At 44.8% G+C, this 114,324-nt stretch overlaps 2 protein-coding genes across 2 annotated transcripts; one reads left to right on the top strand and one right to left on the bottom strand.

Annotated features, from left to right (window-relative positions):
- The first annotated feature begins 2,393 nt into the window (after positions 1-2,393).
- On the top strand, positions 2,394-75,055 carry suco (SUN domain containing ossification factor). The gene is made up of 23 exons (XM_084163005.1): positions 2,394-2,624; positions 44,386-44,509; positions 47,174-47,272; positions 47,351-47,703; positions 54,671-54,845; positions 55,404-55,512; positions 57,800-57,924; positions 58,049-58,116; positions 58,599-58,706; positions 58,791-58,896; positions 61,531-61,551; positions 65,053-65,108; positions 66,297-66,388; positions 66,489-66,554; positions 68,832-68,912; positions 70,383-70,473; positions 70,547-71,797; positions 71,899-71,986; positions 72,157-72,261; positions 72,435-72,577; positions 72,793-72,884; positions 73,725-73,780; positions 74,554-75,055. Exons 1-23 carry the CDS (start codon positions 2,572-2,574, stop codon positions 75,016-75,018), a joined length of 3,927 nt encoding a protein of 1,308 aa, XP_084019131.1. The 5' UTR covers positions 2,394-2,571; the 3' UTR covers positions 75,019-75,055.
- A 14,593-nt stretch (positions 75,056-89,648) lies between these two features.
- On the bottom strand, positions 89,649-113,431 carry LOC311130493 (dynamin-2-like). The gene is made up of 22 exons (XM_084163245.1): positions 113,165-113,431; positions 112,647-112,889; positions 107,512-107,585; positions 106,977-107,126; positions 106,779-106,858; positions 106,555-106,678; positions 106,295-106,393; positions 105,617-105,777; positions 105,383-105,525; positions 105,159-105,294; positions 104,998-105,065; positions 104,728-104,866; positions 104,484-104,570; positions 104,304-104,374; positions 104,091-104,142; positions 102,374-102,487; positions 95,577-95,686; positions 93,233-93,344; positions 91,762-91,926; positions 91,222-91,460; positions 91,017-91,142; positions 89,649-90,007 (listed from the first exon to the last, which is right to left on the bottom strand). The coding sequence occupies exons 2-22, from the start codon at positions 112,859-112,861 to the stop codon at positions 89,968-89,970; spliced, it is 2,505 nt and encodes an 834-aa protein (XP_084019371.1). The 5' UTR covers positions 112,862-112,889; positions 113,165-113,431; the 3' UTR covers positions 89,649-89,967.
- Between the last annotated feature and the right edge of the window lie 893 nt (positions 113,432-114,324).

Here is a 114,324-nt window from a genome sequence, read left to right as displayed (position 1 = left end):
TGAGATTATTATAGACAAAAGAGTGAGATTATTTTAATTTGTCAAACGGCAGCCAAGATTCGATCATGTGTATACGGTATGACTTTACTCTCATAAAAACTGTGGATGGAAACGTGGTAACTAGCTAGGTTTCCATCCAATTGGCGACAGATTTTCATGCGAATATTCAAACATCTTAATAAAGAAATATGCGCATTTTCCCACCAGTGGTGTCACCTCTTTCCACCAAAACAACTTGTGGATAATGGTGCGTTCAAGACAACTGGGAACTTTTTTATACACTATGACCTTACTCTCATAAAAACTTTGGATGGAAACGTGGTTACTAGCTAAGTTTCCATCCAATTGGCGACAAATTTTAATGCGAATATTAAAAAAATCTGCATAAAAACAATATGCGTATTTCCCTCCAGAGATGTTTCCATCAAATTGACTTGTTGCAGATAAAGGCTGTGTGATGACATTGTGCACATAGAATACTATTTGCGTTAAATTCACATGTACCGAATAAAACATACAAGTTAAAACTCAACTCTATTGATTGTTTTCTCACAAAAAATGTTGCGTTATATAGCGAGTGTGCCAACTATATTATTGGCACGTGTGCTCTAGCCAATAGTGCTATCTGTGCGCTGTTGGCTAGAGCACATGTATAGAGTACCACAGTATACGTCACAATACCCATAAAACCTAGCGGTCAAACAGGGAAATGGTTCACTTAAAATAAGGGCTGTGTTTCGTGTACGCTAACCCTGGTGTGACGTTTTGATAACCATGTAAATCTCACTTTTATCAATATATTCCTGTATTCCCCCCCAAATATTTTTTTTATAAATAAATGAAATGCTAATTAGCTGCTAATGTGGCTATCATAAAGAACTACAAATGCCATGATGATCTGGACGAGACTGCCGAATCGAGGCAAAGGTAAGAATATATGGGTTAACTATCTAATGTTAGTTAAATGTAGTGTAATTCATAAATTGGCAATTCTGTGAACTGTCTTGTGCAAGTTTAAATTGACACAATATCTGTTAGCAAAGGTGTCAACTAGAGATGACATGCAGGGATTTGTAGTTTTGCATTATGTGTACTTTGATGCTAATTAGCATTTTCAAATCGGAGAGTAAATAGAGCTGAATATATTGATAAAACACCTTGTCCGAGAGAGATTTACATGGTTATCAAAACGTCACGCAAGGGTAAGCCTACACAAAACACAGCCCTTATTTTAACTGTTTCTAAAATCCCCTATGGGAAAAATGAATGATGGAAAAACGATTGAAACCATTTTCCTGTTTGACCGCTAGGTTTTATGGATATTATGACATCTCCACTGTGGGACTCATGATGAGATTATTATTACGGACAATTTAAGAGCAGATTATTTTTTGTCAAATGGCAGCCAATCATCAATTAACATGTCACCAGAATAAGATCTTCGATATTTATTGGAAAGGACCATCAAGCTCATCACCTTGCACTTTCACCACCCTATAAAGTTAATCATAATTGATTTCATCTGTAGCCTAATGCATGCATTCCCAACGAGTCGTAGTGGGAGGACCACACATGTCATCGCGTGACTCCAAGTTTACTTCGATATGATGGTTATTATATCAATATTTGCGCAGAAAAGGCCCCGTGTAGCTCAGTTGGTAGAGCATGGCGCTTGCAACGCCAGGGTTGTGGGTTCGATTCCCACGGGGGGCCAGTATGAAAATGTATGCACTCTAACTGTAAGTAGCTCTGGATAAGAGCGTCTGCTAAAATGACTAAAATGTAAAAGCGTTTCCACTGACATGTCTCGTATAATTCATTTTACCAACACACAAATATCCCACCTTGTCAAGCGTATTTTGTTTTGACGACATTTGAAAAGTTTACCGAAAGATGTAGGCCTGTCATTACATTTTTTGTATCCTACATGTACTTTATGCCGCGTTCACATGCTACTCGGAACTAGGAAACTCGGAAATGTCCGACATGGTAACTGGTTGTAGTTATACATGTGCTGTATTCAACGAATCAGCAAATCGGCTATTTCCGAGTTTCCTAGTTCCGCCTACCATATGCACGTGGCATTACTCGCATAAAAAAAAAAGTTTGAATGTAAACCTGGTTAGTGTCATCCAAAAGTTGCACAATCAGGTGTGACTACTTCAGATTTGGATATTTTGCTTATCGTAATGGTGACGCGTCCCATGTCAGAGCTTCCAACTCAGCTCGAGCAGAGGAAATGGCCCTTAGTAAGTCACTACTTCCTGGTCGCTACCTGATCCTATTGGTGTACCACAGTACTGCCCTAATGCTATTGGCCGAGAGGAGAACCTCAGGAAAGCTTAGCAAAGGCGAACAGCGTAACAGCAACAGAAGACAGCAAGCCAGGAAGAGGCGGCAAGGGGACGACTAAATGAAAATTCACCTAGCTACATCGACTGTCGTTTTAGGAAAGTGCCACCCTCCCCTTAAATATTTCCAGTATTTTATAAGCAACAAACGTTACAGTTAAAAAATAGGTCGCTAGTAAAATCCTAAAATAGCGAGGATGTTGGTCCCCGCGGGAAGATAATGAAGCGGTTGCGCGTTTTGTTCGTGTGCCTCATTGTAGCTCTCCTTTGCTGGTAAGCCCCTCTTAATGCTTTTCATTGTGTGCTAGCAAAGCTAGCTTGATATTGACTGTCACGTTACGCCGAACAAATGTCATAACTCGAAAGCAGCATTGGAAAGCTGTTAGTTATACTGATATTATGACCATGTCCTTTCGTGGTGTGGGATGCTTTTTTTTCTCGCTGTAGTCATTTTTCAAGGTAAAAAATATGTTGGCTAGGTCGCATCGTCAAGGGGGTGTGACTGGCTAGCTAACGTTAACATAAACTGGTGACATTGGATAACGCCGTGTTGTTGAAAAACATTGTTGCTTAAAAATAACACTGACAGATGTTGCTAACTATTTATAGATTATTCCATCCTCCCATATGTTAAGCGAAGCTAGCCAGTAGGGTACCCCATCAGCTAACTAGCTAGTCTGTTTCCTCAACTCAGTCGTACATGGCTTGTCAGGCACCCCAATAATAAACATGTTTCTTTTAGTTGGTTTGACAAACAGTTACTGAGCATTATGCTTTCCTCCTAACTAGTTATAGCAGCTAGATATATTAGAAGGTGGACATCTACTAGTATTTACTATTTTACATAAGGGCTCTTGATGCAGTAATTAGACTAAAATCTATAAATCAGCTATCTAGCTGTAAAACTTTCTAGCCATTTGCTTGTCTTGTGTTCTTACCGATGCACAGAGGTAACACTGACAGGTGGTGGATTATCACTAGTCGTGGTCCTGCATTGGTTAACCACTTATGAGAGCCACTGACGCAGCTAACAATACCCAGGACTGGTTACAAGGTGATTACATGGCCAGTGTTATGCCAGCTTTCTCCAAATGGGTAGCTACGGATTGGACGGCAGATAATGTGATATAACCAAAGATTTTTGGTGTCCATTACTGGGCATTACATAAAACCCCCATACCAACAGCCGCCATATATTTTTCAACTAACCTGTTCTTGGCGATTACTTTCTTCATTCTCGATTCGGTGAGAAAGTATCTCAAATGTCAGTTTACAGTTGCAGGTGGTTCTACGAAAACCAGTGAAAAGAAAGCTATTAAATCCATGTTTTGCCACACATCTAGCATTTCCCAGCATCTTTGCAGGAAACAGTCATTTCTATGCGCCGCCGCCATGTGTAGAAATAGATGAGAGTGCGACCAAAACAAAGATCTACACACATGCAAGTGGCATATCTCACTTGATACAAAACATTAATTTAATATTTTTCTGAATTTTCTATTGTTTTTGTAAAACCACATGCAACTGGAAACGGACATGTCTAAGATACTTCTTTCACCAACTCAAGAACAAAGAAAGTGTCGCCAAGAACAGGTTCGTTTATAAATATATGTCAGTTGTTTGTATGGGGCTTTCCTGTAACTGCCAGTAATGGACAGCACAACTTTGTACACCAGATAATGTGATTTAACCAATCTGTAGCTACAAGATAGGCTGAGTGACTAGCATTAGACAACTAGCTAGGGTTGTCACGATACCAGTATTGCGAAACGACAATACCCGACTTTCCATGGCAAAAAGGAAAACGCAAAGCAAACTATACTATTTGGTCCTTTAAAAAACCTACTGTATGTAAAATATTGTGTGCTATAGCTTGGAAAAGAAACGTGATTCTGGGTGACAACATAAAGCTGCTTGTTTCCAACATTAGGACTGTTTTCCTCAAGAAATTAAGTCTACTTCATGTTTTGTTTCCTTTCCACAATACTGCTGAGTGATAACCCTAAGCTACACAGCTTGAAAAGAGACTACAGCAATTTAGTAGTAGCCAACAACTAGAGTAGCCTACTATTACTAGTAGTTCATATTACTATACTAGTAGTAAGTGTTGTCACTTTGGCTAGTAGAAAGACCAAGTCAGTCCCCATTGTCCTCTATCTTGCTTTGCCTTGGTCAATGATAAAGGTTTTGTTTGGTGTTTGTTCACTGAGAATCTATACTGTCTGTACTCTTTTAGCAGTCCAGCAGTTAATGTTTTACACACTATTGAAAGGACCATTATGGTTTTCTATAATATAAATATGTGACTGCAGTATGCCACCTATCAGTAAAGTGTTGATTTGAGTATTGGTGCTGTGAGATTGATTGCATGTAGTTAAATAAATGTCTTTACTGTTCTCAAACATGCTTTTGAACTGTAAACGGACACACTAGATGTATTTATGACTCAGGAGTTAAAAGGCTTTCATTGTTCTGCGCTTGCGTCAAAGTGAGTGAGGTTGTAACTTGTGGCTCCATTCCCCCCTAAGGTGAGGTTAGACTATAATAAACAGACGTGAAAGGGTATGGCTGTGGGTTTTACCTTGGGAGAATCTCAATTGCATGCTCCTCGCGTCCTCTCCTTCTCAAAACCCATTGGATGAGAAAGCCAGAGGTCCATCCTCCAATGAGTTTTGAGAAGGAGGAGAGAGGACCTGAGAAGTAGGCTATGCAATTGAGTCTCTCCTTGTCTGTTTTCTTGTGGAGTTGAACTTCTACTATTTTATTTTGGAAATCACAGCCCACACTAGTGCTAGAGAGCTGTACTGTCTCAGTACACTGTACTGTCTCAAATAAGATTTACTTTGTCTTTCCATCTCTACCCGTCTCCATACCAACTCAAGCACCTATTTGTAAGAAGAAAATTGAATAATTTGAATGAAATCATGTACCATTCCTTTGTCCCATGTATTAGTGCTGTCTTGAGCCTTTCAAGCTTCAGCTGATTAGCTTTAGGCCGTTGAGTTTTAAGTGCTGATGTTTTATTCATCATGACATGGCTGACATAGTTTGTTCATTAATAAATAAAACACAGAAATCAACTGATGTTGAGTCTTCAGCCAAGCCTGATGACTTCTGAGAAGTCTTGCTAATGGCAAACTGAGATTATATAGCTATACAGTACCAGTCAAAAGTTTGGACACACCTACTCATTCCAGGGTTTTTCTTTATTTTTACTATTTTTTACATTGTAGAATAATAGTGAAGACATCAACTATGAAATAACACATATCGAATCATGTAGTAACCAAAAAAGTGTTAAAGAAATCAAAATATATCTTATTTTAGGTTATTCAAAGTAGCCACCCTTTGCCTTGATGACAGCTTTGCACACTATTGGAATTCTCTCAACCAGATTCATGAGGTAGTCACCTGGAATGCATTTCAATTAACAGGTGTGCCTTCTTAAAAGTTCATTTGTGGAATTTCTTAATATGTTTGAGCCAATCCGTTGTGTTGTGACAAGTATACAGAAGAAAGCCCTATTTGGTAAAAGACCAAGTCCATATTATGGCAAGAACAGCTCAAATAATCAAAGAAAAACGACAGTCCATCATTACTTTAAGGCATGAAGGTCAGTCAATCCGGAAAATGTGAATAACTTTTTGGTTCCAACCGCTGTGTCTTTGTGAGATCTAGTGTAGGTGAAAGGATGATCTCCGCATGTGTAGTTCCCACCGTGAAGCATTGAGGAGGAGGTGTGGGGGTGCTTTGCTGGTGACACTGTCTGATTTTTATTTAGAATTCAAGGCACACTTAACCAGCATGGCTACCACTGCATTCTGCAGCGATACGCCATCCCATCTGGTTTGGGCTTAGTGGGACTATCATTTGTTTTTCAACAGGACAGTGACCCAACACACCTCCAGGCTGTGTAAGGGCTATTTTACCAAGAAGGAGAGTGATGGAGTGCTGCATCATTTACATTTACATTTTTAGTCATTTAGCAGACGCTCTTATCCAGAGCGACTTACAGGAGCAATTAGGGTTAAGTGCCTTGCTCAAGGGCACATCGACATATTTTTCACCTAGTCGGCTCGGGGATTAGAACCAGTGACCTTTCGGTTACTGGCACAACGCTCTTAACCACTAAGCTACCTACCGCCCCATCAGATGACCTGGCCTCCACAATCCCCCGACCTCAACCCAATTGAGATGGTTTAGGATGAGTTGGACCGCAGAGTGAAGGAAAAGCAGCCAACAAGTGCACAGCATATGTGGGAACTCCTTCAAGACTGTTGGAAAAGCATTCCAGGTGAAGCTGGTTGAGACAATGCAAAGAGTGTGCAAAGCTGTCATCAAGGCAAAGGGTGGCTACTTTGAAGAATCTCAAATATAAGATATATATCTTGATTTGTTTAACACTTTTTTGGTTACTAAATTATTCCATATGTGTTATTTAATAGTTTTGATGTCTTCACTATTATTCTACAATGTAGAAAATAGTCAAACTAAACAAAAACCCTTGAGTGAGTTGGTGTGTCCAAACTTTTGACTGGTACTTTAAATGTCATTTATTAAGTTCTGTACCACTAGTTAGGTTCCTAGATTGAATTTAGTAATGAACTAATTGGTTAGTTACGCTAGTTTCTTATTCTGTGATCCTGATTCCCACCTAACTCGTGTTTTGAGCCTGTGGTCTATTTTGGTACACAGCCCTGGTCTCTCAAATTACAGTGCATTTAAGACCACTGAGTATCCTAATCATGTTATGGAAAAATAACTATTTAAAATAATTTTTGATGGATTTTAATCATCTTCCCAGGTGAGTTTGACGCAAATATACCTGTTCACTCCCATCTCCCTCCCATACAGTAGGTAATATCCGTAGGCATACACAACCTGACTCACTTACTGACATTAATCAGAATTCCTTCATGTGCGTTAGTGAATAAGGTGTGTTCTGGTAAAGCCTGGGGAGTTTAGAGTTTGTGTGCATACGTGTGAAATACTGTCCTGCACACAACAAAGCTGACGCTGAGAAAAAGGCTATGAGAGAGATGGAGGATATGTTATTATATTTAGCTCCACTCTTTCTGTTCTACCCTGTCCTACCCTATCCTCTCTGTACTGAATGTCTATGGAGAGGAGGAGCAGGCATGTCGTTGCCAATGTCAGTCAGCCAGCCTAGAGGGAAGCGAAGGATTTAAGTGTTTCCAGAGCTGCAAGGCAAGCCCTCTGCACTGGCCTCCCTGCTTGAACACAGAGAGACACTAAGGGAGAGAGCACTTTCACTTTCTAAGTCAAAATGCAAGCTGAGATCTACCGCTCCTAATATTTTATAGCATGACTTTAAAAACGTAAGCCTATGCAACATTAACCTATTGAAAACAGTACTGTAGCAATGAGGTTTGTGCAGTAGGCTATCGGCCCAATACATTATCACTGCATATTGCAGGGCTCGACATTAACGTTTTTCCGCTTGCCCTGGACAAGTAAAAAAATATATATTGTCGGACAAGAACAATATAGATATAAGTCACCCGAATGGACAAAAAATTATAATAATAATGCAAAAATCACTATCAAACAATAGGGCTACTCCGATCAGAATTGGATCAGTGTCCTCCAGATGCAGTGTGTTGCACACTTTCCTCCCAATCTCTGCAGAGCGCATCGAAGTATAATATTGTAGGACTGCATTGACAGACACGAGATCTTTCAATCATGCAGTCAAGAGATGCGTTTTTTTAGATCAAAGTGAGCCTAACCGCGTGTGCACATTTTGTTGATATTCATTGCTAGTTAGTGAGTTATTTGCTCAGTTATTATTTTTGGTCACCAATGAAAATCCTGGAAAAGTAATGTTGTGTGCATCACCTGCATTAGCCATTGGGCCATGCCAGAGGAGTGAGGGAGCGAGACATTTGCGCAGCAGGTAAAATAATGATGTACAACAGACTAAACTACAGTTGAAGTCGGAAGTTTACATACCCTTAGGTTGGAGTCATTAAAACTCGTTTTTCAACCACTCCACAAATTTCTTATTAACAAACTATAGTTTTGGCAAGTCGGTTAGGACATCTACTTTGTGCATGACACAAGTAATTTTTCCAACAATTGTTTACAGACAGATTATTTCACTTATAATTCACTATCACAATTCCAGTGGGTCAGAAGTTTACATACACTAAGTTGACCGTGCCTTTAAACAGCTTGGAAAATTCCAGAAAATGATGTCATGGCTTTAGAAGCTTCTGATAGGCTAATTCACATAATTTGAGTCAATTGGAGGTGTACCTGTGGATGTATTTCAAGGCCTACCTTCAAACTCAGTGCCTCTTTGCTTGACATCATTGGAAAATCTAAATAAATCAGCCAAAAATTGTAGACCTCCATAAGTCTGGTTCATCCTTGGGAGCAATTTCCAAACGCCTGAAGGTACCACGTTCATCTGTACAAACAATAGTACGCAAGTATAAACACCATGGGACAACGCAGCATTCTGTCTCCTAGAGATGAATGTACTTTGGTGTGAAAAGTGCAAATCAATCCCAGAACAACAGCAAAGGACCTTGTGAAGATGCTGGAGGAAACCGGTACAAAAGTATCTATATCCACAGTAAAACAAGTCCTATATCGGCATAACCTGAAAGGCCACTCAGCAAGGAAGAAGCAACTGCTCCAAAACTGCCATAAAAAAGCCAGACTACGGTTTGCAACTGCACATGGGGACAAAGATCGTACTTTTTGGAGAAATGTCCTCTGGTTTGATGAAACAAAAATAGAACTGTTTGGCCATAATGACCATCGTTATGTTTTGGAGGAAAAAGGGGGTTGCTTGCAAGCAGAAGAACACCATCCCAACCGTGAAGCACGGTGGTGGCAGCGCTTTGCTGCAGGAGGGACTGGTGCACTTCACAAAATAGATGGCATCATGAGGAAGGAAAATTGTAGATATATTGAAGCAACATCTCAAGACATCAGTCAGAAAGTTAAAGCTTGGTCGCAAATGGGTCTTCCAAATGGACAATGACCCCAAGCATACTTCCAAAGTTTTGGCAAAATGGCTTAAGGACAACAAAGTCAAGGTATTGGAGTGGCCATCACAAAGCCCTGACCTCAATCCTATAGAACATTTGTGGGCAGAACTGAAAAAGCGTGTGCGAGCAAGGAGGCCTACAAACCTGACTCAATTACACCAGCTCTGTCAGGAGGAATGGGCCAAAATTCACCCAACTTATTTTGGGAAGCTTGTGGAAGGCTACCTGAAACGTTTGACCCAAGTTAAACAATTTTAAAGGCAATGCTACCAGATACTAATTGAGTGTACGTGAACTTCTGACCCACTGGGAATGTGATGAAAGAAATAAAAGCTGAAATAAATAATTCTCTCTACTATTATTCTGACATTTCACATTCTTAAAATAAAGTGGTGATCCTAACTGACCTAAAACAGGGAATTTGTACTAGGATTAAATGTCAGGAAATGTGAAAAACTGAGTTTAAATGTATTTGGCTATGGTGTATGTAAACTACCGACTTCAACTGTAGATAACCAGCCAAACTACACAATATACACGCTAGTTAACTATTTAGCTGTTAACATGTATTCATGTTATTGTCATGTCCGATGTCCTAAAATAACTTTCCACCGGCGCTCTTGTATAATCCCAAATAGCTGACATGCAGTTGATATGGGTGCACAGTTGATGAAACCAATGCTGCATACTCCGGTTGTAAAACCGTCTCAAGCGCTTAAAATTGCCTCAGATTCTTCTCTATTCAATACTGGCCATATAATTCTCACAAAGTAAAATAAATATTCCTAGAATAGCCAAATTGACAAGTAACTCCTATGCTGTCAAGATCTCCCCTGAACACTGAATATTTTAACCTTACAAATAGATAAACATCTTTAGTTAGCTACCTCGCCCACCTTAGCCATTTGAGCTCTGGTTCGTTGGGGGAATTATTTTATAAAGACATTAAGTATTTGGTTGTAATTGTAATGTTGCAGGGTGGCCAACCATCCTGCAGGAGCTTCCAGGAGAGATACTGGGTGTGCAGGCTTTTTCTCCAGCCCTGCTCGAACACACCACATTGTAAAAAATCACCTGCTCAACAGGACCTTGTTATGCTGACTGTTGTTTGAGCAGGGTTGGACACCCAGTAGCTCTCCAGATGGTGGGTTGACGGACCACGTGTTTTATACAGTAGCCTATCAGTGCAGTATTTTACTTTGGGGGTGGGGGGTTAACTGACTTGCTCAAGACCACAACAGCAGGAGATACTGTATAATACATTGGATTGTTAAGTGGTTCCCTGCATCATACAACACAATTTTCAGTCACCTTTTTGGCCCATGGTGTAACATAACTTGAGCTTTTTACAAGTAAAAAATCAGTCATACTCATCCAAAAGTGGCAAAGCAAAGTATAGTCAAGCCCTGTATTGGCTTTGCTTGATTGCCCTACCAATGCGTTGTTTTTCAGACCATTAAAAAAATATACACTACCAGTCAAAAGTTTGGACACGCCTAATCGTTCCAGGGTTTTTCTTTATTTTTACTATTTTCTACATTGTAGAATAATAGTAAAGACATAAAAACTATGAAATAACACATATGGAATCATGTAGTAACCAAAAAAGTGTTAAACAAATCAAAATTATATTTTATATTTGAGATTCTTCAAAGTAGCCACCCTTTGACTTGATGACAGCTTTGCACACTTGGCATTCTCTCAACCAGCTTCATGAGGTAGTCACCTGGAATGCGTTTCAATTAACAGGTGTGCCTTCTTAAAAGTTAATTTGTGGAATTTCTTTCCTTCTTAATGCGTTTGAGCCAATCAGTTGTGTTGTGACAAGGTATGTGGGGTATACAGAACATAGCCCTATTTGGTAAAAGACCAAGTCCATATTATGGCAAGAACAGCTCAAATAATCAAAGAGAAATGACCGTCCATCATTACTTTAAGACATGAAGGTCAGTCAATACGGAACATTTCAAGAACTTTGAAAGTTTCTTCAAGTGCAGTCGCAAAATCCATCAAGCGCTATGATGAAACTGGCTCTCATGAGGACCGCCACAGGAATGGAAGACCCAGAGTTACCTCTGCTGCAGAGGATAAGTTCATTAGAGTTACCAGCCTCAGAAATTGCAGCCCAAATAAATGCTTCACAGAGTTCAAGTCTTCATTGTCGAGTTGCTGCAAAGAAACCACTACTAAAGGACACCAATAAGAAGAGACCTGCTTGGGTCAAGAAACACGAGCAATGGACATTAGACCGGTGGAAATTTGTCCTTTTGGTCTGGAGTCCAAATTTGAGATTTCTGGTTCCAACCGCCTTGTCTTTGTGAGACTCAGTGTGGGTGAACGGATGATCTCCGCATGTGTAGTTCCCACCGTAAAGCATGGAGGAAGAGGTATTATGGTGTGGGTGTGCTTTGCTGGTGACACTGTCTGTCTGTGATTTTATTTAGAATTCAAGGCACACTTAACCAGCATGGCTACTACAGCATTCTGCAGCGATATGCCATCCCATCTGGTTTGGGCTTAGTGGGACTATCATTTGTTTTTCAACAGGACAATGACCCAACACACCTCCAGGCTGTGTAAGGGCTATTTTACCAAGAAGGAGAGTGATGGAGTGCTACATCAGATGACCTGGCCTCCACAATCCCCCGACCTCAACCCAATTGAGATGGTTTGGGATGAGTTGGACCACAGAGTTAATGAAAAGCAACCAACAAATGGTCAGCATATGTGGGAACTCCTTCAAGACTGTTGGAAAATCATTCCAGGTGAAGCTGGTTGAGAGAATGCCAAGAGTGTGCAAAGCTTGTCATCAAGGCAAAAGGTGGCTATTTGAAGAATCTGAAATATAAAATGTTTTCATTTGTTGAACATGATTCCATATGTGTTATTTCATAGTTTTGATGTCTTCACTATTATTCTACAATGTAGAAAATAGTAAAAATAAAAACCCTGTGTCCAAACTTTTGACCGGTACTGTATATATTTCAACATTTGAGGTAGGCTACAGTGAGGGGAAAAAAGTATTTGATCCCCTGCTGATTTTGTACGTTTGCCAACTGACAAAGAAATGATCAGTCTATAATTTTAATGGTAGGTTTATTTGAACAATGAGAGACAGAATAACAACAACAAAAATCCAGAAAAACGCATGTCAAAAATATTATAAATTGTTTTGCATTTTAATGAGGGAAATAAGTATTTGACACCTCTGCAAAACATGACTTTGTACTTGGTGGCAAAACCCTTGTTGGCAATCACAGAGGTCAGACGTTTCTTGTAGTTGGCCACCAGGTTTGCACACATCTCAGGAGGGATTTTGTCCCACTCCTCTTTGCAGATCTTCTTCAAGTCATCAAGGTTTCGAGGCTGATGTTTGGCAACTCGAACCTTCAGCTCCCTCCACAGATTTTCTATGGGATTAAGGTCTGGAGACTGGCTAGGCCACTCCAGGACCTTAATGTGCTTCTTCTTGAGGCACTCCTTTGTTGCCTTGGCTGTGTGTTTTGGGTCATTGTCATGCTGAAATACCCATCCACGACCCATTTTCAATGCCCTGGCTGAGGGAAGGAGGTTCTCACCCAAGATTTGACGGTACATGGCCCCGTCCATCGTCCCTTTGATGCGGTGAAGTTGTCCTGTCCCCTTATCAGAAAAACACCCCCAAAGCATAATGTTTCCACCTCCATGTTTGACGGTGGGGATGGTGTTCTTGGGGTCATAGGCAGCATTCCTCCTCCTCCAAACATGGCAAGTTGAGTTGATGCCAAAGAGCTCGATTTTGGTCTCATCTGACCACAACACTTTCACCCAGTTCTCCTCTGAATCATTCAGATGTTCATTGGAAAACTTCAGACGGCCCTATATATGTGCTTTCTTGAGCAGGGGGACCTTGCGGGCGCTGCAGGATTTCAGTCCTTCACGGCGTAGTGTGTTACCAATTGTTTTCTTGGTGATTATGGTCCCAGCTGCCTTGAGATCATTGACAAGATCCTCCCGTGTAGTTCTGGGCTGATTCCTCACCGTTCTCATGATCATTGCAACTCCACGAGTTGAGATCTTGCATGGAGCCCCAGGCCGAGGGAGATTGACAGTTATTTTGTGTTTCTTCCATTTGCGAATAATCGCACCAACTGTTGTCACCTTCTCACCAAGTTGCTGGTCGATGGTCTTGTAGCGCATTCCAGCCTTGTGTAGGTCTACAATATTGTCCCTGACATCCTTGGAGAGCTCTTTGGTCTTGGCCATGGTGGAGAGTTTGGAATCTGATTGATCGATTGCTTCTGTGGACAGGTGTCTTTTATACAGGTAACGAGCTGAGATTAGGAGCACACTCTTAAAGGGAGTGCTCCTAATCTCAGCTTGTTACCTGTATAAAAGACACCTGGGAGCCAGAAATCTTTCTGATTGAGAGGGGGTCAAATACTTATTTCCCTCATTAAAATGCAAATCAATTTATAACATTTTTGACATGCATTTTTCTGGATTTTTGTTGTTGTTATTCTGTCTCTCACTGTTCAAATAAACCTACCATTAAAATTATAGACTGATCATTTCTTTGTCAGTGGGCAAACGTACAAAATCAGCAGGGGATCAAATACTTTTTTCCCTCACTGTATATGATCACACTGGTAATAGATCAGTTGTTGTATTACTTGTGAGGCACAGCTGAGTGAGCATACATTTAAATAATTAGCATTTTATTTTACTGGGCTGATGGTGCCTGCATCTGATGGTCAGTCTCAGCGGAGGGAGAGAGCAGCAGACTGAGGGTCCGCCTCTCAACATCCCTCCACTCTCCTTTTCCTCCGCTGACACTGACCATCTTCCAGCTGATGGCGAAACTCGAGTTTCTGCCTCCTGCACAAATTAATGTTGTTACTCCTATGAACAGAGAAAGTGAAATAGTTCTTGATATAAAAAAATACCCAAGCCGCTAATAATAACAACGCAAGCCTATCGATACACTTTCCTACTCATTCATTACAGCTGCAGTGCTGGTTGTAGCGAGAGTGGTGTTGAATACAAAGTGTTGACAGTGCTGAGTACGAATTTAAACATGAACTCGCTTATAAAAACAGCAGCTCTTTGCTGTATTTGTCTTTCTCTAGTCATGGTTCTAAAAGTTTTGAAATCTCACAGTATTAACTTTGCTGTAGCTTTCTTTTACGCCTGCTAGGTTACTTCAGACTTGGTAATCTGAGCCATCCAATTGGCCAGCAGTAGGCCTATAGTGGGGCCGCCGGGAAGGCAGTTTGTACCTACAGACACATTAAATGTTTCAAAATGTGAACACTTCGCCTACCAGACACGCAGGGTAGCTGAACCAGGTGCACCTACCGTTTTTTTTACTGAAAAGTTTGGTGATCGATTAGGAGATCGACTAGTCGATCAAGATCGACCGGTTGGTGACCACTGGGAAGACTGGCCGCTGCTCTGGTCGTACAGCCTGTTTTCTGCACACCAGCCCTCTGCTAGAGAATAGGACTATAAGAAGGGAGATCAGTCTTTGCAGTGTATTGTGATCCCCGTATGCACACTACACACAAATGTTTGAATTTCTCTTACTAAGACATACACTGGTAATACTAGGAGGAGAAAACTCTTCCAAGGCAGATTGGGTTCCCAGTTTGGTGGTTGCCTGCTTTCATTATCCCACAGCATACATAATTACACACATGCTTGCTGGCTTGATTACTAATGCAAACCCTTTAGCGTGCAGCTATTGGCTTCTCACCCCTCTGTGCCAATTATCACACCTCTGGCATGGAAAGGACAGGCAGTTTTTATTATAGCAGGGAGTTTGTAGGAGTTGTGCTTACCTCCAGTGTTGGAGATGGGGGGCCTGGTAAGGGTGAAGTGTGTTTGTATATGTGAAGGCCCGCAGGGATTCTCATCACATTTCAACCAACAAGCAGTAAGGCCCCATCAAGTTGCCCTGGAAATGCTTCCTGGAGCTGTGAGTCAGCTCATTCACCCTCCATCTTATTTACTTTTGCATTGTTACACACACACTGTGCTGTTTTACATTTCTACAAAGGCTATGAATGGTTTTCAAGACCTGAAATGGCTGTGTGGACTCTGTCCGCTATAGGGTAGGAAGAGACCCTCCTGGGCACTCAGTAACTAGCTGTCTCAGTGTTCAGAGGGGCGTAGCAGCGTATGTATATGTTCCACTGGGTTCACAGTCAACAGCAGAGCTGTATACATTAGCCCAGACCATTAACGTCAGCAGCACCGAGCTAAAGCACACACGGCTGCTCATGGAAACATCGGCTTTCAGTCTGCTAGGCTATATGCACACATTTAATTTCAAGTTCCTTGGTGTCCACATCACCAACAAACTATAATGGTCCAAACACACCAAGACAGTGGTGAAGAGGGCACGACATCACCTTTCCCCTCTCAGGAGACTGAAAAGATTTGGCATGGGTCCCCAGATCCTCAAAAAGTTATATACAGTGGGGAGAACAAGTATTTGATACACTGCCGATTTTGCAGGTTTTCCTACTTACAAAGCATGTAGAGGTCTGTAATTGTTATCATAGGTACACTTCAACTGTGAAAGACGGAATCTAAAACAAAAATCCAGAAAATCACATTGTATGATTTTTAAGTAATTGCATTTTATTGCATGACATAAGTATTTGATCACCTACCAACCAGTAAGAATTCCGGCTCTCACAGACCTGTTAGTTTTTCTTGAAGAAGCCCTCCTGTTCTCCACTCATTACCTGTATTAACGGCACCTGTTTTGAACTCGTTACCTGTATAAAAGACACCTGTCCACACACTCAATCAAACAGACTCCAACCTCCACAATGGCCAAGACCAGAGCGCTGTGTAAGGACATCAGGGTTAAAATTGTAGACCTGCACAAGGCTGGGATGGGCTACAGGACAATAGGCAAGTAGCTTGGTGAGAAGGCAACAACTGTTGGCGCAATTATTAGAAAATGGAAGAAGTTCAAGATGATGGTCAATCACCCTCGGTCTGGGGCTCTATGCAAGATCTCACCTCGTGGGGCATCAATGATCATGAGGAAGGTGAGGGATCAGCCCAGAACTACACGGCAGGACCTGGTCAATGACCTGAAGAGAGCTGGGACCACAGTCTCAAAGAAAACCATTAGTAACACACTATGCCGTCATGGATTAAAATCCTGCAGCGCACGCAAGGTCCCCCTGCTCAAGCCAGTGCATGTCCAGGCCCATCTGAAGTTTGCCAATGACCATCTGGATGATCCAGAGGAGGAATGGGAGAAGGTAATGTGGTCTGATGAGACAAAAATATAGCTTGTTGGTCTAAACTCCACTCGCCGTGTTTGGAGGAAGAAGAATGATGAGTACAACCCCAAGAACACCATCCCAACCGTGAAGCATGGAGGTGGAAAAATCATTATTTGGGTATGCTTTTCTGCAAAGGGGACAGGACGACTGCACCGTATTGAGGGGAGGATGGATGGGGCCATGTATCGCGAGATCTTGGCCAACAACCTCCTTCCCTCAGTAAGAGCATTGAAGATGGGTCGTGGCTGGGTCTTCCAGCATGACAACGACCTGAAACACACAGCCAGGGCAACTAAAGAGTGGCTCCGTAAGAAGCATCTCAAGGTCCTGGAGTGGCCTAGCCAGTCTCCAGACCTGAACCCAATAGAAAATCTTTGGAGGGAGCTGAAAGTCCGTATTGCCCAGCGACAGCCCCGAAACCTGAAGGATCTGGAGAAGGTCTGCATGGAGGAGTGGGCCAAAATCCCTGCTGCAGTGTGTGCAAACCTGGTCAAGACCTACAGGAAATGTATGATCTCTGTAATTGCAAACAAAGGTTTCTGTACCAAATATTAAGTTCTGCTTTTCTGATGTATCAAATACTTATGTCATGCAATAAAATGCAAATGAATTACTTAAAAATCATACAATGTGATTTTCTGGATTTTTGTTTTAGATTCCGCCTCTCACAGTTGAAGTGTACCTATGATAAAAATTACAGACCTCTACATGCTTTGTAAGTAGGAAAACCTGCAAAATCGGCAGTGTATCAAATACTTGTTCTCCCCACTGTAGCTGCACCGTCGAGAGCATCCTGACCGGTTGCATCACCGCCTGGTATGGCAACTGCTCGGCATCCGACCGTAAGGCGTTATAGAGGGTAGTGCGTACAGCCCAGTACATCACTGGGGCCAAGCTTCCTGCCATCCAGGACCTATATACTTGGCAGTGTCAGAGGAAGGCCCAAAACTTTGTCAAAGACTCCAGTCACCCAAGTCATAGACTGTTCTCTCTGCTACCGCACGGCAAGTCTAGATCCAAAAAGCTCCTTAACAGCTTCTACCCCCAAGCCATAAGACTGTTGAACAATTATTCAAATGGCCACCCGCACTATTTACATTGACCTACCCCCTTTGTTTCTACACTGCTGCTTCTCGCTGTTTTATTATATATGCATAGTCACTTTACCCCTACCTACATGTACAAATTACCTTGAATAACCTGTACCCCACACGGTACCAGTACCCCCTGTATATAGCCTCGTTATTGTTACTTTTTATTACGTTTTTTACTTTAGGTTATTTAGTAAATATTTTCTTAACCAACAATGCAGTTCAAGAAATAGAGTTAAGTGCTTGTAAGTAAGCAGTTCACGGTAAGGTCTACCCCTGTTGTATGTGTCAAATACAATTTGATTTGAATATCGTAGCACCCTCTTGAATTCCCAAATTTTCTCTACATTGTATGGCAGTGAGTGAACACCCTGCAGTCTATTCTTGGCTTATTTCTTTTTTTCATTTTCTATTCTGTTCTTTCACATTAGATTCCTATACATTGTGATATATCTAATTTGGGCAGACACAGTGAACCGTGTGTGTTGAGAGAATCTCGTTCTCATCACAATCTTTCAGATTATAATGTAGACTATCATCACTCATTAGATAATTACCTGTTCAACTTTTGTGGTTACAGGGGGGAACCCGGGGTCTTAATACTAAGGAACTTCCAGCTCAATTGATTGGAACATGTGGTAGGCTTATGCAAGTTGCAACCCCAGTTGTGGATGTGATTTCCGCAATGGCCACACACAACTGAACTTCCCACATTTGCTGGATAAAACCTAAAATAACCCTTCAGGCAAAGTTGAGATGTTGACAGTATTTACACTGACTCTGAGTTTGAGCGTTAGTAATAGTATGACAACACCAGTATATCCCAGGCCGGCTCATCCAACCAGTTTAATTTCTTATCTATAGGCTGAGCTGTGCTGTATGGCTGTTTCCATCCTTGTGGCCTCCTCCTATATCAGGTTTACCCTATGTATGCCCTTCGGTGTCGGAACACCTGCCTTATCTATATGGTGAAGGAGGGGTTTTCAGTCAATACTTCAATCAATAGTTACTAAGCCAACTGATCATATCCACAGGTTTAGCAAATATATAGTTTAGATAGGCCTAACCTTTAGAAGGCGAATGACTTTGCCCCCAGGTATATCTGTGTCACAAGTTATTATATTATTATTATTAAAAATATTAACAAGTTATAGGCCTAAGGCTATAGCCTATATCAGTGACATATTGCTGAGGGGATTCCATGCCTTACCCCACATGGTTTCTAGTGAGCAGCAGAGCAGACCCAGGCTAAAAACAACTATTTACTCTTCAAGGGCCTATAGGGCCTCTCCTTTCCTCATACGCATGACATGCACAAACACATGCAACACAACAGTAAGTATAGGCAAGCAGTGTGTGAGTAGAGGGCCTCAGTAAAAGGTGTGTATGTGCAGGGCTCTACAGTGCGACCATTTTACTCGCATATGCACCTCAATATTTTGCTGTGCAACCTGAAATGTACATTTAGGAGCACCAGTGCGTCTAGAAAAATGTAAGGATTAAAATGTTTTTCATTGTCCTCCTAAATGTATTTGTGTGCCTACATTTTTCAACTTAGGTGCACAAATAAATAAAGCGCCTGTTTGGCAGGTAGCCCTGTTCCATAAGCTGCTCCTCATATGTTGACCCCCTAGAAGGGGTCTGGACCAACAGTTGTCATCAGCTGGTAGAGTTTCAGATCAGTACACAGGCAACTGTTGGGGAGACTGGGAGCCAGAATGGCCTTCGTTGACCACGCAGCTCTTATAGCCATGGGGATGGAAAGGGAAGGGAATGCAAGGCCACGGACCCCCAGGCCCTAGCTAGCTGTGGGTTAGAAGGATCCTTGCTATAGAAATCCATTAGCTCACCACCAGCTCCCTCTCACTAGCTCCCTAGTTAATATTGTCCTGTCTAGTCCCAATGAGTATGTTGATTTATGATCCATGTGTCGGTACACCTGAGCCTCTCTGTCTCTGTCTTGTGGCCCTAAGCTAACAGAGACTCTTCTTCTGTGACTCCCTGGCCATGTGACTACTGGTGTCAGAGATGGAGAGAGAGCAAAATAAGAGAGCAAGAGAGATAATGCTGTTATTTCCCCCCGATGATGACATTAATAACTAATAAACTGCAGATGTCTGAATGAGGCTCTGTCATCATGGCAGTCTCTCAATTGTCTGACATACTGCTGCAGAAAGACTGACTCATTTCACCTCTACCTTACCTGTCACCCTAGACCCACTTCAATTTGCTTACCTCCCCAATAGATCCACAGACGATGCAATCGCCATCACACTGCACACTGCCCTATCCCATCTGGACAAGAGGAATACCTATGTAAGAATGCTGTTCATTGACTATAGCTCAACATTCAACACAATAGTACCCTCCAAGCTCATCATTAAGCTTGAGGCCTTGGGTCTGAACCCCGCCCTGTGCAACTGGGTCCTGGACTTCCTGAAGGTTGCCCCCAGGTGGTGAAGGTAGGAAACAACACCTCCACTTCGCTGATCCTCAACACTGGGGCCCCACAAGGGTATATGCTCAGCCCACTCCTGTACTCCCTGTTCACCCATGGCTGCGTGGCCAAGCACGCCTCCAACTCAATCATCAAGTTTGCAGACGACGCAACAGTAGTAGGCTTTATTACCAACAGTGACGAGACAGCCTACAGGGAGGAGGTGAGGGCTCTGGGAGTTGGGTGCCAGGAAAATAACCTCTCACTCAACGTCAACAAAACAAACGAGATGATCGTGTACTTAAGGAAACAGCAGAGGGTGCACCCCCTATCCACATCGACGGGACCGCAGTGGAGAAGGTAGAAAGCTTAATGTTCCTTGGTGTACACATCACTGACAAACTGAAATGGTCCACCACACAGACAGTGTGGGGAAGAAGGCACAACAGCGCCTCTTCAACCTCAGGAGGCTGAAGAAATTTGGCTTGGCACCTAAAACCCTCACAAACCTTTACAGATTTCCAATTGAGAGCATCCTGTCTTGCTGTATTACCGCCTGGTACGGCAACTGCACTGCACGCAGCCGCAGGGCTCTCCAGAGGGTGGTGCGGTCTGCCCAACGCATTACCGGGGGCAAACTACCCGCCCTCCAGGACACCTACAGCACCCGATGTAACAGGAAGGCCAAAAATATCATCAAGGACATCAACCACCCGAGCCACTGCCTGTTCACCCAGCTATCATCCAGAAGGCGAAGTCAGTACAAGTGCGTCAAAGCTGGGACCGAGAGAATGAAAAACAGCTTCTATTTCAAGGCCATCAGACTGCTAAATAGCCATCACTAGCACATTAGAGGCTACTGCCTATAGACTAGAAATCACTGGCCACTTTAAGAAACGGAACACTAGTCACTTTAATAATGTTTACATATCTTTCATTACTTATCTCATATGTATATACTATATTCTATAATATTCTACTGTATCTTAGTCAATGCCGCTCTGTCATTGCTTGTCCATATATGTATATATTCTTAATTCCATTCCTTACTTAGATTGTGTGTATTGGGTATATGTTGTGAAATTGTTAGATATTACTGCACTGTCGGAGCTAGAAGGACAAGCATTTCGCTACACCGCAATAACATCTGCTAAACACGTGTATGTGACCAATAACATTTGATTTGACTCAGATTAGTGGAGAGAACACAGTCACACACACATCCGTGTACAGGTAATGTCCTAAAGCATGGCTCAGAATTTGTGTCATCAAATGCACATGCGGTGAGCCAGCTTTGCCCAACCCTCTCCTCATCTTGTAGCAGTTTTAACAGTGCTGTGTAGAGAAAAGCAGAAAATCCTGTATGATATCCTAAGCCCTTTGTTATTGTCATTAGGTAATGCCAGTGTGTGAAGTCATATTTAACGGTTTGTAAAATCCTATTTCCTTGTTTGGAGTATAGAGAATTGAGACTCAGAAGGGAGAGTTTGGTCTGGTTTAAAGTGAAGTTGTTTAAAGGTTGCTGCTACTGAGATGGCATTAGTCCTGCAGACAGCATGCTTATTTCTCTTCCTTTTCTTCTGTTCTCTGTGGCCTCATCCCTCTCTCTCTCTCCTCTACTCCACTCTCCTCTTTCTGAGGGAAGTTACAGCAGAAGGCTTGGTCTGTTTCCATGTAGTTAGTTATGAACACCAACATTAATCACAACTCATTGTTGTATTTGTTCTCAGGCCCCTTTTACGCATCCCTGCTTGTTTGTTTACGTAATGTGGGGTTTGGCCAAATCAATTTTTGCTACAGTTAATCGAAACGGAGGAACAACTACACTCAGTGGCCAGTTTATTAGGTCTAGTGCCTCCAGAACAGCCTGAATTCTTCGGTGCATGGAAACATTGCTCAGTTGATATCAAGGGACCCAACGTGTGCCAGGAAAACATTCTCCACACCATTACACCTCCGCAACCAGCCTGTACCGTTGACACCAGTTAGGATGAGGCCATGGACTCATGCTGCTTACGCCAAATCCTGACTCTGCCATCAGCATGACGCAACAGGAACCGGGATTCGTCAGACCAGGCAATGTTTTTCCACTCCTCAATTGTCCAGTGTTGGTGATCACGTGCCCACTGTAGTCACTTCTTCTTGTTTTTAGCTGATAGGAGTGGAACCCAGTGTGGTCGTCTGCTGCAATAGCCCATCTGTGACAAGGACCGACGAGTTGTGCGTTCCGGGATGCTGTTCTGCACACCATTGCGCCGTTATTTGCCTGTTTGTGGCCAGCCTGTTAGCTTGCACGATTCTTGCAATTGTCCCTCGACCTCTCATCAACGAGCTGAAATGGATGTTTTTTGTTTATCACACCATTCTCTGTAAACCCTAGACACTGTCATGCGTGGAAAGCCCAGGAGGCCAGCCATTTCTGAGATACCTGAACCGGCGCGCCTGGCACCGACTATCATACCACGCTCAAAGTCGCTTAGGTCATTCGTTTTGCCCATTCTAACATTCAATTGAACTAAATGCCTCGATGCCTGCTTTTATATAGCAAGCCATGTTCGTGAACGGGCTGGTGTACCTAATAAACTACCCACTGAGTGTATATCCTTATTGCTAAGGATGATATTAATCATGAATGTGAGTGCTGGTTCCAACAAGCCTCTGGGAAAAGGTTGATAACTCATATGCAAACGAGTCGTGATAAAAAAAAACCTGCTCAGATGAAAGAGTTTGAGTCTGTATGTGACTCAGAATTCAACTCTGATGATCATGTTTTTCTTCATTCTAGCCGTCGCTTGTTATTATTAGTGATGGGATATTATTTTTGCGCTAGTTGGCTGTACCTGCACCAAAACTCCAGTATTCTTCCTTCATAGCATGTTCTCCATCTTCTTTTTATTAAATAGGGAGCCAATTTGTTTTCAGCACTTTTTCTTTCCATGACTGCTCAAACACGTTTTTGCATGGCTCTCTCTTGTCCTTCTGCATATGGCGAGCAATATGTTTGGAACATTGAATCGCAATAAAATTACAGTATCGAATCGCAATACGTATAGAATCATGAAAATCGCACTACATAGCGTATCGGCACCGAAGTATCATGATAATATCGTATCATGAGATCCTTAATTATCGGAAAGTGTTTCTGTGTGATTGACTGTCTGTGTCCGTCTGTTATAGTACCAGCAGGGCTAGAGGCAGCCCTCTTGAGCCGTATGGTTTAACCAAGGGAGACAGAGATGGACTGGGACTGTGTGTCTCTGTCTGTATTGTTCTTGACCAGTGGCCGTGGAGGCTGTAGGCAGGGCACACAGATCCCCATCTCTCTCTCTGTGGGACAGCCAAACAGGGTGAGACGGGGCCAGGGTGCCCATTCTGTCCAAAACCCCCTGCTATATAATGCCTCAAAATGACAGAGAACTTTAGTCTACCCGTCATTCAGTCCGCCTGAGTCCATTCTTTCTGAGTAGGTGGGGGCGACGAGGACTGGTCCATGAGCTGAGTTTCTTAGACTATGTTTTCCTTTCTCTCGCTCTCCCCCTCTCGTTGTTTTTGTACATTATAAGCAATCAGCAACACTCTATGCCAAGGGTGTATACGTCTGGAACTGGGGGTCCACAGACAGAACTGGTGACAGTACAGCAACTTCACTTGTTTTTGTGAACCATGTGGTTGTCTGAAGTCTGCTTTCAGAAAGTATAGTTTTCAAAATACTAAATTAACGCTGTTTTCGTGTGTGGCATTCAACATTCAAATTCAGGACTGTAAGCAAGCAGGATCTTGCTTTCTTGAGTTTACGGTCCATCATACACACTGTAATGCTATCATTTTGCCTCTGGCAGTTAGTAGTTCTGGAGATTGAAACTGTTTATTCTGTGGTTTGATACCGGTAAATCTAGGTGTGGATTGTTCATTTTATTAGGTGGGTAGGACTGTAAGTGCTGTACTGGCTTTTATAGGGCACTGTTTATTTTTTCTCTACTGTACTTGGTGGCTGTGTGAGGTTTATAGGGAAAGTTAAGGGTTGGGTTAAGTTTGTAATATCTATGGTAAAGAAAATTATGGTGAGGCGAGGGATGAAGGTGTGTGGGTGAATGAATATCACATGGTCATTTTGAGGGACTGATTTGCCCCTGTCGTCCCTCCTTTCTCCCAGCAAACCCCTTTTCTTCTGCTCTCTGTAGAAACTCTGAGCTGTTTCATTTTGCCCCCTCCCCCACTCCTCTCAGCACTGACTGTTTACCACAGCTAGCTCTAAACCAGCCACTCTCCTCCATGTCTCTCCCTGTATCTGTACATCTTTCCGTCCGTGAGAGTGTCTCTCTGTGTGCGCATGTGCGTCTGTCTGATATCTGAGGCGTTTGTATGTGACATCTGTGTGTGTGTGTGTGTGTGTGTGTGTGTGTGTGTGTGTGTGTGTGTGTGTGTGTGTGACACATCTGTGTGTGTGTAGGAGGGAGCTCTTTCCACCAGCGGTGCAGTATCCATGTTCTTTCTGTACATTGTGTACTTTCAGCTAATTAGGTCATGCTTCGAGGAAATGCATACACAAAGAACCGTCCAGTCATCTCATCCTGTTTCCCTATAGCTTCTAAAGATGAATATTTTGTAATAGAGTTGATATACAAAGACCTCTTGTCTCCCCACCCTGCTTTTCTATTGCAACTAAAGCACTGTCTTGAACTACACAGCTGTACATATCTATAGGTTAACGTTTATATAGAGACTATACAGAAAGAAAGCCTCAACCTGTCCAACTAGCTTTCAGCTTGTAAAAGGAAACAACCTGTCTATCTCTCTACCTAGATATCTATCTGTAGCCTATGTAGAGTTTAAACAGACAACCGCAAGCCTCTTGTTATGACTTGCTGTATGTATGTGAAGCTGTACATAAACATATTGCATACATATGTAGGGCTATGATGGTCTTGGAATTTGAGGTTATGGTAATTGGCCAGGCCAATGTACACAGTCACCGACATAACCAATTTATTTATTTACTGGCAAGCAATGAAAACGTGCATTGCATAAAAGAAAGTACACGCATCCATTTCTTTAAAATAAAAACTGAAGTGCCATAGCCTATAGCGTTCTACACCCCTGCTCGAGCATCAAACGACAGTTGGAAAGAGGTTGTAGAACGTTTAATTGACAGACTAAAGTTAGCAAAACAATTGCTTATAATCATTAGTAAACACTAAAGTTAAAACATTTTTAAAAATCCCAAAATGAATATAAGCCTATTTAAATGGTTTTGACAGTTATTTTATTTTCATGATGGTCTTCATCCATAATTGTCAATTACATGGTTATTAAATTACAATCACAGCCCTAAACATATGTATATTGATGTAGGGGCCTATTGTATGTACAGGATTATAGAGTAGGAAAATCAATAGTTATATATCGCAAAATTATTTTTGGACAATATTGTTATCGATATTCGACTCAAATTATCTTATTTATTTATTGTTACTGTAGGTAGCATTAGCTAGCGCATGGCGGCTGTACCTCCGCCAAAATAGTGAGCCAACATGTTTTCAGCACTTTTATTTCCCTAACTGATCAAAACTCATTTTCTCATGCTCTCTCTTGTATCTCTGCAGCAGACATATAGTGAGCAATATGTTTGGAACATCATCGCAACTAAATTGCAGTATCGAATCTCAATACATATAGAATCGCAATACATCGGCACCCAAGCATCGTGATATCATATTGTGAGGTTCCTGGCAATTCCCAGCCCTATTATAGAGTGCGTCTGCGCTCTACAGTAGAAGGTGAAGTTTTCTATAGTAAAAGATGTAGGCTGTGCGTAGTACAGGTAGGGCTTGGAATTACCAGGGACCTCATGATTCAGTACGATATTATCACAATACTTTGGTGCCGATACAGGGTTTCCGTTAGCTGTTAATAACCGGTTTTGGCCTATAAAAAATGTAAAAGATGATAAATGAAATTGCCGCCGGCCAATTGTCCAGGAGAAGAAAAAATCCCATTGCGAAATAATGCTTTATAGCCTATATTCATTGATTTGAAATACCAATCTATAGAAATACTTTTGACTGGTCATGCTTATTGGTCTATAGGTTCATTTGCATAATTTTGTGGAATTAAATTGGAGCGTGCGTTGGCTACAGTATATTTGTTATGTATCTTATTTATCACACCCGTACAGCATACAGATACAGAGCCTTTGAGCAGAAAATCTGTCAGACAGCAGGAGAGCTGCTGCTGCAATGGAAGGCAGGCTTCATCAGCACGTCACCCACCACTTTGCAATGAGCTGGAGGCAGTAGGCTATGCATTTTTAAAACAAATACTTAATTGTTTGAAACCTGAAAGTTTTAATACATATTATGAGGCATTTCTTACCTTGCTTCAAAGTAGCCTATTAGATTTTATTTTTTATTTTTATTTCACCTTTATTTAACTAGGCAAATCAGTTAAGAACAAATTCTTATTTACAATGACGGCCTACACCGGCCAAACCCGGACGACGCTGGGCCAATTGTGCGCTGCCCTATGGAACTCCCAATCACGGCCGGTTGTGATAAAGCCTGGAATCGAACCAGGGGATCTGTAGTGATGCTTCAAGCACTGAGATGCAGTGCCTTAGACCGCTGCGCCACTCGGGAGCAGATATTTTAATCTCTGTCACATTAAACCGCTCGCCTGTGCGGTGCCCTTTTGACAACAATTGTTCCTGCTAATTGTAGTATGGAATGAACATTTGAGTGTAGCCTACTGCCTTGTACGCATTGCTGCACTTATGTGAAGAAATAATAGTTGATCAACATGTTAAGCTAAACATTCAGATCTGTTGCATCAGACTCATTGCTTTTTAACATTTTCTTTATGTAGCCTAGGCCTACTGGTTGTATGAATTTGGGCTCTATCTTCCCACAACTGTCCCTGAGTCTGTTTGGAATAGGCTATTTCTCGACAAGCTGACCAACGGAATAAGTAAACTTTTCAGTACTCTGTATAAGGGGTCTGAGTGTTTTATGAATTATTGTTCCCCTGCGGTGCCCGTTGATGCATACACACATTGACGGAGAACAGCTTTTCCTATCAGCTCTCATTAGATCACATGACCGCGTCAGTCCGCCTCCCTCCCAGCGACGGTCCTGATGCTGCGTTCCCAAAGCCTTTGATCCCTGTCTCGGACCGCTGGGCTGCTTCCCATTGTCATCGCTCACCTATTGTCTGTGTGTGTGTGGGGGTGGGGAGAGATACTTTTTGTATATGTAGTGTATTTGGACACCCCTTCAAATTAGTGGATTCTGCAATTTCAGCCACACCCGTTGCTGAAAGGTGTATAAAATCGAGCACACACAGAATGCCGACTGCGGGCCTAATCGCCCAACGTGCCCGACCTCACTAATGCTCTTGTGGCTGAATGGAAGCAAGTCCGCGCAGCAATGTTCCAATATCTAGTGGAAGGCCTTCTCAGAAGAGTGGAGGCTGTTTATAGCAGCAAAGGGGGGACCAACTCCATATTAATGCCAACGATTTTGGAATGAGCTGTTCGACGAGCAGGTGTCCACATACCTTTGGTCATGTAGTGTATGTACAGTGGGGGAAAAAAGTATTTAGTCAGCCACCAATTGTGCAAGTTCTCCCACTTAAAAAGATGAGAGAGGCCTGTAATTTTCATCATAGGTACACGTCAACTATGACAGACAAATTGAGAGAAAAAAATCCAGAAAATCACATTGTAGGATTTTTCATGAATTTATTTGCAAATTATGGTGGAAAATAAGTATTTGGTCACCTACAAACAAGCAAGATTTCTGGCTCTCACAGACCTGTAACTTCTTCTTTAAGAGGCTCCTCTGTCCTCCACTCGTTACCTGTATTAATGGCACCTGTTTGAACTTGTTATCAGTATAAAAGACACCTGTCCACAACCTCAAACAGTCACACTCCAAACTCCACTATGGCCAAGACCAAAGAGCTGTCAAAGGACACCAGAAACAAAATTGTAGACCTGCACCAGGCTGGGAAGACTGAATCTGCAATAGGTAAGCAACTTGGTTTGAAGAAATCAACTGTGGGAGCAATTATTAGTTAATGGAAGACATACAAGACCACTGATAATCTCCCTCGATCTGGGGCTCCACGCAAGATCTCACCCCGTGGGGTCAAAATGATCACAAGAACGGTGAGCAAAAATCCCAGAACCACACGGGGGGACCTAGTGAATGACCTGCAGAGAGCTGGGACCAAAGTAACAAAGTCTACCATCAGTAACACACTACGCCGCCAGGGACTCAAATCCTGCAGTGCCAGACGTGTCCCCCTGCTTAAGCCAGTACATGTCCAGGCCCGTCTGAAGTTTGCTAGAGTGCATTTGGATGATCCAGAAGAGGATTGGGAGAATGCCATATGGTCAGATGAAAACAAAATATAACTTTTTGGTAAAAACTCAACTCGTCGTGTTTGGAGGACAAAGAATGCTTAGTTGCATCCAAAGAACACCATACCTACTGTGAAGCATGGGGGTGGAAACATCATGCTTTGGGGCTGTTTTTCTGCAAAGGGACCAGGACGACTGATCCGTGTAAAGGAAAGAATGAATGGGGCCATGTATCGTGAGATTTTGAGTGAAAACCTCCTTCCATCAGCAAGGGCATTGAAGATGAAATGTGGCTGGGTCTTTCAGCATGACAATGATCCCAAACACACCGCCCGGCAATGAAGGAGTGGCTTCGTAAGAAGCATTTCAAGGTCCTGGAGTGGCCTAGCCAGTCTCCAGATCTCAACCCCATAGAAAATATTTGGAGGGAGTTGAAAGTCTGTGTTGCCCAGCGACAGCCCCAAAACATCACTGCTCTAGAGGAGATCTGCATGGAGGAATGGGCCAACATACCAGCAACAGTGTGTGAAAACCCTGTGAAGACTTACAGAAAACGTTTGACCTGTGTCATTGCCAACAAAGGGTATATAACAAAGTATTGAGAAACTTTTGTTATTGACCAAATACTTATTTTCCACCATAATTTGCAAATAAATTCATAAAAAATCCTACAATGTGATTTTCAGGATTTTCTTTCCTCATTTTGTCTGTCATAGTTGACGTGTACCTATGATGAAAATTACAGGCCTCTCTCATCTTTTTAAGTGGGAGAACTTGCACAATTGGTTGCTGACTAAATACTTTTTTCCCCCACTGTATGTGTCATGGGTGGGCTATTGTCTGACTCATATTCACTGACTTTAACTGTAGGGGGGAATACGTATTTAAAAATATTTGAGGTGTGTACAGCTTACTCATGGTGTAGCTTGCCTGGCTTGCAGAGTTTGCCCTTCTGAGTCTATTCCATTGGTTCCAATGTGCCTAGCAAGTTGTCTGACTGAGAACACATTGTTCTTTATGGCAAAAACCTTGTCAAGAGAAGAATGGGGGATAGAGGAAGAAGGGTTGATCCAATCAATTCATTACAGAATAGGTGACCATGACAGTGAGGACTTGAGCCAGGACAAAGGGCTTAACAACAAGTGAACCCTTCTACCCGACTAGCCTGTCTGTCAGCTGAATACTTTCCCAATCCCTTCAAATAGGTCCCAGCGTTTTGTCCTGGTCTGGCCATGTGGTCAGGAAGACTCCTGTCCCTAATTAATTGATGGGGAGAGTTCCTTCCTAGAAAGAGGAATTGGTGTGCTCAGCTCAAATGTTTGTAGTAACAAAATGTTTTTGGGCGCCGGGTTCAAAAGCCATATACTTGAACGCTTATGAAGGCTTCCCCCAAAACGCATCCGTTTGTTCTGACCAGGTGCAAAAAAAATACATTAAACTTAAAGAATATTTCAGTGAGTGTGGGTTTTTCCTTTTTATAAGAGTTCCCTCCTGCCACTAGGGTGTTATCAATATAGTATCAGAGCTGATAAGAGCTGTTGATGTTAAGACTGTGGCAGTCACCGGTTTGTTTCCTCTCATGTTGAAACTGTAGCAATACCTATCCCAGCAGGGCATGACAGAGTGAGGGTGCCCGTGCCCCAGGAGCTGGTAATGGCATAGTCTGACAGAGATATGGATGTCCCTTATGCATTCAAGGCAGTCCCTGAGTCCTGTTTTTTCTCTCTCCCTCCCTTGGGTTGTGCTGTTGGCATGGTGTGCTGTAGGGATGGCAGTACCTCTGAGGTTTATACTCTTGAGGTATACAGAAGTCTGTAGGAGTAGAGAGTAAAGGTTGTTGTTGACTGGACAATCACAGATCTAGGAAAGGCTTATTCTCCCCAAACCACAAAATAATTGTTTTGGGGAGAGACTGATCTGTGATCTCCTGCCTTGTCACTCAACAGAAGTCTGCAATGTACGTTTTTATTGTTGTTAACCCCTCTCACTCTCTCTCTGTCTCTCGCTCTCTATCTGTGTCTGTCTGTCTGTGACATCAGGATTCACGACCCGGAACTGCTCCCTAACATGCTAGACACACCCGTGCGTGAGCATGCAGGCACACGCACCAGAGCAGCTCTTGTTGTTAAATTGTAGTCATTGATGGATGGATTTGTACCACAGTAGCAGAGTTGAATTAAGCAATAAGGCCCGAGTGGGTGTGGTATATGGCCAATATACCACGACTAAGTACTGATCATAGGCACCATTTGATTAGCTCCTTTGTCATCTTATTTTGGTGTCCATTAAGGAACTCCAATACTGGAGTGGAAAAATATGGTTTGTTTATAGAAATGCCACCGACATTGTAGTATTGTTCCCTACTGTCTCTACTCTGATGCACCTCTCAGCACCACTCCCTCCCTGCCTGCCTCTCACAACCCACTGAACCCAGAGTCAGCCATATCTAATCTGAGCTCCAGCGGACAGCATCACAAGACTCCTCTCCAGCTTCAGGGCTACACACACGCACACACACAAATATTAACAGAACGGTTCCAAATGGCATCAGACTTCGGGCTATTAACTATGCTATTCAATATGTATGACTTCCAACTATAGTAACTGTATTTCTCTAATATGATATTCAGAGAAATGTTAGCTAACAATGGCAGAACTAGATGTCAGGAGTGCTCTAGAGGCCTAAAGGTTCTGCTGTTCTGCTTTTTCTATTAGCTAGGCTAAACCCCATCACAGCCACTAAAAGCCATTCAAACTTCTACAGCAGCATCATAAATTAACCCACTACATAACCCAACCCATTACAGCCCAAAGAGTGTTCTACCATCCGCCCCAGTGACCTCAGTCACTCTCCATATACTCCGTCCACACACCCTGAAATAACTCCTTCACTGCCAGCTAATGGATGCTCTATTATCCCTCCTCTCCCTCTTATATTAGCTATCTCTCCCTCCTCCATCTACCTGCTAGCTGGTGGCTCCCTTCTCTCTCGCTCTCTCTTTCTATGCAGACCCTATCAAATGACAATAGGAGTGGCTGTATCAGTAATGAGCTTAGCTGTGAGTAAATAACCCTGCTGTGCAGCCCTGCCCTATCTCATGCTATAGGTAGCAATTGTTTTGCTAACTTAGTCTGTCTATTGAACTGTCTACATCTCATCCTCTTTCCAACTGTCGTTTGATGCTCAAGCAGCTAATCCGCTAGATGTGTGTGGGTGTAGAAGCAGTAGCCAATAGGCAATGGCACTTAAAATCAGTAAAAACATTGTTTGATGTGTGGACTTTATTTTATACAAGGCATGTTTTCATTGCTTGCTTGTATATAAATCTGTCTTTAAAAAAAAGGTTGGATGTGACCGTTAATTATTCAACAGCAATCGACATGGTTGTTCGGGCTTTGAGGCCTATAATGCGGTAATGTTGTGTCAAATGGCCAATGTGCCATTCCTCTCCAACCTGGCATGGTATAATTTGATACGGAATCTTTTCTTACTTTATAGAGTAATCAACGTTGATAAATAGGATATGGACATGTTGCGTGTATTTGTTTCTATTTGAATGATTGTCAATTCCATCTTCATACTATCGCATAGCTGTCTCTCTGCTCTTCATACTTTCCTTGTCAGTTCATTACCGTATATGTTCGTAAAGCCTAAGGTAGGCCTAGGTTTTTTAAAATGTTTTAAGGAAAGGAGAAATTTGCTGTTGTGTCTGACATACGCTGGTAGCCTGTCAGGATTCCATCTCTTTAATAAAAATCTAACGCTCCTGTCATGATTTAATATTGTGGCGCAGTGGTCTAAGGCACTGCATCGCAGGTACTAGCTGTGCCACTAGAGATTCTGGTTCGAATCCAGGCTCTGTCGTAGCCGGCCACGACCGGGAGACCCATGGGGCGGCGCACAATTGGCCAAGCGTCGTCCAGGGTAGGGGAGGGAATGGCCGGCAGGGATGTAGCTCAGTTGGTAGAGCATGGCGTTTGCAACGCCAGGGTTGTGGGTTCGATTCCCACAGGGGGCCAGTATGAAAAAATGTAATAATAATGTGTGCACTCACTAACTGTAAGTCGCTCTGGATAAGAGCGTCTGCTAAATGACTAAAATGTAAATGTAAAAGGCCTATTTTCAGTAGCTTAGGCTGAATTATTTCACTCATCGCGGCATCCTCTGTTTGAAGAACATATGCCAATGCCACTGCCATCAAATGACCGCAGCAGTAGGGTTTGTGTGAATGGACTTTGTGTGAATGGTTTTGTGCATCGAAATAGGTTCCATATTTAAAAAATGTTATATGCAGAAAAGCCAACGGACAAGGTAGGCGTTTATTTTCTCCTTTATTTAACTAGGCAAGTCAGTTAAGAACAAATTCTTATTTACAATGACGGCCTACCCCGGCCAAACCCGGACGATGCTGGGCCAATTGTGCGCCGCCCTATGGGACTCCCAATCACGGCCGGTTGTGATACAGCCTGGAATCGAACCAGGGGGTCTGTAGTGACGCCTCAAGCACTGAAATGCAGTGCCTTAGACCACTGCGCCACTCGGGAGCCCAAAGGCATATCTTTATTTTAAAATAATAATTTTGACGTGCGTTAATGTCATTACGAAAATGCGACGGATCCTCTCAAACCTGGCATTTCTTAATTTGTAGATTCATATTTATAAAGTCATAACAATAAATAAAAAATAATACAATTCCATGATAATGTGTAATGGCTTGTTTAAAATAAGTTTTATTAAGAAGTATATCAATGTAAACAAGTGTACAAACAGAATTGTGACCTCCCCTTTTTACATAGGGCCTTATAGGCCTAAGACAACAGTAACATACGTTTAAACAAAATGGACATATCAAAAACTACAAAAAATAAATGAAGAAAGAAGGAAACCAGTAACAAAGTGGGATGCAATACACTGTCCTTGGGTTTGGACACCTGTGCTTACGTGAGTGTTGTCATGCAGTGAGGTGTGTGTACACAGAGGGAGGGAGGAAGGTCAGTGTGGTGGTCCTATACCTTTTATCAGGCACACTGGCAGGGTTATCTGGGAAGGTTGGAGCTGGGAATACAGGTCTTCAGTTAGTATTCATAAAGGAAACTGTGTTAATAACGTCTGGCGCAACTGTGAGCACACACACCGCTGTGTGCCATCACACCAGGTGGTGCTGACACCAGCAGAAACAGTGAGTCACAGACAACCCTCCCTGATCTATCAGAACCACATCAGGACTTTCTCTGAACAAATGACTAGATCAGACTGGACTAGGTCAGAGAAAGGTTGTGGTGTTGGGTGGGAATGTCAGGGTAAGGGCAGGTCAAATAAATCTTAATGCCGGAAGATTCATCTTCCCTCCACATTCTATTTGATCTCTATTGTTAATAGTGGACTGGACACAGGCTTTGGTGTGTCTGTGTTTTGAGTGCAGTCTGTTGGTACAGTAGGCTATGCCCTGTAGTCCCATCTCTCTCTCTCTCTCTCTCTCTCTCTCTCTCTCTCTCTCCCTCTCTGGCCCTTTGTATTGCCCTAAACCCAACAGGAAATATCAGGGGATTTGGCTGGCCATAACCATGGCCATAACTGGTGTTTGTGTGTTAGAGAGACCGAGAGAGGGTGCATTGAGGCGAGCAGGGAAAAACACCCCTGGCATTTTGTTCTGGATCAGATGATCTGTCTGCTCAACCACAATGCCAAACCCTTTCTAAACAATGTCTGTAATTTGTCCAAATGTGACACTAGGACTACGAGCCAGGAGTTTCAGGGTCCAATCACAATCACCTTATATTGCATCTCAATACTCTAAAGTAGCTTGAAGCTTCCTCTTCCGTCTCCTTTCCTTAATCTGCACTGAACTGTAAGAACTGGACAGATTCCAAGTGGGATCTGGTCATTCGGCATATTACCTGTCCTGTAGTTCCAGATCAGTTCAGGGTTTGCTCTGCAGTAGTTCCAGACCCCCACTGTGTGCGTGTTCTCCAACATAAGCTCTCTGTCTGTATGAGCAGTGGCAGGGTTTATGTCTACCTGTTGGCTAGGCCCCCTGTGAAGAGTAGAAAACAGACAGAGAGATGGAGAGAAAAAAGAGAGCAAGGGCGGACAGGCTAAATGCCTTTTATGCTCGCTTCGAGGCAAACAACACTGAAGCATGCATGAGAGCACCAGCTGTTCCGGACAACTGTGTGATCACGCTTTCCGTAGCCGATGTGAGCAAGATCTTTAAACAGGTCAACATTCACAAGGCCGTGGGGCCAGACGGATTACCAGGACGTGTACTCCGGGCATGCGCGGACCAACTGGCAAGTGTCTTCACTGACATTTTCAACCTCTCCCTGACCAAGTCTGTAATACCTACATGTTTCAAGCAGAACACCATAGTCCATGTGCCCAAGAAAGCAAAGGTAACCTGCCTAAATGACTACCGCCCCGTAGCACTCACATCGTTAGCCATGAAGTGCTTTGAAAGGCTGGTCATGGCTCACATCAACACCATCATCCTGGAAACCCTAGACCCACTCCAGTTCGCATACCGCCCCAACAGATCCACAGATGACGCAATCTCAATCGCACTCCACACTTCCCTTTCCCACCTGGACAAAAGGAACACCTATGTGAGAATGCTGTTCAATGACTACAGCTCAGTGTTCAACACCATAGTGACTACACGCCCCCATTCACATTGACGGGGCTGTAGTGGAGGGGGTCGAGAGTTTCAAGTTCCTTGGTGTCCACCTCACCAACAAACTATCATGGTCCAAACGCACCAAGAAAGTCGTGAAGGAGACTGAAAAGATTTGGCATGGGTCTCCAGATCTTCAAAAAGTTATACAGCTGCACCATCGAGAGCATCCTGACCGGTTGCATCATCTCTGGTATGGCGACTGCTCGGCATCCGACCGTAAAGCGCTACAGAGGGTAGTGTGTACAGCCCAGTACATCACTGGGGCCAAGCTTCCTGCCATCCAGGACCTATATACTAGACGGTGTCAGAGGAAGGCCAAAAAAATTGTCATAGACTCCAGTCACCCAAGTCATAGACTGTTCTCTCTGCTACCGGAGCGACAAGTCGAGGTCCAAAAGGCTCCTTAACAGCTTCTACCCCCAAGCCATAAGACTGCTAAATAATTAATCAAATGGCCACCCGGACTATTTGCATTGACCCCGCCCCTTGTTTTTACACTGCTGCTACTCGCTGTTTATTATCTATGCATAGTCACTTTACCCCTACCTACATGTACAATTTATCTCTACTAACCTGTACCCCTGCACATAGACTCAGTACCTGTAACCCCTGTATATAACCTCATTATTGTTATTTTATTTAATTTATTTAGCAAATATTTTCTTAACTCTCTATTTTCTTAACTGCATTGTTGGTTAGGGGCTTGTAAGTAAGCATTTCACGGTAAGGTCTACACCTGTTGATTTGAAGTACAGTTGAAGTCGGAAGTTTAAATACACTTAAGTTGGAGTCATTAAAACCTGTTTTTCAACCACTCCACAAATTTCCTGTTAACAAACTATAGTTTTGGCAAGTCAGTTAGGACATCTACTTTGTGCATGACACAAGATTTACAGATTATTTCACTTATAATTCACTGTATCACAATTCCAGTGGGTCAGAAGTTTACATACACTAAGTTGACTGTGCCTTTTAAACAGCTTGGAAAATTCCAGAATATGATGTAATGGCTTTTGAAGCTTCTGATAGGCTAATTTACATCATTTGAGTCAATTGGAGGTGTACCTGTGGATGTATTTCAAGGCCTACCTTCAAACTCAGTGCCTCTTTGCTTGACATCATCGGAAAATCAAAAGAAGTCAGCCAAGACCTCCGAAAATTAATTGTAGACCTCCACAAGTCTGGTTCATCCTTGGGAGCAATTTCCAAACGCCTGAAGGTACCACGTTCATCTGTACAAACAATAGTACGCAAGTATAAACACCATGGGACCACGCAGCATTCTGTCTCCTAGAGATGAATGTACTTTGGTGCGAAAAGTGCAAATCAATCCCAGAACAACAGCAACGGACCTTGTGAAGATGCTGGAGGAAACGGGTACAAAAGTATCTATATCCACAGTAAAACGAGTCCTATATCGACATAACCTGAAAGGCCGCTCAGCAAGGAAGAAGCCACTGCTTCAAAACCGCCATAAAAAAGCCAGACTACGGTTTGCAACTGCACATGGGGACAAAGATCGTACTTTTTGGAGAAATGTCCTCTGGTCTGAAGAAACAAAAATAGAACTGTTTGGCCATAATGACCATCGTTATGTTTGGAGGAAAAAGGGGGACGCTTGCAAGCCGAAGAACACCATCCCAACTGTGAAGCACGGGGGTGGCAGCATCATGTTGTGGGGGTGCTTTGCTGCAGGAGGGACTGGTGCACTACCCAAAATAGATGGCATCACGAGGAAGGAACATTTTGTGGATATATTGAAGTAACATCTCAAGACATCAGTCAGGAAGTTGAAGCTTGGTCGCAAATGTGTCTTCCAAATGGACAATGACCCCAAGCATACTTCCAAAGTTGTGGCAAAATGGCTTAAGGACAACAAAGTCAAGGTATTGGAGTGGCCATCAAAAATCCCTGACCTCAATCCTATAGAACATTTGTGGGCAGAACTGAAAAAGCGTATGCGAGCAAGGAGGCCTACAAACCTGACTCAGTTACACCAGCTCTGTCAGGAGGAATGGGCCAAAATTCACCCAACTTATTGTGGGAAGCTTGTGGAAGGCTACCCAAAACGTTTGACCCAAGTTAAACAATTTAAAGGCAATGCTACCAAATACTAATTGAGTGTATGTAAACTTCTGACCCACTGGGAATGTGATGAAATAAATAATTCTCTCTACTATTATTCTGACATTTCACATTCTTAAAATAAAGTGGTGATCCTAACTGACCTAAGACAGGGAATTTGTACTAGGATTAAATGTCAGGAATTGTGAAAAACTGAGTTTAAATGTATTTGGCTAAGATGTATGTAAACGTACGACTTCATCTGTAGGTGTCAATGTGCTGAGTCAGTTTAATGCCTGAGGCTCTTCCCTCTTTACCGACATTGACTGACTACAGGAACAAAAATTGCTATTTTCCTCTCCCTCCCCCTCTCTAGTCTCTCTTCTAATCTCATTCCTCTCCCCTCTCTGGTCTCTTTCCCAGCTCCGGGGTGTAGTTTCCGCTAGATAGGATCTCGGATCATCTCCCCAATCCTAAACTTAACCATTAGTGGGGGAAATGCTAAACTAACCCTAGATCAGTGTCTATAGGGGTAACTTCAACCTACACCTCTCACTCCCCCCCTTCCCTCTCTCTTGTCTACAGGGTGCTCCTCTCCACTCGTTACATAACGACCAGAACTAGCTCACATTCCTCTCCAAAAGCTGCTCCGTCTAGCAGAGGTTACGTTCCTGCCCCTCCTTTTCTTCCCCTCGTTTTGATTCTCTCTTTTCTTCCTTTAAGAGAAGGAATGTGTCAACACTCAACTCTTTATCCATTCATCTTAGTTAAAGCGGGGAGTTTGGGGGTCAGGGAAGGGAGTTTCTAACTTGTTCCTAACTTCCTACTTTGTATTCATAAAAGGGTTTCTCGCTCCTGTAGCGTACTAGAGATGGTTACAGTTGACTTCTACAGTGTGTCTTTCCACCCTTGTGTGGAGGACTTTTTTAAGTAATGAGGAGGTGCAGACAGGTGTCTTCTTTACCAGACTAGAAGCGGTTTGGCTAATCTCAGTTCCTCACACCTGGCCTCTTCACTAGTCACTAGTCAGTCAGCCTCCCTGTCAAACTGGACTGTGTTGAACACTGTATGATTCACACATTGTGTAGAGCCTTGTCCACACTAGTGCTGTATGCTGCAGTGGGATGATCAGACTTCAGTAGCTAGTACAACACCCACTCGCACACGCATGCACACACAAGGGTGACCACTTGTAGCGGATTGTGTGGGACAGTCCTGCATTTTAGAAATTTACCGGACCCATATGCTTTGGGTGTGTAACCTGATTATAGCGTCCGTCCACGGTGCTCAGAATGACAGAAATCACATTTTAGATTTAGGTCATTCATATTAACAGAACATGGAACGATGTACTGTCCTCCTTACTGAATTCTGAAGCGCACTTTGAAGGTCTTAGAATAACTGTCTACATTTACTTTTCCTCAGGCAACAAGATGAGTAACGAACAGCAAAATCACTAGCCTATGTCAATCTACTATCCCCCATAGTAGAAAAGTTTACTTATTCCGTTGGTCAGCTTGTCGAGAAATAGCCTATTCCAAACAGACTCGGGGACAGTTGTGGGAAGATAGAGCCCAAATTCATACAACCAGTAGGCCTAGGCTACATAAAGAAAATGTTAAAAAGCAATGAGTCTGATGCAACAGATCTGAATGTTTAGCTTAACATGTTGATCAACTATTATTTCTTCACATAAGTGCAGCAATGCGTACAAGGCAGTAGGCTACACTCAAATGTTCATTCCATACCACAATTAGCGGGGAAAATTGTTGTCAAAAGGGCACCGCACATGCGAGCGGTTTCATGTGACAGAGAGAAAAATATATGTTAGACAGTTAGAAAGAGGGGAGATCTAATTTGCAACAACTAGCATGTGTTGCTAATATGTCTAGGACAATGAAAGAAAGTTTTATATAAATTAATTGCCTTCATGAATATGGTCTGATTTTGGCTAGGCTACTTTGAAGCAAGGTAAGACATGCCTCGTAGTATAACGTTCAGGTTTCAAACAATTAAGTATACAGTATGTTTTCAAAATGCATACTGGCTCCAGCTCATTGCAAAGTGGTGTGTGAAGCGCTGATAAAGCCTGCCTTCCGATGCATTTGCTGTTTGAGATGCTGCAGCAGCAGCTCTCCTGCTGTCTGACAGAATTTCTGCTCAAGTGCTCTGTATTTGTTTGCTGTACGTGTGATAAATACGATTTATAACAAATATACGGTGCACTCGCCAATTTAATTCCACTAAATTATGCAAATTAACCTATAAATACATGACCAGTCAAATGTATTTCCGTCAATGAATAGGCTAAAAAGCATTATTTCGCAATGCGAAATAATTGGTCAGCTATTTTATTTATCGGCTTTTAATTATTTTTGGGGGGGCTCAAGCCGACTATTACTGGCTAACGGAAACCCTGACACACACACACACACACACACACACACACACACACACACACACACACACACACACACACACACACACACACATTTTCTCCGCCAAAGAGTTTTGTAGATTGTCATGGAAACAAATTTCTGTTAGAATGTTTACTCAGTGTGAACTACTACTACTCTAACCAGAGTTTCATTTCTCAGTACTTTTTATATGCTATAGCTTGCCCTAGTATGTCATTCCAACAGATAGGCTAGGTCTAGCTAGAGTACAGTATAGAGTACAGTATAACTGTACACTGTACAGCACGAATGGTTTACAACTTTAGTTTGGGGTTTATTGTCCCACTTCTTTTACGGCGCCACATAAATTATATTTATGTATAAATGGTTTAAGAAGAATCATGTGAACCTAAATTGTGTTGATTTTCTTTTGTGTAGTGACTGAAATGTCAGCCGGCCACTTGGCTTGTTATTATATGTGTGATGATTGCAGCTCTCTAAGAGAAGTCCCATCAAGCGGAGAGGCGAGTGAGCGTGTGAAGTGTTATAGAAATGCAAGGCTTCTGGGATCAGAGGCCGTTTAATGGGGATTAGGTTTTAATTTAGTTGTAACTGTCAATCCAGATTTACTAACTCCAGTTGTAAACGGTTCTGGGGTCATTCATCTGTGACATCACTCCCTCAGTGGTCCCTGTCCAGGACTTCCTCAGACACGTTGTGACATAAACACTCCTGCCGCCACCACTATCTTTACCGTGGCAGTCTGTTTAGGTCACAACGAGGTCTAGACTAGCCTATAGGCCTATGCAGATGGGGGTAGAAGTCTAGTCTATATGGCTAAAAGCTATGTAAGGGTAAATGTCAGAGCCTTCAGTTCAAAGGGTTTTTAAGTCTAAGGTGAACTTCTACCCACTACTAGCCCCTCATGGTGATGTTACCTCATGGTATTTCACTCTGCTGGTTGTTGGGTTTGAAGAAAGTAGCAAAGGGAGATGACTCGCCCAATTCCAAATCAACCCCCGATTGGCTAGGTGGAATTTGTGCCATATTACCTTTTAAATCCTCTTAGATCTACACGAGCATGTAGGAATAGGGGTTGATGTGGGATTGGACAATATACTCTAACCCACATGTGTCAAACTCTTTCCACGGAGGGTCGAGTGTCTGCAGGTTTTCGCTCCACCCTTGTACTTGATTGATGAATTAAGGTCGCTAATTACACAGGAAAAAAATATCAGCGCAACATGTAAAGTGTTGGTCCCATGTTTCATGTGCTGATCCCAGAAATGTTCAATATGCACAAAAAACATATTTCTCTCAAATTTTGCACACAAATTTGTTTACAGACCTGTTAGTGAGCATTTCTCCTTTGCCAAGATAATACATCCACCTGACAGGTGTGACGTATCAAGAAGCTGATTAAACAGCATGATCATTACACCTTGTGCTGGGGAAAATAAAAGGCCACTCTAAAATGTGCAGTTGTGTCACACAACACAATGCCACAGATGTCTCAAGTTTTGAGGGATCATGCAATTGGCATGCTGACTGCAGGAATGTCCACCAGAGCTGTTGCCAGAGAATTTAATGTTTATTTCTCTACAATAAGCCACCTCCAACGTCGTTTTAGAGAATTTGGCAGTACGTCCAACCGGCCTCACAACCACAAACCACGTGTAACCACGCCAGCCCAGGACCTCCACATCCGGCTTCTTCAATTGCGGGATCATATGAGACCAGACACCCGGACAGCTGATGAAACTTTGGGTTTGCACAACCGATGAATTTCTGCACAAACTGTCAGAAACCATCTCAGGGAAGCTCATCTGCATGCTCGTCGTCCTCATCAGGGTCTTGACCTGACTGCTGTTCTGCGTTGTAACCGACTGCAGTAGGCAAATGCTCACCTTCGATGGTCACTGGCACGCTGGAGAAGTGTGCTCTTCACAGATGAATCCCAGTTTCAACTGAACCAGGCAGATGGCAGACGTGTGTGGGCGAGCGGTTTGCTGATGTCAACATTGTGAACAGAGTGCCCTATGGTGGCGGTGGGGTTATGGTATGGGCAGGCATAAACTACGGACAACAAACACCATTGCATTTTGTCGATGGCAATTTCAATGCACAGAGATACCATGACGAGATCTTGAGGCCCATTTTCGCACCATTCATCCATCGCTATCACCTCATGTTTCAGCACGATAATGCACAGCCCCATGTCGCAAGGATCTGTACACAATTCCTGGAAGCTAAAAATGTCCCAGTTCTTCCATGGCCTGCATACTCACCAGACATGTCACCTATTGAGCATGTTTGGGATGCTCTGGATCGTCGTGTAGGACAGCGTGTTCCAGTTCCCGTCAATATCCAGCGACTTCGCACAGCCATTGAAGAGTGGGACAACATTCCACAGGCCACAATCACATTTTTTTTTTTAAAGGTATCTGTGACCAACAGATGCATATCTGTATTCCCAGTCATGTGAAATCCATAGATTAGGACTTGATGAATTTATTTCAATTGACTATTTTCCTTAAATGATCTGTAACTCATTAAAATCTTTGAAATTGTTGCATGTTGTGTTTATTTTTGTTCAGTGTAGTAAGGAACTCCTGTCACCTGGTTGTCTAGGTATTAATTGAAAGGAAAAAACAAAAACCCGCAGACACTCGGCCCTCTGTGGAATGAGTTTGACACCCCTGCTCTAACCCATAGGCCTGTCAGCATACAGTATATCCCCACCCCACCCCCCTGGACGCACATCAACCATTCTCCCTCACGTATGTGACATTTGAGGCAGTACATAGTTCAAAGCTATGGCTCTAAGTTTAGCTGTGGCTATATCCACCCTACGGCTCATATTATGGTCTGTTTTTGTATGCTGCCTCTTACATTACCTACCCACACGGCCATATATCATCTCTCTGCCTATGGGGCGTCGGGTTAGAGCTAGGGCTGGATGTATGTATGTATGTACAAGGTGGTGATGCTATGTGAATAGGCCCTCATTGCAACAGCATCAGCACTGGATGCTTGGATGATTAGATGCATGGATCATGTGCTCTGTAGAGGATGAGGAGAAAGATGTGTATAGTATGGACGCGTGCATCAGTCAAGGTAAATAGAGTGAAATTACAGACCTATGTTATGCTCTATACTGATTAGCCTAAAGGATCAGTCCTTAACTTCACCATGGTAAACAACACACATTCACCTTTCTCAGAACCCTCTCAGGTCCTGCCATCAAACTAATAGCTTAAACAGGCCAGATAGTGTGTGTGTGTGTGTGTGGCCTGACATTGATGTCTGAGTGGTCAAGGTGAAGCTCTCCGGTTTCAGAGCAAGGGGTGTGTGTGAGGTGACAATTGCAGCGTACAGCTGTTGTTTAGATTCATAGTGGGCTTCAAACAGAGGCCGGCCTGGGGGAAATTAATTCATGTAACAAACATGTAATTAAAGTGTGTGTGTGAAGCTGAACATTGTGGACATGTTCAAGCAGGCCCCACGCCCATTAAGCCCTAAACACACACACACACCCCAGGGACCCTCCCTCCTCTCCCGCCACATCACCCCGGCCTTTACCCCTCTGATAAGAAACACAAAAAGACCCTGCTCTACTTCTCTCCTTTTCTCTCCTGTTTATCTCTATATGTTGTGTTCTTATGCAATATTAGACCTTTCCAGACTTTCTCTCTAGTACTAAGACCAAATAAGGAATCCAGTGGCAGAGATGGCATCTGCAGGCTGCAGGGCAGTTCTACAGTAGTTTGGCTTGGTTCGGTTCAGTGTCCAGTACTCCCTTTGTCCAGGGGGGTGGGGGTTGGGGGCTGGAGAGACAAAATATAGTTGTTTTAAAATGAATTTCCTGCAATTCTACACATTTTGCCATGGTTTATGCCTTGTTCTTATGCTATCTGAGTGACTGAAACATTATAACAAAATCAATGGTGGCCCCATGCCATGACATTTTCTACATGTTTTATTCTCCCTGAGTGTCTAGTTTTTATTTTGGTGGTTGTTAGTTCTCAAAGATGATCTTATTTAAAAATGTATAGCCATATACATTTTTCTACACACTTTATATCTGGTTTTGGTCGTTTAATTTTACACTGAAAACGTTTTACAATTATGACAATTATTTGTAAAAATTAAATAATAATAATAATTGGGGAGTGGCAGCCCGCCGCTGCTAAATGAATATAGGGGAAACACTGGACTCCCCATCACTCCTCACCTGTAAGCCCACTGAGGGATTATTCTACTGCAGGTTAATAACAGCATGCATTGATACCAGGCCAAACTACTGGAATAAGATCAGCGACTTTTGGGGCATATTAGACAGGGAGAACATTGCGCTGTAATAGAACACACACTGAAGATAACAGTGACAGAGCAGCTTAGAAAGGGACAACAATGAGCCAGACCCGCTAAGCTCTCTCTCTGTATGTGTGTGTGTGTGAGAGAGACTACTGTGAGTGTGAGAGAGACTACTGTGAGTGTGAGAGAGACTACTGTGAGTGAGCGAGAGACTACAGTGAAGAGGGAAGGCTGCTTTGTACAGTTCAAACTCCAGAGGGAGTCTAGATCAAAGCACTTGTAACGAGAGGTTTGTTTTTATTTGTTTTTACACACACGTCACTGTTGGTACCCCAGTTGTCATGTGTATTGTTCAATGTGTGTTACTGACCCTGTCTCTGTCTCCCAGGTACCCCAGAAGTCATGTTTGTTGTTCAGAGCACAGCTCGTCAGGTCCAGGTGTGTCTAGTGGAGACAGCAGCCCCCCAGAGCATCTTCATGACCATGAGCAGTACCACAGGACGGACCACAAGGTGAGGAGTTGGCTAAAGCACAGACAGACTGGACCACCAGGCTAATAATCCACTACTACACCTAGAAACAGTTACTGTGTCTATGGGGTTTCAGACAGAAAGGATAATGATCAGACCAGAGTTTACCAATTGGTCGTTTGAACTGTGCATTCATTTTCCTCTGACCTAGCAGTTCAACAAAGCCATGAGTGTGAATATGTGTTAAGAGAGGGGGAGAGGGTTGTGTAGGCCTATATGTGGTGAAAGACGGGGATGAGGAGAGGCCATACTGAGTGTAGTAGTTGGCCTGGGGAGTGCAGGAGACCGACTGTGAGGAGAGGTGTGTGTGTGTGTGTGTGTGTGTGTGTGTGTGTGTGTGTGTGTGTGTGTGTGTGTGTGTGTGTGGTCATATGTGTTCCTGACCTCTGACTAGAGATGGAGGGATTTGACTGAAGAGTTATGTAAGACTTACCATTGGTTGTTATTGTTTTGATTGCCCGGCCATGGTGTGTTTTCCTGAGATTGTCATAACAATAATGTACAGTGCCTTCAGAAAGTATTCACACCCCTTGACTTTTTTCATATTTTGTTACGTTACAGCCTTATTCTAAAATTGATTAAATAGTTTTTTTCCCCTCATCAATCTATACACAATACTCCATAATGACAAAGCAAAAACAGGTTTTTAGAAATATTTGCAAATGTATTAAAAAAAGAAGATTTACGTAAGTATTCAGACCCTTTACTCAGTACTTTGTTGAAGCACCTTTGGCAGTGATTACAGCATCGAGTCTTCTTTGGTATGACGCTACAAGCTTGGCACACTTGTATTTGGGGAGTTTCTCCCATTCTTCTCTGCAGATCCTCTCAAACTCTGTCAGGTTGGATGCGGAGTGTTGCTGCACAGCTATTTTCAGGTCTCTCGAGAGATGTTAGATCGGGTTCAAGTCCGGGCTCTGGCTGGGCCACTCAAGGACATTCAGAGACTTGTCCTGAAGCCACTCCTGCGTTGTCTTGGCTGTGTGCTGAGGGTTGTTGTCCTGTTGGAAGGTGAACCTTCAACCCAGTCGGAGGTCCTGAACGCTCTGGAGCAGGTTTTCATCAAGGATAACGCTGTACTTTGCTCCGTTTATCTTTGCCTCGATCCTGACTAGTCTCCCAGTTCCTGCCGCTGAAAAACATCCCCACAGATTGATGCTGCCACCACAATGCTTCACCATAGGGATGGTGCCAGCTTTCCTCCAGACGTGACGCTTGGCATTCAGGCCAAAGAGTTCAATCTTGGTTTCATCAGACTGGAGAATCTTGTTTCTTATGGTCTGAGACTCTTAAGTTGCCTTTTGGCAAACTTCAAGTGGGCTGTCATGTGCCTTTTTACTGAGGAGTGGCTTCCGTTTGGCCACTCGACCATAAAGGCCTGATTAGTGGAGGGATGCAGAGATGGTTGTCCTTCTGGAAGTTTCTCCCATCTCCACAGAGGAACTCTAGAGCTCTGTCAGTGTGACCATTGGGTTCTTGGTCACCTTCCTGACCAAGGCCCTTCTCCCCCGATTGCTCAGTTTGGCCAGTTGGCCAGCTCTAGGAAGAGTCTTGGTGGTTCCAAACTTCTTCCATTTTAAGAATGATAGAGGCCACTGTGTTTTTGGGGACCTTCAATGCTGCAGACATTTTTTGGTACCCTTCCCCAGATCTGTGCCTCGACACAATCCTGTCTCGGAGCTCTACGGACAATTCCTTCACCTCATGGCTTGGTTTTTGCTCTGACATGCACCGTCAACTGTGGGACCTTATATAGACAGTTGTGTGCCTTTGCAAATCTTGTCCAATCAATTGAATTGACCACAGGTGGACTCCAAGTTGTAGAAACATCTCAAGGATGATCAATGGAAACAGAATGCACTTTCGAGTCTCATAGCAAAGGGTCTGAATACTTATGTAAATAAGGTATTTCTGTTTAGTTTTTTTGATAAATTAGCAGACATAAAATATAAAATAAACTGTTTTCACTTTGTCAGTATGGGGTATTGTGTGTAGATTGCTGAGATTGTATTATTATTTAATCCATTTTAGAATAAGGCTGTAACTTAACAAAATGTGGAAAAAGTCAAGGTCTGAATACTTTCCGAAGGCAATGTATGTAGGCCAGGGCCTGGGCCAGGTCAGACCAGGGGCAGGCCACAGTTCATTCATCTTTCCCCCAGACCCCACTAGGCCTCACTCAGTCTTTGTTTTCACAGTATTAGCCAAATAAAGACTAATCCCTCTTAAACTGTCTCAGCCCATATCCTCACACAACTCAAACCTGGGGACCTGAGGGAGAGGAGTGAGGAGGGCTGCTATGTTAACACATATTTATTCCTCCGTGGGCATGTAAGTACTAGCCTGCTGCATGCTGGCATACTGTCAATGTGCACATGGCAAACAGGCCTGTCTGTGACGTCGGAGCCGTGCTGTCAGTCCCTTATAGAACAGCCTTTAGTTCTGGCCCTCAGTCTAACAAAGAACTTCTCAACCTGAGAAGATAACTCATTCTCCTGTTTGGGGTGTTCCTCTTTATCATTCTCTGTCATGTCCTCCGGTGAAAGTCTACTTCAGTTTACCATAGTTTCTGTTGAATTCAAACTTCCTATTCAAATTGTGTCTGTGTGTGTTCCTGTTCTAACGGTGTGTGTGACTGTGCCCCAGATGGAGAAGTCGAGGACACACACACAATCCTCCTACGACGTGGGACTGGAGACAGAGAGGGCTGCACTAGAGGAGCCCAACACACACAACACTGAACAGGTAACACACACAAAGAGACACACACACACAGACAGACACACACGGAATGAGAATTGAACTGTTGTGTGTGTTTTCCAGACTGTGAATCAGGAGGAGCCTGTAGTGGAAGAGGTCTGGTCAGCCCCAGAACCACACACTGATCCTGAAGCCCCCGCTGCTGCTGCTGAGCCACGCACACAAATCACACAGCCTCACACACACACCCACACACACCCAGATCCCGATACACAACCCCCTCCCCTCCAGGACCAGGCAACTCCACCCTCCTCCTCCACCCCACCGCCCAGCGATGACCTAGCCCAGGACCAAGCCTCCACAGACCCCCCGGCCGAGACCCCCAGTGATGCCCTGGCAGAACCCATCCCAGCCCCTGCCAAAGAAGACCCCCAACACACAGCTACCTCTACCTCTCACATCCCTTCCCCAGCCAGGTAAGATGCTTCATTCTATAGCTAGAGGACTCCTGATATCTCCAGGAGTGATGAGTATAATTTTTGTCTTAATTTGTTTTTGTCTAGTACTTTATTTTTGCTAGCTAGGGCCATCTACTTTAAGTGCTGCCTGTCTTCTTAATAGCCTAGTTGGTGTGTGAACTTCTGACTGCTCATAACTTGAAGATGATTGTTGACACATCAACCAGGATTAAGGGGCAGGAAGGCTCCACATCACTCTCTCACTTGAGTATCTTACCTAGTTATTTTTCAGATGATCTCATTTTGCTCTTTTGTAGCTTTGGCAACTGTGTGTGTGTGTATTCTATCTCAGTTCGCTCCTGTCCCTGTAGGCTTTACGGACGCTCCCCACACCTTGGCTGCAACCCTTCTAATTTAGTGTACCCTGCGCACACAATGTAGAATTCCTGGTCTCAGGCAGCGTTTGGAACTTCCGAGTTCATCTCAGCCTATGCTGCCCTGACAAAGACATGGATTATCCCAGAGAACACTGCTACTCCAGCTGCGCTCTCTTCATCTGACTAAGTTTTCTCTCATAGTCCAAGAGCATCTGGTCGTCGCGGTGGTGGCACAGGGCTACTAATTTCTCCTAAATGGAGACTTTCTATTTTCTCCCTCACCCACCTGTCCAACTCCTCATTTGAATTCCCTGCTATCACTGTCACTTGTCCACTCACGCTTAACATTGTAATCTATTGCCAACCAGGTGCCGTAAGGGAGTTCCTCAATGAGCTTGACACCTTGATAAACACATTTCCTGACGTTGGCTCACCGCTCTTCGTAATGGGCAACTTCAACTTCCCAACGTCTGCCTTCGATTAATTTCTTTCCAACTCTTTCTCTCCCCTCCTTGCCTCTTTTGACCTCACCCTTTCCCAGTCCTCTCCTACTCACAAGGCAGGCAATACGCTTGACCTCATCTTTATTAGAGGCTGTTCGCCTACCATATCTCACTGCAACCCCCCTACAGGTCTCTGATCACTACTTTGTTTCCTTTTCTGTCCCCCTTTCCTCCAACCCTAACCACTCAGCCCCTACACAGATGGTAATACGCCGTCACAATCTTTACTCTCTCTCCCACTCCTCTTCTATCCTATCATCTCTCCCTTCTGCTAAATCCTTCTCCCTCCTGTCTCCTGATTCTGCCTCTTCGACCCTACTCTCCTCCCTTTCCGCATCTTATGACTCGTACTGTCCCCTTTCCCCCCGGCCGGCTTGGCCCTCCCCTCCTGCTCCGTGGCTGAGTGACTCATTGCAAGCTTACAGAACAGGGCTGCTGCCAGCTGAGCGAAAACTGAGGAAAACTAAACTTTCGGAGGACCTATTGTCCTTTCACTCCCTCCTCTCTACCTTCTCTTCCTCTGTGTCTGCTGCTAAAGCCACTTTCGATCACTCTAAATTTCAAGCTTCTGCCTCTAACCCTAGGAAAGGAAACTCTCTTCCACCTTCTCCGGCCTCCTTAATGCTCCACCTCCTCCCTCTGCGGACGACTTTGTCAACCACTTTGAAAAGAAGGTTGATGACATCCGCTGCTCATTCACTCAGCCTAATGAGTCCACTGGTCCCACTCACACAAAACTACCTTACGCCTTGATCGCTTTCTCCCCTCTCTCTCTCCAGAGGAAATCATGAGGCTAGTGAGGTCTGGTCGCCCGACAACTTGCCTGCTCGACCCCATCCCCTCTCTTCTCCAGACCATCTCTGGAGACCTTCTCACTTCCCTCATCAACTCATCCCTGACCACTGGCTGCATTCCTCTGACTTCAAAATTCCCAAGTCGCTCCCCTCATCAAGAAACGAACACTCAACCCCTTTGACGTCAAAAACTACAGACCGGTATCACTTCTTTCTTTTCTTTCCAAAACACTTGAGCGTGCCTTCTCTGACCAACTCTCTCACTATCTCTCTCAATATGATCTTCTTGACCCTAACCAGTCAGGCATCAAGACGGGTCACTCAACCGAGACTTCTCTTCTCTGTGTCACGGAGGCTCTCCGCACTGCCAAAGCTGACTGTCTCTCCTCTGTTCTCCTCTTAAATCTATCCGCTGCCTTCGACACATCAGATCCTCCTTTCTACCCTGGGCGTCACAGGCTCTGCACACGCTTTGATTGCGTCATACCTGGCAGGCCGCTCGTACCAGGTGACGTGGAGAGGATCTGTGTCTGCACCACGTACTCTCACTACTGGTGTCCCCCAGGGCTCGGTTCTAGGCCCTCTCCTCTTCTCTCTATACACCAAGTAGGGTTGCACGATATTAGAAATAACTGACATTGCGATATTTAGTTTTTCTGCGATATATATTGCGATATGAAAAAATACAGGATGTACAGTGGGGAGAACAAGTATTTGATACACTGCCGATTTTGCAGGTTTTCCTACTTACAAAGCATGTAGAGGTCTATAATTTTTATCATAGGTACACTTCAACTGTGAGAGACGGAATCTAAAACAAAAATCCAGAAAATCACATTGTATGATTTTTAAGTAATTAATTTGCATTTTATTGCATGACATAAGTATTTGATACATCAGAAAAGCAGAACTTAATATTTGGTACAGAAACCTTTGTTTGCAATTACAGAGATCATACGTTTCCTGTAGGTCTTGACCAGGTTTGCACACACTGCAGCAGGGATTTTGGCCCACTCCTCCATACAGACCTTCTCCAGATCCTTCAGGTTTCGGGGCTGTCGCTGGGCAATACGGACTTTCAGCTCCCTCCAACGATTTTCTATTGGGTTCAGGTCTGGAGACTGGCTAGGCCACTCCAGGACCTTGAGATGCTTCTTACGGAGCCACTCCTTAGTTGCCCTGGCTGTGTGTTTCGGGTTGTTGTCATGCTGGAAGACCCAGCCACGACCCATCTTCAATGCTCTTACTGAGGGAAGGAGGTTGTTGGCCAAGATCTCGCGATACATGGCCCCATCCATCCTCCCCTCAATACGGTGCAGTCGTCCTGTCCCCTTTGCAGAAAACCATCCCCAAAGAATGATGTTTCCACCTCCATGCTTCACGGTTGGGATGGTGTTCTTGGGGTTGTACTCATCCTTCTTTTTCCTCCAAACACGGCGGGAGTTTAGACCAAAAAGCTCAATTTTTGTCTCATCAGACCACATGACCTTCTCCCATTCCTCCTCTGGATCATCCAGATGGTCATTGGCAAACTTCAGACAGGCCTGGACATGCGCTGGCTTGAGCAGGGGGACCTTGCGTGCGCTGCAGGATTTTAATCCATGACAGCGTAGTGTGTTACTAATGGTTTTCTTTGAGACTGTGGTCCCAGCTCTCTTCAGGTCATTGACCAGGTCCTGCCGTGTAGTTCTGGGCTGATCCCTCACCTTCCTCATGATCATTGATGCCCCACGAGGTGAGATCTTGCATGGAGCCCCAGACCGAGGGTGGTTGACCGTCATCTTGAACTTCTTCCATTTCCTAATAATTGCGCCAACAGTAGTTGCCTTCTCACCAAGCTGCTTGCCTATTGTCCTGTAGCCTATCCCAGCCTTGTGCAGGTCTACAATTTTATCCCTGATGTCCTTACACAGCTCTCTGGTCTTGGCCATTGTGGAGAGGTTGGAGTCTGTTTGATTGAGTGTGTGGACAGGTGTCTTTTATACAGGTAATGAGTTCAAACAGGTGCAGTTAATACAGGTAATGAGTGGAGAACAGGAGGGCTTCTTAAAGAAAAACTAACAGGTCTGTGAGAGCCGGAATTCTTACTGGTTGGTAGGTGATCAAATACTTATGTCATGCAATAAAATGCAAATTAATTACTTAAAAATCATACAATGTGATTTTCTGGATTTTTGTTTTAGATTCCGTCTCTCACAGTTGAAGTGTACCTATGATAAAAAATTACAGACCTCTACATGCTTTGTAAGTAGGAAAACCTGCAAATCGGCAGTGTATCAAATACTTGTTCTCCCCACTGTATGTATGATCCTCTGGGGAAAATGCAGTTTGCAAACAGCGACTTTCCAGGTGGAAGTCCTCATTAATAAAGTGTACGGTCAGACTTATGTAGGGCTCCGTTGTCCGGCTGGACCACAAGTCCGTTGTTGCTGTATAATATTCCACTTGTGACAGCTCTGTTTCAACTTGTCTTGCATTTCTCATACAACTCTGGGATGGCAACTTGAGAAAAATAGTTGCGTGATGGCATTACATACTGCTTGTCAAGCGACCGGATCATGTTTTTAAAACCCTCTTTGGTAACCGTGTTAATTGGTACCATGTCTTTGGCGACGTGAAATTGTATTGAATCTGTGATTTCTCTCTGCCGTTTGGAACCTTTCTCGTATGGTGTAATACTGGCAAACGCATCCGAAATTGATCTTTGCTTTGGAGGGCATTGAGATGCTTTGCACTCATCATACGAAGATTTGTGGTGCCGCCTTAAATGATCGAACAAATTGGTTGTGTTGCCTCGTGTTGTGGCAACAATTGCAAGGCACTCTCGACAAAGTACCTATTTTTGGTCAACATCATCCTGTCTGTAGCCGAAATATTTCCATATAATTGACGATGCATTTATTTTTGCAACCAAATTCTCAATTTCTGTATTTTTTGCCTGTTCCTCGCTCATCATTTCATCACGCGCAAGCAGAGCCTGCATGGCAACCACGTGCAGCAACCAACTCCGTGTTTAAAATAATAATAATAAACTGTGTATCCAATAACCCATAAATCGGAGTAAATTACGTTATATCAGACAGATATAATGCTAGTTTAACATTTAAAAAATATATATATTGTAGACTGATATATGTTTACCTTACTAAATCGCACGTTCTGCGATGTGACTATTGCGGATGCATACATCGCAATGTCGATGCTGAAACGATCTATCGTGCAGCCCTTAACACCAAGTCACTCGGCTCCGTCATATCCTCACATGGTCTCTCCTATCATTGCTATGCGGATGACACTCAACTACTTTTCTCCTTCCCCCCTTCTGACACCCAGGTGGAGACACGCATCTCTGCGTGCCTGGCAGATATCTCCGCTTGGATGTCGGCCCACCACCCTAAGCTCAACCTTGACAAGACGTAGCTGCTCTTCCTCTCGGGGAAGGCCTGCCCGCTCCAAGACCTCTCCATCACGGTTGACAACTCCACGGTTTCCCCTGCAATTTATCCAGAACGCTGCAGCCCGCCTGGTGTTCAACCTTCCCAAATTCTCCCATGTCACCCCGCTACTCCTCACACTCCACTGGCTTCCAGTAGAAGCTTGCATCCACTACAAGACCATGGTACTTGCCTACGGAACAGCCCCTCCCTACCTTCAGGCTCTGCTCAAACCCTACACCCCAACCCGAGTACTCAGTTCTTCCACCTCTGGTCACTTGGCCCTCCCACCCCTACAGGAGAGCAGCTCACACTCAGCCCAGTACAAGCTGTTCTCTGTCCTGGCATCCCAATGGTGGAACCAGCTTACCCCTGAAGCTAGGACAGCAGAGTCCCTGCCCATCTTCTGATAACATCTGAAAACCTACCTCTTCACAGAGTATCTTAAATAATCCCACTGCACCCCCCTTGCACCCTCTCCTCAAAAAGCCTTTAGTGAATAGACACTTGACTCTTTTCCCCTTCACTAGCTCTGACTATGCTGATAGCTACTTTATTGAAGAAAAATGTACTTACTATGACTGTGTGATATGTGGTTGTCCCACTATCTATCTTAAGATGAGTGCACTGCTAAATGACTAAAATGAGAAATGTGTATTGTACATATGATGTGTATGAGATGTTATTTCTGTTTATATAGCAGAATTATGGGTCCAAGACAATTTCCTCTTTATCATTTAAATTATTTATCGTATCGTAAGAGGTGGTGTCATTAGTCAACCTCTGTGACGTACATCCAGTTATTTAACTGATATTCCCTTTGAGCTGAAATATTGTTTATTTTTTCACTGCCCCTTTCTATATACACAGGTTGCTACTGTAAACCTACAGTTAACTTTGTGCACTGGTTCCTTTGTCAATAAACCTCACTGGACCTGGACATAACTTGGACTGGTCTTGAAACATGGTGGGAATAAGTGGAACTGTTTATTGTCTGACAAACTGGAGATGGCCACACCTGGATCTGATCAGGTGTCATTGAATCTCTGGATGGTTGGCTGGTTCTGCCGGGAGGTTTACTGGCTAGTTTACTGCCGAGATGTGGACACTCAACTTTTTGAACGAACATTGGCTCCCCACAGCCTGGGCTGGAGGAGGCTTACCATTCCGAAGACCGCCCCTCCTCCGCACCCCATTCTCTCGCTCTCCCCCATCCCTCGGTCTCCTCCTCTCCTCTCCTCCCCACCCCATATTTCCTCTATCTCCCTCTCGCTCTCTCTTCCTCCCTCCTAAGGGCTCTTCCATAAATTGCGGGTCCTTTCTTACCCTCGGTTCAATAGAGGTTGCCAGGTCTGATTCTGCGGTAGAGGGATCCCCCTGTAAAGGTTGCCAGTGCTGAAGCCGTTCCCTCTTTAGAGGTTGCCAGTGCTGGATCTAATTCCTATCTAGAGGGCAATGTTTCCGCTGATCTCTCTGACTCTGTGTGGGGTGATTCCCTACAACCTGGCAACCCAAATCCCTCTTTTGGCAGCCCGCCCACAAGGTGATTACCAAGTCTGCATTGAGCCAATCAGAGAACAGAAATGGGCAAACAACCATACAGGTAACCAATCGGATGCCAGACACTCCTCTCTTCTCTTCTACGCTCAACCAATGACGGCAGACCTTGCACTCCTTTATTCATTTTTGATTTTTTTGCCGTGTTGCTCGTTACGGACATACACACTGTTGATGACATGGCACAAATGAACGGAAGGAATGTTATTGAAAGAAAATACTTTGTGTGGATCCAGACTATGCACTGTTTCTCCTTTCATCCCCTCTAACCCCCTCTCTTCTCTCCTCCCCTCCCTCTCCTTCTTTCGCTCTCTCCATAGTGACCCAGTAGAGAGCCAGTCAGAGCAGGATCAAATTCAGGCTGGTCCAGGTTCTGATACTGATGTCCAGGCATTTCTCAGCCCAGAGGACCAAGACCAGGACCAAGGTCTACCAGAACTGGACCAGGGGGGAAACACCTCCTACAGGCACCAAGACACAGACCAAGACCAGCAGGTGAGAGGGAGTCCCACAACCTGTTCCCCAATGTCACAGAGAGTAGACTGTAAGTGTAATGGGGAGTGTAGAGGTTTGCGTGTGAGCATTGAGGGGTGGAGCTACACACGGCTTGGCTGCCAGTCCTCTCAAAAAGCTGCTTCATTAATGTTTCATTCAGTGAATCAACCCTCTGCTCCCTCTCCCTTTCTCTTACTGGAAGCAGGGAAGGAGGGAGGGAAGGAAGGGTGTGAGTGAGAGAGAATGGAGGGAGAGAGAGAGAGAGAGAGAGTGGGAATGAGAGAAGAAGAGGGAGAGCCTTTGTTTGTAGATGGTGATGAATTAAAAGCCCTGTCCAGTATTGGTACAGAGCTGTTCTGTTCTTCAACCACATTGGCTGCAGACAGACAGAGCTAAACCGAATTGGCCAGTATCTGTGTGTTTATGAAGAGGCTTTGCCATTTGGTGGCTTTGTCGACCGTTCTGGGATCTTATAAAGAAATGATGTAATACATAAAGACCGCTCACTGGATGTGTGTGTAACATGTCTGTATAACGTGTGTCTCTATACATGTCTAGGCAGTGGATGCCAGCGGTAGGGAGACGGACCCCTCAGTGCCCAGTAAGGAGGACATCCCAACCTTCGACGAGTGGAAGAAACAAGTCATGGAGGTGGAGAAAGAGAAGAGTAAGAAACACACACAGGCACACACACACACACACACACATGCATACACACACACAGGGACACGTTCCCCTCATTAATATCAAGTTCAGGAGAAGCTCAGTGACCGTGAAGAAGGGATGATGGTCGCTACAGTCATTTTTCAGACAAACGAGTGCAGAGACCTCACATGTCCATTCAACTCCCTCTTGATCTCTCTCTCTCTCTCTCTCTCTCTCTCTCTCTCTCTCTCTCTCTCTCTCTCTCTCTCTCTCTCTCTCTCTCTCTCTCTCTCTCTCTCTCTCTCTCTCTCTCTTCCTCCTTCCCTCTATTCTTCTCTGTATCTCTCATAGTTTCTCTCCCTTGCCTTTCATTCTTGAATATCTTCCTCCTCTCTCTGAATGAGGGCAGTATGGGTATTGGACCGTGTGTGTGTGAGTATTAACCTCTCACCCTCCTGCTCCTCTGAGGCAGCACTCTTTTTTTCCACCTTCACTAATGGCCCGGTCTACTGGAGCAGAAGGACACACACACATGAGCATGCCACATGGACTGCACACACACACACACAAATGCTTCCAGATTGCGTACACTACCCTCACACTGTTAGATCATAGACAGCGTGGCAGGGTCAGTTAACCCATTGTGTTATTATGCGCTGAGCTAGAAACTGGATCTTGTGTAGATATCTTGTTCTCAGCTTCACCATCATCACACACAGACAGACAGACAGACGGGGGGCATTTTCCCTGTCTTAAAAAACCCACCCAAACAACCATCACATTTATAAACAGATGGTGTGACGGTGGCTGAATACTACAATTAGTGATTTCATCTGAAGTTTCCTCAAAAAGACAGGAAAACACTGACTGAACTGTCATGTTTAAGTTAGTGATATTTTGAAAGGTTTTATTTGGTCAAATATGAATGAATACCCCTGTTCTAGACATCAGTCTCACATGGCCCCTGTGTACCCAACCTGCACAGAATGAAGTGAGCCGACACAGCAGTAAATAACACTATAGAATACATTCAGACCAATGACAAACACCACTGTTGTACTTTACTTATCTATAAGCTAGCATGCGTATGTGTGTATATATCAATGTGTGTGCGAGTCGTGGAGTGTATGCATACCTGTGCATGTGTCCTTTTTTTACGAACAACCTATCCGTTCTGTGCATTTAAGGTACACCACGTACAGTGTACAACACACTATCTCAGCCAGGCCTGCACATAGATAACCTATAGCAACTATAGATTATAGGAATCAGACTAGGCAACGGATATTTCTTGACCTTACCTTATCACTACATTATCTACATGGATAATGATGTGTTATTTACATTAAGCTGACCCAGTTAACCCAGGGATTCCCCAGAAAACAGTGGAAATTGTTACTCAGTGGACTATCCTAGTTAAATTAGTAGAATGAATGAATGAGTTCCCTTAAAGGGATGCTCCAGAGCTTTTTTATAATTTCAGCCAGTAGTTTTAAAAGTAGTGTGCACGAGACAAAACGGATCCCGAAAATTGTGCACAATTGTGTACTACGTCATCCATTTCGTATGATATGTTGCGTCATTTTTTATTTTTTTATTCATACAACGTCAGGAATTTGGAAGTGTTAAAAATCCCGGTCTGCATCTTTAGCACGCACAAACATTTTGTTCTTCTATCCTCGTGGGGACCTAAAATTAATTTCCAGTCGAAATCCTATTTTCCCTAACCTTAACCTGTAACCCAAACCCTAAACCTAACTCCTTAAAGTCTCTGCATGGTCAATACAACTTCTGAAGCCGTACAGCATTTACTGCGATGCAGCCTCCGCAGACGTCAGGGCTTTCATACTTATTGCGCTTAGCGGAGCAGAGCAGAGCTATTGTGAAGGAAGTTAAGGAAGTGAGTTTGTGTTTATACAAGACGCACCACCCCCACCTACCGTCAACCAATCATGTCAATGCGGAGTTATACGGAGCCCTCCACAAAGCTACAACATTTGAGAGGTGCACAGCGATGCGGTACTCCAGAGGCTCCGCAATTGCGTCTCACCCTCCATACAAAGTCTGCGACCACATTTTCGGATCAAGCTTGAATTGGCTTTTACCCTAACCCTAATTGTAACCCTAAACTTAACCACTAAACTTAAAATAGCCTTTGTTCTCATGGGGACATGGGAAATGTCCCCACAAGGGATACTTTTCCTTGTTTTACTATCCTTGTGGAGACTTGGGGATTTTAGGTCCCCACAAGGATAGAAGAACCAACCCACACACCTCCTAACCCCCCTGTCTCTTTTTCTCTTCTCCAGCTCTGTCCCTCCATACTTCCTCAAGTGGAAGCCCCCCTGTGAAGAAGGTGCAGAAGAACTTTAAAAACAACTATGCTTCTGTGGAGTGTGGAGCTAAAATATTGTCAGCTAACACAGAGGCCAAGGTAACACACACACAAAACATGAAGTCTTATGTTCTTAGAATAGTAATAATCTGTCCATTGACTCATTTTGTGTCTCATATTTGCCATTTCGTTCTCTCTCTTTCCTCTCTTCTCTCGTTTCCAGAGTACGTCAGCTATCCTCATGGAGAATATGGACCTGTACATGCTGAACCCCTGCAGCAACAAGATCTGGTGAGTCACGCGCACACACACACACACACACATTCTAGGGGCATGTGTATGCTTGTTGATGCAGGAGACGTTGTCACTTTTCCTTCAGGGAACATTGTGTAAAATAATTAGATGTCAGATTCATTTTCAATCTGTTCATCTCTCATTGTGTAATTTTGTGGACAGTTTGCCCTTCCTCCTCTCTCTCTCCCTCCCTCCCTTTCTGTCTCTCCCCTGGTCCTGGCTGCTCTCTGTGAAGCTGCAGGGTGACAACGGGTGACTCAGTGCTCTGCTTTGCTGTTTCCTCCACAAACATACACGCACAGACACACACATTGTCCCCTCAGCACGTGTGACTCCAACTGCCAACGCAGAGGTCAAGGGGAGAGCAGGCAGTTGAAAATTCTCACATTATCATTCCTCATCTACCTCTATCTTCCTCTTCCCCACCTCTCTCTCTTCTCTCTCTCTCTCCCATTCTCTCCTTTTCTCTCTCTCTCTAGGTTTGTGATAGAGCTTTGTGAGCCCATCCAGGTGAAACAGTTGGACATCGCTAACTTTGAACTCTTCTCATCCACGCCTAAAGACTTCCTGGTCTCCATCAGCGACAGGTACACGCACACCTGTCCCGTTTCTTTCAGGACACACACACACGCCCCTCTGACCACCCCTCTCTTTCTCTCGCTCTCTCTCAGGTATCCCACCAACAAATGGGTGAAGTTGGGAACGTTCCATGCCCGTGACGAGCGCACCGTCCAGAGCTTTCCATTGGACGAACAGCTCTACGCCAAATACATCAAGGTACACACACACTTACACATTCACACCTACACACACACTGCAAACACCCATAAACACACACACCGCAAACACACACACACACACACACACTGCAGACACACACAGACTGCAGACACACACACACACCATGTATCTTCTATGTTCTAAGCCCAGGGGGATTCCTCATGACTTCACGGTAGGTTTCCTATGTCATCAACATGAGACTGGCTCCCTACTCAGACCTCACAATATGCGTGTGTGACTGTGAGGGTGAAAATGTGGAAGGAAATATTCTGAGGGTGTTGGGATGTATTTCAGCTACCTTTCCTCCCTACTTCTATGTGTAATAAATACAGTACTAATAGTATGGGCCTACTATATTGTAGTCTTTCAACTCTACTCCTCCTCGCTATCTTCTCTTATCTAACGCTTTAAGTGTTATTGCATTTATTTATTTAATTATTTGTGTAGTTTAAAATAACAATATTGTGTGGGAGCATTTTCTGTGATGTTGGGTTAATATGAATATGCCACTGTTACCAAATTACAATGATGAATTGTAATTTCACAAACTACTGTGTGACTAGGTCCAAAGGTTATTTAGCTTCAATAAGAACTGAAGCTGTTATCAACCTGATATGTCTTGTTGTTCTGCTGTCTCTGTCTGTCTACCTCGTCCCTACTCCTCTGAAGTAACTGCTATGAATACTTACAGTGCATTCGGAATATATTCAGACCCCTTGACTTTTTCCACATTTTGTTACGTTACAGCCTTATTCTAAAATTGATTTTTTTTTTAATATAATCACACTACACACAATAACCCATAATGACAAAGCGAAAACAGGTTTTTTGAAATTAAAAATGTATTACAAATAAAAAACAGAAATACCTTATTTACATAAGTATTCAGACCCTTTGCTATGAGACTCAAAATTGAGCTCAGGTGCATCCTGTTTTCATTGATCATTCTTGATGTTTCTGCAACTTGATTGGAGTCCACCTCTGGTAAATTAAATTGATTGGACATGATTTGGAAAGGCACACACCTGTCTATAGAAGGTCCCACAGTTGACAGTGCATGTCAGAGCAAAAACCAAGCCATGAGGTCGAAGGAATTGTCCGTAGAGCTCCGAGACAGGATTGTGTCGATGCACAGATCTGGGGAATGGTACCAAAAAATGTCTGCAGCATTGAAGGTCCCAAAGAACACAGTGGCCTCCATCATTCTTAAATGGAAGAAGTTTGGAACCACCAAGACTCTTCCTAGAGGTGGCCAGCTGGCCAAACTGAGCAATCTGGGGAGAAGGGCCTTGGTCAGGAAGGTGACCAAGAACCCGATGGTCACACTGACAGAGCTCTAGAGTTCCTCTGTGGAGATGAGAGAACCTTCCAGAAGGACAACCATCTCTGCATTACTCTACCATTCAGGCCTTTATGGGAGAATGGCCAGACGGAAGCCACTCTTCAGTAAAAGGCACATGACAGCCCGCTTGGAGTTTGCCAAAAGGCACCTAAAGACTCTCAGACCATGAGAAACAAGATTCTCTGGTCCGATGAAACCAAGACTGAACTCTTTGGCCTGAATGCCAAGCGTCACGTCTGGAGGAAACCTGGCACCATCCCTATGGGGAAGCTCGGTGGTGGCAGCATCATGCTGTGGGGATGTTTTTCAGCGTGAGGGACTGGGAGACTAGTCAGGATCGAGGCAAAGATGAACGGTGCAAAGTACAGAGATCCTTGATGAAAACCTGCTCCAGAGTGCTCAGGACCTCTGACTGGGGTGAAGGTTCACCTTCCAACAGGACAACGACCCTAAGCACACAGCCAAGACGACACAGGAGTGGCTTCGGGACAAGTTTCTGAATGTCCTTGAGTGGCCCAGCCAGAGCCCGGACTTGAACCCGATCGAACATCTCTGGAGAGACCTGAAAATAGCTGTGGAGCAACACTCCAACCTGACAGAGCTTGAGAGGATCTACAGAGAAGAATGGGAGGAACTCCCCAAATACAGGTGTGCCAAGCTTGTAGCGTCACACCCAAGAAGATTTGAGGCTTTAATCGCTGACAAAGGTGTTTCAACAAAGTACTGAGTAAAGGGTCTGAATACTTATGTAAATGTTATTATTCCTTTTTATTTTTTTTTATCAATTCACTAAAATTTCTACAAACCTGTTTTTGCTTTGTCATTATCGGGTATTGTGTGTAGATTGAGGGTGAAAAAACAATTTAATCAATTTTAGAATAAGGCTGTAACGTAACAAAATGTGGAAAAAGTCAAGGGGTCTGAATACTTTACGAATGGAAAAAATACTTTAAGTATGAAAAATGTATGCACTCACTAACTGTAAGTCGCTCTGGATAAGAGCAATAAAATGTAAAAATGAATGCACTTTATAATACATTTCCCTTTTAATGCTATTTGTACCTTGTATTGCTTCGTATACCTTACCCTGTCCTTTATTGCTTTTGCCTTGTAGTCTCTTGTAGAGCAAGCATTCAGTCTGAACACTGTGTGTTATGTTGTCAGGAAAAAAAGAAAAGAAAATTCCAAAGAAAAAGGACCAGATGCTTGACTTGCTTGTGGCATGAATCAGCCTTTTTACTGATTTATCTCCTTTTTTCCTCTCTCTCTTCCTCTTCCTCTTGCATCAGATGTTCATCAAGTACATAAAGGTTAGCATTCTTCTCTTTTAGAGGTTGTAAATATGCAATAATGCGTTATAAAATGTATGGGGAGCTTTGGTGGCAGTGCACAGATACTGTAATGCATGACCAAAACAATAAAACACACATAAATAGAAATGTTCAATGTTCTACATTGTAGAAATAACACATATGGAATCATGTAGTAACCAATAAAGTGTTAAACAAATCAAAATATATTTTATATTTGTGATTCTTCAAAGTAGCCACCCTTTGCCTAGATGACAGCTTTGCACACTCTTGGCATTCTCTCAACCAGCTTCACCTGGAATGCTTTTCCAACAGTCTTGAAGGAATGCCCACATATGCTGAGCACTTGTTGGCTGCTCTTGCTTCACTCTGCGGTCCAACTCATCCCAAACTATCTCAATTGGGTTGAGGTCGGGGGATTGTGGAGGCCAGGTCATCTGATGCAGCACTCCGTCACTCTCCTCCTTGGTCAAATAGCCCTTACACAGCCTGGAGGTGTGTTGGGTCATTGTCCTGTTGAAAAACAAATGGATTGTCCCACTAAGCCCAAACCAGATGGGATGGCGTATCGCTGCAGAATGCTGTGATAGCCATGCTGGTTAAGTGTGCCTTGAATTCTAAATAAATCACAGACGGTGTCACCAGCAAAGCACCCACAGACATTTACATTACATTTTAGTCATTTAGCAGACGCTCTTATCCAGAGCGACTTACAGCCTTGGTTTCTCAAATGACTGCCTCGCCTGGTTCACCAACTACTTCTCAGATAGAGTTCAGTGTGTCAAATCGGAGGGCCTGTTGTCTGGACCTATGGCAGTCTCTATGGGGGTGCCACAGGGTTCAATTCTTGGGCCGACACTTTTCTCCGTGTATATCAATGATGTCGCTCTTGCTGCTGGTGACTCTCAGATCCACCTCTACGCAGACGACACCATTTTGTATACATCTGGCCCTTCATTGGACACTGTGTTAACAAACCTCCAAACGAGCTTCAATGCCATACAACACTCCTTCAGTAGCCTCCAACTGCTCTTAAACACTAGTAAAACTAAATGCATGCTTTTCAATCGAACGCTGCTGGCACCCGCCCACCCGACTAGAATCACCACTCTCGACGGGTCTGACCTAGAGTATGTGGACAACTATAAATACCTAGGTGTCTGGTTAGACTGTAAACTCAACTTCCAGACTCACATAAAGAATCTCCAATCCAAAGTTAAATCTAGAATCGGCTTCCTATTTCGCAACAAAGCCTCCTTCACTCATGCTGCCAAACATGCCCTCGTAAAACTGACTATCCTACCGATCCTTGACTTCGGCGATGTCATTTACAAAATAGCCTCCAACACTCTACTCAGCAAATTGGATGTAGTCTATCACAGTGCCATCCATTTTGTCTCCAAAGCCCCATTCACTACCCACCACTGTGACCTGTACGCTCTTGTTGGCTGGTCCTCACTACATGTTCGTCGTCAAACCCACTGGCTCCAGGCCATCTATAAATCACTGCTAGGCAAATCCCCGCCTTATCTTAGCTCATTGGTCACCATAGCAGCACCCACCCGTAGTATGCGCTCCAGCAGGTATATCTCACTGGTCATTCCCAAAGCCAACACCTCCTTTGGCCGCCATTCCTTCCAGTTCTCTGCTGCCAATGACTGGAACGAATTGCAAAAATCTCTGAAGCTGGAGACTCTTATCTCCCTCAATAACTTTAAGCATCAGTTGTCAGAGCACCTTACCGATCACTGCACCTGTACACAGCCCATCTGAAATTAGCCCACCCAACTACCTCATCCCTATATTGTTATTTATTTTGCTCTTTTGCACCCCAGTATCTCTATTTGCACATAATCTCTTGCACATCTAGCATTCCAGTGTTAATACTATTGTAATTATTTTGCACTATAGCCTATTTATTGCCTTACCTCCATAACTTGCTACATTTGCACACACTGTATATATATTTTCTGTTGTATTTTTGACTTTATGTTTTTTACCCCATATGTAACTCTGTGTTGTTTTTATTGCACTGCTTTGCTTTATCTTGGCCAGGTCGCAGTTGTAAATGAGAACCTGTTCTCAACTGGCTTACCTGGTTAAATAAAGGTGAAATAAAAAAATAAAAAACAGTTAGTGAGTGCATACATAAAAATAAAAAAAAATGTTCATACTGGAATCGAACCCACAACCCTGGCGTTGCAAATGCCATGCTCTACCAACTGAGCTACATCCCTGCCGGCCATTCCCTCCCATACCCTGGACGACGCTGGGCCAATTGTGCGCCGCCCCATGGGTCTCCCGGTCGCGGCCGGCTACGACAGAGCCTGGATTCGAACCAGGATCTCTAGTGGCACAGCTAGCACTGCGATGCAGTTCCTTAGACCACTGCGACACACCATCATACCACCTCATCCATGCTTCACGGTGGGAACTACACATGCGGAGATCATCCGTTCACCTACACTGCGCCTCACAAAGACACAGCGGTTGGAACCAAAAATCTCCAATTTGGACTCCAAACCAAAGGACAGATTTCCACCAGTCTAATGTCCATTGCTCGTGTTTCTTGGCCCAAGCGAGTCTCTTCTTCTCATTGGTGTCCTTTAGTAGTGGTTTCTTTGCAGCAATTCGACCATGAAGGCCTGATTCACACAGTCTCCTCTGAACAGTTGATGTTGAGATGTCTGTTACTTGAACTCTGTGAAGCACTTATTTGGCCTGCAATTTCTGAGGCAGGTAACTCTAATAAACTTATCCTCTGCAGCAGAGGTAACTCTGGGTCTTCCTTTCCTGTGGCGGTCCTCATGAGAGCCAGTTTCATCATAGCGTTTGATGGTTTTTGCGACTGCACTTGAAGAAACGTTCAAAGTTCTTCACATTTTCCGTATTGACTGACCTTCATGTCTTAAAGTAATGATGGACTGTCGTTTCTCTTGGTCTTTTACTTGGTCTTTTACCAAATAGGGCTATCTTCTGTATACCTTGTCACAACACAACTGATTGGCTCAAACGCATTAAGAAGGAAAGAAATTCCACAAATGAACTTTTAAGAAGGCACACCTGTTAATTGAAATGCATTCCAGGTGACTACCTCATGAATCTGGTTGAGAGAATGCCAATAGTGTGCACAGCTGTCTTTAAGGCAAAGGGTGGCTACTTTGAAGAACCTCAAATATAAAATATATTTTGATTTGTTTAACACTTTATTGGTTACTACATGATTCCATATGTGTTATTTCATGGTTTTGATGTCTTCACTCCTATTCTACAATGTAGAAAATAGTTAAAATAAAGAAGTCCTTGAATTAGTAGGTGTGTCCAAACTTTTGACTGGTACTGTACATCGTCAGAGCTTGGCAAATTCTACTACATCACCTTTTATTTGATTTAGTTTAGAAGTTTTTGGTTGACTAGAATGTAAGTGTTGCTGAGTGGTTTAATTAACCAGGTGTGAGTGTGTTAGCTGTGGTTTAACCCTTCGTCTCCCCTTCTCTGCAGGTGGAGCTCATCTCCCACTTTGGATCAGAACACTTTTGTCCCCTCAGCCTCATCAGGTTAGAGATATGTATATATATAGGGAGGGAAGGGAGGAGTGGTAGACTGTCATTTCACTTTTTACAGATGCAGTGCCGTGAAAAAGTATTTCCCCCCCTCTGATTTTCTCTATTTTTGCATGTTTTTGATACTGAATATGATCAGATCTTCAACCAAAACCTAATATTACATAAAGGGAACCTGAGGTTACAAATAACCACAAAAAAAGTATACTTATATTATTTATTTAATTAACAAAGTTATGCAACACCCACTTCCCCCATGTCATCCAAAACTGAAGTGCAGCTGGGTCATGCAGCAAGACAATGATCCAAAACACACAATCAAGTCTACATGAAAATGGCTAAAAAGCAACATATTTGAAGTTTTGGAATGGCCTAGTCAAAGTCCAGACCTAATCCCAATTGAGACGTTGTGGCAGGACTTGAAACGAGCAGTTCATGCTTGAAAAACCCACATGTCGCTGTTACAGCAGCTCTGCATGGAAGAGTGGGCCAAAATTCCTCCACAGCGACGTGAGAGAGTGATCAACAACTACAGGAAACATTTGGTTGGAGTCATTGCAGCCAAAGGTGGCACAACCAGTTATTGAGTGTAAGGGGGCAATAACTTTTTCACACAGGGTAATTTGGTGTTTATGAAATAAATGAAATAAGTGTGTAATTGTTGTTATTTGTTCACTCGGGTTCCCTTTATCTAATATTAGGTTTTGGTTGAAGATCTGATAACATTCAGTATCAAAAATATGCAAAAGTAGAGAAAATTAGAATAAAAATGTATGTCCCCTTTTAACTGGAACAAAGTTCACATCCACTTAACTGCTGCTACTCTCTGTAGATAAACTAAATGTTAAGGTGTACATTCTCTGTCGATAAGGTTAAAGGGTTGAGATGTATAGATGAATGTACAGTTACAGTATAGACGTATCCCTGATGTTGAACCTCTCACTCAAATCCACATCTCCTCAGGGCTGGGGTTTGTTTGAGTTAGATAGTGTAGAGAATACTATAGGGAACGGTGTAATCTCAGCAGCATGTCAACCCACCTGTCAGTTTTCTGACAAAGTTCATGTTAGTTTAAGCATAATTCTTCCCTTTCAGCTGTATATGAATAATGTAACCAGATGTTAGCTGTGTGTGTGTGTGTGTGTGTGTGTGTGTTATATAACTGTGTGTGTGTGTTTACAGGGTGTTTGGTACCAGTATGGTGGAGGAATATGAAGAGATCGCAGATTCTCAGTACCCCTCAGAGAGGCTGGAATACCTTGATGAGGACTATGGTGAGATGGTACACTGTGTGTGATAATCGGTTATAAAAGAGATTGTGTTCTCAATAACGTACCTGATTAAATAATCATTGTTGTTTTTTTTCATCTACAGACTACCCTCCTGGGTACCTTCACTCTGAGGACAAGGGGTCTAAAAATCTGCTGGGCTCTGCCACAAGTACGCACACACACACACACACACACACACACATCAGATTGTTTTGAGTCTACAGTGCCTTCAGAAAGTATTCACACCCCTTGACCTTTTCCACATTTTGTTGTGTTACAGCCTGAATTTAAAAGGGATTAGGTTGAGATAGTTTCACTGGCCTACACACAATGCCCCATAATGTCAAAGTGGAATTAATGTTTTTTTGAGATATTTGCCAATTAATTACAAATTAAAAGCTGAAATTAATGTCTTGGGTCAATAAGTATTCAACCCCCTTCAAGCCTAAATAAGTACAGGAGTAAAAATTTGCTCAATAACGCACATAATAAGTTGCATGGACTCTATGTGCAATTATAGTGTTTAACATGATTTCTGATTGACTACCTCATCTCTGTACCCCACACATACAATTATCTGTAAAGTCCCTCAGTCAAGCAGTGAATTTCAAACACAAAGACCAGGGAGGTTTTCCAATGCCTCGCAAAGAAGGGCACCTATTGGTAGATTGAATAATCCCTTTGGTGAAGTTATGAATTACATTTGAGTCATTTAGCAGACACTCTTATCCAGAGTGACTTACAGTTAGTGAGTGCATACATTTTCATACTGGCCACCTGTGGGAATCGAACCCACAACCCTGGCGTTGCAAACGCCATGCTCTACCAACTGAGCTACACGGGACTACACTTTGGATGTTGTATAAATACACCCAGTCACTACAAAGATACAGGTGTCCTTCCTAACTCAGTTGCTGGAGAGGAAGGAAACCGCTCAGGGATTTCACTGAGGCCAATGGTGACTTTAAAACAGTTACATATTTTATTGGCTGTGATAGGAGAAACTGAGGATGGATCAACAACGTTGTAGTTATTCCACAAAACTAACCTAATTGACAGTGAAAAGGAAGCCTGAACAGAATAAAAAAATATTCCAAAACATGCATCCTGTTTGCAACAAGGGTCTAAAGTAATACTGCAAAATGTGGTGAAGCAATTCACTTTTTGTCCTGAATACAAAGTGTTATGTTTGGGGCAAATCCAATACAACACATTACTGCGTACCACTCTCCATATTTTCAAGCATAGTGGTGGCTGCATCATGTTATGGGTATGCTTGTAATCGTTAAGGACTGGGGAGTTCTTCAGGATAAATGAATGAACGGAATGCAGCTCAGTCTGCTTTCCACCAGACACTGGGAGATTACTTCACCTTTCAGCAGGGCAATAACCTAAAACACAAGGCCATATCTACACTGGAGTTGCTTACCAAGAAGACAATAAATGTTCCTGAGTGGCCGAGTTACAGTTTTGACTTAAATCTACTTGAAAATCTATGGCAAGACCTGAAAATGGTTGATTAGGAATGATCAACAACCAATTTGACAGAGCTTGAAGAATTTTGAAAGAATAATGGGCAAATGTTGCACAATCCAGGTGTGGAAAGCTCTTGTAGACTTACCCAGAAAGACTCACAGCTGTAATCACCGCCAAAGGTGCTTCTACAAAGTATTGACTCAGGGGTGTGAATACTTATGTAAATTAGGTATTTCTGTATTAATTTTCAATACATTTGCTAACATTTCTAAAAACATATTTTCACTTTGTCATTATGGGTTATTGTGTGTAGATGGGTGAGAAACAATCTATTTAATCAATTTTTAATTCAGGCTGTAACAACAAAATGTGGAATAAGTCAAGGGGTATTTATAATCTCTGAAGGCATTAACATGGGTAACTTGATATCTAACTGGCTGAGCGTCAGTTCTCAACTGTATCTAATCACATCAGAGAATTGATCTCCAGAATTGGCTCTAAAGCAGGCTCTGTATTTCTTGGAGAATGGAGAGACTTGAAGCTGCTTTCCTTTTTCAAGTCCTGAATGTTCCTTCAGTTGCTGTATTCCCACTCTCACACACACATTTACACACACACACAGCGGGTTGACGACTGACGTATATAACTCCGCTACACACACTGGAGCTCCTGTGTCTTGCACTGCGATGAGGCTGCAATCTGATTGGCTAAGACATCTCCCCAGTGAAAGAAAACAAGCAGACTCTGACAGGGTACTCTGTAGCCAGGCAGAGACAGGCAGGGGCTGGAGAGAAGTGGTTGGGTAAGGGAATGGAGAGTCTGATGGTAATGCCAAGGCCTGTGGTTTTACAGATTCCTGTGGGGCCTTCACCTATTTTACTAAACTACCAGTGAAGGACGACATTCATGATTCTCTCTCTCTCGCTCTCTCTCACTCTCTCTCTCCTTCTGTGTGTGTGTGTCCCTACAGATGCCATTCTCAACATGGTCAACAACATAGCAGCCAACGTTCTGGGAGGCAAGCCTGAGGAGGGAGGAGCACAGATAGAAGGTATGGATTCTTCTCCCCTTCTCTCTCTCCCCCCTCTCCTTCTTTCTCCCCCTTCTCTCTCTCCTCCACTCTCTTCTCTCCTCTCCTATACTCCCCTCTTCTCACTCTCCCCATCCTATACTCCCCTCTTCTCACTCTCCCCATCCTATACATTCCTTTAAAGGAAATGCTATGTGTTAGATACTGTAAATAACTTGTTGTGGTAACCGCCTCTTGGAGCGAGAGGCATGAGGTTTGCTTATGAAACTTGTAGTGGAACATTTGTCTAGTGCTAACTAAAGCACTGTGCTGCCCAAGGGAATGTGTCAGTGTGTACATTAGAGGTATTCTATACACAATAAAGGTCTTACATATAGCAGCAGGGTTGTATGAGTCTCAGACCTAGGCTATTGCCCCTTCTATTTACTTCACAGAAGAGAAGTTCAACCATCTAGAACAGATCTATCCTTCGCCCTCTCTTTTCCTGTCTTTTGAGAACAAGCCCTGTTATTCAACCCTGCTTTGTCCTTGTTTAATAACCACACACACACGGCCAATGGAAACTATCAAACAGATCCAACTGATTCGTCCACATATAACAAATTAGTTTCATATTCTACTCAGAGCTCAGCAGGTCTTTGTGTGTTCAGCCAAATGTGAGTCAGCAATGCTGGTCCAAAGCCAATGAATTCTGATATAACGTCTGACGTGTGGTTGCTTGTGTTGAGAGAACCCCCCCCCAAAAAAGTAAGAACAATTAGCTAAATAAACTAAAGGAAAAAATAGTAACACAATAACAAGGCCATATACAAGGGGAATATAGCTCCGGTTTGCAGTGTGTCCACTTCCGTGTGTGTGCCTGCCTGGGGCTCCAGATGTTGATTTGACTGTTGGCAGGAGGCTTTCAGAGGGACAATAGTTCTCTGTGTTGTATAACCAAGCAGCAGCAGCAGGCGGGCTCTGTCTATTAGGACTAGGGGTCCATGACGCAGAACCAACTACCTCTGGACCCCATCTTGCCCTCAGAATATACTGGAGTCTAAATACCATTTTAATCCCACACACACACCCTTCACTATGGGCTGCAGTGAGGCAGCTGAGGTAACTTATGGTGTGTTTGTGATCCTTTTTCAGCCCACAGGGTTGCTGAGGTTTGAGACCAGTTCTAACTGGACCAGCCTGACTGTTTCTGCTTTAGTTTAGCCCACTCTTGTGGTCGTTACACCAAGCATAGACGTTGGCCAAAGCAAAGCTGTTTCTGTTCCCCATTTTAACCCACTGACAGTGGCAACAACATACAGTAGAGTGACGCAGACTGGCACCAAGCTATAGCTGGACTGGGGTTGGAGATCTGAGCCATGCCATGTCCAGTGATAGTTTGGTATCCTGTGAAGGGTTAAATGTAGTAGTTGACATAGAGATACATGTTCTATGTGATTCTGTGGTAGTTGTGACTTTATCTAAAGCATGCTGTGTGTCTGTCTCTTCTAGCCAACGCATCATCAGAAGCCCAGAACGAGACCGAGGGGAACAAAGATGTACCGCTCACCCCAACTCCTACCCCCACCACTCCTCCGCCAGCGTGAGTCACTCACTCACTCACTCTCTCATTCACCTTGCAGTAAGAGTCTAACTTCCCCTCTCTTCTCTCTCAGCGTGGAGACGGTGAAGCCAGACTACCCTGCTCCCCAGGAGGACCCTGAGGTCCCCCTCTCCTCCCCTGACTCCCCCCTGCTTCCCCCCTCCCTGGAGGATGGACAGATCGTGACTCTGGTAGAGGAGGAGGAGGAGGAGCCCCCACAGTCCACTGTCACTCTGATGGAGGAAGAGGGGGATGATAATGAGGAGGAGGAGAGAGAGGAACAGTGGATGAGGGAGAGGGAGAGCCACCTGTACTGTCCTCTCTCTTCCACCTCTTCCCTTTCTTCTCTCTGTTGTATCTCCTGTGTGGCCACACTGCCAGAGTTGCTACAGCGCTGGTGTAATGCTCACCTCTCCAGAGAGAGGCAGCAAGACATACATACACACACCCCCATACAGGTCCCTGTCCCTACCCCCACACACACCCAGGAAGCCCCAACACACACAGAGACGGTCCCTGAGCCTGAGACTGCCCCCCAGGCCCAAAACGAGGGACTACCCTCTTTAGACTCACACAATCACACCCCTCACACAGACACACACCCCGTGGACCCCATCATTGTGCTGGAGCCTAGCCAGACCTCTACCCTGCCCCCCCACAGCCTCTCTCTCACCTCCCTCTCCAAACCCACCCCTATCCAGGACGAAGCTCCCCAGCCCCCTAGCCAAGAAGACCCTGTCCCCCCTCCAGCCCCGCAGGAAGCCCCCGTCCCAGAGACCCAGCAGGCCAGCACCCCCACCCCTACTCTCAGCCCCACCGCTCCCCTACACCTACCAAGCTCTGAGACAGCCTCCCTGGACCTCCCTCCACCCCCCCTGAAGGAGCAACCAGTCCAGCCCCTTCCCACAGCTTCTAGACCTGCAGACATCCCCCCTCCCACCGAGCTCCCTGTGTCCTCCCAGCCCGACATAAACACAGAGGCACACACACCCAGGGCTGGGGCAGTGAGTGGAGACATCCAGGGCCAGGGGGAGCAGGGCGACTCTTCTGCCCAGCCAGCAGAACACCTACGTGGGGAAGAGTCCGTGGAGGACCTACTGCTTAGCGTCCCGGTGACCGCTAACGGACATTTACACCGGGCGGCTACAGACTTCTACGCTGAGCTGCAGAGCGCGGGGGAGTACGTTGGAGGGATGAACGGAGGAGTGAACGTGCACGGCTCCAGTCAGAAGGAGAGTGTGTTCATGAGGTTGAACAACAGAATCAAAGCCCTGGAGATGAACATGTCCCTCAGCAGCAGATACCTGGAGGAACTCAGCCAGAGGTAAGCTGTGTGTCTGTCTGTCTTTTTTAACCTAGTAGTTTCCTCTATCACTCGTCCTGTTCAGGCTCTGATTGGCTTGTTGTGTGTTTGGTGTGTTCTAGGTATCGTAAGCAGATGGAGGAGATGCAGAGAGCGTTCAACAAGACCATCGTCAAACTGGAGAACACCTCCCGCATCGCTGAAGAACAGGTCTGTTACAGACAGTTGCTTCTTGATTGTGTTGCCGGACGGTTATTGTGGCAGTGATGGTTGAGTCATGGTTTAGTGTAGGTTGTATCTGAAGGTTGTCTGATGGTTCTGGGATGGGTTGGTTCAACTTGGTTGTATTAACGTTGTATTTTGGTTGTGTGATCCCTCAGGACCAGCGGCAGACAGAGTCTATCCAGATGTTACAGGGTCAGCTGGAGAACGTCACCAAGTTGATGATCAACCTCACCATGACTGTCTCACAGCTACAGAGAGAGGTACACACACAGCTGAAGACAATGAGACCTTCAGCTCTTACTACCTACATTTATTGAATATCAGATTGAATGTTGGCCTATTTTAATCATAACTCGCAAAAATGTCATGATCGGATGTGATGAGTTTGTTTCCTCTGATGTCTAAATATTGTTTCTGTGTTTGTGTTTTCTAGGTGTCTGACCGACAGGGTTACCTGGTGGTGTCTCTAGTCCTGTGTCTCTGTCTGGGCCTGGTGCTCTGCCTGCAGTGCTGCCGGAGCTCCAACACACACAGCAACACACACACCGCAGCCAATCACTACCCCAGCCCCAAGAGGTAAACAAACACACACACACACACACCTTTGTCTGATCTCCCCACATTATCTATAAGAGTATTGTTGTTGCTTTTGTAGGTCTGATATAATGTTCCTCTTAGTGCAGTTAATGTTCCCTTGTGTTTCATAGGGAACATTGGATCTCTTCCATACAGGCATTGTTTAGTTTGACCCTTACTAACGTTACTGTACTATCATATCCTGTATGTGTCAGGTGTTTCTCCTCCTATGATGATTTGAGTCTGAAGCGGAGGGTATCGTGTCCTCTCGTACGCTCCAAGTCCTTCACGTTTCCTACTTCAGAAGGTGAATGTGTACACACACACACACACACCAACTCACTCTACAGCTTTCTAACAAGGACAAGAAGAAGCCTGCTCACGTGGCCTCGCTGTTAAACACACACACACTCCCCCTTTTCCTCTACACTTCCTGTCTTCTACATCGCTGTTCTGTCCATCCTGTTGCTGCCCTATAACAACCCATAGGAGCTGAAGCAGGACTAAAAGCCTCCCTGTATAGAGGCCAGCTCCATTATAGACCACATTACTCAGAGCTACAGCTGTGCATGACTAGCTGCTCTCCCATCTGAGCCATGCTGCTGGCCGTGCCATGCTGCTGAGCTGCTGAACAGTATGTCTGCTGTAAGGGTACTGGAGCCACAGACACCCCAGTGGGACTGCCTGGGCACACCCCGCCATGAAGGAATAAAAACCTTCATTCAGACAGCCATGAAACATAATGCTCCTCTTTCCCCTCTCTCTCTCTCTCTCTCTCTCTCTCTCTCTATTGATCGTGTGTGTCCTTGGGCCAGAGTGCCTGTCATTGCCAGCTGTGTGTCCATATAGAGGCTGAACTGAAGGGGAATATAAATAGAACACAATGCTTTTGGCTGGCTCATGTTACACCACTGCAAGTAGTAACAACTAGAGAACCCTACCGTACCCAGTGTACCTACTAGCTATAAATAACCTCTTCAGTGGAGCTATAACCTTTATTCTGGGCTATAGTATATCAGGTGTGTGTAATACTACATTAATAGTAAATCAGTAGTACTACTTGCAAGGTGGTGTCATGCTTGTAACATGTGTGTTCCGAGTGCCTGCCATCTCATCATTAACATGGCCCTGTTCTCTCCCTGTTCAGTAGGCCCTGACGACCTTTACATTGTTGAACCATTAAGGTTCTCACCAGAGAAAAAGGTACAGTGTCCCCTGCTCTCCGCCTGCTACTGCTGTTGTATGGCGGCCCCTGCGGCCATCTTTGATTGCTTATGGTTTCAGTGGAGTGGGGTGAACTTGCCCCCAGACTCTGATCTAAGGTCAGTTTAGCGTTCTTCCATCCTAATGGTTAAGAATACTGTAGGGTCTGGGGAGTGTTAAGCTGATCCTAGATCTAGTTATGGAGTGATTTAAGAACTCGGTTAAGTTAACCATTTCTCTGCTGACACAGGCTAGAAGCCCACTGTTAGGGGGGCGATGTATGAGCAGACACAGAGCAGGCTTGGGCAGTGGTTTGAAAGTTGTAACCCACCAATAGATGACAATAAGCTGCGACCCATAACATGGCTTTGCTCCACTCATATAGAGATGCTAAGGTTTGGTCTGTGCCCTTGAGCAAGGCACTTAACCCTAATTTGCTCCAGGGGCGCCATACTACTATAATGTAAAACAACACATTTCACTGGACCTATCCAGTGTATGTGACGACAAAATAAATTATTATTGTAATGCCATACTCCCCACTGTCCCTTCCCAGTCCTGTCTGTAACCTCATACTGAATCAAAATACTTAAGACACAATCAAAATGTCTCCTGTTCTCTATCTTTGAGAGCTTGGTGTCTGTCCAGTTTGGTTGTAAAAGTGCAGTGTGTCTGGTATAGATGTGGTTAACATGACTTAACATATTTATACATCTCTAAAGTTCGCCCTGTACTCTTTATTTATCAATCTCTCCATCCCTCTCTCTCTCCAGAAGAAACGATGTAAATTGACGGCAGCATTATCAGCCCCCTCTTCTCCGATGGCTAACGGGGGACTCCAATGCAACGGTCTCCCCCACTCCCTGAATCCCCCTCCTCCTCCCCCTCTAGAAGACATGTCCTGTAAGGAGCTCCCCTTCCCTTCAGAGAGCAGCAGCTGTAGCTCCTCCACCCACTCTGAGGAGTCCTTCATCAGCCGAGGCCATCCCCTCTCTTCCCCCCCAGGCCTATGTAATGGCCATGCTGCCCTGCCCCTCCCGTCCTACCTTCCCTCCCTCCCCCCCTCTAAGAGGTCAGTGAAGCGTCGGCAGTCTCGTCAGGCAGATCTGCAGTTCTCCTCCAGACAGACAGGAGGCGCTGCTGTGAACTCTCTGCAGAGCCTGCAGCAGCTGATCAAGGGAAACAAGGAGATCAGTGTGGGGACCATAGGAGCCACGGCAGTCACAGGACACGTCTGATCACACACACACACTTCAGACTGACTCATTTTATATATATATATATATATATATATATATATATATATATATATATATATATATATATATATATATATATATATATATATATATATATATATATATATATATATATATATATATATATATATATATATATATATATATATATATATATATATATATATATATATATATATATATATATATATATATATATATATATATATATATATATATATATATATATATATATATATATATATATATATACACACACACACATACACACCCTGGCAGCAGACTCAGTTAGGGAGGTGTGAAGGGGTGTGGTCTCGCCCCAAAATGGCCACATCTCCCATGAGCACCCGGGCCCACAGTGGAACTCAGACACCATGATATTAGTCGCCCAGCAACAGCCAGTCAGAGACCTTTCCACGGTCATGTGCCTTTCTGTCCACTCTAAAGCTTTCACTGATATAAAAAAAAAACACTCAAAGGATTGTTCTTTTTATTTTCGGAGCGAGACTAATGGTGGGGAGTGTTATAAGAAAACAGAGACATTCTTTGAGCTGTTTCTACTGGACAAGCACATTGCTCCATCAGACCTGGGCATCAGGGGCTTGTACTCCAGCCCTGTGCCCAGAGGAGAGGGGCTGAGTAGAGCTCTTATCTGAGCCCTGCCTCTCCTGGGGCCTGTGAAAGTACAGTATGAAGCTGTAAGGATGAAATGTGTCGCATTGAGAGAACTGTGCAGCAGGATTAGCTACTTCTTTAAACTCTCCCTCTTTCCTCCTGTCCTCCATTTCCACATTATTTTCATTCTGTGTATTGTTCAGCGCTAGCTAACACTACTGCAGTTGTTCGTATGGGACCAGGGTGTTAACCCTTCACACACCACAGGCCCTCTGTCTCCCTTTCTCAGGCAGTCTAACCTAACACAACACAACCAGCAGAGCTGAATGAAGATGCATATTCTAATGTGTGTGTGGACGTTGGTGCGTGTGTGCATGCAAGCGTTCCTGTCTCTGATACAAAGGAACAGGCTCTATAACTCTTCAACTAGTTTACATAGCTATTCTCCAGTCAGACCTCCAAGGGTGTGTGTGTGTATGTATGTGTATATATGTATGTATGTGTGTATGTGTATATATATGTGTGTATGTGTATATATATATATATATATATATATATATATATATATATATATATATATATATATATATATATATATATATATATATATATATATATATATATATATATATATATATATATATATATATACACACACACACACAGACAGCGAGCCAGCCAACAGGAAAGGGATCTTGTACTGTATAAGCTGGTTGTTTTTGCACATTGTGGCAGATAGACTCTGCCGCCAGAACCCAGTCAGAGTTAGATAGGTTGTTTTTATATTGAGCTGTACATGAGCCATGCTGAGAGCTGAATGTTGTGTGTTATTATAGTTGTTAGGAACAGTTTAGTCTGAAGATGTCAGTGTGTTAGAGCACACACACCCACTGTGGGTAGAAGTTGCCTTTAGGCACTTATCTAGGATCGGCTTTCCCTCCCCAATTCCTAATGTTAACCATTCAAATCAACAGTGCAATGCAACACTAACATTTAGATCAGTGTCACGGGGTAATGTCACTTGAGAGCAGATCCCCTGAGGTCCTCACGCTGTGAGGCCAGTTGTATTTATCTAGTTATTTATGTTCTGGCCTCAAAACACAGACATACATGGTACATGTTACAGAGAATAATAATGATTGCAATTAAAACACACACAAAGGTAAATGTATTGTACGTAGCGTTTTACTGTCGCATACTGTGTGATTTTCACTGGTTGCCCGACACTAGTTAGTTAACACATGTTGGTTGTTGTTCACCTCCTTTGTGTTAATTAGACCTCTACCAGGGTACAGAGGGCTGTACTGTAACAGTCCCAATAATAACTGCTGGGGTCGTATGAGACTGAATATTGTTCAATACCAACCAGCTTCACCTCACGAGTTAGTGTTATGAGTCCTTTGGGAAGATGAAGTTAAAACAAGAAATGTTTGAAGTCAAATTTTCTCTGTATGTGTCTCTAAATGTCTGTGCAAGGATGTGATTGACACGGCATAATGATAAATTGCAGATGTCAAAAATCACATCTCTGTGTACTATATCTGTGTCTAGTATGCCTGTGGGTAGTATGTCTGTGGGTGTGATCTGATAGCCTCTGAGCTGTGTTGGGTTGGTTGACTGACTGAGAAAGAGAGACTGGGCCCACTGTATTCCACACACCCTCTACAGTATGCCTCCATTACCTCTACAGACCAGCCACCCAGGTCCCCTACTCCACACCGACCTCTGACCCCAACAAAGGTCAGGGTTCAGAAAGTGTGAAGAGAGCTCTTTTAGTGCATCTGTTTTAATTTAACCACTTCTGTTCCCATTACATTTGACATTTTAGTCATTTAGCTGACGCTCTTATCCAGAGCAACTTAGTTAGTGAGTGCATACATTACCAAGAACAGCACCTTTAACTGGCCACCTCTGCTATCCTTACTAGCTGTCATTCATTCATTAATGTGTTTATTACTGTACATACACCCCACCTCGAATAAGGTAGTGGTTTTCAGAGGAGTCTGACAGGAACTTATGAATTCAATAAAGGGAATGTTGGGAAAGAGTTTGGAACACACTGTTTTATCTGATGACAAGTATTCCACACCCAGTGAATCATGACCCTCTTCTTTGTTTTTCTACCCTTTTTGAATGTGTATGATATTATATGTGAGTGTAAGTGTGTATGCACGCAAGAGTGTTTGTGTGTGTGCGAAACACTCAGTGACTAGAGATTGGTCCTCGGTGACCCCCGGGGCTCAGTGTGCCCTTTTGTTATTATTACTACCTTCATGCCTTTTGTTTTTCTACACTAAACCCTGTCTGTCAACTGCTTTGTTTCCACGCTGCTTTCTCTGAGAAAGAGCTGCACAGTATTGTGGAACAGGAGCGAGAGTAACTACAAAGATGTAGTGCCATTAGAAACTGTGAATTTCTAAATAAAACTTTTTGTTGTCTTTCACTTGACGGGTTTGTAGTCTATTTATTCGTGACATTGCTTCAGGTAAAGGTTGCACAGATCTAGGATCAGAGGTTTATTTCTTCTCTACAGACTCCTGCTGTGCTGCAGTGTTGATGAGAAGTGCCACATCACCATCTTATGGTAGAACAGTGAACAGCACACACTGCAAAACAATACATGATCTGTTAACATTTTAACCAACTCCTGCTTTTACAAATAGAAAAGGCTTTTTGGTGTGCAAATTAAACAATCCTACTTTTCTGACCCTGGTGTTCTTTGGTTTTGGGCCAATACTAACCTTCAGGAGCTGACTGGTGGGTTTTTTTTTGTTCTGAGGGGCTGACAGAGCGGTTGTATCCCTCGACACTGTTCAACCGTCGGACTGGAGACCTCCACTATACACAGAGGACGCAAACTGAGATTGGGGATGTGAGCAGAGTACAAGAGGGAAAAGGTTGCGCGAGGAACTGGAAAACAAAATACATGCTAAAAGTGCATCTTCCTTACATCCGTGTGTCATAGTGTGTGTGTCCCTACCTTCCCCTCAGTCTCTGTCCACACGGCCACACCCTGCTCCGGTCCTGCCTCTCTCTGGCTGAGCTATGAGGGGTTCCTGCCTTCAGAGATGGTCAACACACATTGTCACTCATAAGCCGTGGTTAAATTGAGCCGGTGCCGAGCTCCTGCAGTTTTTTGGGTCCGAAGAGAAAAGTATGACAAACCAAGGTTTGGGTTGAACATAAAGCTAGGGTTAGAGTTGTATTTAGGGTTTGGGTTGAACCAGGATGTGGACATGAAGCTAGTTTTAGGATAACTTCAACTCCAAAATGCCCAATTTAACCCCTGATCATAGGACTGTCAACACTAAAGCCTGTCTGTAGTCCCTAACTCTATCATCCCAACATTCATTCATTAGTTGAACTGTAGTCCTAATCCCCTCACCCTATGCTTACCGTGGTGGGTGTGGTTGATTCTGTCCCTCTGCTGGTCCGGATGCTGCAGAGGAGAGGTCTGGGTGTTACTGGTACAGGAGCCAGGGCCATCAAGTGGGGGGCGTAGGGCCAGGGTTTACTCCTCTGGACTGGGTATTGACTACGGACAGATACAGGGGTCTCTAGGACGTGTGTGTGTGTGTGTGTGTGTGTGGGGGGGGGGGGGCTTATTGTGTGTTATTACCTGTTGCTAGGCAGGGCAGTCTGCTGGTAGAGCTTCCCCAGGATGGAGGAGGAGGAGTGACCACACATGTTCACCACAGACACCTGGACACAGACATCAATAGTTATGAAACCAGTTAGATGGTTATTAGGGTCTTTTAACTTTTCTGTTTTATTTATTGTCTCTTGTTGCTGGCCTGAATCAACAAAATATGAAACCAATTAATGAAACCCTTTCAAGCTTGTTTAATATTTAACATTTTCAGGACCTCCCTTCTGGGTAGTGGAATGAAGAGATTTTAGGAGCGACACCGTTCTTGTTATAGCTCAATGAGTGATCCAGCTCATGGTCAAAGACGGTACAGTATGTAAATAAAACGATGGCTGAAAAAAGGTTCAAAGGTGTCCCGTTTGAAACAAAGACGTCGAGGTAAGACATTAGACAAGCCCCAAAAGGGTGTGGCGAATAATGGAGATTAATAATGAAAACAATATGGATGTTATTGATATTATCATCATTGCCTACAAGTGTGATACGGGATTTCTATTGGAGAAGCAGTTTCTGATTATCTTCATACTGTACTGTCTTTGGTATGTGCTTTCAAGACAACTGGAAACTCGGGAAAAAAATGAGGTCAAAACATGATGTCCGTGATCTTCAGGTCGGAAAGCCGGAGCTGTAGAACAGGGTTTCCCATACTCGGTCCTGGGGCCCCCCTGGGTGCACGTTCTGGTTTTTGCCCTACCACTACACAGCTGATTCAAATAATTAAAGCTTGATGATGAGTTGGTTATTTGAATCAGCTGTGTAGTGCTAGGGGAAAAAACAAAACATGCACCCAGGAGGCCGGGGCCTAGGACTGAGTTTGGGAAACCCTGCTCTAGAAAGATTTCCCTGTTGTCTTGAACGCACTGAAGTCGGAAATATCCTAGTTCCTAATATCCAGTTGTTTTGTACGCGGCACCAGTCCCTCGCAGGTAAAATCTGAAGATCACTTTTTACTGAAATAATGTGTAGTTATAACAGAAATGGGACAGGGTCTGTGGTATCTTTACAGGATAGTTCTGTTGTTGAATGACAGCTACACTGCTCAAAAAAATAAAGGGAACGCTTAAACAACACAATGTAACTCCAAGTCAATCACACTTCTGTGAAATCAAACTGTCCACTTAGGAAGCAACACTGATTGACAATACATTTCACATGCTGTTGTGCAAATGGAATAGACAACAGGTGGAAATTATAGGCAATTAGCAAGACACCCCCAATAAAGGACTGGTTTTGCAGGTGGTGACCACAGACCACTTCTCAGTTCCTATGCTTCCTGGCTGATGTTTTGGTCACTTTTGAATGCTGGCGGTGCTTTCACTCTAGTGGTAGCATGAGACGGAGTCTACAACCCACACAAGTGGCTCAGGTAGTGCAGCTCATCCAGGATGGCACATCAATGCGAGCTGTGGCAAGAAGGTTTGCTGTGTCTGTCAGCGTAGTGTCCAGAGCATGGAGGCGCTACCAGGAGACAGGCCAGTACATCAGGAGACGTGGAGGAGGCCGTAGGAAGGCAACAACCCAGCAGCAGGACTGCTACCTCCGCCTTTCTGCAAGGAGGAGCACTGCCAGAGCCCTGCAAAAATGACCTCCAGCAGGCCACAAATGTGCATGTGTCTGCTCAAACGGTCAGAAACAGACTCCATGAGGGTGGTATGAGGGCCCTCTAAAATAACACATCCTAGATCTGAATGAATGAAATAATCTTATTAAATACTTTTTTCTTTACATAGTTGAATGTGCTGACAACAAAATCACACAAAAATTATCAATGGAAATCAAATTTATCAACCCATGGAGGTCTGGATTTGGAGTCATCCTCAAAATTAAAGTGGAAAACCACACTACAGGCTGATCCAACTTTGATGTAATGTGCTTAAAACAAGTCAAAATGAGGCTCAGTAGTGTGTGTGGCCTCCACGTGCCTGTATGACCTCCCTACAACGCCTGGGCATGCTCCTGATGAGGTGGCGGATGGTCTCCTGAGGGATCTCCTCCCAGACCTGGACTAAAGCATCCGCCAACTCCTGGACAGTCTGTGGTGTGGCGTTGGTGGATGGAGCGAGACATGATGTCCCAGATGTGCTCAATTGGATTCAGGTCTGGGGAACGGGCGGGCCAGTCCATAGCATCAATGCCTTCCTCTTGCAGGAACTGCTGATACACTCCAGCCACATGAGGTCTAGCATTGTCTTGCATTAGGAGGAACCCAGGGCCAACCGCACCAGCATATGGTCTCACAAGGGGTCTGAGGATCTCATCTCGGTACCTAATGGCAGTCAGGCTACCTCTGGCGAGCACATGGAGGGCTGTGCGGCCCCCCAAAGAAATGCCAGACCACACCATGACTGACCCACCGCCAAACCGGTCATGCTGGAGGATGTTGCAGGCAGCAGAACGTTCTCCATGGCGTCTCCAGACTCTGTCACATGTGCTCTGTGTGAACCTGCTTTCATCTGTGAAGAGCACAGGGCGCCAGTGGCGAATTTGCCAATCTTGGTGTTCTCTGGCAAATGCCAAACGTCCTGTACGGTGTTGGGCTGTAAGCACAACCCCCACCTGTGGACGTCGGGCCCTCATACCACCCTCATGGAGTCTGTTTCTGACCGTTTGAGCAGACACATGCACATTTGTGGCCTGCTGGAGGTCATTTTGCAGGGCTCTGGCAGTGCTCCTCCTTGCACAAAGGCGGAGGTAGCAGTCTTGCTGCTGGGTTGTTGCCCTCCTACGGCCTCCTCCACGTCTCCTGATGTACTGGCCTGTCTCCTGGTAGCGCTTCCATGCTCTGGACACTACGCTGACAGACACAGCAAACCTTCTTGCCACAGCTCGCATTGATGTGCCATCCTGGATGAGCTGCACTACCTGAGCCACTTGTGTGGGTTGTAGACTCCGTCTCATGCTACCACTAGAGTGAAAGCACCGCCAGCATTCAAAAGTGACCAAAACATCAGCCAGGAAGCATAGGAACTGAGAAGTGGTCTGTGGTCACCAACTGCAAAACCACTCCTTTATTGGGGGTGTCTTGCTAATTGCCTATAATTTCCACCTGTTGTCTATTCCATTTGCACAACAGCATGTGAAATGTATTGTCAATCAGTGTTGCTTCCTAAGTGGACAGTTTGATTTCACAGAAGTGTGACTGACTTGGAGTTACATTGTGTTGTTTAAGTGTTCCCTTTATTTTTTTGAGTAGTGTATGTTGCTCCTATTTTAACAGAACAAGGAGGGTGTCTCATCTGGGAACTAATAAGGCTATTTGCTGCCTACTGTAGACACTTTGCTCAGATTCCAGCACTAGGAAAGGACATTTTTATTTATTTTTTGTACAATTTAGAAATTGTCTAAACTTGTACGTCTAGTAACCAAGGGCTCTGAGGCATGGTAGATTGCAACCATGTTGAATTAAGTAGGAAATATTCAACCTGTAATGATTAACATTTTTTGTAGTACTGTCAGGTTTTTTTAAATGCAGCTTTGTTATAAGTTGGTTTTTTTGTATACATAGGTTAGTGACAATTATTCTTCAGAAGGGGGCAGACTTTCAAAGGTTTCATGAACTCAGCATACTCACGTTTTTATATCTTAATACAGATGTGATGAATTTATTCAGTGGATTATGTTACTGTTGACTGTGGTTGCAGTGGCAGTTCTAGACCATTTCAACTGGGGGGGCCAGCCTGAAGCCAGTTGTACTGTTAGAGGGGCCAGTTACATTAGACATTGTTTTCTAAACTGTATTAATAGGCAAAAGACCATGTTTATAATCATTCAACAATTTATTATTTACATTACATTTTTATTCGCCATTGTATTTTATTTTGTAAAATTCTTCTGAACTGATGTAGTTCATGCCCCAAGTCCTCAATATTTGATTCATACATTCTAGCAAATGGAAACAGGGACTTCTCTTTGAGAAATGCATCACCTTTGGGGTTTAGAGTTTGGATGCCATTCATTATGTCACAGTTTTTGCTAGAGAATCGTCTGTTAAGCTCATTGAGCATCTGATCTAAGACAGGGTAGAAAAAGGTTGTACGAAAACTGTCTTTATCTATTTCTGAATCTGACCTACTGTACTGAGTACACAGTCTCCATTAAATTGAGACCTTAGCTTTTTTGGTTGTTTTGCAGGGGGCTGTATTGCAGTATAACATTGCTCAGCTGTGTTCAACACTTCATCCCATAAGTCGTCAAAAAATGACTCATCCCTGTAGTCATTCAAAGTTTGAACTAAGGCTTCAACTAAATCAACAGCCTTTGACAGGTCAAGTGATGAAGACTGTAGCATATCTGATAGAAATGTTGCTTCTCCAAAACGTTTATGGAGTGTAACAAGGCACACAATGAATTGTAAATATATCTGTGCAAGCAGACCTCATGCCTCAACAGATGTTACCGTTGTGTTCTTGGACTATGTCTTGCAGGACTCACTTAATTGCAGGCAATCTATCCCTAATAGTATGTAGAGCCATATATCGACATGCCCAGCGAGTGTCACTTAGTCTCTGAAGCTCTCTAGGTGCACCTGGGTACATCTCTCTTTGTACACTAAGCCATTTTTTATGCACATATGACCCAGCTGTGAAGACATAGTCTTTCTAGTAAGGAGAAGAAATGTCCTACCACAGGGACAGCTTTGACTGTATCCACTAAAACTAAGTTTAGACAGTGTGCACTGCAGTGGATGTAAAAGGCATGCTTTGCTTGTTCTTTAACGCGTGCCTGGACGCCTGAATAACTGAAGCACCGTCATATGCTTGGCCTACTGGGTTGTTTTAGTATTCAAGACCATGACTTTCGAATACGTGTATGATTTTGTCAGTAAGCCCTGCTGCATCTAGTCGATCAGCCGATTCAAAGTGGAGAAAGCTCTCATGGACAGCTCCACTGAAATAGTACCTGAGTACTAGAGATATCTGCTCTTTTTTTTTTTTTTATTACATCTTTTGTTTCGTCTGCCATTATGCTAAAGACCTCACTGTCTTTAAATTCTTCTATAATTTTTGTTCGAACCATGTCTGCCAAACAACTCAGAACCTCATTCTGAATCCCTTTGCTTGTGTATTTTGCATTATGGAAGTCAACCTTTTTTTCACAGTTGTCATGCTTAGCTATTGTTTCTAGGATTGCCATGAAGTTTCCTTTATTAGCAGAATCGTCGTGTCCTCTGTGCAATGTTTTGTGTGGCTGTAAGTAGTAGTACTTCTCCTATTGTTTTAATATAGTCCCGATTTTCTTGAACCTGTTTGTTGTGTTGCTTGTTTAGGGCATTTACCAGTGTTGCATTACTTGTTATATCTTTCTGATAGTCTCTCCGTGTAATCATTGCTTGTTTGTGCCGCTCAGACCTTACATGAATTGCAAATCCCCCCTCTTTGTAAGTTGCCTTCTTACAGTTGTTAAAACCCAATTGAATCAAATACAGTCTCTGAGACTTTGGGAGGGCTAAAATGCCTGCAGGCGTAACAAAACACAGTCTGATTTTTTTGAATAATCAAGCCAGGGGTGGATGTGGTATCAGGCAGCCTTGAAGCTCCTCCTCCTGTCCCCCATCAGAGTTCTTGGGTCCATGTTCATCACTGGCTGCACCGGTGGGTCCTCTCTGGATTTGCTGATATCTGTCGAAGAAAGAAAACTATAATTAAAAGTATCTATTTGGGTAATTTTAGACACATGCCATCAGACAACTTCTGAAATCCATCTGATATCTATATCACAAGCCCAACAGCATGTTAAATGAGATCATTTAAATCATAAACCGACACATTTCTATACACCACATAAACTGACTTATTGCACTGCTTTACAAGTAACCACAGATTTACTGATGGTCCACTGCTTGTGGACGCACCTCTGTCTCACTCTCAGCCTCTATGTTCCCCTCAGCCTCTCCATCTGTCTCACCTTCCTGCTCTACTATGCCTTCACTCTCAGTCTCTCCAATGGACAAGTCTTCCTGCTCTCTCTCTGCATGCTCTCTGCTCTCTCCATGACCCTCTGGCTCTGACTTTCTGCCTTTTCTTTGAAAGAAGGACATTAAGTCCTTTTTTCTCTTCATTTTGGTGAGAACTATAGAGCAAAAGCAATGGGGACCAAGCTTATTAATTCATTTCCTGAAAATAATTGACTTGCTAGGTAGCTAGCTTTCATGTCTAACCTTTTAACGTTACAATGCGTTTACTGAGTGTGGTTTAAGTAAAAGCACTCAGCACCATGCGTTTTTGATCAAATATTATATCCTCTTTCATATTGCCATACATTTTCGATGCCTGACTGTTAGAATTAGCTACAAAACTAAACCAAAAACAATGCAAACGAATACATAGCCCAGGATTCAAGCTAATTCGTTCACAAAGAAAGTAACGCACGGCCAGTTTAACATTTGCTGATCTAACGTTACATTTACATTTTAGTCATTTAGCAGACGCTCTTATCCAGAGCGACTTACAGTTAGTGAATACATATTTTTTTATACTGGCCCCCCATGGGAATCGAACCCACAACCCTGGCGTTGCAAACGCCATGCTCTATCAACTGAGCTACATCCCTGCCGGCCATTCCCTCCCCTACCCTGGACAACGCTGGGCCAATTGTGCGCCGCCCATGAGTCTCCCGGTCGCGGCGCTCAGGAGCCACTCAGTTACACTTCTGTAATGCATTTAGTAGTTACCTATGTTACAAATACAACATATTAAACATTTTGCTCACCTCTCTTTATTTCCTTCTTCTTGCTTGAACGATATAATTCGTGCCGAATTTCTTTCAACTTCTGAATAGAAAAAAACTGGCAGATCCATGTGGTAAGATACTGTTGTATTCAGCCTAAAGGAGTCCCACTACAAAATGTGTTGGGTTACTTTAGTGTTCCGCTTTGCCACGATCTAATAACTGATGTAAAACAAAATATGTGATAATTATTTCAGACGCCGCATTTAGGGGGGCCACAAGGGGGTCCATCTTGTTGTCAAGAACCCCAGAACCGCTAGTGTGTGGTTGGACTGAAGACTGGAAAGGAGAGACCTGTTGCCTGTAGACTAGAGCAGTGTTTCCCAACTCCGGGCCTTGAGTAGTACCCCCAACAGCACACATTTGTTGTAGCCCTGGACAAAAACACCTGATTCACCTAGTCAATGGCTTGATGATTAGTTGACAAGTAGAATCAGGTGTGCTTGTCTGGGGCCACAACCCAAAATATGTACTGTTAGTGTATTAGTCGAGTACGGTAAACAATGTGCATGGAGTACCGTTCTAAATCCACTTGAGGTCAGCCGTAGGCCTACCTTCACATCGCCTTTCCCGGGCCTGACGCGGTTGGTACTGGGCTTGGTCCCGGGCTGTGGTCGGTCCTGCGCCTCCATGGGGAGTTGTTTGATCCTCGACTCTAACTGAGTTCAGCCGTGGATAGTGCCTCTCACCCCCTTAGCGCTCCCCTACTAGACCTCTACTTTACTCTGAGAAACAGCAGTAATGGTTTTGTCTGGTTTTCAGACGAATGTCGTCACAATACAGGTTGATGATGCGACATTCGCGCACCAACGACATCGTACATAAATTCAAATTCAACACAACCACCAGGCACATAAAACTAGGTCGAAATAAATATTAATACTATTAAATAATTATCTTCAACCTAGACATAAGGCAATGTAATACCGTGTATTAAACACTTGCGTAAGCAAATTAAAGGGCGAAATGTAATTGCTGTAGGGTTTATTAACTAATAAAAGCGTGGCTGGGATTCTGTCCCTCTTTTGGCGCGCTGATTGGAATTATCGAATTGTCCAATCTGTTATTATTTATGGATCTATCAAATAATACATCCATAAGACAAATCTTCAACCATAAGACAAATCTTCAAGTAAAAGGTCCACAACATTGTAGAAAATTAAAACCCTGTTTATTTAAAACCATAGAAACAGTGGTGTATATTGTTTTTGTATATTTACACAAAGCTCACACATGTTAGCCCACACACATTCCAACATTTGTAGACATTACCATATGTACAAAACAGTCACAAGGGGGTGGTGGGGGGAGGGAGAGAGAGGTGGGGGGGAGGAGAGAGAGGTGGTGAGAGGTGGTGGGGGAGAGAGAGGTGGTGGGGGGAGAAAGAGGTGGTGGGAGGGAGAGAGAGAGGTGGTGGGAGGGAGAGAGAGAGGTGGTGGGGGGAGAGAGAGGTGGTGGGGGAGAGAGAGGTGGTGGGGGAGAGAGAGGTGGTGGGGGAGAGAGAGGTGGTGGTGGGATGGAGAGAGAGGTGGGGAGGGAGAGAGAGGTGGGGAGGGAGAGAGAGGTGGGGAGGGGGAGAGAGAGGTGGGAGAGGGGGGAGAGCGAGAGAGAGGTGGGCGGAGGGAGGGAGAGCAAGAGAGAGGTGGGGGAGGGAGGGCGAGAGAGAGGTGGGGGAGGGAGGGAGAGAGAGGTGGAGGGAGGGAGGGAGAGAGAGGTGGAGGGAGGGAGGGAGAGAGAGGTGGGGGGAGGGAGGGAGAGAGAGGTGGGGGGAGGGAGGGAGAGAGAGCGGTGGGGGAGGAAGAGAGAGAGAGGTGGGGGGAGGGAGAGAGAGAGGTGGGGGGAGGGAGAGAGAGAGGTGGGGGGAGGGAGAGAGAGAGGTGGGGGGAAGGAGGGGGAGAGAGAGAGGTGGGGGGGAAGGAGGGGGAGAGAGAGAGGTGGGGGGGAAGGAGGGGGAGAGAGAGAGGTGGAAGGAGGGGGAGAGAGAGAGGTGGAAGGAGGGGGAGAGAGAGAGGTGGAGGGAGGGGGAGAGAGAGAGGTGGAGGGAGGGGGAGAGAGAGAGGTGGAGGGAGGGAGGGAGGGAGGGAGGGAGGGAGGGAGGGAGGGAGAGAGGTGGGGGGAGGGAGAGAGGTGGGGGGAGGGCGGGAGAGAGAGAGAGGTGGGGGGAGGGAGAGAGAGAGGTGGGGGGAGGGAGGGGGAGAGACAGGTGGGGGAGGGAGGGGGAGAGACAGGTGGGGGAGGGAGGGGGAGAGACAGGTGGGGGGAGAGACAGGTGGGGGGAGGGAGGGAGATAGAGAGGTGGGGGGAGGGAGGGAGAGAGAGAGGTGAGGGAGGGAGGGAGGGAGAGAGAGAGGTGGGGGGGGGGAGGGAGGGAGGGAGGGAGAGAGAGAGGTAGGTGGGGGGAGAGACAGGTGGGGGGAGGGAGGGAGATAGAGAGGTGGGGGGAGGGAGGGAGAGAGAGAGAGGTGAGGGAGGGAGGGAGGGAGGGAGAGAGAGAGGTGGGGGGGGGAGGGAGAGAGAGAGGTGGGGGGAGGGAGAGAGGGCGAGAGAGAGGTGGGGGGAGGGAGAGAGAGAGGTGGGGGGAGGGAGAGAGAGAGGTGGGGGGAGGGAGAGAGGGAGAGAGAGAGGAGGGAGAGAGGGAGAGAGAGAGGTGGGGGGAGGGAGAGAGGGAGAGAGAGTAGTGGGGGGAGGGAGGGAGAGAGGGAGAGAGAGAGGTGGGGGGAGGGAGGGAGAGAGAGAGAGGTGGAGGGAGAGAGAGAGAGAGGTGGGGGGAGGGAGGGAGGGAGAGAGAGGTGGGGGGAGGGAGAGAGGGAGAGAGAGAGGTGGGGGGAGGGAGAGAGGGAGAGAGAGTAGTGGGGGGAGGGAGGGAGAGAGGGAGAGAGAGAGGTGGGGGGAGGGAGGGAGAGAGAGAGAGGTGGAGGGAGAGAGAGAGAGAGGTGGGGGGAGGGAGGGAGGGAGAGAGAGGTGGGGGGAGGGAGGGAGGGAGAGAGAGGTGGGGGGAGGGAGGGAGAGAGAGGTGGGGGGAGAGGGAGAGAGCGGTGGGGGGAGGGGGAGAGAGCGGTGGGGGGAGGGGGAGAGAGCGGTGGGGGGAGGGGGAGAGAGCGGTGGGGGGAGGGAGGGGGAGAGAGCGGTGGGGGGAGGGGGAGAGAGCGGTGGAGAGAGAGGTGGGGGAGAGAGGGGGAGAGAGCGGTGGGGGGAGGGGGAGAGAGCGGTGGGGGGAGGGGGAGAGAGCGGTGGGGGGAGGGAGGGGGAGAGAGCGGTGGGGGGAGGGGGAGAGAGCGGTGGAGAGAGAGAGAGCGGTGGGGGGAGGGGGAGAGAGCGGTGGGGGGAGCGGTGGGGGGAGGGAGGGAGAGAGGTGGAGAGAGAGGTGGGGGAGGGAGGGAGAGAGAGATGTGGGGGGAGAGAGGTGGAGAGAGAGGTGGGGGAGGGAGGGAGAGAGAGATGTGGGGGGAGGGAGGGAGGGAGAGAGAGAGAGGGAGGGGAGGGAGGGAGAGAGAGAGAGGTGGGGGGAGGGAGGGAGAGAGAGAGAGGTGGGGGGAGGGAGAGAGAGAGAGAGGGGTGGGGGGAGGGAGGGAGGGAGGGAGGGAGAGAGAGAGGTGAGGGGACAAGCTCTGGGTAAGAGTCTCCAGCAAAATGGTAGATGGATATTTGTGTTTAGAATGGCCCTTCAACTCCCAAATGGAATGGTTAGAAATGATCAATATGGTGATGGCTTCACCTTGCCCTTCAATAGACTAGTAGAAATGATCACCACATTGATTACACCTATCCAATCATTTCAGATATATGCAAGTGTCTGGGAGGTAGGGGATAGGGGTGCAATTGGGATTTGTCAAAGAAGTTAAAAAAGGCATTAAAAAAATAGTAAAATAATCCATCTGATTGACAGACTGTATGATGTAGTTGTGCTATCAGAGGCAGTGTTGTGTTGAGGGGAGGGGTCAGTGGGATGGTTTTGTGGGGACAGCCGGGGGGTGCCTCCTGGAGAGGGACAGAGAAGAGAGACCATTACTACTGGACTAGCCTGTGCAGAGTCCCCAACCACCGAATGTTCCGGTTTTCAGGGAAATGGAAAGAGAGCCTGTGACGTGACTGCTGCTTTTGGACGTTAACAAGGCGACACTCCATCTTAACTCCTCCTCCACATTTACTGGATTGGCTGAACAGTGCAGAAGAGAACCTCCCAACATTTCTTCTCGTCAAGCCCAGTATGTAGGGGATCTAGTTTCAGGCGTTTCTACGCCTTGCTACGTCAGGTTACTACAGGACACACCACAGTACATCATACACATGTAGTATGATGTATTTAAAGTATTAGAGTACTATACAATTCATACAATGTTTTTTTTAAATTATTAAAACAAAGTAATACACAATAGATCTCATAAAGCAAATAGTGTGCACTCAGGAGGAAAGTCCTGTTGAAAAATCAGTGAGCATTCCTGCTAGTGCTGACCAGGAAAGATCCCTGTGGAGACAAAGGAATCTTTTGGTGTGTGTGTACTGGCAGAGTGTTCCTGTGATGTGAAATAGGAGAAAAGGGCTTGTAATTTTCCTGGGATAGAGGTAGAGAAAAGGAGAGGGAGAGTTATGGAGGGAGTGAGTTAGGGAGGGGCTTGAAAGGGATGATGTGTGAGGCCCAAAAGAACAGTTGAAGAGGAAATGAGGCAGAAAGAAAAAGAGACGGGCCAAAAGCAGGGGAGGAATGAGTGGAGGGAGAGAAGTGGAGCAGAGGGGAGAGAGATATTGCATGAGGAAAAATGGAGAGCAGTAAAACAAATCCATGCCAGAAGAACTGAGGTTGAGAGAGAGAGGGTCTGTATACTGGGGTTGATGGGAAAGAGATGAGAAACACATTTTCCAGCTGACCCCCATCCAGTTCAAATAACCTCCCTCTTTCTCTGCAGCCCAACGTTTGGCTCTGTGCACGCGCAGAGAATTCCAACAAATAGCTAATGAATAAAGTTTTGAACATCATCATCATGGTTACCTGGGTACATTAGGGGGGGGTCTGATGAGTCCGGTGGGTGGAGACTGGGTGGTATCAGCGTGGTTGCTGATTGGTCCATGGGGTGCAGCGCGGGAGGGGACTGGTGGGGCCATGGGGGCGGGGCCTCTGGTGGAGGGAGGATGGGGGTTAGAGTTATGGTGTGTGTGTGCATGCACTCATATGTACACGCGTGCGTGTGTGTTACCTGCGGCTGGTCTCAGGGGCTCCATGCAGCCAGGAGGAGTCAACAGGAGGAGGTAGAGGAGTAGAGGAGGTGGAGGTAGAGATGTCTCCTATGATGGCCAGCGCCTCCTTCAGGGCAGAGTGAGTCCTCAGCACCTCCTCTCTCCTCTGCTCCTGCTCTGGAGACTCATCCATCAATACACACTTCTCTGCTAGAGAGTAGAGATGCACCAGGAGATCACTACCAATATACTCCTTCACCTGGGGAGGAGGAGAGAGAAAGAGAGAGAGAGAGAAAGGAGGAGAGAGAGAGGGACCGAGGCACCACACAAAACCATGGTTGTCTAAACATTTTTGTGCAGAAAAACTCAAAATATCTGTATCACAACCGTGTCATATAGGTTGTACATCAGCTGTACAACCTGAGAGTGTACTATGCTTATAGATCAGACTGCTATGATAACAATGTGGTTCTGTCCAGGTGTTATGAGATGTGATAACATTTGTTAAAGATGGTCTGGAACATCCCCAGACAGACAGACAGCCAGATATACAGCCTTACATTATTTATCATGAGGTGCATGATAGTCTTGGGCATGAGGTCTCTGATGGCTTTGTAAACGATGTTCATGTAGGAGTCCACCAGGTTCCGTATGGTCTCTACCTGACGCTCCAACTGAGGGTCCATAGAGAAACTATCACTAGAACCACTACACTCCCCATCCACCTGGTAAGAGAGAGAGAGAGAGAGAGAGAGAGGAGGGAGGGATGGAGAGAGAGAGAGGAGGGAGTGATGGAGAGAGAGGAGGGAGGGAAGGGGAGAGGGATGGAGAGATAGAGAGGGAGGGAAAAGAGTGGGAGAGAGAGGTGGCTGTTAGCTTTTTTGAATTGAATTGATGGACATAAAAGAGGGGGAGAAGGGAAAAGAGAGGAGTGGAGGTGAAGGTGTGAAAGAGAGGGGTAAGGTGATGAAGAGATATAGTATACTATAGATTGGAAAGAAGAGAAAGAGGGGAGATGATGGAAAGGAGGGGAAGGGGAGGGGTTAGAGAAGGGGAGGGGTTAGAGAAGGGGAGGGGTTAGAGAAGAGAGAAGGGGAGGGGGTTAGAGAAGAGAGAAGGGGAGGGGTTAGAGAAGAGAGAAGGGGAGGGGTTAGAGAAGAGAGAAGGGGAGGGGTTAGAGAAGAGAGAAGGGGAGGGGTTAGAGAAGAGAGAAGGGGAGGGGTTAGAGAAGAGAGAAGGGGAGGGGTTAGAGAAGGGGAGGCTTTAGAGAAGGGGAGGGGTTAGAGAAGAGAGAAGTGGAGGGGGATAGAGAAGAGAGAAGGGGAGGGGTTAGAGAAGAGAGAAGGGGAGGGGGTTAGAGAAGGGGAAGGGTTAGAGAAGAGAGAAGGGGAGGGGTTAGAGAAGAGAGAAGGGGAGGGGTTAGAGAAGAGAGAAGGGGAGGGGTTAGAGAAGAGAGAAGGGGAGGGGTTAGAGAAGAGAGAAGTGGAGGGGTTAGAGAAGAGAGAAGGGGAGGGGGATAGAGAAGAGAGAAGGGGAGGGGTTAGAGAAGAGAGAAGGGGAGGGGTTAGAGAAGAGAGAAGGGGAGGGGTTAGAGAAGAGAGAAGTGGAGGGGTTAGAGAAGAGAGAAGGGGAGGGGATAGAGAAGAGAGAAGGGGAGGGGGATAGAGAAGAGAGAAGGGGAGGGGGATAGAGAAGAGAGAAGGGGAGCAGTGCTGATTAGAAACAGATAGGCCATCTCTCTGTGAGTCTACGCGCACACACACACACACTGACATCACAGCCCAGGAATGCAGCTGTGAGCTGCCAACGACAGAAGGGGAGGGGAGGGGTTGTAGAGGGGACGAGATAGGAGAGAGAAGGGGCAGGGTAGCCAGGCAGTGGACATTTAGGGCAGGTGTAGGATATTGTCAGGGTGAGAAGTTAGAGGTTAGGGGTCAGGGTAACAATATTCAGTTACTTTATAGGTCATGGTTTAGGGTTAGAGGTTAGGGGTCAGGTTTAGGGGTCAGGGGTTATGACTAGGGTACTCACAGTGACTTTCTCAGGATAGACTCCGGCCCTCAGCAGAGAAGCCTTCCAGCTGTCTAGTTCCTCCTGAGAGCTACACACCAGCTCCAGGAACCTGTAGTCCTTATACACATTCCTACAATAACATTACATACAGTCAGCTACGTCATCAAACTACATTACCCAGCTCCAGGAACCTATAGTCCTTATATACGTTCCAACAATTATAACAGATACAGTCAAACAGTCACCTTCCTCTCCAGGTTTGAAGTTGCATTCCATATGCATACACATGACTACACCATAGGTCTCACACAGGGCATGTTATCAGGGCTGGAACACACCTCTTCACACACAATGAATCACTAAACTTCTCCCCTCTCTCTCTTTCTCATCTCCCCCTTTCTACTTCTCCCCCTCCCCTCTCTCTCTCCCTCCCTCTACCCCTCGCTCAGTCAGGGAGACGCCGCTGCGTCTGACAGTGGCAGGAATCTGGAGCTGTCTAAAACCCATCTGTTAAACACACACGCACACACGCTCGCCCACACACACAAACACACATCTGTTAAACATTCTCTTTAATCACTCTGTTGTTCCTCTCCTTTTGTTTCTCCCTCTCATGTTTTCTAAGCTGCCGTTGTTGGTGGTGTGTGTGTTGGTGGTGTGTGTGTTGGTGGTGTGTGTGTTGGTGGTGTGTGTGTGTTGGTGGTGTGTGTGTTGGTGGTGTGTGTGTTGGTGGTGTGTGTGTTGGTGGTGTGTGTATTTGTCTGTCTGTCTCCAGTCGAAGGCTGTCTGAGTGTTTTGGAGCAGTCTCACCACATACAGTATCTCATGAGATCTCAAGTGTCTGTACGCTAGGCAGGGCCTGGTCTAGGCATGGCCTGGTCTAGGCAGGGCCTGGTCTAGGCAGGGCCTGGTCTAGGCAGGGCCTGGTCGATGCCTGGATGGTAGACCAGATGCTGCTGGAGATGGTGTTGGTCAGATGGCCAGAAGGATTAGGGTTAGGTGTTAGGAGGGCCAGTAGGGGGCTCTCTCTCCCACTCACTTACTCACTCACTCCCACACTCCCACACTCACTCAATGCGTTACAATGGCTGGATTGTAACCAGTTACCAAATCCCCTCTTTTCCTCTCCTTTTTCTCGCTCAGTTCCGCTGTGTCCAGGGAGGGAGTTTTTCTCTCCTCTTGAGGAATTTTAGCATGGATCTGTTTCTCCCTTTTCCCTTTCACTCTCTCTCCCCCTGCCTTTAGATCAGGGACTTTCCTGAGGTTCTGATAAATGTCAGACAGGGACATACAGAGCACTGGGATCAGCACTGTGGACACAAAAGCATGCACACACAAACACACAGAGAGAGAGAGAGAAGGGGGAGCAGTAGGACACACTGACACATTCCCTCTCCCTCTCCCCTCCACTCTCACCCAGCCCTCTCCCTCTCCCCTCCACTCTCACCCAGCCCTCTCCCTCTCCCTCTCCCCTCCACTCTCACCCAGCCCTCTCCCTCTCCCCTCCACTCTCACCCAGCCCTCTTTCTCTCCCCTCCACTCTCACCCAGCCCTCTTTCTCTCCCCTCCACTCTCACCCAGCCCTCTCCCTCCACTCTCACCCATCCCTCTCCCCTCTCACCCATCCCTCTCCCTCTCCCCTCTCCCTCTCCCCTCTCACCCATCCCTCTCCCTCTCCCCTCTCCCTCATCCCTCTCCCTCTCCCCTCTCACCCATCCCTCTCCCTCTCACCTCTCACCCAGCCCTCTCCCTCTCCCCTCCACTCTCACCCAGCCCTCTCCCTCTCCCCTCCACTCTCACCCAGCCCTCTCCCTCTCCCCTCCACTCCACTCTCACCCAGCCCTCTCCCACTCCCCTCCACTCTCACCCAGCCCTCTCCCACTCCCCTCCACTCTCACCCAGCCCTCTCCCTCTCCCCTCCACTCGCACCCAGCCCTCTCCCTCTCCCTCTCCCCTCCACTCTCACCCAGCCCTCTCCCTCTCTCCTCCACTCCACTCTCACCCAGCCCTCTTTCTCTCCCCTCCACTCTCACCCAGCCCTCTTTCTATTTTCTTTCCCTCCTTCTTGTTGCGATCTGTGAAATAGTTTCCTAACAAGAACAGCCTCATATCTGGTCCAGAACTCTGGCATTGATTAGCTGCTTAATGAGCCTGCCCTTGGTATGCTATGGTCCACACAAACACACCCTGCCCTGCCAGGTCCCACCCAGCGTAGCCCAGTAACCCACTGCTTCTCTCAGTCAGTGAGGAAGTCACAAAGTCAGGGTGTCTCCTTGTCTCCTGAACCTCACCCTCCATCTCTTTCAGATATGTCTGTCATACACTTGTCTCATATAACACCACTATAACAACACACACACACCTCTGTTCGGTGTTGAAGATGGCGTAGGCATGTTTACTGGACATGAAACTCTTCTCCACGTCTCTCAACTTCAGGTTGTCCAACGGTAACATGTACTTTTTCTCTTTCTCCTGGGCAGGGATGGAGGGAGAGAGACAGGGAGGGATGGATGGAGGGAGGGAGGGAGAGAGAGGGATGGTGATGGAGGGATGGAGGATAGAAGAAGGGTTCATTCATGGATAGGTCTACTGTTCTGGTCAAAGCAGAAACAGCATGCAGAGAAAATATGCTCTATTATAAACTGGGTGGTTCGAGCCTTGAATGCTGATTGGCTGACAGCCGTGGTATATCTATATCAGACTGTATACCACGGGTATGACAAAACATTTATTTTTACTGCTGTAATTACGTTGGTAACCAGTTTATAAAGCAATAAGGCACCTCGGGGGTTTGTAATATATGGCCAATATACCATGGCTAAGTGCTGTGTCCAGGCACTCTGCGTTGTGTCGTACTTAAGAACAGCCCTTAGCCGTGGTATATTGGCCATATACCACACCCCCTCAGGCATTATTGCTTAAGCATAGCATGGAGGGAGGAGTCTTATTGGTTTGTTAACATTCTTCTCTATGGTGGAAACAGCAGAGAAACAGAGCTAGCTAGGATAAATAAAGGGACTGGACTGCTCTCCATTACAGGGATGTGTTTGTGTGTGTGTGTGTGTGTGTGTTTGGGAGGGGAGGCATGAGTCTACACTCTGTCATCATTAGAAATTATGAACAAAAGAAAACAGTTGGAGAAATGAAGCAAAACAGAGAGAATGACTGAAAATATGGGAATAGTGGAAAATAATGGAGGGAGTGAGATAAAAAAAGAGAGAGTAAAACAGGCAAAGAAAAGTGAGTGAGAGAGGAAGAGGATAGAGAGAAAAAGATAGGGAGGGAAAGAAGCCGTCCTACATGTGAAAGTCATTACTCAAAGTGAAGCTCTAAAACACAACATTTCTCCATCCCCCTCTCTTCTCCTCCACCCTTCTCCCCTCTCTCTTCTCCACCTTTCTCCTCCATCCTGCTCCCCTCACTCTTCTCCTCTCCTCCACTCTCCTCCCCCTCTCTCCCTTCCAGAGGGGCTATTCTCAGGAAACCGCTACAGTACGAAGTGGAGAGAGGATGAGAGGAAGGATGGTAGGAGAGATGGAGAGAAGGCGGAAGATGGAGAAAGAGGGATGAACATATGGCCTATTGGGGACTTTATATGAGCAGGAAAGGTAAAGAAGCCAAAAATATATATAGAATGAACGGTGCAAGTCTGTCTCACACACGCTAGTGTGTGTGTGTATGTGTGTGTGTGTGTGTGTGTGTGTGTGTGTGTGTGTGTGTGTGTGTGTGTGTGTGTGTGTTGGTCTCTCCTGAACCCTGTGACTCTTCCTTCATTCCACTCTCTTTTTTTCCAGAGGGGCCCACTTCCTGTTAGAGAGGCAGAAAAAAAATACAGAAAGAGGCTGGCGCTCCGACAGACGACAGACATCTGGTACCGCTTGAGAGAGAGAGCGCAAGAGAGAGAGCGAGAAGGGGAGAGAAACTGCAGACCACTCCAAAGTTGATTCCCAAGGGTCCCAACAACCCATATATGGCGCCTCAGTCCCTCCCTTCTTCCATCCCTTTCTTCGTTATGCCTTCCCTAAGTGCACTGGCAGATCCCCAGTGCTGAGAGTGAATGTGCCACGTCGAGGCTGGATACTCGTTCACTCGGATGCAGCCACTCAGATCCCCGGCACACACACACACCGGACCGGGCCGGGCCGCGACCAGAACAGGACCAAGACCCATAGAAGAGGACAGCCAGTGTGTGTGCGCGCACATGCGTGCGACCCTTCACCCTTCACTCAGGACGAGAAAGGAGGAGACATTGAGAATCCTTTAGCCAGTTTGTCAACTAAAACTTTGGTGAAAAACAAGATAAAAGAAAGGAATGAGAGAAGAAGAAAGATAAAACAGAGAGAGAGGAGACATGAAGAATCTTCCTACTCCTCCGACTCCTTCAACACTTCGGAGAGACGAAAAAGCAAAGAGAAAGGAAAAGAGAGAAAGAAATAGAAGGAGAGAAGAGGGAGAGAGAAGAAGGAGAGGAGAGAGTGAGTCCTGTTCCGTCGTCCCAGTGTTCAGACTACCTGTTCAGGGTCTTACTGGTGTACAGTAGTCCGCACATTGGTTAGACTGGGCAAGGAATGGCTTCCACCACTCTCTCTCAAACACACACACACACGAGCATACACACACACACACACACACGCACATTCAGATGGATGAATTGGTCTTTGCTGATTTGCCTTTTGCTGTCTGCTACTACGTTGTTGTTCTGTGCCTAGAGGCCTGCTATATTTGTAAGTGGTCGGTATGATAGTATATTGTGTGTGTGTGTCAGGCTGCTCATGGTGGATCATACATCAAAGCTGCTCTATCTGAAACTGGTTCTCTCTGCAGACTCACTGTGTGATATAGCAAACAGGCTGGACACACAGACACACTACTGTGCTGTGGTAAAAGGCTGCGGGTGAGTCTGTAGATTAGAATGTTTGGGTGCTGTATGGGAATGTGTGTGTATAGTCTAGTGTGAGTGTATGGGTGTTGTACGGAACGTGTGTATAGTGTATAGGGTGTGTGTATGGGTGTGTGTGTATAGAGTATAGGGTGAGTATGGGCGCAGGTCGTCTGTTTTTCCTCAGGCTGCACGTGGGGCCTCAGGCAGGGAGAGAGGGAAGGAGGAATGTATGTCTGTTCAGTGTTATATAGCGATTATACACTGTTTAGTGTGTGGACATTAGTGTGTATACATTGTTTAGATTAAACGTATGGAGGGTATCTATACATAAGAGAGTGTGAGCAGCATATATGGGAGGGAGTTTGTGTTTGTGTGTGAGTGGGTACAGTATGTGTTTATGTAAGGAAAATAATTAACGGTGACCATACTGTGGTGAGACATGATTGAATGAGCTGAATAAAAAGTAAGAGATCACAAGAGAGAGTGAGAGAGAAAGAAAGAGAAAGGGTGTCTGAAGCCTGGTGGTTTGGCTAGGTGATCTGTATTTGTGGAAAAGGGGAGATGAGGAGGAGGAGATGAAGTTGTGAGTGGGAGTCTGAGGGGGAGAAGGGGGACATGGAAGGGGGGGGGGGGACAGAGAAGGAGGGGGAGGGTTGAAATGTAGAAGTGGCCATGTGGGATTTCTCTAGCTAGATGTTGGAAGCTAAGCGGGTGTTTGGACTAAACCTTGAGTTCTCCAGCCAGGAATGTGTACAGGCCCAGAGAGACTACCAACCAGAGAGACTGAGGGAGAGAGTGAGAGAAGGAAAGGGAAAAGGAGAGAGACCCAGCAAGAGGGGGAATAGGAGGGAGAGAGCGGGAAAAGGAGAGGGAAAGAGAAGGACAGAGGGAGGGAATCAGAGAAGGAGGGCCAGAGAAAGAAAGAAAAAGAGAGAGGGAAAAGGGAGGGAGAGAACTTTGTGGAGGTGGAAATAGAGGAGACTTTGCGAGAGACAAGCTTGGCCTGGGTCTGACTCGAGGAGTGTGTCTGAGGCCTACAGTGGTGTTGGGGCAGCATGGTGATATAGCTGTGATAGTAAGGATCATTTATTACAGTAGACATCCCCCTCACTGAGACAAACACACATAGGCGCATGGAGAGAACACAGGGCTCCAACTGAACTAACAGTAGTCAACCCAGTTTCCCTTTGGATAAGAAATAGTTATGATTACTATTTCACCATAGATTATTACCCCTTTCGTAGCATACCTATAACTACACTGAAGTACAATATGTGTAGTAAAGTCTAATATTGTAATCTGTAATATTGTGAAATAGAAGGCAGAGCAGAGCAGAGGGGTTTTGTTAACCTGGCAATAGAACCTCCTGTACCAGCCAGGCTACTTGTAGTTCTCCTATCAGTAGTGTTGTCATAGACACTGCTGTTAGAACAGATTACGTTAGTGAGATAATTGTTGCTATTAGACCCCTGTGAGAGGAACGTAATGAGTAACAATAAATGAATGATTAAGGAGGTGTGTGTGTGTGTTGGTTTGGCTTGGGGCAGCTCCAGCTGTGTCAGAGTGAACTGCTCCAAATGCCTCAACTCCCAGAGGAGGAATAGGGGGAGCAGGGGGAAGAGTGGACAGAGAGAGGGAGGAATAGAGCGGAAGGGATGTATGGTGGGGAATATGGGGGCTTAGTTGAAGTAGTATTGGGACAGCTCTGTACTTACATGTGTGCATTTGAGTTACCTAAGTTACAGGCCAGCCCATCCCAAAACACACTGACACACACACACACCGACAAACACACAGTCTGCGGACATCATGAGCGAGCAGTGCTGAGCTAGGCTGAGAGAGTGTTGTGGTGTGTCTGCCTGTCTACACTTGCTGTGCAGACCTTCCTATCCTGTACAGCAGGCACAGACAGGCAGACAGATGGCAGCCCCGCTGACCAACCACATCGCAACTACAGCTTGACGGACAACTCCCACAGCTAATCCCAGCCAGTACACCCCAGACTTCCTGCTTGATGATGATGGTGATGACTCTGACCCTAGCTGCCCATGTCTTTCCTACATTCCCTGTATTACACTCTCCCTTCCCCTACTGCAGAAGACAGTAGTATTTGGAGCTCTTTTGTAGCTAACAGAAATGTGTGTGTAATAAAAGGTGTAATAAAGGTGTGTGTGTTGGTCTGAGGTACTCAGGTGTGTATTTTGTCCAACCTCTCCTATAGGGCTGGGAATTGCCAGGGACCTCACAATAAAGATATTATCACAATACTTAGGTGCCGATATGGTATTACGATTCTCACGATTCTATATGTATTGCAATTCGATACTGTGATTTTATTGCGATTCGATGTTCCAAACATATTGCTCACCATACAGTGCCTTCGGAAATTATTCCTACCCCTTGACTTATTCCACATTGTTGTGTTACAGCCTGAATTCTAAATGGATTAAATATATGTTTTTTTTCTCACCCATCTACACACAATACCCCATAATGACAAAGTGAAAACATGTTTTTAGAATTTTGGGCACATTTTTTGAAAATGAAATACAGAAATATCTAATTTATATAAGTATTCAACCCCCTGAGTCAATACATGTTAGAATCGCCTTATGTAGCGATTACAGCTGTGAGTCTTTCTGGGTAGGTCTTTATGAGCTTTTCACACCTGGATTGTACAATATTTGCACATTATTATTAAAAAGATTATTCAAGCTCTGTCAAGTTGGTTGTTGATCATGGCTAGACAGCCATTTTCAAGTCTTGCCATAGATTTTCAAGCTGATTTAAGTCAAAACTGTAACAAGGCCACTCAGGAACATTCAATGTTGTCTTAGTGAACAACTCCAGTGTATATTTGGCCCTGTACTTTAGGTTATTGTCCTTCTGAAAGGTGAATTTGTCTCCCAGTGTCTGGTGGAAAGCTGAAACTGGTTTTCCTCTAGGATTTTGCCTGTGCTTAGCTCTATTCCGTTTTTTAAAAATGTAATCCGATAACAAGCATACCCATAACATGATGCAGCCACCACCATGCTTGAAAATATGAAGAGTAGTACTCAGTGATGCGTTGTGTTGGATTTTCCCCCAACATAACGCTTTGTATTCAGGACATATAGTTAATTTCTTTGCCACATTTTTTGCAGTTTTACTTTAGTGCCTAATTGCAAGCAGGATGCATGTTTTGGAATATTTTTATTCTGTACAGGCTTCCTTCTTTTCACTCTGTCATTTAGGTTAGTATTGTGGAATAACTACAATGTCGTTGATCCATCCACAGTTTTTCCTATCATAGCCATTAAACTCCAACTGTTTTAAAGTCACCATTGGCCTCATGGTGAAATCCCTTTGCGGTTTCGTTCCTCTCCGGCAACTGAGTTAGGAAGGACGCTTGTATCTTTGTAGTGACTGGGTGTACTGATACACCATCCAAAGTGTAATTAATAACTTCACCCTGCTCAAAGGGATATTCAACGTCTGCTTTTTTTTTTACCCATCTACCAATAGGTGCCCTTCTTTGCGAGACATTGGAAAACCTCCCTGGTCTTTGTGGTTGAATCTGTGTTTGAAATTCACTGCTCGACTGAGGGACCTTACAGATAATTGTATGTGTGGGGTACAGAGATTAGGTAAATCATGTTAAACACTAGTATTGCACACAGAGTGAGTCCATGCAACTTATTATCTGACTTGTTAAGCAAATTCTTACTCCTGAACTTATTTAGGCTTGCAATAACAAAAGGGTTGAATACTTATTGACATTTCAGCTTTTCATTTTAAAATAATGTGTACACATTTCTAAAAACATAATTCCACTTTGACATTATGGGGAATTGTGTGTATATCAGTGACACAAAGTCTCAATTTAATCAATTTTAAAGTCAGGCTGTAACACAATAAAATGTGGAAAAAGTCAAGGGGTGTGAATACTTTCTGAAGGCACTGTATGTCTGCTGCAGAGGGACAAGAGAGAGCCATGAGAAAACTAGTTTTGATCAGTCATAGAAATTAGTGCAGGAAAGAAAACGGTCTCCCTATTTAAAAAGAAGATGAAAAACAACCTACGAAGGAAAAATACTGGAGTTTCTTGGTGCAAGTACAGCCAACTAGCGCAAAAATAATATTGCGATATTGTCAAAACAATACGATATATCGTCAAAAATTATATCCCGATATGTAACTGTATCGATCTTTTCCCCCATCACTACTCTACTAGTAAGCCTCAATAGTAAAGCTGCAGTAGTCTCATCATCAGACCAGATCAGTGACTCTGTGCTCACCTCGTCATCCTTGAACCAGGACAGGCTCTCAGCGGTCAGGATGAACCAGTACTCCTTGGCACCGCCCTTGATGATACTGATGTTGTTGATGGTCAGCCAGCCCTTACGGATTACCTATGGAGAGATCTGAGGTCAGGGGTGATGTCAGGGGAGGGACTGAGAGGAGGTTAAGGTGGGAGGGATTAAAGGGATAGTTCACTCAGATTACAAAGTTACCTCATCTCATGGATACAAAAGATAGTAGGCTATGAAGCCCTTATGTCAGTTAGCTAAGATCTGGGTTTGTACTGTATGTCTACTTAGCTACAGCCTAGCATTAGAATTGTCCAGGTAAAACAATGTGTGTGATGATTCATGTTAGAATGCTGTAAATAGAAGAGTCAATATGTAGTCTGGGTGAACTATCACTGTAGAGCTCTGCTCAGGAGACTGGCTCTGAGCTGAGGGGTTTAGAGATAGAGAGGCAGGTGCTGTGGAGCTTAGCTTGAAAAAGAGTGAGATGGTGTGATGATGTATCTTACATATGGGTCACAGTGTGGGAGAGAGCAGATATACTGCATGCTACATGCATAGACAGAGATCCATATACATGCACATAGATTGAGAGAGGCACTGTAATGCATGCACAGAGATATCAGCTGTTGAGACAAAGAGGATCAGTTAGAAAAGTGAAATACCCCCTCACCCAGTCATTAAATCACTAGTGGTAATTTCTGCCAAGTCCTTTACCACATTTCTCTGACCAATACAAAGCGACACACAAAGAGCATGATGGGAATAAACATTAGAAATGATAAAGACATGGAAGGTACGGTATGGTAAAATAGTACCAAGAAATAGTGCCAGAGAAAAACAACTGTTGAAGAACTGTGGGAGAGAGAAACTGTGAGGAGGACAGGAAGGAAGAAAAGAGCTGATGGCTAAAAACGGACAGATTTGGGCAGAGGATGAAAGAGAGGAGGAAGTGAGAGAAAGGGGGATGAGGCAGGGACACACATATGCACACACACACACACCTCCATTAGTCCCTAGTGTTTGTGTTTAGTGAGTGACCAGACAGCTGCGCTTGGATCTGAGATCCGAGCCAAGTTTACAACTCAGCGCCATTTTGTGCTGCATACAAACACACACACACACACACACACACACACACACACACACACACACACACACACACACACACACACACACACACACACACACACACACACACACACACACACACACACACACACACACACACACACACACACACACACACAGAGAGAGAGAGAGAAGCAGGAAGAGGGAGTAGGGCCAGAGTGCAGTCTGTGGAAAGACGGTGGAAAAGAGAGCAGTGGAGCTGTGGGTTAAAGAGGTTGGTGAACAGGAGACAACCAGTGAGAGGTACAAACAGTGTCCCAGTAGGGGGCAGCCGTGAGTCAGCAGTGAGGGTTTAGCCTTACAAAGACTGGACTACTCATACTATTAGACTGGAGACTGGTTGCACACCCTGGAACAGGAGAGAGGAGAGAACAGGGATGTTAGGGTGGAGCAGACACTGTGTGCCCAGGCAGGTTCACCTGCTCCTCCTACATACAGTAAACCTCCACATCAGCTGCTATTCCAGTCCAGTTGCACATTTCTTAACTTCTCATAACACACGTATTAGCATCAGAGAATAAAACCTAAGACATTCATCACCTGAGATAAAGTAACTGAGCTATGTGAAACTCACCTGGTTTCCTGCAATGCTCTTCTTATTGGTCTGATCACTCCTCTGCTGCGCACTGGGACACACACACACAGTCAGTCAGTCACTCTCCCATCTGACAATTTTTCTCCATTTAATCATCATGTCCAACCCACATATGATGATGACCGGAAAACATAGACAGTGAGAACTAACCTGGGAGAACTAACCAGGGACAACTAACCAGGGACAACTCACTTAGCGAAGCCAATGAAGTCCTCATGGTTAGTGTTGATGTAGGCCGACTGTACATCGATTAGCAGCAGGACCTGTACAGAGAACACACACACACAGTCACTATATTTTAAGGTTGGTGTATGTGTGTTTGTGTGTGTGTGTGTGCGTGTGTTTGTGTGTGTGTGTGTGTATGTGTGAGACCTGGTCTTTAGCTCGACTCTCTCTGTCCCGGATGTGTGTGGTCACGATTCTCTCCGTCTCCTCTCGCAGTCTTGGAAAGGAACCCAACTAGAGACAATAAATATTTTTTATTTTTTTATTTAACCTTTATTTAACCAGGTAAGCCAGTTGAGAACAAGTTCTCATTTACAACGGCGACCTGGCAAATAACAAGAGATATGATGATGGAGTTACTGTCAAACACACACACAGCAGTGGTGGTTACCTTGGTGGTGCATTGGCGTACAGTGTTGATCAGCTCCTGGATGACCATGTCCACACATTTAATGCCGGGACCCTTCAGCTTCATTATCTGTCTCTTCACTATCGCCTCAAACGCCTGGTCTGGAGTAAACAAACCAGTCCTAGATACAGAGAGAGAGACAGAGAGACAGAGAGACAGAGAGAGAGCAAAATAGGAGTGGTGACAGGCCAGATAGATAGACAGAGACCCATGAGCCCAACTAAGCATGTATCCTCTCTGACACACACACACCTGATGCCATGGATGTTCTTGATGGCATAGCTGATCTCCCGCCGCAGCTCCCTCTCATCAAATTCCATCTGAAGATACAAACACGCACACACCCAAAGTAAGAGGTGACACACACTGAGCGAAAGCTGGTGAGACACACACATACAGACCCCCAGGCTGACCTTGACCAGTTCGAAGGGGAAGCGTTCGTGGAAGATGCGGTTGATCTTGGCTCCTCCTGACAGTTCTATAGTGTCCACCTGGTCTCCTGAGCCCTCAATACGCTTCTCAAAGTCTGCTGCAAACTTCTGCATCAGCCTGCACACACATCAAGAGAGCGTTGTGTATTATGTTAGCTGTGTGTGTGTGTGTGTGTGTGTGTGTGTGTGTGTGTGTCTGTACTAACAGTAGCAGGGCCTTGGTCTTGCGTGCAGGGTCGTCAGGTCTGTAGTGTTTGTACTCCTCAGCCTCTTTATCCAGCGCTAGGAGCTGGCTCTGGAGACGACCGCGGAACACTGGCAGACAGTCTCGGATGTGGTTGGTCAGTTGCTGTAGAGAGAGTTACATACACACACAATAAAGAAAAAGCTGATTTGAACAGTTATCTGGTCAAAACGTATCAGTGTGTGTTCGTGTGTACCTGGTTCAGGACTCTCTGTAGGTAGGGGGTGCCCATGATGTCAGCCATGTGTCTGTATGCAGGGTGAGACAGGAAGAACTTCCTCTCGGCAGCCAGAGCTGACTTAATGTCCTTCCTCCCATCAATGTCCTTCTGACTACGATTCACCACCCCGATATAACCTGGAGAGGAGAGGAGAGTAGAGAGTAAGCAGTGTCTCCATGCATTACACATCACTACAGGGTTCAGAAGGCCATCTGATTTCAGCAGGCCAGCAGAGGTTTCAGGCAGCTCAACTCTAATCTCTCTACTGTAACAGCAGCACTAACAGTAGGCTCCATGTCTAATGTATTACCTCTGAAGCATCAAGCATGACCCTGCACCTGGCACAGCTTTACCCAGCCAGCCAGCCAGCCTAGACCCTGACCCCCTTCCACACACACACACACACTCACTTACTCACTCACTCCCAGGGCAGGCTAGCACTGATTGTAATACTGTAACTCAACCCATGAGCTCAGCTCAGCATGGCAGGAGGACATCAAGCCTCCATTTCAACACTTACCTCAGCCTGGTCACTGGTGATGTTATGGGAACATTATGGGGATGTTATGGAAACATCATGGGGATATTATGGGAACAGTATGGGGACATTATTGGGACGTTATGGGGATGTTATGGTAATAAAACCCCATGTACCTCTGCGTAGTGGCAGTAACCTGTTCTCCAGTATGTGCCGGGCATCCGTTCCCTCATCCATCAGATCCAACTTAGTGATCACCCCTATGGTCCGCTGGCCTGGTTGAAAACAATGAAGTCAAATAGTACCCATTTTAAATTCACTTCCAATGTACTGGTTATCTGGACCATAGGAATAAGAATGAAGAAATAATCTTATTTCTATGATTTGGGCCATGTGAAAAGGTGCTGGGGGAGACGTTCTGTCCTGCTGGTCTCACCCTGAGGGTCGACGTCCTTGGCCAGTTTGAGAGCGTCAGAGTTGGCAAGGTCCATGTTAGCTGGAGTCACAGCCAAGACCAGACAATTGTCTTTACAGATAAACTGCATGATCATGTCCCTCACCTGGGGAACAAATACAATACAACTTTATTTATGAAGGAAGGAGAGAAGGGTGGGAGAAATGGTCTTATAATATCAGTTAAATTGTACTGATGTGTCTGACCTGGTACTCTATATCAGCAGGCTGGTCTCCTACAGGCACTTTGGTAATGCCAGGCAGATCCACCAGGGTTAGGTTCAACACTGAGGACAGACAGACATATTTATGCATTGAAGCATCCGGTTCAGGTTGAGATGTAGGGTGTGTTACCATGTGGGGAGTGTGTAAGAGTAGTACACTATGGTGTGTGTGTGTGTGTACCGTGAGGGGAATAAACTCGTAGGTTGATGGGGACAGGAGAGACACCCTTATTGGTTCCAGTGAGTCTCACTGTCTCTGCTTCGATCTCCTGGCGAACCTCCTGAAAGTCTGAAAACATCTTCCCCTTACAGTGGAGGAACTCTGCATACTCTACAGAGAGAGAGGAGGGGGGCGGGAGAGAGAGAGAGAGATGCAGGGGGTCAATGCCCATTTCCCACAGACATCAAATAAAAATAGAAATACATTATACCAGTGGTCTTCGGACACATACGTCAGGTGTCAGATATCTAGTCTAGTTTGTATATATGACATCATTGCTGTTCCCCATATCTGGGGGGGAACAGAGCAGTACTGTGTCTCCTATAGTTGTGTACAATTAGCAGCATTCCATAATTGTCCCTGCAGACAGACAGACTCTGCCCCCTGGTGGGGAGTCATATCTACACACAGTGACAGCAGTTTAATGCGATGTAGCCTACAGTTATAGACTTATTTGTCAAGAGTGTGTGTGGGTGTGTGTGTGTGTGTGTGTTACCTGTGCTGGCAGAGATGAGCTGGAGGACCAGGGGTCTGCGGGTGACGATGCCAGAACCCCGGGGGAGGAAGTCCCTGAGAGGAGAGGAAGAGAAAGGAAGAGGGGATGAACGGAAGAGTCAGTAAGAGGAGAGAAGAAAAGGGAATAGAGGAATAGAAGAGTTAGGAGATAAAAGACTGACCCCTCAGGCATCTGTCTCACTGCCAAACAACAGATACACAGTGTGTCTGTGTGTTAGCTCTGTAGAGGAAGCACCACTCTCAGAGGCACAATGCCAGGGCAGTCAGAGGCTCAGAGCCAATGCACACTTGGCCAAGTCGAGCTAGCACATTTTATCCGAGTCTGAAATACTAGACCAGCTCTCTCAACCTCGCCATCTTTACTACTGCTGCAACACTTATTTGTGGAGGGCTTACATACCGGTATAGGTTTTTCCTATGCAGGCAGGGATATGTTCATTTATGTGTGATGACTATGACACAGCTAGTGGAGGTTTGTTTTACTTTTAAAAGACAAGAGAAAGATGATATACAACACAACATTGGAACCTGAAACATGTCTAGCCCTGCTGAGCTAAGTATACAATAGCTCTACATCTCAATGTCAAAACAAGCCCCCACTCAGGCTACAGTATCAAGTACAAAGCAATAATGGGTGGAAAACAGTGACGTATTTCTAGTCTTTCATTCCAACTTCAGAGTGCCACCTTTTTCCTGTTGTCCCGTTTTGTATTTATTTTACAGCATCCTACCATTTATAATTCAGCTGTGACAACACAACATGCCTGGAGAGAGGAAGGACTGACACTCAGGGTGGGAGATACAGCTGGATTCAGCCCTTAGAGATGAAGTCAGTGAGTCAGAGATGGAAAGACTGATAAAGGGGACACATTCTGCCAAGGGGAAGCTGCAGTGTTGTTGTGCTGTTAGCCTGTTACTGTGGGTGTGTGTCTGTGTGCAGTACGGCAGCAGAGAGAGTTCTCACCAGGTCAACAGCTCTCCAACACTCCTCCAGTGTCAGTTTATAGGAAATGAAGTTGAGGCTGCATCATGCCTGTCTGAAAGAGGTCCTGCTTATATGGCTGTCAGTCAGTAAGGAGGAGACATCAAGCATCAGCACACAGAGAGGAGAGAAGGGACACAATGCCCTCTTCAGCTCAGCTCTGTTAGCTCAATGACTGACTGACTGACTGACTGTCGGACTGAAAACTTTCTGACTGACTGCACACATGCTCCAAGGCATGCTCTGTTCCCTGACCTCTCTCTGACTCCAGCCCTTCAGCACAGACCCAGTCCTCAGCAGGGCCCCTGCTAGATAAGCCACCAAGTGCTGGTCACTGTCACACAGCTATCACTCACACAGCCATCATCACTACTGTCACACAACCATTTCAAGCATCCAGTACCCACTTCACTCTCCCATGCCAACAGTGGCGGTTGGTGCTGTTTAAGATTAGGGAGGACACTTACATTTTTTATGAGCATAGCCTTCTATTACAGCATAATGGATGACTGTCATTCATATTCCCATTCACCCAGTTCAATATAACATCATGATACTCAAATTTTCCCTATACTCATCATGAGGTTGTTACAACCTAGCCTACGAATGAAAGTTTATAACGTAGGTGCACAGGTCGAGAGACAAATTGGAGTAATCAAGGTGACAGACAGTGACACATTGAATACTGCCTTGCACACTCTTGCCTGCATCTAGCTGACCTAGGTTGTAATCATTAGTTCAAACAGTTGCAAACAAGAGTTTCGATTGGACAAATTCAGGTTTATCCCTGTTTCGTTCTGTTTGCTTCTGTTTAAGATTAATTTTTCAACAGAATCGGCAGAATGAATACACAGTTCACTTTCATAGCAGCCACATACAAACAGCATCATCACTTTGTTCATTGTATAATTATTTCTCGCATCTACGCACTCTCCTCCTCTCACCTTTTCCCTTCGCTTGTGAACGTCGGTGCACAACACATCAGCTGTCTGTGACCAGGCGAAAAAACCTTTTCATACCATAACCACTACACACAGCCTACATCGTTGTCACCGTATTTGCATAACTACTAGAACTAACACATTAGTAAACTCGCTACAATCATGCAGTACAGTGTACAGCAAACAGAGTATGTGAGCGGAGTGGAGCTGGAGCGGAGCGTGCCCAATTTGACTGGAGCGCGGAGCGAGATTCCAGAAGGCTGGAGTGTCGGCCTTCTCGCCCGCTCCAATTTCGCTCCAGTAGTGCTCACTTCACGAGCTCAGGGCATGCCCGCCCCAGCATGCATTTGTAGTCTACTTGTGTGCTGCTATAGCCCCTTGCTTTAGCTACTGTCATGGAGTTCACTAAATATTTTCATAAAGAAACTGATAAAACACACAGATGCTAAATCAAGGTGACTTACAAAGATGAGGACCAAGAGCAAGAGAGGGAGTGCGGTGATGTACTCTCCACAACAAAAAATAATTGTGGAATCTGAAAATACACTTATCCCAAAAACATGATTGAGTACTTATTTTGTGCAAATGCTAAAAGGTGGGTAGATAACTAAGTGTGTCAAGTATTTATAAACAAAAAATATATATTTTTAAAGTTCATTTTTGTTCTAATATCTATACAATAGGCCATAATTGATTTTGGCCCCAATAGTCCTGGCATATTACCACGTTCAAGGAGCTTTCCATTTTGATTGGGTTATTTTACCTAAAAACCTTTAGGCCTACCTATCTATAATTAAAAACAACTCTGCATCTCTGCCCAGCCTGGCAAGAGTGGCCTAAAGGGTGTTTAGCATCCCCAGTGGCTTTGCAAGTGTGGAGAGGATAGCCTCCGCTGCTGGCCTGCTCTCCTGGCACCATCGCATGAGCCTGAAGCCACAGACCGGCCAAACTAGTGTTTCTAAAAATTAATTCTAAAATTGAATTCAAAAGGCACTAATAAGTCATTTTAGTTTAATTTGTATTTAATTCTAAGTTAGTCACAGCCGTGACGACCCTCCCACTCTGTCTGCCGAATTATTTCTCTCTGCTTGTTTTCCTTAATAGGATGTCAGTGGGCGGAGCTGGGAGGGTCGTCAGCGAAATGGGACACACCTGGGCTCGGGTGTGTCCTGGGGATAAATTCATCCAGGGTTGAGCCTGGCTCCCATGGTAAAGCTGACTTCAGTCAAGAGTGTCACTACTGTCAGGGTTCAGGTCATTGGAAAAACGAATGTCCTGTTCTCAGGGCTAAGGGTAAATTCTTCTGTTCCCTGCCGTCCTCTTTTTTTTCTTTCCTCTTAAAGGTTGCTGAGATCTGGGGAGGACGAGGTTGGCAGGGGCAGTGGGGTAGGGTTAACCAGGGCAGTATTTTGTTTGTGTTTATGTATATATATTTGTGAATTATTTACAATTTGTTTCTTGGTAGGTGTGGTGTTCCGGGGTCCTCGGTGGTCCCCAGACCCTCCCACTCTGTCTGCCGAATTCGCATGACCCTGAAGCCACAGACTGGCCAAACTGGTGTTTCAATTCAAAAGGCACTAATATGTCATTTTTCGTTTAATTTGTATTTAATTCTAAGTAAGTCACAGCCGTGACGACCCTCCCACTCCGTCTGCCGAATTCTTTCTCTCTGCTCTTGTTTTCCTTAATTGGATGACGGTGGGCGGAGCTGGGAGGGTCGTCAGCGAAATGGGACACACCTTGGCTCGAGTGTGTCCTGGGGATAAATACACCTTTCCCCCATACCTCGAGGAGACTCTCCCCATGCAGACCCACTGTTGTTTTTGGGTGTGGCATTTTGGGGCTTCTTTGTGTTCATTTGTTTTGGCACCTCTCACCATCCCTCATCACCATCTATGCACACATCCACTCACCTACACTACTGACTACACACACCATTGTCACTTGGATATAGTTTACTTTATTTAATAAACATGTTTGTTATTTCTATCTCTGCGTTGTCTCCCTCTTTGTTACAGGCTACAAGCCAGTTTGTAACACAGCCTATATGCGCAATCTATAGACTATTAATGATTTAATACAACAAAATGTTGTTTAAATGGTGAGTGCTTTGTCCCAACCAGCCTAGTGTCGCACTCGCAAATGCTTCACAATGTATTTCTTTGAAGGCTATAGCCTTGAAATAATATAGCCTAAATATTTCATGTTCATTCCTTCTTAGGCTCCTTGTCTGGCTCCTGACCTATTTAGAGTGTTTATTTTGAATGTGTGCTTCTTACATTCACCTTTTCATGTTTATTCAAATCCATATGGTTTGGTTTCAATACTTCAAAACCAAATGGTAGGTCCAGGTAGTCACAAATATGTTGGTGTTGGTTAAATTGTGATTTTAATGAATGGAACGAATTTGTAGCGGCAGTTTTTTTTCCTGTGAGCGCGGAGTGGTTTTTAGCGGAGTGGTTGGAAAGGACATGGAGCGTGCGCCACTCCATGAGCAATGAGCGGGATTTCCAACTGCTAAACTCCGCTCACATGCTCTGACAGCAAGCAGTTTAGCAGATACACTGGTGGTGCTACCCCAGAGACTGCTGTTGAGGCTACTGTAGACCTTCATTGCAAAACAGTGTGTTTTAATCAGTTATTTTGTGACGTGAATATATTTAGTATAGTTTTATCTAAAAAGGATAACTTTAAATCTTTCACTATTTAAATTTTTATGAAATTCACTGAATAGGATGGTCCTTCCCTTCCTCCTCTGAGGAGCCCACACTGCATGCCAACCATACTGAGGGAAAAGGAGATCATCTCATTGTCTCCACTCTCCTTCATCTGCTCTGATCTGAAAACACTTGTTACACATCATGCCTATTGTCACATAACTTAACTAATTTGTAACTATCCAGAACGATCAGCTGCTTCACAAACACAGCTACCCTTGGCAGAGGGTTTAGTAAACAACCCATGCTAGCGCTCACTGAATAGGAGAGGCTGTCTGTCTGCTGTGTGCATTCATTTGGAGAGGTCAACTGTTGGGAACCATGAATCTCTGCCAAACTCAAAACCCAACACAGCCAGCATCTGAATAACCCATTATTGAATAACATCATGAATGGTTTCCTGCACCTTAATGGTTCTGGTGCATTAGCTGATGTGTTATTGTTGATGATCACTAGCTAGGTCTGACTACCATACCTGCCCACAAAGTTCTCCAAGACCGAGCTCTTGCCTGCGCTCTGGCCACCTACGACAGCTATCTGCGGCAGGTCTAGGTTGCAGCTCTGGCCAATGGTGCTGAAGGCATCCTGGAGCCTATTCACCAAGGGGATCAGATCCTCCATCCCCCGGTTGCCCATGGCGACAGTTCCCGTCCGACTGTCAACCACCTGAATTTGTACAGACAACACCATCCGGACCGAACTTTCTGGATCGGTTAGCCTGGGAAGAATGACATATAATTGACCACAATCAAATTTACACAGTAATACATGAAGGCATTCAAAAATAATTAATGTTATTTGGGATATTTTGATAGCTGAGCTGACAACAAACAGTGAGCTAGCTACTGCTGTAGCTAACGCAGGGCTAACAACAACTTCAAGTGAGTGCTGGCCCTGGTTGATGTTTATTGAATCGGCATGCCACTAAAACAAATAGAAAGTTTGTATATGTATCACTTATTTCAATTTTTTAGCTAGCGGCTATCTAGATACCTGGTAGTCGGTCTAAAAATTCGTTGTCTCTCTTGTCTTGCTGGTAATGTTAGCACTGGTACTGTCAAGTCCGACTTGGCACCGCCGTGGTCCAGACTCCCTGCGCGAGCAAGCCTGACCCAAACGCAAGTTGCACCCTGTGTTTTCTATTTATTTCCTGTTGGAAAAGGCGATCCCAAAAAGTCAAAGAGAGAATCGTGAAGGTAACATTTCCTCCGGTGGACTTTGGGTCTGATTTGACTCGGTTAAGCCAGTGAAACAACTCGATTACAGTTTGATCAATTTGACAGCTAACGGGTTTCACTGTCTGCGCATGCGTACAAATCTGTGCAGGAGTTGCCAGACAGTCTGCACGCCCATTCATAGCTATGAGCAGATGAGATGGCCAGTTATAATATTTGTTTTGTTTGACAGACAGGTAATATTCCCCGCCTCCAGCCCAGGGCTATTTAAATCACACCCTCCTCGCAATGACTGCCGTCTTGGCCCTGTAGTTTGGAGCCATGCTGCACGATTCATCTACTGTAAATAACACGGCTGCATTCTTTGGCAGTGAGAGAGTGTGTGTGTGAGTGAGAGGCAGTGCAGTATAAAATCAGTTGTGGGTAGGGGGATCTCTATCCAAAAGATATTAGATTAAATATTTCTAAAATATCTTGAAACCAACTGTAAGCCTGAGAAAATCACTCCAGGGTTCATCATCAATAAACACCAGAGAAAAGTTTGAGAATAAAACATTATTTATTGATTGTGTTGACACTAAGTACACTGTACAAAAATATAAACACAACATTTAAAGTGTTGGTCCCATGTTTCATGAGCTAAAATAAAAGATCCCAGACATTTTCCATACGCACAAAAAAAAAATTCTCTCAAATGTTGTGCACAAATTGGTTTACATCCCTGTTAGTGAGCATTTCTCCTTTGCCAAGATAATCCATTCACCTGACAGGTGTGGCATATTAAGAATCTGATTAAAGAGCATGATCATTACACAGGTGCACCTTGTGCTGGGGACAATAAAAGGCCACTCTAAAATGTGCAGTTTGGTCACACAACACAATGCCACAGATGTCTCAAGTTTTGAGGGAGCATGCAATTGGCATGCTGACTGTAGGAATGTCCACCAGAGAATGTAATGTTAATTTCTCTACCATAAT

This window comes from Coregonus lavaretus (genome assembly GCF_964263955.1).
Source record: "Coregonus lavaretus genome assembly, chromosome: 6".
Taxonomy (NCBI): domain Eukaryota; kingdom Metazoa; phylum Chordata; class Actinopteri; order Salmoniformes; family Salmonidae; genus Coregonus; species Coregonus lavaretus.
Note: the sequence above shows the minus strand (reverse complement) of the source record. Positions and strands in the feature narration are given on the sequence as shown.

Excerpts from the sequence above, each read along its gene's own strand:
- suco (XM_084163005.1), top strand. The coding sequence starts at position 2,572 with ATGAAGCGGTTGCGCGTTTTGTTCGTGTGCCTCATTGTAGCTCTCCTT. Across the intron at positions 2,625-44,385 it reads ATTGTAGCTCTCCTTTGCTG|GTACCCCAGAAGTCATGTTT; the intron begins GTAAGCCCCTCT and ends TCTGTCTCCCAG. Across the intron at positions 47,273-47,350 it reads ACACACACAACACTGAACAG|ACTGTGAATCAGGAGGAGCC; the intron begins GTAACACACACA and ends TGTGTTTTCCAG.
- LOC311130493 (XM_084163245.1), bottom strand. The coding sequence starts at position 112,861 with ATGGTGTTGTCTGTACAAATTCAGGTGGTTGACAGTCGGACGGGAACT. Across the intron at positions 104,143-104,303 it reads GACTTCATTGGCTTCGCTAA|TGCGCAGCAGAGGAGTGATC; the intron begins GTGAGTTGTCCC and ends TGTGTGTCCCAG. Across the intron at positions 102,488-104,090 it reads AGAGCATTGCAGGAAACCAG|GTAATCCGTAAGGGCTGGCT; the intron begins GTGAGTTTCACA and ends ATCTCTCCATAG.